We start from the raw sequence: 144,179 nt of genomic DNA, 5'->3' as shown, positions 1-144,179 counted from the left end.
GACTCTTATCAAATATATCTTTGAAGACATCAGTTAGGTTGGTTACAGCAAGCATGAAATTTTGTGCTGTAGGCTCAGATGCTATCTCTTATAAGGCCTGTTAAGTCAATACAACCCAAACTAGTTCATATGATAGTCACATGGATAATAAGGCGAGACAAACAAATGGGCAATAAATGATCAATAAGAGAGATAAAGATAGTTTGTCTTTGGGTATGTGATATCCCAACTGTCTACATCCAGAATGTCCCATCATCTTGTAGCATCAGCAACACAGGTATACTCTGACCACTTCACCTGAACTTCAGTTTACAAGCCCTTCTGTTTGGAAGACACAACTGGCTACTTGTGATTTGTCTGAGAATGAAGTAACTATAGAGATGAAAAAGTGTTTTGATTGTTTTTAAATAACTTAGATGAACTTAATCACACTGTTTGTTATTTAGTAGATTCAAAAGTAAAATGAGAAGGAAATGGTTATGTTAGCTAGGCTTACAGAGAAGCATCACAAGATATTTCAGAAAATTCATGAGTTTCATGATTATGAACTCAAGGAGTAATTTCTTCACATCTTATAAACAATTTGCATTTGTTTTGATATAGAAAATGTATATTAACTTATTGTAGAGAGCCTTATTGGGGTGCCATGCCACCTAGCAGGAACTTGACATTGACCAAGGTGAAGTTCCTCTCCCAGATTTTGAGTGGGAACTCCTGTGTCATCCATAATTCCATCCACCTAGGGTGGGAGTGCTCAGACCAAGGTGAAGCCTACTGTTCTTCAAGGACCTGCAGTCTCCTGAGAAACACTAGCCACCTGTGCAGCAACTGAACTGATTCTTCTGAGAAGCTTCCAGACTTTCCCCCTGCCTATATATATTGGGAGTTCTTCATTAAACTTTGAGACCTCGAATAGAAGATGTTATCTTGGTCTCTGTCTCTTTTTTGTCACCTTCCCATACATCCCCAGCTTCCCTTCCAGGTAATGCATTCAATATAACTGCGGGCAGTTACAGATTGGCACCCAAATGTGTGGCTGGATACGGGAAGGTCTCCTGAGATGACCCTGTCTTGGCAAAGCTTTGCAGAAAACAGAAAAAGATGGTATCCTGCACGGTGAGCAACTACAGGAGTTAAATACTAGCACTAGTCTAAAATGTCATCTTTTTAAGCTGTTCTTGTAGGTGCAGAAGTATTCGGGCTAAGTCGGACAGTGTTAACCCAGCACTGACCTTGCTTAGGGGTTGACAGTGAAAAATGGGATAGGAACTTTATAGGCGTTTGTCCACAACCTTCAAGAGCTGCTTCAGGTGAAAGGAGAAGGGTTTGAAAAACAATGGTTAGGTTTTTTTTAGATCAGATAGATTATTGTTGCCCATGGATCCAAGGAAAAAGAACTTCAGATAACAGAACCTGGGAAAAAATGTTAAGAGCCACCAAGGCAGATAATACTATCCTCTGCCTCTGGATACTTATAAAAGATGTTATTGATGAAGAGAATTTGTGGGCATCAGATAACACACAGGGAGAACTTGAGGAATCTCAAGAAGGAAGCCTGCCAGAGAGGACTTTCACAGAAAAGGGTCCTCTCAACCCTAAATTAAAAAGATATAGAATCTGTATATTGCTTTTGGTAAAATGGCCATTTTAACTATATTGATTCTACCGATCCATGAGCATGGGAGGTTTTCCCATTTTTTGAGGTCTTCTTCCATTTCCTTCTTCAGAGTCTTGAAGTTCTTGTCATACAGATCTTTCACATGTTTGGTAAGAGTCACCCCAAGATACTTTATACTGTTTGTGGCTATTGTGAAGGGGGTCATTTCCCTAATTTCTTTCTCAGCCTGCTTATCCTTTGAGTATAGGAAGGCCACTGATTTGTTTGAGTTGATTTTATAACCTGCCACTTTGCTGAAGTTGTTTATCAGCTGTAGGAGCTGGTGGGGTTGCAAATTGGTACAACCACTCTGGAAATCAGTCTGGCGGTTCCTCCGAAAACTGGGCACCTCACTTCCAGAAGATCCTGCTATACCACTCCTGGGCATATACCCAGAGGATTCCCCACCATGTAATAAGGATACATGCTCTACTATGTTCATAGCAGCCCTATTTATAATTGCCAGATACTGGAAAGAACCCAGGTATCCCTCAACAGAAGAGTGGATGCAAAAAATGTGGTATATCTACACAATGGAGTACTATTCAGCCATTAGAAACAATGAATTCATGAAATTCTTAGGCAAATGGATGGAGCTAGAGAACATCATACTAAGTGAGGTAACCCAGACTCAAAAGGTGAATCATGGTATGCACTCACTAATAAGTGGATATTAACCTAAGAAACTGGAATACCCAAAACATAATCCACACATCAAATGAGGTACAAGAAGAAAGGAGGAGTGGCCCCTGGTTCTGGAAAGACTCAGTGAAGCAGTATTGGGCAAAACCAGAACGGGGAAGTGGGAAGGGGTGGGTGGGAGGACAGGGGAAGAGAAGGGGGCTTACGGGGCTTTCGGGGAGTGGGGGGCTAGAAAAGGGGAAATCATTTGAAATGTAAATAAATTATATCGAATAAAAAAATTAAAAAAAAAGATATAGAGATACTACTGATGAGCTAATATTAGAGGAGAAAGTTCATATAGATGAAGGAGCTGGCAAATATTGTGAGGATTGGCTTCCTTATGCACCTCCTGCTCCACCTATAGTCTTTACTGTACAAGATGATACCCAGATGGATATGCAACTACATAAAATGGAGTTTGAAATTAAGTTGCAGAAATTGACTAATGAGCTACAGGACCTAAAAAGATATCAAGTACAGGAAGGAGCAGTGATCCTGGGATGCACCAATTGGCGCTAGAAAGAGCTGTACGTCAGGTTCAAAGGGAAGGACAGGATATATCTGACCTGCTGACTTTCCCTGTTGTTGAGATCATAGACCATCAAAATAGAGTTGGATAATATCAGACCTTGGAGTTCAAAGTGATAAAAGAATTAAAAACAGCTGTGGCACAGTTGAAAGTTGCTAATTTACAACTGAATTGGATACCTTGGGATATCTGCAGACAAGTTAATTCTGTTTTGCTTCTAACCCTTGAGCTTATACTTTAAGCAGATTGGTTGTCTCCACTCAAGCTCTCCTGGATTGAAAACTCATATGTCTGATAAAGACACCTGCAGGGTGTTTGGCAATAAATCGACTCTCTGACATCAAAACCTAAACAAGTGGACCTCTTCCAAGAGCTACATAGAACTCACATCTATGTGTGTTTGCTTATTAGTAGACATGGGCACCAGTGGGAGGTACAAGGCAAAGCACTGCAAGGGGAGGATAATGTCTTCTGCCTCTGAGTTTCCTGTGAAGCAAACCTGGTTGCATAGAGGTTGGTATTTAAAAGTGTTCCTTAGACTAACAAATGACAAGGAAGCCTAAGCCCTCTCCTCTATAAAAAGATACCATAAAGAATTTAGGAGGACCAGGTCACTACTCCCCCCTCCCCAGGGTTAATTGGTTAATGCCCACTGTCCTTTGACAGATGACTGTCCCCTTGGTTATCTTCTCATCTTAAAACTAATAAAAAGGGAGGAGATGTAGAGAGCCTTATTGAGGTGCCATGCCACCTGGCAGGAACTTGACATCAACCAATGGGAAGTTCCTCTCCCAGCCTTTGAGTGGGAACTCCTGTGTCAGCTATAATCCCCTCCACCTAGGGTGGAGTGCTCAGACAAAGGTGAAGTCTATTGTTCTTCAAGGACCTGCAGTCTCCTGAGAAACACTAGCCACCTGTGCAGCAACTGAACTGATTCTGCTGAGAAGCTTCCAGACTTCTCCCCCTGTCTATATATATATTGGGAGTTCTTTATTAAACTTTGAGACTTTGAATAGCAGGTGTTATATTGGTCTCCATTTATTTTTTGCCACCTTCCCATACATCCCCAGCTTCCCTTCCAAGTAACCTGTTCAATGTAACTGCAGGCAGTTACAACTTATAATTGTTAAAAGTATAGAGTATTTGATTCACAATTTATTACATTGATTTTGTATATAGTGAAATTAAAGCATTTCCAAACAAAAATAAACACATTTCTTTTTTCTTTTTTTCTATCCATGAACTTTTGTCTTTTGTCTTCATTGCAGTTGGTACACTGGGACCTATTTACTTTGATACTTTGATAGACAGAACCACTTTACACTAGAGAACTCAAACATGTGTTGGGAAAGCCACATGCAGGACATATGATATAGTTTCAGGTAAAGATAACTATGAGAACTAATTTTATAGTGCATAAAATATCTCTGTTCCTATCTACCATGCTCTTGAGTGATAACATTACCTTTGCTTCATTTTCAGAATGTATATGTATAATATAACTTCATTATTTATATGTTTAAATATTTTCCTTTTTTCAAAGGACATAAATATATATTTGTTTGTATGCACATATATTTCTATATGTGTACATATACATACATATACACATACATATATGCATGAGTGAATGAGGAATGTCTGGAAAGAGGCCCTAGACATGTTTGGGAGAGCTACATCTTGAGCTGAACTAGCATGGCAGAACACAGGAGATAAAAAAAATGAAGCAAGATACAGAGACATGGAACAATGGTGCTATAAGTGGGAACAAAATATCTTAGCTCTTATGACCCCATATTTATGAACTGAGGTGAGACCTTTTATTTGTTTATTTATTTATATTTGTAATGATATGGATGGGAGAATCTTAACACATTAAGGCTGCATATATTCTGGTATTTGAGCTCCTGGAAAGTTCACAGTATTATTCTGCTTGGGGCCAGCCTAGAGAAAAATTCTCAAATGTTTGTAATACCCTTTCAGCTTGAAATAGGTATGCTGATAGCCATCTGCAATTCTAGTACCAAGGGCACTGTGATTAATGTTACATAGAAAGATATCCAGGCAAAACACCCATACACATAAAATAAAATTATCTTTAAAAAATACTACAGCATCCTAACCTTACTGATTGCTATCTTAAGACATTTACTTAAAAGTTACAACATTATGAAACTTATTCAATGTTAGGAATCTGTCTAAACTCCACCCAACAGTTACCTGGCAACAGCCATATATGCCCCTCCCGCCATTACCTGGTAATAGCCAGGTAGGCCTGGCCCACTATAAAAGAGGATGCTTGGGCCGTACTCTCTCTCTTATTCTCTCACTTTCTTCACTTCTCTCCTGCCCTCTTGGGCTCTTCCATTCCCCTTCCCCTCCCCCTCTCTCCACGTGGTCATGTCTTGCCTCTACTTCTCTAGTCTCTCCCTCTTTCTGCCTTTCTTTCCTCTACTACCCCCTTAACGCACCTCCCCATGCCCTGAATAAACTCTGTTCTATACTGTACTATTCTATAATATACAGTCATATGTCTGGTTCCTCAGGGGGAAGGGATGCCTTGGCCTGGGCCACTCAGGCACCCTCTTCCCCCACTCTGTTGTAGAACATATTCTCACACCTATTTCTCTTTTTATGGTCACAATATTCGTGCCTTGTGATTTGGATCCAGAAACTCTGCAGGTTTACATGCTATTTCAGCCACAACCACACTTGCTAGCCCAGATCTGGTAAGCCCAGATCACTTCCCTTCAGCATGGTCCCAGAGGAGAGTCCTTAAGCTTGGAGCTACGCCTGTGTTGTCCTTGAGGATGGGAGACATTCAGTTTTTCATTGACCCTTGTTCTAGAGCTTTTTCTTTGGGTCAGTCTATTGTCACTCAGACTTTCCCCTCTTCCCTCTTTCTCATCTGCAGTCTGCTTGTCCAGCTGCCTGAAAAGGAGGTCTGGCTCCTGGCTCTACTGTACAAGGGACTCTGACTCCTTCCTCTTCCCCTTTCTCATTCACCAATCTATGTTTATCTCCCACAGACAGACAGCTTGTACTCAACTCCCTCAGCCCTGCAGCACAGGGTGGTACTGAGTGGCTACAAACATGTTGCTAGGATATGAAACTACTTTAGGTCCTTCCTTTTCCCTGCCCACTAGTGACTTCCTCCACTGCTGGCAGGAAGTTCCACCCTGTAGCAGTGCAGCTCCTATACATACAGTGTATAGGAGCTTGCTGTATAGGTGTATACGTGCCACCTCTGTCAGACAGGTCCATATTTCTGCTATTGGACTATGGAACCCACAAACACACCATCATAGTGATAAGGAGCTCCTCCTGTCAACAGGATGGACCCTTAGGCCCAGATAAGTCCTGGCATCTTGTGGGCTAAGGGTTGACTTTAAATGCCTAGTCCATATGATTTGACTCCTGGATGACCTCCATGTTAGGACATAGAACCCTTGGGTCACTTCTTGAAAGCAGTCTAAAATCCCTTGAGCTCTTGAAAATGCCAAAAATTCCTGGACCAGGTTAGATTGCTTTCTGACATTTCTGGGAAACATGGTTGGGCACCTAGAAATTATTCGTGATGACCTGAACTTCTAGCTTGGCCATAACTGTGTTACTGGAAGTCCTCTAAGATGCCAGGAAGGATTATTCAGTAACTTCCCTCTCACCCTTTGGGCACTAAATTGTCTTCAACTATATATTTTAAAGGACCTTCACACATACTGCCAGCAGTCTGGTAAAGAAAAAAATCCCAATGTTTACCTATCCATGCTCCCACATCTCTGGATTGTTCTATGTGCTCAGTTTGTGTCAAAGGCCTAAATCTGCCTGGACAAACTCATTTTCTGTCACCATGATTTTATGCCACTACTGCCAGATCTCCTATTCTGGTCCTAGCCATATGTCTCTTGGCTAATGCAACAATAGACTTTCCTCTACCTATACACCCTGTCAAAGTTACAAGATTCTCATTCCTATCCTGTCTTGACCTCTGCTATTCTATCTTGTACTTAATCTTGTCAGAAGTTTGTTAATTATTACATTCACAGGGGATAGAATTTCCAAAAGCCTCTAACAGTTTCTCCCATGTGGTCTCAGAAGATATGGACACTGCTGCAGGATGCTGCAAGATTGTGTGTTATATGATTATCACTGAAATACACAGTGGACAAGACCAGATACCTTGAGTCAAAAAACTTAGCTCAACCAAGGTGAGTCATTTCTCATGTTATTCATATCCATTCCACAGAGAAAAAGCCCCATGTCTTCTATGTTTGAAAGACAGATAGACAGCCCAAGCTGCTGTGGAGACCACAGAGAGCTGCTGGCTACTAGAATCTGTCATTGTTTAATATTAACTGCTAAATTATGTTCTATTCTTCAGACTTATGACTATATTGACAGCTAGACAGTTATCTCCTTACCTAAACTTAGTTTCCATTAAGTAAATACTTTATATTTTCTCTTCTTGCTATGCCACTGTCCACACATTGTCTGTGTCCCTATAAATTTGCCTAACACTAATAATAAAATATTCCACTATGCAATCCAACTTTTTAATCTTGTTCCTTTTATTCCACAAAATGCTCAACTTAAAGACTGTTCATGTGCTTAACTCATGCTGTTATCTCTTCAGTAAACTTTTTAGCTACAGGAAACCTACCCAGATCTACCTTTCATGGACCAAACAGACTCCATCCAGATAAATATATCTGCCCCAAGTTCCTACATACTATCTATTCCAAAGGGTGGGATTCCTCTGGGTTTAAGATATACATCTTATGAATTTTTTCTTTCTCCCAAACATACTTAATCTTATTTTCTACCTATAATAATGTGCATCAACATCTTGTCAAGTCCAGGCACTTACCACTCCCAGGACAGCTCTAGAGAAAGAACCTTCAGATGCCCCAGATTCCTCTCACACAAAGACAGCTTCTCCTGACCTACCCTCAGATGGCTCCACAGTCCCCGGACAGCAAGGGAGCATCTATTTCTCCCGAGACTGAGCAAGCATCCCCCACATCCATTTCTCTAGGTTCCACAGAGATACGTCACCCCAAGTCAGCATGAAGCAGCCAGATATCACAACAACCCTATTCCTGCTTCACCAACATCTCTTTTTATTTTTTCCTTTTTCAATTAAACCAAATTGGTGGAATGTTAGGATTCTGTCTAAGTTCCACCCTTCAGTTACCTGGCAACAGCCAGGTATGCCTCTCCCCACCATTACCTGGCAATAGCCAGATAGGCCTGGCCCACTATAAAAGGGGATGCTTGGGCCCTCCTATCTCTCTTATTCTCTCACTCCCTTCACTTCTCTCTTGCCCTCTTGGGTTCTTCCCTTCTCCCATCCTCTGCCCTCCTCTCAATGTGGCCATGGCCAGCCTCTACTTCTCTACTCTTTCCCTCTCTCTGCCTTTCTCTGCCTCTGCTACCCCCTTTGCTGTGCTGTCTTTAATGACAAAGAAATTAAGTCATTAAAAAAGTCACAAATGCAAAGGATGTTGCCATACATAGAAATAACTGGAGCTGTTACCCTCAAGAACCAGGAGATCAGTGATCTGCCCCCTTTCCACCCCCCCCCCCCCGAGATCAGGGTGTATCCAGTTGAGTGTGGTTTCATGCTGCTGCTTTGACTTAAAACACTTACTTACATGTTTTCCCACCAAACTCAGGGCTGCATAGGCAGCAGTCACCAACACTACAGGGAAGGAACTCAAAATATGCATTTTACTTGTGCCACATTAAAATATGACACATTAAAATGTGCCATATTTGTTATCCTTTGCATGTTCAAGATTCCTGTATATGGATTTATCTATTTAGCAGTTGTTAACTCTCCTTGTTTTAATATAGTCATGATACTTCCCAGATTAGCACATGCCATCTTCTGGTTTTAGTCCTTTCTTTATTTAATTCTGTCATACAGTTGATCATTTAGTTCACATCACTGAAAACTTTAGTCAGATTATTAAAAATCATGTACCAAAGATGTTTGAAATTTTTTTTTCACTAGCAATTCATTGCTGGTCATGAAACTCTTCCTAAAATCAAGAATGGAAGAAAACTAGTCAAAGGCTCTTTGGGCTGTATTTCAGTGGAGTGATGCTTGCCTAATATATGAGAGACCCTGGATTTAGCCACAAGGTAAACAACTGAAAACTAAACAAAACTGAAATAAAAATAAGGAAATATCAGATATTCTGAAATTGGTAATTCTCATATTTGTGGAGTTTTTTGGTTCAGTGTTCACACTATTCATATGGTGACAGAGCACATTGATATTAACTTTCAAAATCACATTAGAGTCAATCCTTTAATGAGGGACGAGCCGGAAGGTTCACTGGAAAGAACTCTTTGCCCCCGAGCCTAACAAGCTGTTTGCAACCCCTGAAATCAACACTGTGAAAAGAAAGAAAAAACCCTTGCACATTGTCCTACGCTTTCTAGTTATATATTGTGATATACATGCCCCACCACAAATAAAGGATTGATCGAAAAACATTGAAATATTTTTTAAGATTGAATTTTGCTAGGGAATTAGAATTAATAAACTTGAAGTTACACATTATAAACAAAATCAAGTTGTGGTTATTTGAACGAGAAATGTCCCTCCTAGGCATTTGGATATTTGGATTCTAGTTAATAATTCTGTTTGGGGAAGATTAGGCTTGCATCCTTAGTACACGTGGTAAATGACTGGAGTGACATTGAAAATTAAAAGCCTCCCCTTACTTCAAGTACACTCTCTGCTTTGTGTTTGGTTGATGATGTGAAATCTTAGCTTCTTGCTCTACTCACTACCTGCTTCCTACTATCATCCCTCCTTGCTACTTCAATCCCTCAGGAGACATAAGTCTAAATAAACACTATTTTATATGTGTTACTTTGTGGTGGTTTATCAGTGCATTGAGAAGTAACTGATGCAGAAGAAATCTTCTTTTATCACTGATAGAGAATGAAGAGAATTTTTATGGAAAAACAAGCCTTGTTATAGTTTTTGAGCTGTGTCTGAAGAGAGTAGAATGAACAGGAAGAAATACATATTACAAATTTATAAAATTATAAATCATATATAAATTAAATTTATACAGCATAAGATATATTATAATATATATAATATATAAAGTATATAAAGTGGAATAAATTCCCAAAGATCAGGAGGATGAGGAAAGGAAGGTAGAGAGTAGGGGTCACTAGACTATGTTTACTTACGCACAGCTAAGTGAGAATGGTTACAAGTGGAACAAAATGAAGATAAGTACAATCTCAACAGCTTTTAAGGGAGCCAGATTGTTGTTGCGAGGGCTAAGATGACAGATTCCTTTTATTTGAACTGAGGTCAATCCACTTCCAAGAAGTGTTGGCCATGAAATGGAATTGAGCTTAATAAGTTATGTTCTATCATGTGGGCTTGTTAGCACAGTTGAGTTCACTGCAAAGGCATCAGAGATGTTTACAAGATCACAAGTGGTTGTGTCTGTGCCATTGGGAGAGAAAGAAAGAAGAACAAAGACCTGTAAATTGGCCTTTCAATTTAATTTCTTTTATGAGCCTTGATTTTTCCTCAATAAAAATAAACATTATCAGGGAATTTTTTCATCAAGAAATATATATATATATATATATATATATATATAAAATTAAAATCAAGATTAATAATAAGTAACCTTTATAGAAGAGGAAGAAATTGAGTCCACCGTTTTTTGAGTTTTGGTATCTAAATTATTGCAGTGTAGGAGCTTTACCATTAGTGAAAGCACACATACACATGCATACACACACATTTGTTCACACACACAAACAAAAACAAACACAAACACATGTCCAGAAATTCAATGAAGGAAAAACTATAATCTAAAGCCCCACTGTGTACAGAGCCATATTGGGGCAGTCATGCACATGGTTGGAGTTTGACTTTGGTCAAGGACAATCCCTGGCTTTGGGCAGGAATCTGCCACTAGGACTTAATAGGGATGTAGGTTAAAGCAGGAATTTTTATCCTTAGGTGGAGTGCTAAGAGTGTACTTGACTATGGTCGGAGGCTAACTTCTCCCAGATAGCCAGGATCCTGCTCCACCTAGGGTGGAGTGCTCGAAGTAAAGGTTAAGTTCATTGTTCCTCCAGGTCTAGGAATTCCTGAATTAAGCAGGTGACCCACCCAGCTGCTGGAGAAGTCAAGACGAGGACCTCCAAGAGAAGCTAGACAACTTCCACCGGAACTCAGCCCGGAGTCTGGGGGGGGGGGGGAAGGGTTTGCCCAAACTGTTAAAAGGTCTGGCACCATTAAAGTTTCCGGCTTTGATCAGTGAATATTGTCTTGGCCATTCTTCTTTTCGCCCCTTCCCTATTCACCCCTCAGCTTCTGTTCCAGAAATCCACTTCATAATAGCTGCAGGCAGCTATAGAACCCAACACCAATGTATATCCTGATGGAGTTTGAGGCAGATACTTTGTTTTCACCTAGAATGGAACAACCAATGGCGGATAGATTTTCCCACAGTATTTGGACATCACATTGGCATTACTATGTCGCAACTAAACACAGAAGGAGAAGCCTTTGCAATAGGAACAGGGCTCCATTAGAGACATAGGTAAAAGAGGTTCATCTATCAATAAGATCCATGGCTTTATGTTATGATAATAAAAATCTATCAGATGATGTAACTGTGGAAATCAAGAAAAGAGAACACAGCTGTCCTGAGACGGCCTCAGGTCATGTCCTAGATGTTTAAGAAAATGTGCTTGTCCTTGAACATTCCCTGCACTCTAAAAATGTGGTTATTCTAGAGAGGTCCCAGTATATAAATTATATTAAGAAGAATATCACTTACTTATGCTGAGCAAACTTAACTGAAATATTCAGTGTATTAAAGCATCTTCTTACAGAAAATTGAAGATACCCAAAAATAAGTGTTTACTTGGTCCTTATTCTTAGTCACTTTCTTGAACATACCATTTTTAGTAAAACAAGATATGAAATTCAACCTTCAAGTCCAACTAGAGTCAGTTATATCATGCTGGAGTGCTATTACCCTAATCCTCTCTGAAATCTCACCTCCTTAAACCTCAGGATCTTCCCTGAAATGAGAAGTAACTAGGTGCTTCTGATTTTGGCAATGAGTGGGAGGCAGTGGTATGCAATGTTGTGTCCAATGGGAGAAAGTCCCTGATCAAAGGGAGTCCACTTATATTTCAAAGTCTGTCCTGAAGTAGTTTGCAGTTTATTAGATATTGAAATTAAAAAATATTCAGGGTACTGGAAAGATGGCAGAGCAGTTGAGGACACTGGTGGTTCTTCTAGGGGATCCAGGTTTAAAGCCCAGCATCTATGTGGCAGCTCAAAACTATTTTTAACTCCATGATATAGATATACAGAGATTCACATAGATGTGCATGCCTGCAAAACACCAAAGCTTATAAAATAAAGGTAAAAATGTGAAAGAAACATGTTTCTTAACAAAAAAGGAGTAGATTTTCACAGATATTTTTATGTGACATAATTAAAAGAGATGAACATTCATTGATTACCTGCTGCATACAAGACCAGGACATACCTACTTTGGGTAAGAAAGAGATAGCAATTATTCTGTGTGGTTAGTTCTTGGAGAAGGAAGAAATCATCATAGAAATGGGTTTAACTCCTTCTGCAAATATTTTAAGGAGACATGTGAAAAAGTGATAGTTACAAGAACCAGAAATATAAGATATTGTATGAGGCTGAAATGTTTGAAGTTAGTAGGATGATTTTGTGGGCAAAAGCTCTTGTCACTGAGGCTGATGGCCTGAATCCAACCTCAACAAATCATAGGATGAAAAGAAAGAACAGACTCTTGACACTTGTGCTGTGACCCTGACACATGTGCAGTGTCACTCCTGTGTTTGCATTCAAGTACAGAAACCATTCATATACTGACACCAACAATACTAAAATATTAAAAAATAAATGAAAAAAATTGACTACAGAATTTAGGTGCAGCAGGGCAACTAAGTTTCTCCTCTTCTGACACAGTGGCCTGTCTTCCTTCAGTGGGTTGCCATGGTCACCTACTATGCTGATGGTCAACTATGAGATTCATTTCCTTTTTAAAAAACAGAATATTATTCAGCTGTTTTTATTAAATATTTCCTTTATTTACATTTCAAATGTTATTGCCTTTCCTTGTTTCCCCTCTGAAAACTCCCATCCTAGTCCCCCTTCCCTTGCTCACCAATATACCCACTCCTGCTTCACTCGCCTTGCATTAATCTATACTGGAGCATAAACTCTTCACAGGACTAAAGGACACATGCACCACTATGTTCATATCAGCCCTATTTATTAAAGCCAGAAGCTGGAAAGAACCCAGATATCCCTCAACAGAGGAATGGATACAGAAAATGTGGTGTATTTACACTATGGAATACTACTCAGCCATTAAAAACAATGAATTCATGAAATTCTTAGGCAAGTGGGTGGAACTGGAGAATGTCATCCTGAGTGAGATGACCCAGTCACAAAAGAACACACATGGTATGCACTCACTGATAAGCAGATATTAGCGCAGAAGCTCAGAATACCCAAGAAAGAATTCACATATCAAATGATGCCCAAGAAGAAGAAAAGAGAAGTCCCTGGCCCTGGAAAGCCTCAGTGCAGCAGTGCAGAGGAATACCAGGACAGGGAAATGGGAAGGGGGTGATTGGGGAACAGGGGGAGGGAAGAGAGCTTATGGGACTTTCGGGGAGAGGGGATCCAAGAAAGGGATATCATTTGAAATGTAAATAAAGAATATATCAAATAAAAAATCATCCTGAGTGAGGTAATCCAATCACAATAGAGCATACATGTTACGCACTCACTGATAAGTGGATTTTAGCCCAGAAGCTCGGAGTACCCAAGATACAATCCACAGACCACCTGAAGCTCAAGAAGAAGAAAGACAAAAGTGTGGATTCTTTGATCCATCATAGAAGGAGGAGCAAAATATTCATTGCAGGAGATAGAGATGAAGTATGGAACAGAGACAGAAGGTAAGGCCATCCAGAGACTGCCCTACCTGGAGATTCCTTTCCTGCTGCCCACTGTATAAAACCACACACCTGTGGAACACTTCTATATCAAAACCTGAACTCCCTCTTTTCTCCTCACCCACTATTTTATTCCATATGTCACTTATCAGAGCCACTAAGGCAGCAACCTGCAGGTTCTTTCTGACCCTCACTCTTGCTTCATTATATAAGTTGATCCCTAAAGTTTGCTGTTACTGCTATGTATTGCCTAACTTGTCAAATGATTGTTTTTAAATAGATGACTCTACCTAAGGGGTTTTGTTTAGGATAATGTGGAGATAGTCTATGAACTTTCTTACGGTATCGGCAATATTTACTACAAACAAATGTCTTCTTTATTAAATATAATGTCTTTTATTGTATGATATACACTTTTGTGGTCAATTAACATTGTGTGTGAAAATAACTTATAAAATAAATTCAAAGACAGTATGCTGTAGTTTGCTATTCATTATAGATGTTGTTAAAATCAGAAAATGGTGGCTTGATAATGTTTCAAATCTCATACACAAAACCTTGCAATATTTTTTAAATAATCACTAAACTTTTATAATGTTCATTATTTTAAAAAAAATAGGAGATAATAAGAGTGGTTTATAAAATTTATTTGCATATATATCTACACTGATTTCTGAACCATAAAACAATATAACTGAGATAGAGGAATAAAAGTTTTAATCAGAAAATAAAATTATAACATCAGGTGAAAGTAATTCATCAAACTATTTTTCTTTTCTTCCTTCATTCTTTTCTTTCTTTTTTCTTTCTTTATATTTTTTATTAGATATTTTGTTTATTTACATTTCCCTTTCATGGTTCCCCTCCAGAAACCCCCAATCCAATCTGCCCTCTCCTTGCTTCTATGAAGGAGTTCCCACACCCAACCACTCACCCACTCCAGCCTCCCTGCCCTGGTATTCCCCTACATTGGGGCATCTGGCCTTCCCAGGACGAAGGGTCTGTCCTCCCATTGGTGTCCAACTAGGCCACTCTCTGCTACATATGCTGCTGGAGTGAACCCATGGGTCATTCCATGAGTACTCATTGGTCAGTGGTTTAGGCCCTGGGAGATATGGGTGTCTGGTTGGTTGATAATGTTGGTCTTCCTATGGGTTGCAAACCCTTTCAGATCATTTAGTCTTTTATCTAACTTGTCCATTGGGAACCCTATGTACAAACCAATGGTTGGCTGCAGGCATCCACCTCTGTATTTGTCAGGATCTGGCAGAACCTCTCAGGAGACCGCTATATCAGGCTTCTGTTAGTAAGCACTTCTTTGCATCCACAATAGTGTCAGAGTTTTGTGTCTGTATATGGGATGGATCCCTAAGTGGGGCAGTCTCTGGATGTCCTTTCCTTCAATCTCTGCTCCACATTTTCTCTCTGTATTTCCCCTTCTTAGGACTGAAGCATCCACACACACATTGGTCTACTTTCTTCTTGACCTTCGTGTGGTCTATGAATTGTATCTTGGGTATTCCAAGCTTTTGGGCTAATATCCACTTATCAGTGAGTGAATACCATGTGTGTTCTTTTGTGACTGTATTACCTCATCAGGATATTTTATAGTCCCATCCATTTGCCTAAGAATTTCTTGATTTTTTTTATTTGTTTTTTCGAGACACGGTTTCACTGTATATCCCTGGCTGTCCTGGAACTCACTCTGTAGATCAGGCTGGCCTCGATCTCAGAAATCTGCCTTCCTCTGCCTCCCAGAGTGCTGGGAATACAGGCGTGCGCCACCACCACCTGGAATGTTTTGTTTTTAATAGCTGAGTAGTGCTCCATTTTCTGTATCCTTTCTTCTCCTTCTTCTGTTGAGGGAATATCTGGATTCTTTTCAGCTCATGGCTGTTATAAATAAGGCTGCTATGAACATAGTGGAGCATGTGTCCTTGTTATATGTTGGAGCATCTTTTGGTTATATGCCCAGGAGTAATATAACTGGGTCCTCCAGAAGTACTATGTCCAGTTATCTGAGGGATCACCAGACTGATTTCCACAGTTTTTGCACCAGCTTACAATCTCACCAACAATGGAGGAGTGTTCTTCTTTCTCCACATCCTTGCCAGCATATGCTGTCACCTGACATTTTGATCTTAGCCATTCTGACTGGTATGAGGTGGGATCTCAGGGTTGTTTTCATTTGCATTTCCCTTATGACTAAGGTGTTGAACATTTCTTTAGGTGATTCTTAGTCATTCAGTATTCTTCAGTTGGGAATTCTTTAATTATTAAAACATGACCCAACTTGTTCCCAAGCCTGCCATTACTGCTGGACCCCAACCATCATCCTGCAGAGCTCAATCCAGGCCCCCAGATGTCCAGTGGCCACAGGCCCAGTGAAATCCCACTCAACAGTCCCCCTGTCCACCATCTGTCCTGTACAGGACCCTGAGTTTCTCTAGATTTTACCCAATGCCAGCCCCACCCATAAGCCACCAACTCTCACAGAACCCCGGACTGTGGTTCCCTAAATTACCCAGTAGAACAGACTCTTAACACTCAATTAATTTGCCAATTGGACTTATGGTATATGAAACTCACAATTACATGATGCCAATTTACAATGATAAAAGTCTTATCCCAATTTCTAACATTATGTTAGATTTACATCTGATTCCATCTGGATATTCATGTCTCTCCCTCTGCTCTGCTCCTATATCTCCTCTGCTCTCTCCCTCTGCTACCTCCTCCTCTCTCCCCTTCACTAACTGGCCTCTCATTGCCTCAACGTGAATGGATAGGAAATATCTTACAACATCTCACCCTTTCTGTTTAATTAAAAAATCTCTCCAAATATAAATTAATCATAACTATTATCATTTTGTAAATTATAAATTATAAGATATACCTAACACACAGTGTATCATCTCTGTCAAAAAACCCCAAAAAACAAAACAACAGCCACAACAAAATAAAAACACAGAACCACTGTCATCTATATTATCTTAAAAGACTATGATAATAAACACCTGACTTATGTCTTGGCTATAAATTGTATGTCATCTGAACACCATCTATTTAAATCTATATCAGCTTTCTCAATGCTAAACAGCTAGGGCTGGCTGTGAGACTAACATTCTTCAACCCCATCAGATATCTGAGAATAATATCCAAGAATGACCAATAATAACTAAAAATATATCGTAAGCCTAACACAGCTTCTAACACTTAGCCAAATTATAGAGACCACTGAAAACCTGGACAGTCCTCCTAAAATGTGGGAGATTTGGTCTTCAGCCTCTTGCTCCAGGGTCAACTGACAGACTTAGGGAAACAGAAATTACCAAGGATTAGCCATTCTGTCTCAGCAGAAATCAAGCTCTCCCAACCTGTAAAAGTGTCCATTTTCTGGACAGTGTTTTGTCTGTAGATGAAGAGAGGCAATCTTTGCCCCTGGCTCTCTTGCCACTACAGAAGTAGCTCTATTGATGCTCAGTTTCTTCTTTGAATCTAAAAAAGGGAACCTCTCAGGAACAGACTAGTCTCACCAACAAGTGCATAAGTAACATTAAATATTACATTCTGTGGAGTTCTGACATTTTAGAAAACCAATTATCAATGTAATGAGGAATGTTATCCATTAACTACTTTGAGCTGTTTATGATTAAAATCTTAAAAACACCCTAACAATAAACTCAGAGTCTATTTTGCTGTTTGGTCCTAAACTCACAGACTTAAACATCTCAGATCTGTTATAATAACAGCAAAGAAAAATTGGGTCTAAACCCTGTACTTTTAAATATTTAGTATCAATAGAAGAAATTTATACCAATGAAAACCTTGATTATGAATCAAAATGAATTCTGTACCAAATAAGAACTTATGACTTGAACTTAGTAACAATTAAAAGGATTTTTACCAAGTGAAATTATGGCTATCTTTATTCATTATGGAAATCAATCCTACTTCCTCCCTGTTTTAAATCTGACCATTTCTACATTCCCAAGCTTAATAATAATAATAATAATAATAATAATAATAATAATAATAGTTATTATTATTACTCCTCTCCAGGCCCAAACCTGAGGGAAGAGGGTCGATGACTCTTCATGGCTTCTTCAAGCTGAATATGAGCACTGAGATATTATGAAGGGCGATGGAGAAGGGTAGGAAAACAGGAGCAATGAGTCTCTGATGTCTGTGTCTTGAGTGGATCTAGCTGTAGTCCAGGCCCTCAGGAGTTTAAGTAGGTCAGTTCAGCATGTTTGGAGAGGAGATTAAACCTGGCTGTATTTTCTGTAATATATCAATCTCAGAACAAAATTTTAGTATCACAAAGATAGATTTTCTGTTAGATATTTTGAAATCTAGTCCTCTGGAGGTCTCCCTCTATTATTTCTGATCCAATTAACTCTGGAAGATGTCCAGAGCCTAATCACCCTTTTAAAAAAAAATAAAGACAAAACTTTTTTCCCAAACCAAGATATCCTTGATCCAGTAAGCAGAAAACCCTTCATTTTGACCTAGCTCCCTAGAGGAATAATACAACAACAAAACTCAACATCACACACACATTATGAAAATCAAATCAATCTAAAACAAATAAAATAAGCTACAATACTGTATGAGCCTCTAATTAGGCATTTACTATATTGCCACGCAGGAAAAGACACCCAAAATTCCATGTGTGGGCCATGGTAAAAGGAATATGAGCTTCCTCTGGCCAGTAAACTATCTTTATATCATCTTACTCTCTGGATCTCCACACACAGTAGCCATCCTCTTTTTACCATCTATCACTTGAGCCACAGATTTTTAACAATACCCGTGCTATGCAGACAATTGGTGTCACTATACCCTTTACTATAGAGCCAAAGACTACTTCCCTATATTAGTTCAAATTAAAAAAAAAAATCTAAAACCCGTGAAATAAACTAAGATACTGTATGAGCCTCTGCTCAGGCCACTTTTATCTAGTCAAGTAGGAAATGTCACCCCAAATTCCCAGGATAGACCACATTAGAAAGAATATGAACTTCCTCTGGCTCATTAGTAAACTGTCTTTATATCATCTTAACACAATTGATTCACCCTTCTATCTGTACCCACATATAAGCAGGCAGCTAGACAAAGCAGGATTTAAACCCAGAATTCCCGTGGCACCCACAATAGAATTTGAATATCCATTAACGTATATTTTATAGATTAATAATTTTTCTCTTAGAGCAGTTTATAATTTCTCCCACTAGAGGTCCTCAGTGTTCCCAGTCTTTCCTTTGTTATAACTTCCTCACGCCTGGTTGTGGCTTGTATTTGACATTATTTACTCACTTAACAAAAGAAAAAAATAATAAAATAGCTCTCAGGCTAATAATCTCAGGTTTCTAGTGGATACATGCCCAGCCATCACGTTGAGTATGTCAATTATAGTGGTAATTATTTAAAAAATGACCCAACTAGTTCTGTGGCTGCCATAACAGCTGGACAACCAACCGTTGGGCTGCATAGCTCAATCCAGGCCCCCAGGTCTCCCATGGCCATGGGCCCAGTGCAGTCCCACTTAGCAGTCCCCGTGTCCACCATCTCTCCTTCATGGGACCCCAAGCTACTCTTGCTTTCACCCAGTGCTCACACCACCCAGGAGCCACCAGCTCTCACAGCTCCCCTGATGTTGATTCCCCAAATTATCCAGTAGAGCAGACTCTTAACACATGATTAGTTTGCCAATTAGATTTATGGTATAAGAAAATCACAATTACATTATGAACATTTACAATGATAAAATTCTTATCCCAATTTCTAACCTTAAGTTAGATTTACATCTGATTCCATCTGGATAGGCATGTCTCTCCCTCTGCTCCACTCCTGTGCCTCCTCTGACTTCTCTTTCTGCTACATCCTCTCTCCTCTCTCCTCTCCACTCACAGGCCTCTCACTGCCTCAATGTGAATGGATAGGAGATATCGTACAGCTTATTTGGTTCTAGGCAATCTAGCTTCTTGAGTTCATTTTTATATATTGGATATTAGAACTCTATTGGATGTAGGATTGGAAAAGATCTTTTCCCAATATGTAGGTTGCCATTTTGTCCTGACAGTGTTCTTTGCCTTACAGAAGTTTTGCAACTTCATGAGGTTCTATTTGTCTATTGTTGATCTTAAAGCATAAGCCATTGGTTTTCTGTTGAGGAATTTCCCTGTGTGTCCATTTGTTTGAGTTTATTCCCTACTTTCTCTTCTATTCATTTCAGTGTATCTGGTTTTATGTGTATGTCCTTGTTGCATTTGGCCTTGAGCTTTGTACAAGGAGAAAAGAATGAATCAATTGTCATTCTTCTAAATACTGACCTCCAGTTGAACAAGTACCATTTATTGAAAATGCTGTCTTTTTTCCACTGGATAGTTTTAGCTCCTATGTCAAGGATCAAGTGATTATAGGTGTGTGGGTTCATTTCTGGGTCTTCAGTTCTATTCCATTGATCTATGTGCCTGTTTCTGTACCAATACCATGAAGCTTTTATCATATTGCTCTGTAATACAGATTGACGTCAGGGATGGTGATTCTCCTAGAAGTTCTTTTATTATTGTGAATAGTTTTAGCTGCCCTGGGTTTATTATTATTCCAAATGAATTTACAAATTGCTCTTTCTAACTATATGAAGAATTGAGTGGGAGTTTTGATGGGGACTTCATGAACCTGTTGATTGCTTTCAGCAAGATAACCATTTTTATTATATTAATCCTGCCAATCTATAAGCATGGGAGATCTTTCCAAATTCTGAGATGTTCTTCAAATTCTTTCTTTAGATACTTGAGTTTCTTGTCATAAAGATATTTCACTTGTTTGGTTAGTGTCACATCAAGGTATTTTATATTATTTGTGACCCTTGTGAAGGTGTCATTTCACTAATTTCTTTCTCAGCCTGTTTATCCTTTGAGTACACGGCTGCTACTGATTTGTTAGAATTCATTTTATATCCAGTCACTTTGCTGAAGTAGATTATCAGGTTTAGAAGTTCTCTGGTGGAATTTCTGGATTCACTTAAGTATACTATCATATCATCTGTAAATAGTGATATTTTGACCTCTTCCTCTTCAATTTGTATCCCTTTGACCTCATTTTGTTGTCTAATTTCTCTGGATAGGACTTCAAGTACTATAATGAATAAGAAGGAAGAGAGTGGGCAGCCTTGTGTAGTCCCTGATTTTAGTGGACTTGCTTCAAGTTTCTCTCCATTTAGTTTGAAGTTGGCATGACATTTATCATGAAAGGGTAATGAACTTTTTCAAATGCTTTTTAACATCTAATGAAATTATAATGTTTTTTCTTTGAGTTTGTTTATATCGTGCATTACATTGATGGATTTCGGTATATTAAGCCCCACCTGCATCTCTGGGATGAAGCCTACTTGATCATGATGGATGAACATTTTGATGTGTTCTTAGATTTATTTTGGGAGAATTTTATTGAGTATTTTTGCATCAATATTCATGACTGAAATGGGTATAAAGTTCTCTTTCTCTGTTGGGTCTTTGTGTGGTTTAAGCTTGAGAATAATTATGGCTTCATAGAATGACTTGTATAGTTTTCCTTCTGTTTCTATTTTGTGGAATAGTTTGAAGAGCATTGGTATTAGGTCTTCTTGAAGGTCTGATAGAATTCTGCACTAAACCCAACTGGTACAGGGCTTATTTTGGCTAGGAGACTTTTAATAGATATCCTCTATTTTTTTAGGGCTTATGGGACTGTTTAGTGGTATATCTGATACTGATTTAACTTTGATTCCTGGTATCTGTCTAAAAAGTTGTCCGTGTTATCCATATGTTCTAGTTTTGTTGAGTATAGGCTTTTGTAGAAGGATCTGATGACTTTTTATATTTGCTCAGTTTCTGATCTTATGTGTCCCTTTTCTCTTCTGATTTTGTTATGTCTCTATACCCCCTGGTTGGTCTGGCTAAGGATTATCTATCTTGTTGATCTTCTTAAAGTATAGTTCATTTTCTCAAAGTATAATTTCTTTGTATACTGCCTTTTCTTTCTACTTGGTTGATTTCAGCCATACATTTGATTATTTGAAGTTGTCTATTCCTCTTGTGTGTATTTGCTTCTTTTTCTTCAGGTGTACCCTCAAGCTGTTAGCATACAGTCTCCCCAGTTTCTTTTTTGAGACAGTCAGAGCTATGAGTTTTCCTCTTAGCACTGCTTTCATTTTGCCCCATAAGTTTGGATATGTTGTGCCTTCATTTTCATTAAATTCTAAAAGATTTTAATTTCTTTATCTCTTCCTTGACCAAGTTATTGAGTATAGAGAGCAATCATTGTTCACCTTCCATGTGTATGTGGGCTTTCTATTGTTTGTGTTGTCACTGAAGACCACCAGCCTTAGTTCATGCTGATCTGACTGGAAGCACAAGATTATTTCACTCTTCTTGTATCTGTTGATGACTGTTTTGTGACCAATTATATGGTCAGCTTTGGAGAAGGTACCCTGAGGTGCTGAGAAGAAGGTATATTCTTTTATTCTAGGACAGAATGTTCTATAGATAGCCCTTAAATCTACTTGGTTCATAACTTCTGTTAGATTCACTGTGTCTTTGTTTAGTTTCTGATTCCATGATCTGTCTGTTTATGAGACTAGGATGTTGAAGTCTTCCACTGTTATTGTGTGAGGTGCAATGTGTGCTTTGAGCTTTAGTAAAGTTTCTTTTATGAATGTGGGTATGCTTGCATTTGGAGCATAGATGCTCAGAATTGAGTGTTCACCTTGTTATTCTTTTTTCTTTGATGAATATCAAGTGTCCTCTTTTATCTTTTTACTTAGCTTCTGGTTGTAAGTCGATTTTATTTAATATTAAAATAGCTAGTCCAGCTTATTTCTTAGAACTATTTACTTGGAAAATTTTTTCCAGAAATTTACTCTTAGCTACTGTCTGTCTTTGTCACTGAGGTACATTTCCTGAGTGCAGAAAAATGCTGGGTCCAGTTTCTGTATCTAATCTCTTAATCTATGTCTTTTAATTGGGGAATTTAGTCCATTGATGTTAAGAGATATTAAGGAAATGTGATTGTTGCTTCCTATTATTTTTGGTATTAGAGTTGGAACTATGTTTGTATGGCTTTCTTCTTTTGGGTTTATTGAAAGAAGATTACTTTTTTTTTGCTTTTTCAAGGGTAGTTTCTCACCATATGTTGGAGTTTCTCATCTATTATCCATTGTAGAGCTGGATTTGTGGAAAGATATTGTGTTAATTAGTTTTTGTCATGTAATACCTTGGTTTCTCCACCTATGTTAATTGTGAATTTTTCTGGGTTTAGTAAGTAGCATGTGCTGGCATTTTTGCTCTTTTAGGGTCTGTGTGACATCTGCCTGGGATCTTCTCACTTTTATAGTCTCTGTTGAAAAGTATTGTGTAATTCTGAGAGGTCTGCATTTATATGTGGTTTGACATTTCCCCCTTACTGGTTTTAATATTCTTTATTTGTTTCATGCATTTGCTATTTTGATTATTATATGATTGGAGGAATTTCTTTTCTGGTCTGGTCTATTTGGAGTTCTGTAGGCTTCTTGTATGTTCATGGGCATCTCTTTCTTTAGGTTAGGGAAGTTTTCTTCTATGATTTTGTTGAAGATATTTAATGACCCTATCAGTTGGTAATCTTCACCCTCTTCTATACGTATTATCCTTAGGATTGGTCTTTTCATTGTGTCCTGAATTTCCTGGATATTTTGGATTAGGAGTTTGCATTTTTCATTTTCTTTGAATGTTGTATCAATGTTTTCTATGGTATCATCTGCTCCTGAGATTCTCTCTTTTATTTCTTATATTCTGTTAGTGATGCTGGCATCTAGGACTCTGGATCTCTCTCCTAGGTTTTCTATCTCTAGGGTTGTCCCCCTTTGTGATTTCTTTATTGTTCCTATTTCCCCTTTGTGATCCCGTATAGTTTTGTTCAATTCCTTCACCTCTTTGGTTGTGCTTTCATGTAATTCTTTAAGGGATTTTTGTGATTCCATGTTAAGGGCTTCTACCTGTCTGCCTGTGTTCTACTTTATTTCTATAAGGGAATTATTTATATCCTCTTTAAAGTCCCCTATCATCATTATAAGATGTGATTTTAAATCTGATTCTTGATTTTCTGGTATTTTGGGGTATCCAGGACTTGTTGTGGTAGAAGAACTGGGTTATGATGATGCCATGTAGCCTTGTTTTCTGTTGCTTAGGTCCTTGTGCTTGCCTCTTGCTCTCTGGTTAACTCTGGCGTTAGTTAGTCTTTCTGCCTCTACTGATGCATTTCCCTCCTATGGGCCTATGGGCTCAAGCACATAGGTATGTCAGCACGCCTAGGGAAAACAGCTCTCTCCTAAGTGTGATTTAGATGTGGATGGCTGTAGGATAGCCTTAGCTCCTGGGCACAGATGGAGACCAGAATGATTCTGTCCCCAGCTGCTTTGCTGTTCCTGTGCCCTATGTGCTCCTGGCAGGTCCCTCTTTGGACAGTAAGTGGAGCTAAAGTGATGATCTGAACTCTGGGTTTAGGAGTGAGAGCTCTCCAGGGAGACTAGCTCTCTCCTACTGGGATTTGTGTGTGGAGGGCTGTGAGATATTCTTAGCTCTGGGGCACATATCCAAATTATTGTTATGCTCCAGATGATCTCTCTTAACACAAGTGTTCCTCATGCACCTCTATTTATCCAATAATCTGCAAGAAGTGCAAACACAGTGGCACATGGACACAAGGGAACACTGAAAATTGTTTAATGACTTGAAGCATAATGCTGGTGAATGATGACAAGTTATATATACACACATCTGGTGAAACCAGTCTCTGATAATCCCCAGTATTTATTCAGAGCCCCATGCTGTTCCCTTTGTGAAATTTATTGTTTTCCATCATCCACATAGAAATATGAACCATAGTGCTCTAACATCAAATATCTGTAGCCAGCAGGACATTCTGTTCAGGGTCACAGGAGCCATTTGGTCATTCAGTGGCTCTGGGTAGAGACTTAGCATGGCCTTGGACTGCCTCATTAAACTCAAATCTATAAAAATCAAAAGAACACAGCAAATGAGGCTTGACACTTGACCTGAATGAAATCAAAGATATTAATTAGCAAAAAGAATTAACATACATTAGTCTTGCTCAGTATATAGTATTCCTGCTAATATTAAAGAGTCAGTTCAAGTAACTTTTCCAATGGACTTTTTTTTTTTTAATTTGAGAAAGACTCTCTTTATCTTAGCATGGAGTCCATTGTGAAGACCAGGCTTACTCTGAACTTATAACTGTCCTCCTGCCTCTTCCACTGTAGTGCTAAAGCTGGGATTATAGGCTTATATGCCCTTTTTACTTTATTTAAAACATTTATCTTATTTATTTGTCTGTGATCAGGTGTGTCAGTGATCCTGGAAGACAAAATCAGAAATTCAGTATCCCTTGCTGCAGTTCAAAGGCTTTGATAGCTACATAATGTATGTTCTGGGGTCCTGTGCACAGTCCTCTGACCAAGAATCAGGAGCTTTTAAGTAGTAGTTCTCTATCTCATCCAGTATTCTTACTGAGAAAAATCTCTAATGATAGTCACAGAAAACAACATAAAATTTACCAAAGGAAAATGAAGTGAAATTTGGCCTCAAATCTATTTAGAAGATTCTGGTTTATCACTTACTCACAGGCACATGACACTTAGATGGGTCAGATTGCTGCCATTGGTAAGAATCTGCAGGGGAAAATATTGGCTTTGAAAATTATGATCTATGTGACATTAGACACTTGTCCAAATGCTCTGTGCTTCCAATCCCGTGTCTTTAAAGTTACATGACAGTCCTCTTGTTACTGGGCTATAGGAGAATTTAACGTGCTGGTGTGACAACAATTTTGAATATATTCCATAAAAATTGTGAAGTGTATGTTAGATTAATCTTTTTCTTTTACTTATTATTGTACTCTCCCATGATTTCCAACTTAATCAAAATTATGTGTTCTCTAAATGAGATCAGAGCTGTCTTTTCAATGTAGAAGGAGTTCTGAAACAAAGACTCTTTTTAGACATTTCTTGTGTGTTAGTCATTCAGCTAAAGTGTACATATCACAGGTGGCATCCATAATATCACCTTGAACTGTAAATAAGCTGGTATTTCAGAATATGGTTCCTTATCTCTTTTGGCAAGTAGATTTCCTGACAGTAAGCCTCCAAAGACTTGATCTTTTCCTTGGGGACAGGCTGTGCACTGTGACGATCTGATGACTGTAGTCTTTTTTTACAGTGATACCAAGGGGAAGTTTTCAAGATTCCTAATCAATAAACATCCAGTTGACATGGTGGCAAACCCTTGTTTTTACTGTCACTCAGTATAGTGAGTATATTTAAGTCTTGCTTAAACAAGCAAGGCGCTCTATGGTGACTGAAGTCAGCACAGCACTGATGCCCTAAGTCTATTATGCAGAAGCAAATAGCTACCATTCATTGAATGTTGCTTCTGTGCCCATTTTATTTTCTTTGAACTGAAGCAGTGGGTATCTTTATTTATGTGGAATAATTTACCTACAATAAAGCATATACCTTACATATGTAGCTGGAAGAATTTTTAGTTACATATATGCCCCTTCCAAATTCTTAGGCAGATATACACAGTTCCAATGTCTATCAGCCTCTGATTCATGTGTTCTGGCAATCCTCATGAGTGAAAGCACGCAATATGGCGAATGACACACATGGTTCCTTTATTTTTTGCTATATTATAAACACACACAGAGATAATTTTATAATTAAAACTAAATATTTTAATTTTAAAAAGAGAGAGATTTAAGGCAATGCCTCCTGCATAGAAACTCCCCCTTTGTCCCAATCAGGGTAAACCTCCAATTGACCAGATTACACTTCAAAACTCTTCTTTCTGACCATATTTGTGTAGTCATTGGAATCTATTCTATGGAACCCACTCTCCCTCCCATCCTCCTTCCCTCCCATCTCCATCTCATCTTGCCCTTCACCCCTCTCTCTCTTTTCTTCCTACTCCATTGCTTCCTCTCTCCACTTCTTTCTAGCCATCTTCTTCTTGGGCATGTCTTTTAACAAAAAATAGCCATAAGTGGCTTTAACTCCAATACCATAGTGGCTATCTTACAGTTTCATTGTAGCCCTATGTGTTAGTTAGGGTTTTACTGCTGTGAACAGACACCAATACTGAGGCAATTCTCTTAAGGACAAAATGTAATTGGGGCTGGCATATAGGTTCAACGGTTCAGTCAATTATCATCAAGGTGGGAGCATTGTAGCATCTAGGCAGGCATGGTGCAGGTAGAGCTGAGAGTTCTACATCTTCATCTAAAGACTGCAAGGATGACTTCCAGGCAACTAGGATGATAGTCTTATGACCAATACCCAGGGTGACACACCTACTGTAACAGGGCCACACATTCTAATCAGCCCCTCCCTGGGATGAACATATACAATCCATCATACCCTGGGAACCAAGGGATGCATGCAATAAACTTTGTGAAATTAACCTATTTACAGAGAGAGGCTTAATGCTAAGAAGTTTGTTTCTTACTGGGTAAGCTAGGCTGTCCTTGAACCCTGTCTTAGTTTGGATTTTATTGCTCTGAAGAGACATGTTCAAAGCAATTATTTCAAAGAACATTTAATTGGAGATGCTTATAGTTTCAAAGATTCATTTCATTGTTATCATGTTAGAAAGCACGGCAGTGTCCAGGCAGACATGGTGCTGGAAAAGCTGAAAGTTCTACATCTTGCTGGAAGGGCAGTCAGAAGAAGATTGTCTCTTCTGCAGGTAGCCAGAAGGCTCTCTTCCTTCCTGGACAAAACCTAAGCAAAGAAGGCCTCAAAACCTTCCTACACGGTGCCATACTTCCTCCAACAAGGCTACACCTCCTAATAGTGTCACTCCCCATGGCTAAGCATTTAAATCACCACATTCTACTCCATGTCCCCTATCAGCTTGTTCAAACGCCTGGGTCTATTGGGGGTGGTGGTGACATATCTAGCCATAGCATAGTGCAAAATGCATTTAGTCCAATTTCAAAAGTCTCCATATAGAGTCTCAACAATGTTAAAAGTCCAAAATTCAAAGTCTCTCCTGAGATTCATCCAATCTCTTAACTATAACACCTATAAAATCAAACAGTCGATCACATAATTCCAACATATCATGGGACAGGATATACATTATAATTCCAAAGTGTCAGTGAGGAAATACTTGACAGAACAAGACTAAAATCAGCTGGGCAAACTCCAAACTTCCCATGTCCGTGTCTGATGTCCAATTCTTTTCAGCTTTGATGATTTAAAATTAATTATTTCTCTTGAGCTGTTTCCAGTCCCAAAGCTCTGGCATCTCTAACATCTTGTGATATCCAAGGCAACTTCAAATTCACAGCTTCTTGTTCCAATGTCTAGAATCCACACATGATCTGGCTCTTCCAAAGAGCTTTCGTTACTTCTCCAGCTCTGCCCTATCTAGCACTCTAGACTCTGGAGGACTCCATGGCACTACCACTGCAATTCTTAGTGATCATCCCATACTACCATCATCTACAGTACGTGCAGTCGTCTTCTACAATTAGGCTTCACCAGTAGCCTCCATAGACTCTCTTCATGGTGCCAACCTCAAAATCTTTGCATGGCTACTTCAGTCCTGGGTTCTCAATTGCAGCTGAGGCTAGGCCTTCACAAATGGCCTTTCCTGGCCTCTCATAGTACCAAACCTCAGCTGCTCTCCATAACCCTTCTATTATTGACTCTAAGACAGAGCCATGTGACTGAAGCTGACAAGTTCTATTGCTTGCTAGGGCCGTACCATAGCCCACTGACCTATTACATCATCATCAGCTTTCTGTTTTCCAACTCTCTCACCAAGAACTTGCTCTGTACCAGACTGACCTTGAACTCAGAAATCTACTTGCTTCTGTACCCTGGCATGAAAAGTGTGTACCACAATGCCTGAACCTAAAATTTTGTTGCCAGTATGCATCAAAATTCAGATCAAAAGTCTGTGTCATCCCATATCAAGATCCAGATCAAAAGCCTGTGTCTTCCAGGCTCAAGATCCAGATCACAGGTATGCCCTCAACTTCTGAATTGTAGCTCATTCCAGATTAAAAGTCCAAAGAAAAGCAATAATTAGGGGAAAATAACACCTAACAAGGTACAACTATCTCTTGTTCAACTGCAAACCTAAACAGTGAGCCTAACTGGTTAGAATCTTGCCCTGAGGGCACCACTCTTGGAATTCCATTCAATATCCTTTACACTGGATTTACCTTCATTCCACTTCCTGCTGGCCCTTTGCTCTTGAACCAGACATTTTCTATTTTTCCTTTCTAAGCTAAATGCTCTTCAAAAGAGTGAACTACAGGGCAGAGTATAAGCTAGGATTTTTTTGAGACATCCTTCCTCAATGCAACCCAATCTGAATCTCTTTATCTTAGCCTCAGACAGACTCTTCAGACAAGGCAAAAGGCTTTCGTGTTCTTCACCAGGCCACATACTAAAATTTCTATCCTCTGAAACTTCTTGAGCTAAGCCCCCAAAGTCTAACTCACCCTCAGTAAAACTGTCTCCCATACTTCTACTAGAATGGCCCATTAAGCCCGACTTAAAATATTCTCCTGTTTTCCAAAGTTCCAAAATCCACATTCCTCCAAACAAAAGCATAGTCATGTTTATCACAGCAATACCTCAGTTCCTGGTACCAACTTGTATCTTAGGGTTTCCATTGTTGTGAAGAGACATTATGACCAAGACAACTCTTACAAAGGACAACATTTAACTGGGGCTGGCTTACAGCTTCTAAGGTTCAGTCCATTATCATTGTGAGAAGCATGGTGCTGAAGGAGTGGAAAGTTCTATATATTTATTCAAAGGCAGTCAAAAGGAGACTCACTTCTGTAAGCATTCAGGAGGAGACTGGGTTCCACACTTGTGCACCTATGTTATACTAGGAATTAAGCACATTTAATGCTGCAGTGAGGATTATGGTATTCTTGATCACTGTTCAGCTAGTTTCACATCCATTTTTATTCATGTTCTTTCCATTCTGTGTCTCAGAGACTGACATGAGATGTCTAAGTGTTTTAAGCTCCCTGTTCATCAGATTCCATTAAGGTGTGCTGCTAGAAAATACATGTGTAACACTGGGATTGTAGAGAATTAGTAAAATACTAGGTCCTTCACAGTTCCCAATGGTGGGTGGATGTCCATGAAGACTCCAGCCTGTGCATCTCAGCTCTTTCTCTTTCTGATACATGCTTTAACCTACTTTTTAGTCTGGTTATCTAATTTATTTATGCCTTTGTGGCTGTTTTCCCACATTAAATTTTTTCTGCTATCTATCATGAACTTTATTTTTTTCCTTGGACTTTGAGATTGATAGATGTTTTTCTCATTTATGCAAAGCGAACCTGAGTGGCCAGTCCTAAAGTGTACAGGTAGCTTGCAAACACATCTTCAAATTTGTGCTTATTTTAAAACATGAGTGATTAAACTGTTATACTCCACACAAAGGATACATGAGAGTGGTTTTCATCAATCTTTTCTCCCTCTGATATTCACAATAGCTACCGATTACCTCTTAGTAATTCATTTCTTCCAATAGCCTCTGAGACATCTTCAGAGCAAGCACAAACTATGCATCTTCAGAACCCTAACACCTACTACTCTGCTTAGAATTTAGCAGAGCCTTCATAAATAACTGTTGAGCTGGGCAGTGGTGGCGCACACCTGTAATCCCAGCACTTGGGAGGCAGAGGCAGGCAGATTTCTGAGTTCAAGGCCAGCCTGGTCTACAGAGTGAGTTCCAGGACAGCCAGGGCTATACAGAGAAACCCTGTCTCAAAAAAAACCACAAATAAATAAATAAATAAATAAGTATTGAATGAATGCATAATAATCACTGCCACGGGCAGAAGGACTCTGTCTTTCCATGACTTCGTAAGTGTGCTGATTGTTAGTTTTACAGTTCAGTCTTAACTGTCTTGCAAGATAAAGATTCTAGGGTTTTTTTTTCTGGATCCAGCTAAGAATTCACATAAACAAATCACCTCATCTGGGATTAAAGCCATAATAATGTCACATGCCTGACACTATCTCCAGCCATCTCCTCCTTTTTACTATGTGAGTGAGATAATACATTGGTATGTGGATTAAGGGAAGATCCTTGGATTTTCTTGGATTTCCAGATATGTGGGAAACATTGGAAAGTAACAGGCTATTCCTTCTATGGGAAAAGGAAGTCAAATATTTCCTTCTGCGATATTAAGAAAGATAATAATTTTTGTTCCAAAAACTACAAATTTGCAGATGAAAGGAAAGAAATAATTGAAAACATCTGAATAAATTATAACTCCATTGTGTTGATCTCAAAGCAAACCCAGGACTGTACAGTAAGTTGTATAAGGCAAGCTTCCATCAGGAATCGTAGCAACTGCAGCAGATTTTACAGTCTGGAACTTGGAATAATTCAGTACATAGTAGAGATAAATAGGGATTTACAGACAAGGAAGTTGGGAGATATAATTAAAAGTAATTAGCATGCCAGCTACTGTTGTGCTAGCTAAACCAACCTGACAATTCACACTAAGGGAAGCAAGGGTTGATATCACCTGATGATGATTAGTTCAAGCACAAAGGTGACATTGGTGCCATTCACAGAAGGCTTTCCTAAATGCAGAACTCAAGTCTTTAATTCCCTTTCCTGCCTCTCAGTCTAGACTTTTAACACATCTAAACTGAAAAACTGAATAGATTTCTGTAGAAGGGATGGTCTGTATTCCAGTCTTATTTTGTGTGGTAAAACTACATGAATGGGTAATATCCTTGATATCTAATGAGATTTTCCTATAATGGTCACATTCCAGTTACCTTGACTGTAGGAAATAAAAGTGGACCTATATATGTCAGTATTAACAGGTGCAATTTAGTATTGTCTCCATAGATTTCTGATTGGAAGGAGCTGACCAAAGTGAAATCATTTGCCTAGAAAATAACAAGTCATTGTAGCCTTACTTGACTGAAGATTAGACTGAAGTGTTTCAGCTGGGAGGTACCCAAAAGCCTGTCTCTCCCAGTTAGAGGAGAGGAATCTAAATATAGGTGCTGTTTGTACGACTTTTGAAGATATGAATTTCTTTTCTTCTCAAACTGAAGAGGATCATTTCCTAAGGTTTCTTCATGTATGCACTATTCTGTTCACTTGGCAAAGGTAAAACCAAGTGTTTGTTTGCCTAATCTGATAGTAGAGAGTGGGTATAATGAACATGCATTTTTTGATAATACAAACTGTGCATGCTGAGTGTGATTGAGCATATTTATTCACTTGTATAAAATTGTATTTTCCTTTGACTGAGATGTTATTAAGGACCATCAAGAGAATGATCCCCCCACAGATGATTTCTGTTAAATGAATCTATAGTGTCAGTGTGGCAAGGTAGTTACTGGTCTAGAAATTTGCTTTGTTGTAAGCTCATCCACATACATAACCATTATGCCCTGTGTTCTTAAAAAGTTTGAGCAGACATTCCATCATATATCTGTAAAATAAAACAAGCAATGTAAAATGGTTCCTATCTGTGGCAAATTTAGCCTAAGAATGGGTGTGGTGAACCCCTCTCCTCATGAGTATGCTAAAAAAAAAAATCACATTTTTTCTTTGCTTAGTTAAAAGTATAAGACACTGCTTTCATCATGGTATTGATGATCAATATGGATTTCTATGTATGTCCTATGACATTGGGGGCAGAAGTAACTGCTTAAAAATGTTGTGCTAACAAAGTACATTGTTCACTTGGCTGTCACTCTGTGCACATTTCTCATTTAGGTTCAAAGTGTTCAATAAGAGAGTGTGACTTGATTCATTATTGGCTTACACAAGTTTTGTTGAATAAATGAAACAGACATTACTTTGACTCTTTTTCTGTATAGACATGTTTTAAATGCATCTAAAAAATTTTCAGAGAAATGGTTGGCACATTAGAGGAAAGTGGAGGTTAATTTACTAATATTGAATCAGTTTTCAAGTGCCTGTCTTTGTATGATTTATTTACTGTCAAGAAACTTCTCTGACAGACCAAACGTGTCTTGAAAGGGATTTTCAATGTGGTGATAAAAACTATCGAGATGATAATTTAGTGCTCACAGAACAAAATAGCTACTGTTCTTCCAGGGAGTAGACCCAGTTTCCCTTGCTAAAAAAATGAAAAATGGATGTTCAGAATGGTTATATTTTAAGCCACTAAAGAAAGTAAAGAGAGCTTTGACAAGGGAGAGGAGTCAGTTCTCACTCATTGATGAGTAAGGGTACAGCATGAGCTCAAACATGGGCAAGGAGAAACAAGAAAGGCTCATGAGAAATTTGACTGTGGTTGAGAACATAAGGCAGGGGAGGGGAAGTGAGAGTTTGATGTGTCCTCTCTTTTAGTTTTAAAATTAAATCACGAGCTTCCTCTTTACTACAAATAGCTGCTCCCACCTCTCTTTCTAAAATCAGTAGTATCAGGTCCTCTCACGAAGTTCAATGGAAGTTATATTTTATTTAGGAACCTTTAGTCTTGAGTTTTATTGAATTAGGTGTTCAGAACTGCTAAGATAGTATCTATAATTTTTTTCCATATTCTATGGATTTTCTTCTCCATTTCTACAACAAGTAAGTTCCTTGGACAACATAGCCACATTCAACTCCATTGTATATTGATAGACTGATTGATTGATTGAGTCATTCATTCATTCATGCATTTATCTATAATAAATTTTTACCTTTTATAGGAGAACCATAGGATCTTAGGGTTTTAGTTCCATGCTTCTTTCTTTGGTGACAGGGGTGTCTTAAACAATTTCAGTTTTCCCTATAAAAGCAAGCTTATCTTGTTATTTGTTGAATCTTGGTGCTTGAAGAAGTAAATGGCAAAACTAGGTGTTCAATAAGTATTTGTTGTAACTGCAAAGCAATAAAGAGGACTAGAATAATACAATTGTTGTACATAGCATTTTTATAGATTAATACTGTGGACATTGCTGAGAAACCATATAAGTATGTTAAAATAAATTTTGTAGAATAATTATGAAATTAAGGTACTTTAGTGGTGATAAAAATTATCCTAATTTAAAGACATAAAATAGATAAAGATTGAAGTGGCTGGAAGAGTGGAATTGACCTTAAAATTCCTTTATGCATTGCACATAAATATTCATACCAACATATTGCCTGTATTTGCACCCATACATAATATGGACATAAATAACCACATATTGATATATGTTTATGTGTCTAGTCTTATCCTAAACCCTTCATTTTAAAATCTAGCATGGTCGGGTTCATCCACAGGTGGTAGACATATTTGCAGTTTTTAATTAGCTTGCTTTTACAATTAAAATTTTGTGTCTCCCCAGGTTTCTTAGAATCAACAGAGTCTCAAAGTATTTCTCTTTTTGAGACTTCAGGGAATGCAAAAATTCAGGAAGGAAGACTCTCCATACAGACACTGTTGGCACAGTGAGACAAATATTTAGTGCAAACAAAATGAATGTCTTTTCATTCTTTTTCTGTTGCTTTTGTATCACATTTAATCACATTAATGATTCAATGTAAAATGAATTTGTCTTGTGGTTTTCATGAATCAGAAGCTAAGCGTATCTTAGAACTTCTACTCAATATGCCACAAAGCCTCTGAGTATGTACTGTACTTCATCCTTCTGTGACTTTGTGCAGCCAGTGACAAATGGAAAATGTGGTGGGAAGACATTCTATTGTTAAGCTATGTTATACTGCACAGGGGTGAGTTAGGTATTCTCATCATTTCCAGTCTTCAACAGGAGCTCTTCCTTTGGGATTAGAAGAAATGTACTGCTTTAACTCTAAAGAAGGTTTGTGAGAGGGCCACATGGCCACATCTAAGAAACCAGAAGACTAGGGGAAAAATCACTATAAATGCAAAAGTCTCAGTACAACAACTGCAAAGAAAATATCCACATCTTCACATTATTAAAGGCAGAAGCCTTCAAGTGAGGTTATACAGTGTCACCTAAGTGGCATTTTCTTTGACTCGAGAATTTGAAAGCTTTATTTTAACAATGGTTTTATTAACTCAATGTCAGGGGCAAACATTTCTAAAGTTATCTTTAATAAAATATTCATAGTTATTTGCATTGGCTTTTTCATTACAAATTTTGAAATGTCAATTTTCTCCTATGCATGTGATTGCAATGACAGTCAGAATAATTAGATCTTCTTAATTAAATAACTTTACAATATACAAACCACTGGTTAAAATTTTCCTATTCAAGAGATTTATTCTCTCTCTCTCTCTCTCTCTCTCTCTCTCTCTGTGTGTGTGTGTGTGTGTGTGTGTGTGGTATAAATGTATTTGAAGAAGGGAAAAGTATGGGCTAGCTAGCTCATTTTACATGAACCATAGTAATTTTAGTTAAAAATGGCAAATATTATTTCATACTAACCAAAGTATATTGATCAAATTAACATGAGCACAGTTCATTCATTTTCAAAGACAAACCTAAATCTGTAGTTGCTGATGTATAGAATTTCTACAAGTAGATAATTTATAGTTCATTTGACCTGTGACAAGTGATCCAAGATGATTGTCTTCTATGTGGCTTAATAAGAAATTTTATGTTCATTGAAACTCACTTAGAGGAGAAGGCAATAGATTCCAATCTTTGTGCTATAGTAAAAGTTTGGGAAATGGTTTTGAGATTAAAGCATGAACATCCCTTAGTTTGATTGAAAATTGTGTGAGAGAGTCTTCTCTTTTCTATCTATTGAACAAGGTATGTATAAATTTAGCATTTTTTATTCTATACTTAAAAGACCTCTGAAGAAAACTTAAAAATTCTGACCTGTGTCTGTGCTATTATCAGAATTCCATGGATCAATGTAAAGTCTTTGAACTTTATATACTATGCTGTAGCAAATACCTCTGAATTTCTATCATCATAATACAAAATTCTTTACCAAAATAAAATATTGAGTCTTGTATTCTTTGACTAAAAGGAGACACAATAAATTTTTAATTTAATTAAAATATCTTTATCATTGGTGTGATCTTTATAATGATGTAAATCTTTAAAAAAATAAAATCTCCAATTGTGGTTTTTTTTTCAGTATTAAAATAAAACAGGTTTTAATAATGAGGGGACAGAGCTTAAACATGAAGTTCAGAGGACAAAACAACTGAAATAAAATTGAGTTTGGGATGCAAGCAATCCATCTCTGTCTCCTATGATTTACTTTCCAATTCTCTCTTAGACTCAGTTGACAATTTTCTTTGAGTATTTAAGTCTAAACCATCTGGTAAGCTTTTAGATAAATATCTTTGATTTGGAGTACTTAATCAGGTAATCAGATAATCAGATAATCTGATAATCTGATAGATCTGGCTAGTAAGTAGGAAACATCTACAGTTGATTCTGCTATTAGGACAAAAATTAAACCATATTAAAACTAAACAACAGAAAAATTATAAAATTTGGGTGAGTGGAATTGTTCCAAGCTATGTCATCACAAGCTTCAAATTTAACAGGAAAATTCTACCCACCACTCTTGTAATTCAGGTTTTGAAGCTCTGTGACCTTTTACTGACATGCTGCTAGTAAGCAAGTATACTCAGTCTGCCCCGGGAGTTGCAGTGGGCATGTGGTATGGGAGGATCCTTTCCATTACCGTCATCCATGCCTGGCCTGTGGGAGAGGTCCGCCCTATCATTGTCAGCCAATGCCTATTTTTTGTTTATCCCTTGGAAAGTAGACTGACAAAAGAGACAGGTACAGAGGGCAGGGAGTTGTGGGAGTTCCAGTGGGTTCAGGCTTGGGGTCTTGAGAGCCAGAGGCTGGGATGATTTTGTCTCAGGCTTGAAGATAGTGGAAGTGCACTCAGCTTCAACACACTGCTGAGCTGTGGAAAAACCTGTTTAAATTTGTAATCAGACTTTAGGGGAATCCAGCCCCAGTGGGGTGGAAATCAATCAGATCAATCAATCAACCCCAGGAATTCCAGACTAGTGGCAGAGTCCGGAGTAGAGGGAATGGCAGAGCTAGATGGGAAATTGGTATTTTCTCTGATTTAGGATTAGTGGGGAAAGTCAAGGGGTTTTGTGGAATTAGCTCCTTTTATTTTATTTTATTTTATTTTATTTTATTTTATTTTATTTTATTTATTTATTTTTGGGCAGAGTTTTGAAGAGTACACCTTTGCTGACCAGAGGAGGAATGTGTAAGAGAAGGCCCTATTTGGCAATAAGGTATGTCTACCTTTCTAACGGAGTCCTACAGAAAGCAGAGTTGTTGGAAGACTGGAGGGGAATCAGATGGGACTCAGGGTCCATGTAGTATTTTTGTGACTTTCATTATGGGTGATATAAGAGGATCCATATTTTCCTAATCTGAGGAGATTTTTGTGTGTCGCTTCATTGTTTTGTTTTGTTTTTATATGATAAGGCATCACCCATGATGAAAAAAGGAAAACAGACATATGTTCCAAAGAAGAACTTTCCAGCAGCCTTACTGCTGTCAGGAAATTGCACAATAGCTCCAAAACACCAGCATACATGCAAATTTTAAGAGTTCTACTGACCATGATAGGTAATGTTAACTGGTCCTTCTGGTGCTGTTTTTGTTTTTGACTTTTTAAGAAGAAGAAAAAACATAAATTTTTGCCAACACCTGGGCAGGCTTTGGGGTTTAGGCACAGATGTTTAGGGACCATCTGCTAATACCAGAGAATACCATGGCCAGAAGACTTTAGTTGGCTTTTTAACATGTCTGAATTGAAAGATATGGAAAAAAACAAAGAAGGAAGAAATAGTCTGCCACCCCTCAGTATGTTGAGACTTGAGCCTTGGGCTAATACTGAAGACAGTGGGCTCTCACCTTTCCTTGCACAAACAGGAAATCCCTGTTGACGCCACGTGGGTACCAGTTGCCACCTTTGCTTCTGCTTCAGGTCTCAGGCATCTAAGCAGGAATCCAGGTAATGAAGTATAGCTGTGCAAGTGTGTACCTTTGAATCTCAGTCAGCATAAGAGTTCAAAGGAAAAATAGGCTTTTCAAATATGGTTTTCAGTAAAATAGATCTCTTTTATTGGGACTAATAAGAACTACATAAACTTTGGGGAGTTGGTAGGCATTTGAGGGATGAATGTACATTATTGCCTTGCCTTGAGGTGCTGGGAATGCTTTGGTTGCATAAAGAGGAATTACAGGTGCTTTCAGGAATTGTCCTTCCAAGAAGGGTAGAAGTTAAATCTATAATTTGGCTACCAGGCTATGTGACTTCATCAAGGATACAAGGTGGGTGTTATCCTAACTCTAGTCACCTGACAATGTAGGACCAGAGAAAGGAGAAAACACGCCTAATTCCTGCCAGTCTCATGATAATATTTGCTGGGTTTGTACATATCTCAGCTAGATGGCAGAAGCCATTCAAGGTAGGATGTGGCAAACAAGTGATCTTACTGGAGATGACCCAGCATTTTTTTTTTGGCTTCAAGGGGGTGTGCTCTATGAGACAAGTACCCCAGGGACATCATCTTAGGATTGATCCTTGATGATATGCTTTCCATGTAGCTACTGATTTATGCCTCAAATATTAGACATTACCTAGTTTTTTTCCCTGGGTCTATACTTACTTGATTGGTCAGCATTCATGAAGAATAAATATGAACCAATATCCTTTCATGTTGTAATGCTATTTAGACAAATTGATGATTTCATAATTCCTGATAATGATTTTATAGACCTGATAAATTTATTCAAGTAATTTTAAGTGTTCTGTATCATGATCTTATTATACTAGCAAAAGAAAGTATTCTTAGTACAAATTTATAGACAAGAAAATCTTTTCTTCAAGGTTAGAAATGAGACCACTAATCTTGATAACTACAGGCCATAAACTGGGAATGAGCAATTTGTTATGGGCACATAAATGACAGAAAATAAATGATTGACTAGTTTCCATGTAAGACTTCAAAATAATAAGATACAGGCAGATGTTCTCTCTCTTGGCAAATCCTTGTTAACTTGTGACATAAGAATTATTGCTCTAAGCTTATAATTAACTTGTGGAGCTAGAAAACAGATGAGGAATGTGTATCAGATATGATGACTCTTACTGAAAGACATATAAACAATTCTCTTGTAATTCCTTAAACCATTTTGACCTGTGACAAGATTTCTCTCTCTCTCTCTCTCTCTCTCTCTCTCTCTCTCTCTCTCTCACACACACACACACACACACACACACACACACACACACACACTTTAAAGTTACTAGGAACTTATAGAATATAATCTTATTTAGAAGGCCATGTAATCAATTAACCTGCCATATTGATTTTACCTATGTTTATGCAACAATAACAAGAAAGAGTTAATTGCAAAAAAGCTATTAGCTTTTGGCTCTTGCAAATTCTTCACCCCACCTTAGTGCATGGATGTCAAGGCTAGACCTTACACTCAGCCTCATTCTTGCTCAGGGTCCGGCTCCCCAAGTCACATGGCTTTCAGGCCCCAAGCATCTCCATATTGTGAAGGACTGAAGGCAATGCTGAATGTCTTCCTCTAGAGTGATTCTGTAAGTGTGCCAACTTGCCATGCTGCTATGATTCTGCTATGCAGATGCAGAGAAGCCCAGTTTTTTACTCGGTTGCTTAGAATTCAAAGGAAGGATCTCAGTGTTAGGACACAAATTTTATACCCACTGAACCACCTGTGCTTGGCAGTTCTCTACCAACACCACACAGGTTAGAGTCATTTGAGAAAAGGAAACCTGAATTGAGATAGGGCACCAATGAGAGTTACCAATGCTCTAGACAGCTGTGCATTGTCTTGATTGATGATTGATTTTGGAGGATCAATCTAATTACTCTACGTTGTAATTAATCTAATTATTAATCAATCTAATTAATTACCTTGGGTAGAGTAATCCCTGGGCAGGAAATTAGAGTTGTGAAAGAAAGCAAACTGAGTATGTTATGAGGATCAAAGATGGAAGGAGGTTCTTCCATAGCCTTTGCATTGGCTCTTGCATCAAGGTTTCTGCCTTGAGGTCATACCCTGATTCCCTCAGTGATAAACTGAGATATAGAACTGTAATAATAGCAGGGCGGTGGTGGTACACACCTTTAATCCCAGCACTTGGGAGGCAGAGGTAGATGGATTTCTGAGTTCGAGGCCAGCATGGTCTATAGAGTGAGTTTCAGGACAGCCAGGGCTGCACAGAGAAACTCTGTCTGGAAAAGAACTGTAATAAATAAAAATCCTTTCTTTTCTTTAATTTGCTTTCTGTCATGTTATTTCATCAGAATATTAGAAACTGAATAAAACACCCTAGCCCTAAGATAGTTTGTGCTATTTTGTTTTGTTATAATTTTTCTTTTGTTTCATTTTTAGCAATGGTATTATAGTTCAATAAACAATTAATAACTATCTGTTTTCTTGAAAAGAGAGTAGTAAGACACTTCAAGAATTGACATCTGGAAATAATCAGAAGAATAATATGGGAGAAACTGAGAAAAGGGTTCTAACCCACAGGGTCAGATGTTTTTCCAAGATCAAGGTATGGATTGTTTCTATGTATATATTCATAGAAGTCTTTTTTTTTTAAAAAAAGCATTGAAAGTGCTTATAATATTCCTTTGCTTGCATAAAGATTTACACTATGAAAGCCACACAATATGTTGCTAATTCTCACATTAAATAAGTTGGTTTTATAATTACATATGGTTAACTGTGATTATTCATCCAGAAAATATTGTAAGAATGATTTAGAGCATTGGATCTCAACCTGTGGGTCACAACCTTTGATCCTATCAAAGAAATCACGATCACCCAAGACTATCAGAAAACACAGATATTTGCATGACAATTCATAACTGTAGCAAAATTAATTATTAATTAACAACAAAATGTTTTTAAAGTTAGGGTTAATATAAAATGAGGAAATGAATTAAAGGCTCACAAGCACTAAGAAGGTTGTGAACCACTGATTTTGATGGTCTTTTTTTTTAAATGTCTAATTTATTTATTTATATCCCAAAAGCTGCTCCCCTTCTCACTCCCTTCCTCATACTTTCTTCCTTCCTCTTTCTTCTCTTCCTTTCTGAAAGTGTGCCCCAACTTGGTTATCTCTTGAACATGGGACATAAAGTCTCTCCCAGTAAGGCAAGACAAGGAAGCCAGAAAGACTTAGCTTATTGTCTGACACATTTGGGCTGGCAGCCTTGTTCAAGCCCCTGTCTGTTCTTTGGATGGTGGCTCAGATTCTGAGAGCATCCAGAAGTCAAGATTTGTTGACTCTCTTAGTCCCCTGTGGATTCCCAACCCCCTTTGGTCCTTCAATCAATCTCAATTCATCCATATGTGCCCCCTACCTTCATCTAATCCTTGGCTTTGGTTACCTCTATCTGTTTCATTCTGCTGCTGGGTAAAGGCTGTCAGATGACAGTTATGCTAGGTTCCTGTAAGCAAGCATAAGAGAGTATCCTTAATAATGTCAGGAATTGCTGCTTGTCCATGGGATGGGTTTTGAGTTGGGATGATAATTGGCTGTCCTTTCCTTCAGTCTCTGAGTGAAGTAACCCAGGCCCAAAAGCATATGAGTGGTGTATACTCACTGACATGTGGATATAAGCCATAAAAAGAAGAAGAAGATGAAGAAGAAGAAGAAGAAGAAGAAGAAGAAGAAGAAGAAGAAGAAGAAGAAGAAGAAGAAGAAGAAGAAGAAAATATGTGATACACCCAGCAGACGCAAAGAAGAAGAAGAAGAAAATATGTGATACACCCAGCAGATGCAAAGAAGTTAAACAAGAAGAAAAGCCCAAGCAAGGATACTTGAATTACAGTTATAAAGGGAAACAAAATAGTCATAAGAGGCAGAGAGAGGGAGGAAACTGGGTGGGAGAGGGATGACAAGAGGAATGGTGAGGCAGGATAAGCTATGGGGAGAGGTAGAATTGAGACCTAGAAGGCCAGGAGAAAAATGGAAATCTGCAGCTTCTGGGCATGGGAGGTAAAATGGTGACTCTCTAGAAGGTCTTAGACCTGGGATAGGGGAGGCTTTCAGCTGTCAATTAAGGTGATGTTAGCTGAGGTGTGTAACACTGGGGACCTGGATGCTGAAGAGAGCATGTCCTATAGCCTCAGTGAAGGGAAAAACACAGCAACCCACACGCAAAATGTTCCATCCAAAATTATGTGTCTAAAAGAAATGTAGGGATGGAGTAGCAGGTCTTAAGGGAGGGTGGGGTTTAATATGTTTTAAGATTTTAGGTGCATATTATATTCTGGTAGAATTTAGCCTGTACTTGTCCTTCAGGTGTTCCTGACAGAAGGTTGGGGGTGACAGCTAGGAAGTGGTTCCCAGAAAGAGCACTCTGCTGATTAAAGTATAAAGATGGCATAATGATCCAGTCAGGAAAATATTTTCTTCTAGCATTGGCAACATAACAATTACTGTTTATTAGAATACAGGCCTTTTTTTGGTAATGGAATGGTTTTTGGCATTTTAGAGACAACTATAGTTCTCATAGCTGCAATGGCATCCTTGTATTATAAAATGTGAAGTTAGAGTTAGGTTTATATTACAAAATGTTAATTTATATTAGCCCATGAGAAAGAAATTAGGGAAATGACCCCTTTCACAATAGCCACAAACAGTATAAAGTACCTTGGGGTGACTCTTACCAAACATGTGAAAGATCTGTATGACAAGAACTTCAAGACTCTGAAGAAGGAAAGAGAGGAAGACCTCAAAAAATGGAAAAACCTCCCATGCTCATGGATCGGCAGGATTAATATAGTTAAATTGGCCATTTTGCCAAAAGCAATATACAGATTCAACGCAATACCCATCAAAATCCCAACTCAATTCTTCACAGAGTTAGAAAGAGCAATTCTCAAATTCATCTGGAATAACAAAAAACCCAGGATAGCTAAAACTATTCTCAGTAACAAAAGAAATTCTGGGGGAATCAGTATCTCTGACCTCAAGTAATATTACTGAGAAATAGTGTTAAAAACTTCATGGTATTGGTACAGTGACAGGCAGGCGGATCAATGGAACAGGATTGAAGATCCAGAAATGAACCCACACACCTATGGCCACTTGATCCTCGACAAAGGGGCTAAAAACATCCAATGGAAAAAAGATAGCCTTTTCAACAAATGGTGCTGGTTCAACTGGAGGTCAGAATGCAGAAGAATGGGAATTGATCCATCCTTGTCTCCTTGTACTAAGCTCAACTCCAAATGGATCAAGGACCTCCACATAAAGCCAGACACTCTGAAGCTAATAGAAAAGAAACTGGGGAAAACCCTTGAGGACATGGGCATGGGGGGAAAAGTTCCTGAACAGAACACCAATAGCTTATGCTCTAAGATCAAGAATTGACAAATGGGACCTCATAAAATTACAAAGTTTCTGTAAAGCAAAGGACACCATCAAAAGGACAAATCGGCAACCAACAAATTGGGAAAAGATCTTCACGAACCCTACATCAAATAGAGGGCTAATATCCAATATATACAAAGAACTCAAGAAGTTAGACCCCAGAAAACCAAATAACCCTATTAAAAATGGGGTACAGAGTTAAACAAAGAATTCTCACCTGAAGAACTTCAGATGGTGGAGAAACATCTTAAAACATGCTCAACTTCACTAGTCATCAGGGAAATGCAAATCAAAACAACCCTGAGATTTCACCTTACACCAGTCAGAATGGCTAAGACTAAAAACTCAGGAGACAGCAGGTGTTGGCGAGGATGTGGAGAAAGAGGAACACTCCTTCACTGCTGGTGGGGTTGCAAATTAGTACAACCACTCTGGAAATCAGTCTGGTGGTTCCTCAGGAAACTGGTAATATCACTTCCCAAAGATCTTGCTATACCACTCCTGGGCATATACCCAGAGGATTCCCCATCATGTAATAAGGATATATGCTCCACCATGTTAATAGCAGCCCTATTTATAATAGCCAGAAGCTGGAAAGAACCCAGGTATCCCTCAACAGAAGAATGGATGCAAAAATTGTGGTATATATACACAATGGAGTACTATTCAGCCATTAGAAACAATGAATTCATGAAATTCTTAGGCAAATGGATGGAGCTGGAGAACATCATACTAAGTGAGGTAACCCAGTCTCAAAAGATCAATCATGGTATGCACTCACCAATAAGTGGATATTAGCCGGGAAAACTGGAATACGCAAAACATAATCCACACATCAAATGAGATACAAGAAGAACGGAGGAGTAGCTCCTAGTTCTGGAAAGACTCAGTGTAGTAGTATAAGACAAAACTAGAACAGGGAAGTGGGAAGGGATGGGTGGGAGAACAGAGGGAGGGAAGGGGGCTTATGTGACTTTCGGAGAGTGGGGGGCCAGAAAAGGGGAAATCATTTGAAATGTAAATAAAAAATATATAGAATAAAATTTTAAAAAAAAATTATATTAGCCCAGGAAATTTGAGCCTGGCCAGTTTCTGTAGAGTCCCACAGAGGCTCCAGGGATTCTATGTGAATAAATCTAGCTTAGACATCTACCAGTGAGAGATATGGAGACTGAAGTGGCCACCTCCTGTAGCCAGACAGGACTCCTAGTGGAGCGATAAGGATACCAACCCACCCATAAAACCTTTGACCCAAAATTTGTCCTGCATACTAGAAGTGCAGGGATTCTGAGGAGATTATGAGGGAATGGCCAACCAATGACTGGCCCAATTTGAGATCCATCCTATGAGCAAGAATCAGTTCCTGACAATAAATAAGTTTGCCTACTTATAGACAGCAGCCTAATATAACTGTTCTCTGAGAGGCTCCACCTCCCATCTGACTTAAACAAATATAGAGAGCCATATCCAAACATTTAATAGAGTTCTGGGAATCTTGTGGAAGAGTTAGGGGAAGGATTATGGGACCAGCAGAGAATAAGGACTCAACAAGACCAACAGAATCAAGTAAACTGGATCCCTGGAGTCTCCCAGAAACTGAACCACAAACCAAAAAGCATACATGGTCTTGACTAAGCCCCTCTACATGCATATCACAGATGTGCAGCCTGGTCTTCATGTGAGTCCTCAACAAATGGAACAGGTGCAATATACAGCAAACTGGTAGCCAGCATCAAACTAAATGGAGAGAAACTTGAAGCTATCCCACTAAAATCAGGGACTAGACAGGGCTGCCCACTTTCTCCTTATCTTTTCAATATTGTACTTAAGGTACAAGCTCAGGCAATTAAACAACATAAGGAGGTCAAAGGGATACAAATTGGAAAGGAAGAAGTCAAACTATTATTATTTGCAGATGATATGATAGTCTACCTAAGTGACCCAAAAAACTCCACTAGAGAACTCCTACAGCTGATAAACAACTTCAGCAAAGTGGCAGGTTATAAAATCAACTCAAGCAAATCAGTAGCCTTCCTATACTCAAAGGATAAGCAGGCTGAAAAAGAAATTAGGGAAATGACCCCTTTCACAATAGCCACAAACAGTATAAAGTACCTTGGGGTGACTCTTACCAAACATGTGAAAGATCTGTATGGCAAGAACTTCAAGTCTATGAAGAAGGAAATAGAAGAAGACTTCAAAAACTGGAAAAACCTCCCATGCTCATGGATCGGCAGGATTAATATACTTAAAATGGCCATTTGGCCAAAAGCAATATACAGATTCAACGCAATACCCATCAAAATCCCAACTCAAGTCTTCACAGAGTTAGAAAGAACAATCCTCAAATTCATCTGGAATAACAAAAAAACCAGAATAGCTAAAACTATTCTCAACAATAAAAGAAATTCTGGGGGTATCACTATCCCTGATCTCAAGCAATACTACAGAGCAATAGTGTTAAAAACTGCATGGTATTGGTACAGTGACAGGCAGGCGGATCAATGGAACAGGATTGAAGATCCAGAAATGAAACCACACACCTATGGCCACTTGATCCTCGACAAAGGGGCTAAAAACATCCAATGGAAAAAAGATAGCCTTTTCAACAAATGGTGCTGGTTCAACTGGAGGTCAGAATGCAGAAGGATGGGAATTGATCTATCCTTGTCTCCTTGTACTAAGCTCAAATCCAAATGGATCAAGGACCTCCACATAAAGCCAGATACTCTGAAGCTAATAGAAAAGAAACTGGGGAAGACCCTTGAGGACATCTGTACAGGGGGAAAGTTCCTGAACAGAACACCAATAGCGTATGCTCTAAGATCAAGAATTGACAAATGGGACCTCATAAAATTACAAAGTTTCTGTACAGCAAAGGACACCATCAAAAGGACAAATCGTCAACCAACAAATTGGGAAAAGATCTTCACCAACCCTACATCAGATAGAGGGCTAATATCCAATATATATAAAGAACTCAAGAAGTTAGACTCCAGAAAACCAAATAACCCTATTAAAAATGGGGTACAGAGTTAAACAAAGAATTCTCACCTGAAGAACTTCAGATGGCAGAGAAGCATCTTAAAAAATGCTCAACTTCCAGAACCAGGGGCCACTCCTCCTTTCTTCTTGTACCTCATTTGATGTGTGGATTATGTTTTGGGTATTCCAGTTTTCTAGGTTAATATCCACTTATTAGTGAGTGCATACCATGATTCACCTTTTGAGTCTGGGTTACCTCACTTAGTATGATGTTCTCTAGCTCCATCCATTTGCCTAAGAATTTCATGAATTCATTGTTTCTAATGGCTGAATAGTACTCCATTGTGTAGATATACCACATTTTTTGCATCCACTCTTCTGTTGAGGGATACCTGGGTTCTTTCCAGCATCTGGCAATTATAAATAGGGCTGCTATGAACATAGTAGAGCATGTATCCTTATTACATGGTGGGGAATCCTCTGGGTATATGCCCAGGAGTGGTATAGCAGGATCTTCTGGAAGTGAGGTGCCCAGTTTTCGGAGGAACCGCCAGACTGATTTCCAGAGTGGTTGTACCAATTTGCAACCCCACCAGCAGTGGAGGAGTGTTCCTCTTTCTCCACACCCTCTCCAACACCTGCTGTCTCCTGAATTTTTAATCTTAGCCTTTCTGACTGGTGTAAGATGAAATCTTAGGGTTGTTTTGATTTGCATTTCCCTAATGATTAATGAAGTTGAGCATTTTTTAAAATGCTTCTCCGCCATCCGAATTTCTTCAGGTGAGAATTCCTTGTTTAACTCTGTACCCCATTTTTTAATAGGGTTGTTCGGTTTTCTGGAGTCTAACTTTTTGAGTTCTTTATACATATTGGATATTAGCCCTCTATCTGATGTAGGATTTGTGAAGATCTTTTCCCAATTTGTTGGTTGCCGATTTGTCCTCTTGATGGTGTCCTTTGCCTTACAGAAACTTTGTAATTTTATGAGGTCCCATTTGTCAATTCTTGCTCAACTTCATTAGTCATTAGGAAAATGCAAATCAAAACAACCCTGAGATTTCACCTTACACCAGTCAGAATGGCTAAGATTAAAAATTCAAGAGACAGCAGATGTTGGTGAGGATGTGGAGAAAGAGGAACACTCCTCCACTGCTGGTGGGGTTGCAAATTGGTACAACTACTCTGAAAATCAGTCTGACGGTTCCTCCAAAAACTGGGCACCTCACTTCCAGAAGATCCTGCTATACCACTTCTGGGCATATACCTAGAAGATTCCCCAGCATATAATAAGGATACATGTTCCACTATGTTCATAGCAGTCCTATTTATAATTGCCAGAAGCTGGAAAGAACCCAGATATCCCTCAACAGAAGAGTGGATGCAAAAAATGTGGTATATATGCACAATGGAGTACTATTCAGCCATTAGAAACAATGAATTCATGAAATTCTTAGGCAAATGGATGGAGCTGGAGAACATCATACTAAGTGAGGTAACCCAGACTCAAAAGATGAATCATGGTATGCACTCACTAATAAGTGGGTGTTAACCTAGAAAATTGGAATACGCAAAACATAATCCACACATCAAATGAGGTACAAGAAGAATGGAGGAGTGGCCCCTTGTTCTGGAAAGACTCAGTGTTTCAGTATAGGGCAAAACCAGAACAGGGAAGTGGGAAGGGTTGGGTGGGAAGACAGGGGGAGGGAAGGGGGCTGATGAGAGTGGGGGTCCAGAAAAGGGTAAATCATTTGAAATGTAAATAAATATATCAATAAATTAAAAAAGAAACCATAATGAAAAAAGGAAAAAAATGAATATTCTCTGCAAAAGCAGAAACCACTGCTGTAAACAAGTTTGCTTCAGATTCCAGAGTGTTGAACATAAATCTCAGTAGGATTAGATTTTTAAATAGATGTGTAATATAGCAGGAGTCATGAATAAACATGGTCACTGGTTTCTTTTACATTCCATACAGAGTTAAATACTTTTAAGAAATAACACTGGGCTCTTTAATTATTTAGCTTTCTTCTCAAAACATAAATAGATTTTTTTTCTTAAAAAAATTTGGTTGACTTTGCTTTTAAAAAGAAGATCTGAATTGCAAAACTCATGTGAAAATTATTAAATCTTAGTCACATTCTCTAAATGATTGACAGTAGGCAGAGAAAATATCTCTGCAAATGGCATTTGGAGTTAGAAGACAAACATCTATATTTTTTAACTATACTGAACTTTGTGTTAATATTTCCCAATTCTTTTTTGAGGATGTTTCTGCTCAGGGTTATCCAAATTAATTGGTGATTGTGTCAATAAGTTCATAAGCAGGAAGTGCTAATATAACAGAGTATAATATAAGTACATAACAGGGTATAATATAAGTACATATCCGCCCTTTATTCTGCACCCAAGGAACTCCAAAAATGTTCTGCTCTGGATAGCTATGCCATGCACACCACTTGAACTTCTGAGATAAACTGATATTGAACATATTGCATGAGGAAGCAAAACCTAAGTCACTTTACTGTGGCCATTGCAATCTATTGAGAGACTGTAGCTTTTTGAGCAAAAGAATTCAGAGAAAGGGGACAAAGTTGAACTGGCCAAGGAGGTCCAGAGACCTGTCATTCCTACTGAGAGAACATAGGCTTGCTGCAGACACAAAGTCTCGGTGTAATTCTGCATTCTCTCTTTTTCCTTCCTTAACAGGACAACACATGTCCTGCAGATAAAGGTATAGTGCTGAAGACCCATCAATAGTTGTGTCTTACATAGAACAACTCCATGTCTTTCTGTATGAACAGGTACAATGATAAAATGGCAAAGCCATACGTATCAAAAACACAAGCGCTGCATGTCCAGAGTGAAAAGTGCACGGCAGAGGAGAGATTATACTTTAAAGTTTCTTGCATGCCCAAGGGCTGCTTATATTGAATACAATTGACAGCCTCAGGTGGAGGCTTTTTGACCAGTAGAAAACAGATTCATAATCAGAAAACAACGTTTTCAATTTCATGAACATTTTTTCCTAGGTGTTTCTTTTGACATTAATATGTGCATATGTATCCAAAGCACTAACAAGAAGTTACATAAATTCCATGATTCCACAAATAGAAAGACAATTTGGTCTCCCCACATCTGCAGTTGGGATTGTCATTGCGGGATATCATATGGGTAAGTTAATTTTTTCACTTACTTATATATGTTGATATTTTCTTCTTATTTCCTACTTTAGACTATTTAATCTGACTTAGATCTATGCTTTCTAAATTTGATTAATAGCCTAGTTTGATGGGAAGGAACTACTTATTTAAATATTCTCATGATGTCAGTCAATAACTGCCACATACTATAAAAGTCTCTCTCTTTTTTCCTAAGGGGTAGCAGAAGATTTAAAGTATTGATACCGAATTTTCTCATTTTATCTTTCAATGAGAAGCTAAGACATTTCTGTGGCTGTTTTCAAAGGATTCTGTGTGAGCCTGGGGGCAATTTATGTTCAAAGAAGAGAGCAAATGTTTCTATTGCTCTGCTCTGTCTGTGGGGCTGATGGCTCTCCATTCCTAGTCAGTAGGGAAGATGGGGAATTTTCCCTGTGTTTGAGTGTGACAAAACACAATTGTTAAGAGTGGATAAACTCGGGCAGCGGCAGCAGTGCAGCAGTGGCTGGTCCAGCCGAAGGGCCATCAGCAGTGGAACCAAGGCGACACAGGGTCCAGTTAGGACCTGTGCCCGTGACCACTGACCTTCGCTGGACAGTTGGGCTGCAAGCAGCTGCAGATTTGCAGTGCCTTTCGACGCATGGAAGCCACTTCAGAACTCGGCCTCCCGCCAGTCAGGAGAGGCCCACCTCCATCTTGGTTTCAGACTCCAGAGAGATCGGACAGACTGAGGTACACAAACATAACCTGAGGCCAACATCGTGGGTGTCTGAGCCCGACGGGTGTTGGCCTGCACCCAGGCCCTGGGCTGTTCGGGGGGCCATCAGGGTGCCAACCCAGCCAGGAGGTTTTTTCGCCCGGGCTGGCGCGCTCGCCACCATTTTACCTACAGGACGCCAGAGAGTTCTGGTGGGCAGAGCCGGCTAACACGCATAGCCTGAGGCTAACAAAGCGGGGGTCTAGGACCCAACAGGCCCTGGACTGACCCCAAGAACTGGGCGGCTTGGTGGGCCATCTGTGTGTCAACCTGCCCAGGAGGTTGTTAACACAGCAGACTCTCCCGGCGCTTTCGGGGAGCGCTAGCTCGCACGCCCGCCATCCTGGTCACCTGACAGACCCAGTTGGCACTCATAGCCCGAGGGGAACTTTGCTCGGACCTTGGCCTCCCAGGCTTTTGCCTGGACCCAGGGCCTGGGCGGCCAGGCTAGCCTTGTGTGCGCCAGCCGGGTTGGGGGATCGGCTGCCCAGCGGAGTGATCAGCACGCTGGGGAGGTCCTGGCAGCATACACTGTCGGCGCTCCCTGGGGGTGCAAACAGGCTCCATCTGGATCACAGACACAATCTGGGGCAAAGCACACTAGAGCTGCAAGGGCACCCAATCTGCTACAGGGGAAACCCAGCCATATAGTGTTGCAGTAATAGCCCCAGAGACCCTCAGGAGGCCCAAACACCAGCCAGGGACAAGACCAACTAACTCCAGAGAACAAGATGGCAAAGGGCAAACACAGGAACGCTACTAACAGAAATCTAGCAGCATCTGAACCAAACTCCCCAACATCAGCAAGTCCTGGTTATGCCAACACACCAGAGAAACAAGATTTGGATTTAAAATCACTGATCATGATGCTGCTAGAAGAACACAAAAAGGACATAAATGAATCTCTTAAAGAAATACAGGGGAACATGAATAGGCTAGAAACCCGTATAATGGAAACAGAAAAATCACTTAAAGAAATGCAGGAGAATAAAGCTCAAGAGATAGAAGCCAATAAAGAAGAAAGGCAAAAAAAAAAAAAAAAAAAAAAAAAAAAAAAAAAACCTTAAAGAAATGCAGGAGAACTTGAGTCAAGAGGCAGAAGTCATGAAAGAGGAAACACAAAAATCTCTTAAAGAATTACAGGAAAACACAGACAAACAAATGATGGAACTGAGCAAAACCATCCTGGATCTAAAAACAGAAGTAGAAACAACTAAGAAATCACAAAGGGAGACAACTTTGGAGATAGAAAACCTTGAGAAGAAATCAGGGGCCATAGATGCAAATATAAACAACAGAATACAAGAGATGGAAGAAAGAATTTCAGATGCCGAAGATATCATAGAAAGCATTGACTCAACAGTCAAAGAAAATGCAAAATGCAAAAAGCTTGTTTCCCAGAACATCCAGGAAATCCAGGATACAATGAAAAGACCAAACCTAAGGATTATAGGTATAGATGAGAGTGAACATTTACAACTGAAAGGGCCAGCAAATATCCTTAACAAAATTATGGAAGAAAACATTCCCAACTTAAAGAGAGAGCCTACAGAACTCCAAACAGACTGGATCTGAGCAGAAATACCCCTCGCCACATAATAATTAAAACCCCAAATGCACTAAACAAAGAAAGAATATTAAAGGCAGTAAGAGAAAAAGGCCAAGTAACATATAAAGGAAGACCTATCAGAATCACACCAGACTTCTCTCTAGAGACCATGAAAGCTAGAAGATCCTGGGCAGATCTCATGCAGACTCTAAGAGAACACAAATGTCAGCCAAGACTACTATACCCAGCAAAACTCTCAATCACAATAGATGGAGAAACCAAGACATTCCATGACAAAACCAAATTTACACAATATCTTTCCACAAACCCAGCTCTACAAAGAATAATAGGAGGAAAACTCCAATACAAGGAGGGAAACTACACCCTGGAAAAAGTAAGATAGTAACCTTCCTTCATCAAACCCAAAAGAAGATAATCACTCAAATATAAAAATAACATCAAAAATGACAGGAAGTAATAATCTCTATTCCTTAATATCTCTTAACATCAATGGACTCAATTCCCCAATAAAAAGATATAGACTAACAGACTGGATAAGGAAACAGGACCCTACATATTGCTGCATACAGGAAACACACCTAAATGTCAAAGACAAAAACTACCTTAGAGTAAAAGGCTGGAAGACAATTTTACAAGCCAATGGTCTCGGGAAACGAGCCGGAGTAGCCATTCTAATATCAGATAAAATTGACTTTCAACCTAAAGTCATCAAAAGAGACACTGAGGGACACTTCTTGCTGGTCAAAGGAAAAATCCACCAAGAAGAACTTTCAATTCTGAACATCTATGCTCCAAATGCAAGGGCACCCTCATTCGTAAAAGAAACTTTACTAAAGCTCAAAGCACACATTGCACCTAACACAATAATTGTGGGGGACTTCAAGACTCCACTCTCCTCAATTGACCGATCAGGAAAACAGAAACTAAACAGGGACATAGTAAAACTAATTGAAGCTTCGGACCAATTGGATTTGACTGATATTTATAGAACATTTCACCCTAAAGCAAAAGAATATACGTTTTTCTCAGCACCTCATGGTACCTTCTCCAAAATCGACCATATAATTGGTCACAAGACAGACCTCAACAAATACAAGAAGATCGAACTACTCCCATGCCTCCTATCAGATCACTATGGTGTAAGAGTGGTTTTCAATAGCAACAAAAACAACAGAAAGCCCACATACACATGGAGGCTGAAAAACACTCTACTCAATGACACCTTGGCCAAAGAAGAAATAAAGAAGAAAATCAGAGACTTTTTAGAATTTAATGAAAATGAAGGCACAACATACCCAAATCTTTGGGACACAATGAATTCAGTGCTAAGAGGAAAACTTATAGCCCTGAGTGCCTCCAAAAAGAAAATGGAGAGAGCATATACCAGCAGCTTAATGACACACCTGAAAGCCCTGGAACAAAGAGAAGCTATTTCACCCAGGAGGAGTAGAAGACAGGAAATCATCAAACTCAGGGCTGAAATCAATCAAGTGGAAATAAAGAGAACCATACAAAGAATCAACGAGTCCAGGAGCTGGTTCTTTGAGAAAATCAACAAGATAGATAAACCCTTAGCCAGACTGACCAAAGGGCACAGAGAAAGTATCCAAATTAACAAAATTAGAAATGAAAAGGAAGATATTACAACAGAAACCGAGGAAATCCGAAAAATCATCAGATCATACTACAAAAGCCTATACTCAACACAACTGGAGAATCTGGAGGAAATGGACAATTTCCTAGACAGATACCAAATACCAAAATTAAATCAGGACCAAATAGATCATCTAAACAGTTCCATAACACCTAAAGAAATAGAAGGGGTCATAGAAAGTCTTCCAACCAAAAAAAGCACAGGACCAGATGGTTTCAGTGCAGAATTCTATCAGACCTTCAAAGAAGACCTAACACCAATACTCTTCAAACTATTCCACAAAATAGAAACAGAAGGAACCCTACCCAATTCCTTCTACTAAGCCACAATTACGCTGATACCAAAACCACACAAAGATCCAACAAAGAAAGAAAACATCAGACCAATCTCCCTTATGAACATCGATGCAAAAATACTCAATAAAATTCTTGCAAACCGAATCCAAGAACACATCAAAATAGTCATCCACCATGATCAAGTAGGCTTTATCCCAGGGATGCAGGGATGGTTCAATATAAGGAAATCCATCAATGCAATCCACTACATAAACAAACTCAAAGAAAAAACCACATGGTCATTTCATTGGATACTGAAAAAGCATTTGACAAAATTCAGCATCCTTTCATGCTTAAAGTCTTGGAAAGAACAGGAATTCAAGGCCCATACCTAAACATTGTTAAAGCAATATACAGCAAACTGGTAGCCAGCATCAAACTAAATGGAGAGAAACTTGAAGCTATCCCACTAAAATCAGGGACTAGACAGGGCTGCCCCCTTTGTCCTTATCTTTTCAATATTGTACTTGAGGTACTAGCTCGGGCAATTAGACAACATAAGGAGGTCAAAGGGATACAAATTGGAAAGGAAGTACTCAAACTATCATTATTTGCAGATGACATGATAGTCTACCTAAGTGACCCAAAAAACTACACTAGAGAACTCCTACAGCTGATAAACAACTTCAGCAAAGTAGCAGGTTATAAAATCAACTCAAGCAAATCAGTGGCCTTCCTATACTCAAAGGATAAGCAGGCTGAGAAAGAAATTAGGGAAATGACCCCCTTCACATTAGCCACAAACAGTATAAAGTACCTTGGAGTGACTCTTACCAAACATGTGAAAGATCTGTATGACAAGAACTTCAAGACTCTGAAGAAGGAAATGGAAGAAGACCTCAAAAAATGGGAAAGACTCCCATGCTCATGGATCGGCAGGATCAATATAGTTAAAATGGCCATTTTGCCAAAAGCAATATATAGACTCAATGCAATACCCACCAAAATCCCAATGCAATTCTTTAAAGAGTTAGAAAGAGCAATTCTCAAATTCATCTGGAATAACAAAAAACCCAGGATAGCTAAAACTATTCTCAGCAACAAAAGTAATTCTGGGGGAATCAGTATCCCTGACCTCAAGCAATACTACAGAGCAACAGTGTTAAAAACTGCATGGTATTGGTACAGTGACCAGCAGGCAGATCAATGGAAGAGGATTGAAGATCCAGAAATGAACCCACACACCTATGGCCACTTGATCCTCGACAAAGGGGCTGAAAACATCCAATGGAAAAAAGATAGCCTTTTTAACAAATGGTGCTGGTTCAACTGGAGGTCAGCATGCAGAAGAATGCGAATTGATCCATTCTTGCCTCCTTGTACTAAGCTCAAGTCCAAATGGATCAAGGACCTCCACATAAAGCCAGACACTCTGAAGTTAATAGAAAAGAAACTGGGGAAGTCCCTTGAGGACATCGGTACAGGGAGAAAGTTTCTGAACAGAACACCAATAGCGTATGCTCTAAGATCAAGAATTGACAAATGGGACCTCATAAAATTACAAAGTTTCTGTACAGCAAAGGACACCATCAAAAGGACAAATCGTCAACCAACAAATTGGGAAAAGATCTTCACCAATCCTACATCAGATAGAGGGCTAATATTCAATATATATAAAGAACTCAAGAAGTTAGACTCCAGAAAACCAGACAACCCTATTAAAAAATGGGGTACAGAGTTAAACAAAGAATTCTCCTGAAGAACTTCGGATGGCAGAGAAACACCTTAAAAAAATGCTCAACTTCATTAGTTATTAGGGAAATGCTAATCAAAACAACCCTGACATTTCACCTTACACCAATCAGAATGGCTAAGATTAAAAATTCAGGAGACAGCAGGTGTTGGCAAGGATGTGAAGAAAGAGGAACACTCCTCCACTGCTGGTGGGGTTGCAAATTGGTACAACCACTCTGGAAATCGGTCTGGCGTTTCCTCTGAAAACTGGGCACCTCACTTCCAGAAGATCCTGCTATACTCCTCCTGGGCATATACCCAAAAGTTTCCCCAGCATATAATAAGGATACATGTTCCACTATGTTCATAGCAGCCGTATTTATAATTGCCAGATGCTGGAAAGAACCCAGGTATCCCTCAACAGAAGAGTGGATGCAAAAAATGTGGTATATATGCACAATGGAGTACTATTCAGCCATTAGAAACAATGAATTCATGAAATTCTTAGGCAAATGGATTGAGCTGGAGAATATCATACTAAGTGAGGTAACCCAGACTCAAAAGATGAATCATGGTATGCACTCACTAATAAGTGGATATTAACCTATAAAACTGGAATACCCAAAACATATTCCACACATCAAATGAGGTACAAGAAGAATGGAGGAGTGGCCCCTTGTTCTGAAAAGACTCAGTGAAGCAGTATAGAGCAAAATCAGAACAGGGAAGTGGGAAGGGTTGGGTGGGAAAACAGGGGGAGGGAAGGGGACTGATGGGACTTTCAGGGAGTAGGGGTCCAGAAAAGGGGAAATCATTTGAAATGTAAATAAATATATCAATAAATTAAAAAAAATAGTGGATAAACTCCAACTCCTCACTTGGTATGATAAACTGGAATATGAGAGTGCAAACTATAAAGGAGGAAAAGTATCCCTCTCTAAACCATGGATTCCATGTCATTTGGTTTATTTTCTCAGTGAAATTGTCTTTAATGTATTTAAATTAAAATAGCAAAGAAAAGTTACCACTGACTAAGTTGTACAGGCTGGTCCTGAACTCACTCTGTATTCCAGGCTGACTTTGGTTTTTCTGTTTTCCTCTCCTGGCCTTCCAGAAGCTGAGGACAGAGTGTCTGTGCTACCAGGTCCCACTTGTTCTTTCAACTCTCAATCATTTAGAAAAACATCTTAAACAAAGCTTACTACTAAACCACAAAGATGAATTTTTGGTTTGAATTTTTAATTCCCAAAATGAAAAATTGTATAATAAGTCGTTGTTTGTAGCATTAGGACTCTGAACAGTATTATCTGTTCAAAGGAAGTAGTGACAATACAAGCAGGCATCCAGCTTGGCCATGTTGAACAATAAATGTGCTTTAAAATAGTATGTTTGAAAACATTAAACTATTGTAATCCTCACTGACCATGCCTAAGAGGAAAGGGCAGAAATGACACGAAGGCCTGCATCTACTTTGGTAAAACAAGGACAGGATAACCTTGAACAGAGACTTTAATATATTTCAAAGTAGAAGAGATCCTTCCTTTATGATCACAAGTAATTTACATATTAAAACAATAGTAAAAACATCCTAAAGTCCTCTCCCCATATTCTTAAGATGGTTGTTAAACAATGAGGCCTAGACTCCAAATGCAGAAGAGGCTGTTGACTAACAGTTGCTAAGACTGTATTAATAAAAGCATTCTCATTCCGCATCCCAGGATACCTTATGACGATTTTACCTGTGAGCTATTTCGGAATGAAGCTGCACAGACCTATCATGATTGGTGTCGGTTGTGTGGTTATGGGCCTTGGGTGTTTCATGATGTCACTACCTCATTTTCTCATGGGCAAGTGAGTATTCTAGTCCTTGATGATAATTTAAGTTCATTTTTCACCTACAGGAAATGAGGCTCAGAATTTCCTCTCTGGGAGAAACCTTGCCCTCTCATCTTACTGAAGTCTAATGTGGAAATTAGAATCTTCAGTGTGACAGTATAATTTGTGAATATTGTGGCTTCTGATTCATTTAAGTTTCCATCCAGTCCATTTGTTAAGAGTAAGCTGATGACACCTCTTCCATAAAGTTAAGACCCATGAACAGATTCTCTGAATCTGTCAATGGTTGTACTGCATCCTTCAGCAGGACTATTTAGATATGTTGGTCACAAGAGGTCTTTGGTGACATAATCATGTGTTACTAAGGCTGATTTTATTTTCACATTTACCAAAGCATCTTACACAGAATATATTAAAAGTGGAATTACATTGAGTTATTTCTTACTTTCTCTCCTGCTTTCTGGGGACAGTTTTCAATTTTTTCTTTTGTTGTCTGAGTGTCTAGTTAGGTTTTAATATGTTAGTGTTAAGTAATTTAATTTTTTTCTATTCATTTATTATATGTAAGCACACTGTAGTTGTCTTCAGACAAACCAGAAGAGTGGTGTACTGGCTGGTTTTGTGTGTCAACATGACACAGGCTGGAGTTAACACAGAGAAAGGAGCTTCAGTTGGGGAAGTGTCTCCATGAGATCCAGCTATGGGGCATTTTCTCAATTAGTGATCAAGTGGGGAGGGCCCCTTGTGGGTGGTACCACCTTTGGGCTGGTGTTCTTGGGTTCTATAAGAGAGCAGGCTGAGCAAGCCAGGGGAAGCAAGCCAGTAAGGAACATCCCCCCATGGCCTCTGCATCAGCTCCTGCTTCCTGACCTGCTTGAGTTCCAGTACTGACTTCCTTTTGTGATGAACACAGCAATGCAGAAGTGTAAGCTGAACAAACCCTTTCCTCCCCAACTTGCTTCTTGGTCATAATGTTTGTGCAGGAATAGAAACCCTGACTAAGACAAGGGAACATCAGATCTCATTACAGATGTTTGTGAATCACCATGTGGTTGGTAGGATTTGAACCCAGGACCTCTGGAAGAGGTCAGTGCTCCCAACCTATGAGCTATCTCTCCAGCATCTCTCCAGTGGATGCCAATAAGTGCTTGCTAATAGGAGCCTGATATAGCTGTCTCCTGAGAGTCTCTGCCAGTGCCTGATAAATACAGAGGTGGTTGCTTACTGCCAACCACTGGACTGAGCAGAGGATCCCCAGTGGAGGATCTAGAGAAAGGACCCAAGGAGCTGTAGGGGTTTGCTTCACTATAGGAGGAACAACAGTATGAACCAAGTACCTACAGAGCTTCCAGGGACCACCAACCAAAGAGTACACATGGAGGGACCCATGGCTGCAGCCGCATATGTAGCAGAGGATGGCCCTGTTGGACATCAATGAGAGGAGAGGCCCTTTGTCCTGTGAAGGATCAATGCCCCAGTGTAGGGGAATGGCAGGATAGGGAAGTAGGAGTGGGTGTGTTGGTGAGCAGATGGAGGGGGGACGGGATAGGGGGTTTTCAGAGGGGAAATGAGGAAAGGGTTAACATTTGAAATGTAAATAAAGAAAATGTCGAAATATTTTTCTATTTATATAAGCTTGACTCAAAATGTTTTCTACCATAAAATTATGCTATTCTTTGTATAGAATGCAATTTTTACTTGATTTTTTTATACATTAATCATATTTTCTATTTGATTTACTTTGTACTGCTCAATATTTCACAAGTTGCTTGCCTATTGGCAAGCTGAACATCTCTTGACACACATCAGGGGATTCATGGTGGTCATCTGGATGCACTTGTCTTCTATACCCCTCTTATCCCTCCAGTGCCATCTGCTTAGAATTCTCCATCACTATTTTCCAAAGAATATTTTAGATACACACACACACACACACACACACACACACACACACACACACACACGGAGCCTGGAATTACAGATTGTTGTTGGCTGCCATGTGGGTGCAGGAAAATGAACACAGGTCCCTTTTAAGAGCAGCAAGTGCCCTTAACCACAGAGCCATCTTTCTCTTCCCACTTTTTCACTTTCAAAACATAGTCTTACTATGCAGCCCAGGCTTGCCTGAAATTTACTATGTAGCTCAAATTTTACTCCAACTTTTGGTAATCTGCTCGTGTCAACATTCCAAGTGTTTCTTTTCCAAGGATGAGTTGTAACAACTACCCTGGCTTTCCTCTCTCATGTTCCTAATTATTTCCTGAAGGAGCATGCTACCCTCTTCATTCTGTAGAGAAAAGTATTCCTTATAGACTTTAAAGATATTGTCTCAAAATTTGTGGATTTTGGAATCAGAATTTGTATTTTGATCCCTGTGACTAATATCTTCTTTAGCGTTTAGCTCCACGGTCTGAAACTGATGACTTTTGTTATAATTCCTTTGCCAGCTCTATCAGGTACCTGTACTCAGGACATTTTATGAAGTTTCTCATAATCTTTTCTCTTTCATATTATTTCTTCCTTCCCTCCTTGACCCTTTCTGCAGTTGCTGTTCGGACAATGGGACCCTATGTTTCATTCATAATTTGCCATCTTCATTTTCTAACTTCATCTTTTCATCTCCTTGGTGTTTCCCGGGAGATTTAACTTTGTCATCCAATCTCTTCATTGAGCTTGTCACTGCTATTATCATGTTTATGAATTTTTATTATCAGAGACACCTCTCTACCTTGACTATCTTTCTGGAGGAGTATCTTGTTATTTTTGTCAAGAATTCAGTGTCTTTTCCTGTGTGACTCTCTCCTGTCATCTTTGTCTCTGGCTCCTTCAAGTGTAGTTTTGTCTGTCTTTGACTTTCCTCTAGGGTGCCCCCATAATAGCCTTGGGTATTCATTCATATCTAAGAGATAACAATGGAATGCTAACTGGAAATCTGAATACTTATATAGTTTTGGTTAATGGCATTCTTTTGTCTTTTTCAGCAGGATAATTCAATAAATAATTGAACATGGACTGGATGTTGAACTTTCTCTGAAACTTGAATAGTCTCTGTATCTAGAGAGGAAGTCTCTGCTCTTCTTATAGGGGTAGAAACTTGACTTCCAGCCTTCAGAAGGGAATGGGAAGATCACATTTAGCACAGGATTTAAACATTTAATGACTCTCCTTTTGGCATATATGTCTTCAGACTACCTGTTTGGATTCTTTTGCATCTGTTAGCATTTCCATATGGAGAGATGGAGGACAAGCCTGCAGATCTAGCTGTTTCTTATGTGCACCTTAACTGTCACATTAAACTTTGTCTTGTGGCCTCATCTGAGTCCTTCATTGGGAGTCTCTTCTTGCAACCTTTCATGGAGGCCGGGGAAGAATCAGGTTGCCCTGAGCAGCCTGATGGTCATGTTTCATGACCTTCCGATTCAGCGGCCATTTGCATATCCACATCCCAGTCTCAAAATTGTAATGTGCTTAAATTGACAGCATTTGCAGTCCCTCTTCTGCAGTTTTGTTGTAGTTGTTGCTGTTGTTTTGTAATTTTTAGCTATTTTGTTTGTATATGTTGTGGTAGTAGTGGCAATGTATGTGGGTGATTTCAGGTGAGGTTATGAAACAATTCTGAGCAGTCTATTTTCTCTGCCTACCCTGTGGGAGTGGAGGGGGACTCTAGATGTTCAGACTTGCTCACAATTATCTTACCCATCAAGGAATTTGATATAACATAGCCTGTTTTTGTTGCTTTTTCTTTGTTTGAAACATTAGATTTATGTAGTACAGGGTCTCCTCAAACTTGCTCTGTAGTTAAGAATATTCATGAACTTGAATTCTCTAGCCTTCATCCCATCATAACTCCTGAGAATGCAGGTGTTTCTCACCATATGTAATTTTATTGATTCTTCAGGATCAGATCCTACATTGATTCTTCCTAGACCCTAGTGACCAATTGAGCTATAGCTCTACATCTATATCACTTTATTTTTGAGGAAATGGTCTTCCCCCATTTCATTTGAAAGCTTTTACTGCCATGTTATTACCAATTGTGGGAGTAAATGGTCCTTGAATGAACAACTTAATTTTAAGTGGGCACTGAATCATATGATGATTATATGACTTCTTGGGTATTTTTGAAAAGAAAGAAAACTTTGTGAATGGAATCTTAAAAGCTTACCTTTCTATTGCAGGATTTTCTCTGTTAAATCACATTAGAACAGGTGGAGGCCTGTGATTGGACAGGGAAAAGGGAGACAGAGCTAAGAGTTGCAGGGACAGAGAGCATCTAGGGATAGGGGGAGAAGGAAATGGCTGCAGACATGTAACTGTGTGGTGGTTACCAGCCACAAGTAGCTATGATCTTACAAGGTTGGAAATATTCAGATAAAGCTTTTGTCATTATTAATTGGCTCTGAAATTATCCATTGTCATCTTGTAAATTGTGATATTATTGATACATAAATCTAACTGGTTAACTATAAACTTAAGAGTCTTGAGTTTATTGGGTTCCTGGGTATTATGTTATCCAGTTGATCTATTTGGTTACTGGACTGTGGGTCCACCTGTTACAGGGAATTATAGCAGAGAGGGAATTAGTGGCTCACTGGACAAGTGAGTCAGATACTCCAGAGAGTTGGTGGTGACAGCAGGCACACGAGAGCATGATTCAACCTTGCCGAGAGTTGGCAGTTATTTTTTTTTTAACTTTTTCTTTTCCTTTTTTATTGGTCATTTTCTTTGTTGTTTTGTTTTGTTTTGTTAGGTTTTTTTCTTTTTTTAAATTTATTTATTTATTTATTTATTTATTTTTATTTACATTGCAAATGATTTCCCCTTTTCTGAGTCCCCACTCCCCGCAAGTCCCATAAGCCCTCTTCCGTCCCCCTATTCTTCCATACACCCCTTCCCACTTCCCTGTTCTGGAATCCCCCTATACTCTTGCACTGAGTCTTTCCAGAACCAGGGGCCACTCCTCCATTCTTTTTGGACATCATTTAATTTGTGGATTATGTCCTGGGTATTCAAAGTTTCTAGGTTAATATCCACTTATCAGTGAGTGCATACCATGATTGATCTTTTGAGACTGGGTTACCTCACTTAGTATGATGTTCTCCAGCTCCATCCATTTGTCTAAGAATTTCATGAATTCATTGTTTCTAATGGCTGAATAGTACTCCATTTTGTAAATATACCACATTTTTTGTATCCATTCCTCCATTGAAGGACATCTAGGTTCTTTCCAGCTTCTGGCTACTACAAATAGGGCTGCTATGAACATAGTGGAGCATGTGTCCTTATTGCATGCTGAAGAATCCTCTGGATATATGCCCAGTAGTGGTATAACAGGGTCCTCAGGAAGTGACATGCCCAGTTTTCTGAGCAACCACCAGACTGATTTCCAAAGTGGTTGCACCATCTTGCAATCCCACCAGCAGTGGAGGAGTGTTCCTCTTTCTCCACATCCTCGCCAACACCTGCTGTCTCCTGAGTTTTTGACCTTAGCCATTCTGACTGGTGTGAGGTGAAATCTCAGGGTTGTTTTGATTTGCATTTCCCTAATGATTAATGATGTTGAACATTTCTTAAGGTGTTTCTCAGCTCCCCGAAGTTCTTCATGTGAAAATTCTTTGTTTAGCTCCATACCCCACTTTTTAATGGGGTTATTTGGTTCTCTGGGTTCTACTTTCTTGAGTTCTTTGTATATATTAGATATTAGCCCTCTGTCGGATTTAGGGTTGGTGAAGATCCTTTCCCAGTCTGTTGGCTGACGTTTTGTCCTTTTGACTGTGTCCTTTGCCTTACAGAAACTTTGTAGTTTTATGAGGTCCCATTTGTCAATTCTTGATCTGTAAGCTATTGGTGTTCTATTCAGGAACTTTTCCCCTGTGCCCATGTCCTCCAGAGTCTTCCCCAGTTTCTTTTCTATTAGTTTCAGTGTGTCAGGTTTTATGTGGAGGTCCTTGATCCATTTGGAGTTGAGCTTGGTACAAGGAGATAAGAATGGATCGAAGCACATTCTTCTGCATGCTGACCTCCAATTGAACCAGCACCATTTGTTGAAAAAACTATCTTTTTTCCACTGGATGCTTTCAGCTCCTTTGTCGAAGACCAAGTGACCATATGTGTGTTGGTTCATTTCTTGGTCTTCAATCCTATTCCATTGATCTGCTTGCCTGATATTGTACCAATACCATGCAGTTTTTATCACTATTGCTCTGTAGTAGAGTTTAAAGTCTGGGATATTGAATCCCCCTGAAGTTCTTTTACTGTTGAGAATAGTTTTAGCTATTCCGGGTTTTTTGTTATTCCAGATGAATTTGAGAATTGCTCTTTCTAGCTCTATGAAGAACTGGGTTGGGATTTTTATGGGAATAGCATTGAATCTGTAGATTGCCTTTGGCAAGATGGCCATTTTAACTATATTAATCCTGCCAATCCACAAGCATGGAAGGTTTTTCCATTTTCTGAGAGCTTCTTCGATTTCCTTCTTCAGAGATCTGAAGTTCTTGTCATATAGGTCTTTCATTTGTTTGGTTAGAGTCACCCCAAGATACTTTATGCTGTTTGTAGCTATTGTGAAGGGGGTCATTTCCCTAACTTCTTTCTCAGTCTGATTATCCATTGAATATATAAAGGCTACAGATTTGCTTGCGTTGATTTTGTAGCCAGACACTTTGCTGAAGTTGTTTATCAGCTGTAGGAGTTCTCTAGTAGAGTTTTTAGGGTCACTTAAGTATACGATCATATCATCTGCAAATAGTGATAGTTTGACTTCTTCCTTTCCAATTTGTATCCCTTTGACTTCCTTCTGTTGTCTAATTGCTCTAGCTAGGACTTCAAGAACTATATTGAAAAGATATGGAGAGAAGGGGTAGCCTTATCTAGTCCCTGATTTTAGTGGGATTGCTTCAAGTTTCTCTCCATTTAGTTTGATGTTGGCTACCGGTTTGCTGTATATTGCTTTTACTATGTTTAGGTATGGGCCTTGAATTCCTGTCCTTTCCAAGACTTTTAGCATGAAAGGATGCTGGATTTTGTCAAATGCTTTTTCAGCATCTAATGAAATGATCATGTGGTTTTATTCTTTGAGTTTGTTTATGTAGTGGATAGCATTTATGGATTTCCTTATATTGAACCATTCCTGCATCCCTGGGATGAAGCCTACTTGATCATGCTGGATGATCGTTTTGATGTGTTCTTGGATTCGGTGGGCAAGAATTTTATTTAGTATTTTTGCATTGATATTCATAAGGGAAATTGGCCTGAAATTCTCTTTCTTAGTTGGATCTTTGTGTGGTTTTGGTATCAGCGTAATAGTGGCTTCGAAGAAGGAGTTGGGTAGTGTTCCTTCTGTTTTTATTTGGTGGAAAAGTTTGAAAAGTATTGGTGTTAAGTCTTCTTTGAAGGTCTGATAGAATTCTGCACTGAAACCATCTGGTCCTGTGCTTTTTTTGGTTTCTTTGATTTCTTTCTTTATTTCTTCCTTGACCAAGGTATCATTGAGTAGAGTATTGTTCAGTCTCCATGTGTATGTGGGCTTTCTGTAGTTTTTACTGTTACTAAAGACCACTTTTTCTCCATAGTGATCTGATAGGAGGCATGGGATTATTTCAATCTTCGTATATTTGTTGAGGTCTGTCTTGTGACCAACTATATGATCTATTTTGGAGAAGGTACCATGAGGTGCTGAGAAAAAGGTATATTCTTTTGCTTTGGGATAAAAAGTTCTATATATATCTGTTAAGTCCAATTGGTTCAAAGCTTCAATTAGTTTCATTGTCTCCCTGTTTAGTTTCTGTTTTCCTGATTGGTCCATTGGTGAAAGTGGAGTGTTGAAGTCACCCACAATTATTGTGTTAGGTGCAATGTGTACTTTGAGCTTTAGTAAAGTTTCTTGTATGAATGAGGGCGCCCTTGTATTTGGGGCAGAGATGTTCAGGGTTGAGAGTTCTTCTTGTTGGATTTTTCCTTTGACCAGCAAGTAGTGACCTTCCATATTTCTTTTGATGACGTTAGGTTGAAAGTCAATTTTATCTGAAATTAGAATGGCAACTCCGGCTTGTTTCCTGGGACCATTTGGTAGAATTGTCTTCCAGCCTTTTACTCTAAAGGTAGTTTTTGTCTTTGTCATTGAGGTGTGCTTCCTGTATGCAGCAAAATGTAGGGTCCTGTTTATGTAACCAGTCTGTTAGTCTATGTCTTTTTATTGGGGAATTGAGTCCATTGATGTTAAGAGATATCAAGGAGTAGTGGTTATTGCTTCCTAACATTTTTGATTTTAATTTTATACGTGTGTGGTTATCCTCTTTGGGTTTGATGAAAGAAGCTTAATATCCTGCTCTTTCCAGGGTACAGTTTCCCTTGTTGTACTGGTGCTTTCCCCCTATTATCCTTTGTAGGGCTGGGTTTGTCGAAAGATAGTGTGTAAATTTGGTTTTGTCATGGAATATCTTGGTTTCTCCGTCTATAGTAATTGAGAGTTTCACTGGGTATAGTAGCCTTCTAGCCTTCATTGTCTCAGGTGAAAAGTCTGCTGTGATTCTGATAGGTCTTCCTTTATATGTTACTTGGCCTTTTTCTCTTAATGCCTTTAATATTCTTTCTTTGTTTAGTACATTTGGTGTTTTGATTATTATGTGACGGGAGGTATTTCTGTTCTGGTCCAGTCTGTTTGGAGTTCTGTAGGCTTCTTGTATATTCATGGGCATCTCTCTCTTTAGGTTAGGGAAGTTTTCTTTCATAATTTTGTTGAAGATATTTGCTGGCCCTTTAAGTTGTAAATCTGCACTCTCATCAATACCTATAATCGTTAGATTTGACTTTCTCATTGTGTCCTAGATTTCCTGGATATTTTGGGTTACAAGCTTTTTGCATTTTGCATTTTCTTTAACTGTTGAGTCCATGGTTTCTATGGTATCTTCGGCATCTGAGATTCTTTCTTCAATCTCTTGTATTCTGTTGTTGATATTTGTGTCCATGGTCCCTGATTTCTTCCCAAGGCTTTCTATCTCCAAAGTTGTCTCCCTTTGTGCTTTCTTAGTTGTTTCTACTTCTGTTTTTAGATCCTGGAGATTTTTGCTCAGTTCTGTCATTTGCTTGTTTGTATTTTCCTCTAATTCTTTAAGCGATTTTTGTGTTTCCTCTTTGATGACTTCTGCCTATTGATCAAGGTTCTCCTGTATTTCTTTAAGTGATTTTTGCATTTCCTCCTTATTGGCTTTTGTATTCTCCTGAATTTCTTTCAATGATTTTTGTGTTTCCCTTGTAAGGGCTTCTAATTTTTGATCCATTTTCTCCTGAATTTCTTTAAGTATGTCCTTCATGTGTTCCTGTACTAGCATCATGACCAGTGATTTTAAATCGAAATCATGTTTTTCTGGTGTGTTGGGGTATCCAGGACTTGCTAATGTTGGAGAATTGGGTTCAGATGCTGCCATAATGCCTTGGTTTCTGTTAGTAATGTTCCTGTTCCTATGTTTGCCTTTAGCCATCTGGTTCTCCCAGGAGTTAGATGGTCTTATTGTCACTGGCTGGTGCTTCAACCTACTGTGGATTTTTAAGATTATCTCTGCAACACTGGATGACTGGGTTTCTTCTGGCACAGATTACTGGTATGCTGGCTTCCTCTTTTGTGCCTTTGGAGCCCTTCTCAGTCTTGCCTCAAGCAATGCTATACTTAGGTTGTCAAGGTCAGCCAGGTGTTCTCTGTCTGCTCTATTATGGAGGGAAGAAGTTGTGGTGGGGGTCACTCCCGCTGTTGATTCTCACATAGGACACAGGTCCTGCAATGGACTGGCTTGCAGATCAACCCTCTGTGTGCTCAGTTCCTGAGTGCAGGCAGACCTTTGGCTGTTTGCATCACCAGAAATCTAAAGCTCAGGGTGATACGATAACTAGTGATCCTTTTGTGTCCCTGCAGACAGCAAATATGGCTGTGGGGCTTCTCTCCTTCCACAGCTCCCTGAGCAGGATACGGCCCCGAGCCCGGCTGGCTGGCAGACAAACCTGCCTATGTGCTCAGTTCCTGAGTGCAGGCAGACCCCTGGCAGTTTGCACCACCAGAAATCTAAAGCTCAGGGTGTTATAGTACCTAGTGATACTCTTGTGTCCCTGCAGACAGCAAATATGGCGGTGGGGCTTCTCTCCTTCCACAGCTTCCTCTGTTTTTCTTTTTTTTTAATATTTCCCATGACACTATTTCACTTAATGTTATGATAAAATATTAATGTTAAAATAAAATGGTAATGTTATTCAATGTTAAGAAATATTTGGCTATTACTGTGGTTTTCTACCTTCTGCCAAAAGTGATAATTCTTTGATACTGATCAGTCTTCATGGGATCAGGGGAAGAGAAACAAAGACTTGGTTAAAATTCACTAACAACCTCTTTGGGAATGTCTTTACAATTGTTCTAATAACAAGTTATTCTGACTTCTGTCCTGTGTGATATAGCATAGAAATTATCTTGGCAGATATATCTTGGCAAGGAAGTATAGCTCTCTCCTAATATAGAATTCAGCAGCCCATGTTTCTTTTATCTAGCTCTCTCTCATCTAACAAAGTTTAGAAATAAATCCACAATACTCTCCAATAGAGTGAGACTCAGGTGGACATATGTCCCTCTATGTTTGCATTTGGTTATTTTCTTTCTAGGACAACAATTATTGGTGATTTCCTCAAGATTAATGACCATAATTTATTAGTAATTTTGGTCTCATGACACTGTGTTGACTGGTGATGGATTCTATCGCCTCTCACTATAATGTGTGTGTTTTTCTTCTGTTGAAGTTATTGAAAACATGAAAGAATTATTGGATTCACAGAAAGAAAGGATAGGGACACAGGTCAGTGAACCCAGAATAGGTGTCTTCTTTTGTGTTGTTTTTATCTTCCTAAAGATTTTGTCTTCTTCAGTCTACTTTATTGTCTCTCTTTTTCTATATTTGCTTTTGTTCTTTATCTCACATCAATTATTTTCAGAAATCAGAGAGTTGACATTAAAGAATCTGAATTCTGTTAGCTACATGTAGGGACTTGAAACATATCTAAAAATAAGTAGCACATTTTTGGTGATTATCAAGTTCTTTTGATAGTACAGTCTACTTACTTTTATTCATTTGTTTTGATGGGTATATTTTTTGAGAGAGGTTGATATTAGGCCCAGTTTGCCCTTAACTTGCTTCAAAACTGAGTCTGGTCTTGTGTTTCTGGCTCTTGTGTGTCCACCTTTGAAGAATTCAGACAGGCATTGATGGGCCGCCACACCAAATGTATGCAGTTATGGAATATAAATCTAGAACTACATGCCCAATCTATTGATTATAGATTTTTTTTTTTTTTGGTTTTTCAAGACAGGGTTTCTCTGTATAGCCCTGGCTGTCCTGGAACTCACTCTGTAGACCAGGCTGGCCTCGAACTCAGAAATCCGCCTGCCTCTGCCTCCCACGTGCTGGGATTAAAGGCGTGCGCCACCACTGCCCGGCTAGATTTCTTTTACCAATTATTTATTTACTTATTCATTTGTGCATGTGTGTGTGTGTGTTTGTATACAAGTATGTGCCTCTGTGTGTATCTGTGTGTGTGCTTACATGTGTATATCAGATTACTATTTAGATAGTCATTCCTCTCCTTGCATTTGATAGTGGGTTCCAGGAATTGAACACAGTTTATCAGGCTTGCACAGCATATGCTTAACCTGCTACACAGTCTTGCTGGTCCTGCCATAGCTCATAGTTATTAGACTGAACACTGTGCAAATCTCTTTACTGGCTCTGGACACCCTGTTTTCAGAGAACCAGGAATCAGTAATCTGCAGAGGCTCTCCTTGAATTTTACACCTCACAGTGAATGTTTCTTGTGTCCACATAGATATGAATATGAAACAACTATTTCACCTACAAGCAAATTGTCATCAAACAGCTTCTTATGTGTAGAAAACAGATCCCTGACCTTAAACTCAACGAAAGAACCAGCAGGTAATCTCACTCTTATTATATGAAGTGATCTATGTGACTGGTCTATTTAGTTTTCTGTTGCTGTCGTAAAACAGTGACTAAAAGCAACTCAGGGAGCAAAGGATTTACATAGCTTACCAAAGTTGGTCCACCATGAGAGAAGCCAAAGCAGGAATTTACATGTACAGACCAAAGCAGAGACCACTCAGGCAAACTACATATTGGTTTGCTCCTCTGATTCGCTTGGCTATGTCTATTATATAGCTTAGGCTCACCTGCCAAGGGATGGTATCACCCACAGTACTCTGTGCCATCTCCCAATAATTATCTAAGAAGAACATGCATCATAGAAATACCCACAGGACAATATGGTGGAGGCAATTCCTCAACTGAGGTTCCTTATTCTTGGGTGTCTAAATTTGTGTTAAGTTAATAAAAATGATCTATCACAGTGATTATAGAAATAAGAAATACAGGCAGGGAGAAATTTCCATGGATCTGTGATGTACACCCTCTGTAAGTGGATGCATATTTCACATCTCAGAATTCCTTTGCTAGCCAAGAACTTGCCATTGAGTCTCCTTTTTCCTCTTTAATGAGAGACTTCAACTAAACAGTAGTGCTTCCCCTGCTTCCTCTGGTTGCAGGCCCTGTGAAACTGGCTCTATCCCATTCATCACCTGTGTTAGTTACATTTACATCACCATTATTAAGATACAGGAGAAGAGCTCAAAGGAGGAAATCTTTGTTTTCTCTCACAGTTTCAGAGGATTCAGCCTGTGATCACTTGGCCCCAAGTTTGTGGACAGAGTATCATCGTGGCATGCATATTGGCTGATACTGGTCTTTACTTCTTGGTGGGTGGGAAGGGTAAAGAAAAAGATACAGGAAGTAGTAAGATATAATCTCTGTGACCATGCAACCCTCATGATCAACTTCCTCCAAATAGGCCCACGTCTTACCTTTCACTACTGTTCAATAGTATAAGTCTCATGACTGCATCAGCAAATTAGTCCATTGATTATGTTAGATCCATGATGACCTGTCTCTGGTAAAGCACTCATACATAGCCAGATGTTGTGTAAAAGCACATACCTAGAAGTATTAATTACTTCTCTCATGAAAACAAGTTCATGATGAATGGAACTTATACAAGGAAGAATTCATTTATATTTATGGCTCTATATCCATACTTCTTAATATTCCCAATGCTGCAGTTCTTTAACATAGTCTCTTATAGTGCATTGACCCCAACTGTAAAAGCATTTTGTTGCTACTTTATAACTGTGAGTTTGTTACTGTTATGAATCATAGTGTGGATATCTTCTGATTTTTCTGATGGTCTTAGGACAGTCACGTAGGTGACTTAGAGGGATGAGAAGCAATCATGGCAGGGAGGTATGGTAGGAAGGACAGGAAGATCAGAGCTCAATATTAGCATAGGGTAGAGATAAAGAGAGTGACCTGGAAGTAAAGTGAGGATTTAAACTCTTGAAGCCTGTCTCCAGTGACTTTCTTCATAAATCTTCCAAAACAGCATCACCACCAAGAGTCTAAGAATTTAATACCAGAAACTCTGGCAGGCATTTCCACATAAACCATCACGGTATTGATACAGAGGACCTGCTTTGGTTCTAGCACTGACATCAGGGTGTTCACAAGCACCCATAAGTCCAGTCTGGGGAATTGAGTGCCTCCTCTGGCCCTCTTGGGCACTTGCATACATGTGATACACATACACTCATGGGTGCACACATTTACATATCCATTTTACAAAGTGCTTTTAAAGGCACACATGGTAAAAGATCTAGCACATTTACTGAACACTTAGTCTGGGGCTGAATGAAGAGGAATCACCTCATGTCGGAATATCTATGGTGTATTCATGCCACAAAATTACAGTAGTTTCCAAGTCTTTGAATATCACTGATCTGTAACTGCCCACAGTTAACATCAAATGAGTTACCTTAAAGGGAAGATGGGGATGTATGAAAAGGTGGCAAAAAGGGATGGAGACCAAGACAATATTGCTGTCCAAGGTCTCAAAGAACTCCAAATATATAGACAGGGGAAAACCCTTTCCCGAAAGGCTGGAATCTTCTCAGCAGAACCAGTTCAGTTGCTCTGCAGGTGGCTAGTGTTTCTTAGGAAGCTGCAGATCCTTGAAGAACAATGGGCTTCACCTTGGTCTGAGCCCAAGGTGCACCTATAGGTGGAGGGGATTATAGCTAACACAGCAGTTCTTGCTCAAAGGCTGGGAGAAGAACTTCACATTGGTCAATGTCAAGTTCCTGCCAGGTGGCATGGTACCTCATTAAGACTCTCTACACTGATCTCAGAGAATCTATGAAGAACAAAATAATTTGAGATTCAAAGAGCAGCCATGTGTGAGGCTCCAAACGATGGAAACTTCGTAAGGGGAAATCATTTGAAATGTAAATAAATTATATCGAATAAAAAAAATTAAAAAAAAAAGTATAGCAAAGTGATCTAACTATAAGTGCCTTATTAAGTTCTCCCCAGTTCCTGAATCTGGGTAAAGAGTCTTATTAACAATGCTTATGACCTTATCCTGCCTTGTTCCACAACTAGCTCTTAACATTTCTCCTTTTGACTTTCAATTATTTTTGGCCAAGTTTGTTATTCTACTGATCACCTGCCATTCCAAATTTTAGCATATTTTATTGATAATAAATTATGAAATTTATAGAAAAATATACATTTACTGTTCAGTCAGAATCTGTGGTTTCTTTTTTAAAATATTTTTATTTTCTATATTCTTTGTTTACATTCCAAATGATTTCCCCTTTCCCGGATCCCCCTCCCCATATGTCCCATAAACCTTCTTCTCTCCGTCCCTTCTCCAATCACCTCCCTCCTTTTTCTCTGTCCTTATATTCCCTTCCAATGCTAGATCAATCCTTTCCAGGATCAGGACCCTCTCCATACTTCTTCATGGGAGCCATTTGTTATGCAATTTGTGCCTTGGGTATTCAGGGCTTCTGGGCTAATTAATATCCACTTATCAGAGATTGCATTCCATGTATATTCTTTTGTGATTGGGTTACCTCACTTAGGATGATATTTTCCAGATCAAACCATTTGCCTAAAAATGTTGTGAATTCATTGTTTCTGATTGCTGAGCAGTATTCCATTGTGTAAATATACCACATTTTCTGTATCCATTCCTCCTTTGAGGGGCATCTGGGTTCTTTCTAGCTTCTGGCTATTATAAATAAGTCTGCTATGAACATAATGGAGCATGTGTCTTTATTGCATGCAGGGGAATCCTTTAGGTATATTCCCAGGAGAGGTATAGCAGAGTCCTCCGGAAGTCTCATGTCCAGTTTTCTGAGGAACCTCCAGACTGATTTCCAAAGTGCTTGTACCATCTTACAGCCCCACCAGCAGTGGAGGATTGTTCCTCTTTCTCCACATCCTTGCCAACACCTGCTGTCTCCTGAGTTTTTGACCTTAGCCATTCTGACTAGTGTAAGGTGAAATCTCAGGGTTGTTTTGATTTGCATTTCCCTAATGACTAATAATGTTGAGCACTTCTTAAGGTGCCTCTCAGCCATCCAAATTTCTTCAGGTGAAAATTCGTTGTTTAGATCTGTACCCCATTTTTTAATAGGGTTATTTGGTTCCCTGGGATCTAACTTCTTGAGTTCTTTGTATATATTGGATATTAGCCCTTTATCAGATGTGGGGTTGGTGAATATCCTTTCCCAATTTGATGGTTGCCATTTTGTCCTTTTAACAGAGTCCTTTGCCTTACAGAAACTTTGTAATTTTATGAGGTCCCATTTGTCAATTTTTGATCTTAGAGCATAAGCTACTGGTGATCTATTCAGGAACTTTTCCCTTGTGCCCATGTCCTCAAGGGTCTTCCCCAGTTTCTTTTCTATTAGTTTCAGTGTGTCTGGTTTTACATGGAGGTCCTAGATCCACTTGGAGTGAAGTTTAGTACATGGAGATAAGAATGGATCAATTCGCATTCTTCTGCATGCTGACTTCCAATTGATCCAGCACCATTTGTTGAAAAGGCTATCTTTTTTCCACTGGATGTTTTTGGTTCCTTTGTCGAAGATCAAGTGACCATAGGTGTGTGGATTTATTTCTGGATCTTCAATTCTATTCCATTGGTCCACTTGTCTGTCACTGTGCCAATACCATGCAGTTTTTAACACTATTGCTCTGTAGTATTGCTTGAAGTCAGGGATACTGATTCCCCCAGAATTTCTTTTGTTGTTGAGAATAGTTTTAGCTATCCTGGGTTTTTTGTTATTCCAGATGAATTTGAGAATTGCTTTTTCTAACTCTGTGAAGAACTGAGTTGGGATTTTGATAGGGATTGCATTGTATCTGTAGATCGCTTTTGGCTAGATGGCCATTTTAACTATATTAATCCTGCCGATCCATGAGCATGGCAGATTTTTCCATTTTCTGAGGTCTTCTTCGATTTCCTTCTTCAGAGACCTGAAGTTCTTGTCATATAGATCTTTCACTTGTTTGGCTAGAGTCACACCAAAATACTTTATATTGTTTGTGGCTATTTTGAAGGGTGTCATTTCCCTAACTTCTTTCTCAGCCTACTTATCCTTTGAGTATAGGAAGGCAACTGATTTGCTTGAGTTGATTTTATAACCAGCTACTTTGCTGAAGTTGTTTATCATCTGTAGGAGTTCTCTCGTGGAGGTTTTCGGGTCACTTAAGTAGACTATCATGTCATCTGCAAATAGTGATAATTTGACTTCTTCCTTTCCAATTTGTATCGCCTTGACCTCCTTATGTTGTCTAATTGCTCTAGCTAGAACTTCAAGTACTATATTGAAAAGATAGGGAGAGAGAGGACAGCTTTAGTGGGATTGCTTCAAGTTTCTCTCCATTTAGTTTGATGTTGGCTACTGGTTTGCTGTATATTGCTTCAACGATGTTTAAGTATAGGCCTTGAATTCCTGTTCTTTCCAATACTTTTAGCATGAAAGGATGCTGGATTTTGTCAAATGCTTTTTCTGCATCTAATGAGATGATCATATGGTTTTTTTCTTTGAGTTTGTTTATGTAGTGTATAGCATTGATGGATTTCCTTATATTGAACCATCCCTGCATCCCTGGGATGAAGCCTACTTGATCATGGTGGATGATCGTTTTGATGTGTTCTTGAATTCAGTTGGCAAGAATTTTATTAAGTATTTTTGCATCAATATTCATAAGAGAAATTGGCCTGACGTTCTCTTTCTTTGTTGGATCTTTGTTTGGTTTTGGTATCAGCGTAATTGTGGCTTCATAGAACGAGTTGGGTAGAGTTCCTTCTGTTTCTATTTTGTGGAATAGTTTGAAGAGTATTGGTGTTAGGTCTTCTATGAAGGTCTGATAGAACTCTGCACTGAAGCCATCTGGTCCCGTACTTTTTTTGGTTTGGAGACTTTCTATGACCCTTTTTATTTCTTCAGGTGTTATGGGACTGTTTAATTGATCTATTTGATCCTGATTTAGTTTTGGTGTCGGATATCGGTCTAGGAAACTGTCCATTTCCTCCAGATTCTTCAGTTGTGTTGAGTATAGGCTTTTGCAGTAGGATCTAGTGATTTTTTGAATTTCTTCAGTTTCTGTTGTTATATCTCCCTTTTCATTTCTAAGTTTGTTAATCTGGATACTGTCTCTGTTTCCTTTGGTTAGTCTGGCTAAGGGTTTATCTATCTTGTTGATTTTCTCAAAGAACCAGCTCCTGGTTTTGTTGATTCTTTGTATGGTTCTCTTTGTTTCTACTTGATTGATTTTGGCCCTGAGTTTGATGATTTCCTGCCTTCTACTCCTCCTGGGTGAAATAGCTTCTTTTTGTTCCAGGGCTTTCAGGTGTGTCATTAATCTGTTAGTGTATGCTCTCTCCATTTTCTTTTTGGAGGCACTCAGGGCTATGAGTTTTCCTCTTAGCACTGCTTTCATTGTGTCCCATAGATTTGGGTATGTTGTGTCTTCATTTTCATTATGTTCTAAAAGGTCTTTAATTTCTTTCTTTATTTCTTCCTTGACCAAGGTATCATTGAGTAGAATATTGTTCAGTTTCCACATGTATGTAGGTTTTCTGTTGTTTTTGTTGCTATTGAAGACCACTTTTACTCCATAGTGATCTGATAGGAGGCATGGAATTAGTTTGATCTTCTTATATTTGTTGAGGTCTGTCTTGTGACCAATTATATGGTCTATTTTGGAGAAGGTACCATGAGGTGCTGAGAAAAAGGTATATTCTTTTGCTTTAGGATAGAATGTTCTATATATATATCTGTTAAATCTAATTGGTCCAAAGCCTCAATTAGTTTCATTTTGTCCCTGTTTAGTTTCTGTTTTCCTGATCAGTCCATTGAGGAAAGTGCAGTGTTGAAGTTACCCGCAATTATTGTGTTAGGTGCAATGTGTGCTTTGAGCTTTAATAAAGTTTCTTTTATAAATGGGGGTACCCTTGCATTTGGAGCATAGATGTTAAGCATTGAGAGTTCTTCTTCTTGTATTTTTCCTTTGAACAGCAAGAAGTATCCCTCAGAGTCTCTTTTGATGACTTTGGGTTGAAAGTCAATTTTATCTGATATTAAAATGGTTACTCCAGCTTGTTTCCTGAGACCATTTGCTTGTAAAATTGTCTTCCAGCCTTTTACTCTAAGGTAGTGTTTGTCTTTGACCCTGAGGTGTGTTTCCTGTAAGCAGCAAAATGTAGGGTCCTGTTTACGTATCCAGTCAGTTAGTCTGTGTCTTTTTATTGGGGCATTAAGTCCATTGATGTTAAGAGATATTAAGGAATAGTGATACTACCTATCATTTTTGACGTTATTTTTTAAACATGATTGCTTAACTTCTTTTGGGTTTGATGAAAGGTTACTATCTTGCTTTTTCCAGGGTGAAGGTTCCCTCCTTGTATTGGTGTTTTCCTCCTATTATCCTTTGTAGGGCTGGGTTTGTGGATAGATATTGGGTAAACTTGGTTTTGTCATGAAATATCTTAGTTTCTCCATCTAAGGTGATTGAGAGTTTTGCTGGATATAGTAGTTTTGGCTGGCATTTGTGTTCTCTTAGAGTCTGCATGAGATCTGCCCAGGACCTTCTAGCCATAGTCTCAGGTGAAAAGTCTGCTGTGATTCTGATAGGTCTTCCTTTATATGTTACTTGGCCTTTTTCTCTTACTGACTTTAATATTCTTTCTTTGTTTAGAACATTTGGTGTTTTGATTATTATGTGACGGGAAGTATTTCTGTTCTGGTCCAGTCTGTTTGGAGTTCTGTAGGCTTCTTGTATATTCATGGGTATCTCTCTCTTAAGTTAGGGAAGTTTTCTTCCATAATTTTATTGAAGATATTTGCTGGCCCTTTAAGTTGTAAATCTTCACTCTCATCTATGCCTATAATTCTTAGGTTTGGTCTTCTCACTGTGTCCTGGATTTCCTGGATATTTTGGGTTACAAACCTTTTGCATTTTGCATTTTCTTTAACTGTTGAGTCCATGGTTTCTATGGTATCTTCAGCATCTGAGATTCTTTCTTCTATCTCTTGTATTCTGTTGTTGATATTTGCATCTATGTCCCCTGATTTCTTCCCAAGGCTTTCTATCTCCAAAGTTGTCTCCCTTTGAGTTTACTTAGTTGTTTCTACTTCTGATTTTAGATCCTGGATGGTTTTGCTTAGCTCCTTCACTTGCTTGTTTGTGCTTTCCTGTAATTCTTTAAGAGATTTTTGTGTTTCCTCTTTCATGACCTCAGCCTGTTGACCAAAGTTCTCCTGTATTTCTTTAAGTGTTTTTTTTTGGGGGGGGGGGTTTCCTCTTTATTGGCTTTTGTATTCTCCTAAATGTCTTTCAATGATTTTTGTGTTTCCCTTGCAAGGGCTTCTAACTTTTGATCCATTTTCTCCTGAATTTCTTTAAGTATGTCCTTCATGTGTTCCTGTACCAGCATCATGACCAGTGATTTTAAATCCAAGTCTTGTTTTACTGGTGTGATGGGGTATCCAGGACATGCTTTTAAAGGAGAATTGGGTTCAGATGTTGCCATATTGCTGTGATTTCTGTTAGTGACGTTCCTGCGTTTGCCTTTTGCCATCTAGTTCTCCCTGGTGTTAGTTGGTCTTGTCAATGCTGGACTCACCAGTGCAAGCTGCCTCTTCCCAGGTGGCCTCCGGTGCACAGCTTACCTCTTGCACTGCCTGGAGTCAGGGTGCTGTTGCCCAGGCTGTTCAGATCCCGAAGCAGACACCTGAAGGCTCCCTCCGGGGCCTGCTAGATTCACCAGAGCACACTGACTCCTCCCAGTCAGCCTCCAGGAAGCCCCTCTTGCCTTATGCAGGACCTGGAGATGTGGTGTTGCCACCCAGGCTGATCTGGATCCGGAAGCAGAGAGATCTGAGGGCTCCCACCAGAGGCCTCAGGACTGGAACCTAAGCTCCCTTCCACCAGAGCAAGCTGTGCGCTCCCAGTCTGCCTCTGGTGCACACCAGGTCTCCTGCACTTCCTGGAGACCGAGTGCTGTGGCCCAGGCTGTTCAGATCCCGAAGCAGACACCTGAAGGCTCCCACAGGGTCCCACTGGATTCACCAGAGCATACTGACTCCTCCAAGCCGGCCTCCCAGAAGCCCCTCTTGCCTCTTGCAGGACCTGGAGATTGAATCTGTGGTTTCTACAAAGTTATTTTGGCCATAGATAATTCAAACTTCCATCAAATTTCTATCTGGGTTGTGTAAATATATCAAGATAGGCAGAAACATATAAAGATGGGTGCTTTGTCTTCCCTTCCTCAAAGATTTGGAGGATTTGAATTAGATAGCACACCTACTAACTAACTGGACATCTGATTGTTGGAATATTGAGTCCCTGTAGGTGAGCTAAAATCCTAGGTTTTGTCTAATTCTATGGCATATTTATTACAATCAATGTGTTACCACTAAAGTCTGAGTTAGGAAGAGGTATTGATATGTAGACTCAGCCCTCTCACACAAATGGGAATTGGTTCCAGTATGGCACTTAGTATTCTTTAAAAGTACACAGTATTCTGTGGCTAAGTATTCTTTAAAAGTACACAGTAGAGGTAATTCACTGATTCAGTCATAGCATAGTAATGTAAGTACTTGAATTACCATCGTAAGCTTATGACCTAATAAATGCATACAAAACTTTTGAATTTACTGTCAGTAACACTTGACTATCAAATACTCATGTACTTTTTTGTTTTAATACAGAGTGTATGAAAGAAATTAAATCACTAATGTGGATATATGTACTGTTAGGAAATTTTATACTTGGATCTGGTGAAACTTGTGTCATGCCCTTAGGTATTTCCTACTTAGAAGATGCTGTCAAATCTGAAAACTCTCCCTTATACATTGGTAAGTTTGAAAAATCAGACTTGGAATCATTTTTAGGAAATCAAGTTCTGGTGTCATAGAAATTGATTTTTGATTTGGGGGCTTTGTGGCTTCCAGATGGTGAGCAGAATGCTAGGAAAATGCTGGTGATCAGGATCCTGAAGTGTAGCTCCCCACAGTTGATGACTTCTATCTGGGGTATGGGTAGGAAAGGACTGTTTTATTTAAGAAGCTGCCAATGGGAGTTTGGCCATGCTCCAATGTTTAAATGACCAACACAAATTGGACTTGGATTCCCTGTTTTTCAGATGAAACAAGAGGGAGATATTTGAAAATATTGGGAAGTGAATGAGATCAAGTTTCATTAAGTTAAACTCCCAATTAATCAATAAAAAAATAAGGAACAGTAGTGGAGAAAGCGATCAGTGGTGGAGGTCACCTGTAGTACTAGAAGGGAATCTTAGTATCAGGAAGCATTTGAACAAAATGAGAGGCAGACAGTGTGGAGCAGGAAAGAACTCTGTAGATGTTAGTGATCATGTGAGATGTTAGTGATCATTCCATAGATGGAATCAAACAGCAGGGGGTGTTTGAAAGAATAAGAGAGATATAAGGGGAGATATAAGATGCCAACCATGAATAGATGGTGAGAGAAGAGGATAATAAAGAGAGGAAAGAGAGGAGAAAGAGAGAAAGGTTCAGAGAGCTAAGAAGAGGCCAAATAGTCTTTTTATAGCAATAAAGGCTCATACCAGTACCTAGCTGTTGCTAGGTAACTGTTGGGCAGAGCCTAAAAGGAAATGTTAACATACTGACAATACAATCGCCTATTGACATATCCACAGGTAAACCCAATGTAGACATTAATTCATTATGACCCTCCTCTGGGTAATTCTGTGTTGTGTAAAGTTGACAGTGAAAGCTAGCCACCACAAAGACTCTCTGAAAACATAGATATTGAAGCATCAAAGGGCTTTGTTCACATCATGGCTTTGATTGGACTGCCCATAATACCACAGCCTTGCCTATATTGGAGCCTAGAAGAGCATTTGAATGAAGGCATTTGGTTCAGTCAGCTTTCTTTCCCTTAAATCAATATCTATGTTGGTCATATATAAAGAGAGTAAATATTTTTTACTCACAACTTGGGAGGTTTTGGTTCTATATGACTGGACAGTGTGGCTTGGTGTCCTATCATGAGGCAGGTCATTATGGTAAAAGAAAGTATTGGTGCAGTCAAACCATCTATTTTGTGAATGAGAAGTAAAAGAGAATGGGGGTATAGCTGTACTCCAGATGACCTGAAAACCCATTAACATGCACTGAATGAAAGGGACCCACCAGACTCTAGTGGTGCCCCTGGGAAATAATTCTGTAAGATGAGATTCTGGGGAACATCACGTATTAAAACAATGGGAACTTATTTCTCAATATTTTCAGAAAACAATACAAGTACAGGTTATATACATATGTACATGTAACATGTATGTATAGGAAACATAGACACTGATCTTCATTTCTTTATATGTTGACCATGTAAAACTGTGTGAGGAAGTAATTTATATAGCTCCATGATAGAGTACCCAGCTTGGAAAAGGAAGGAAAAGAAATCTAGGATTTTAAAAAAAAAACTCAACGTTTTTTTTTTTCCAAAGCAAATTCTTTGTGTGGTTATGTAACTTTCTGTCATTGTTTACTTCTAGGGCTGTTAAGAACAGGAGTGGCCATTGGCCCTCTCATTGGACTTAACTTGGGATCTGTCTTTGCAAATGTTTATGTAGACATTGATTCTGTAAATACAGGTAACACATGTATTTTATTTATACTATACAGTCCTCAGAGTGTGGGAGAATGCTCAGGAATGCTAATCTGCTGTCTTCTTGGATTCTTGGTTAGTTATATTATCACATTAGAGATGGTAGATCTTAGAGGAACAGAGGAAAAGATAAAATGCTACCTTCTGCTTCAAAATCCAACATTCTCCAACCACATTTCAGCTTCATGTTGGTTCAAAGATTTAACCACAAAGATTTTTCTCAATGAGGCATTCAGAGTGAATAGTGAAAGGTATATTTCTATTATGTGGTAAGCATCAGTTTACAAAGTTTTCACATGACAGACAGAAATACTTACTGTTGAAAATGTTTCACAACATACTGCTTGATAAAATTAGTTAATTTTCTTAATTAACACACAGAGCATAAAAAATTGGATACCATGCGTGCACGTGTGTGTATGTGTGTGTGTGTGTTTTTGTGTGTGTATATATGTGTATGTGTGTGTGCCTGCTGAAATTAGAGTTACAGGTAGTGGTGATTTCCATGTTCATGCTGGGAACAGAACTCAGGACTTCAGCAAGAGCAACAATAACTCTTTTTCACTGAACTGTCTTTACAGCCTCCATCCTCACCCACTGTGATATTTTGAGACCTTACCACTTTAATAAATTAAAGTTTATTCCTTAAATATTCTTTGAATCCTGTTTCTCACTTTTTAAAATATAGTTTTAACTCCATGTTTAAATCCACTCTAGATACCTCCCTTCTTACTTAATTTTAACTTCACCAAATTGGTCAACCTCAGAGACTTTTGCTAAGGTCTAAATTAGTGTAGAGGGGTGGCAGATGCCAGTAATTTCAGCATTTAAGAAGAAGCCAAGTACTACAAGATAAAGTTCTCAAACTAGAACAAGCACAAATTCTGAATAACTTAAAAATTATATACAAAGTTTATGCTTAGAAGGAATTATGATGATTAATATTATTATACAATTTACACAGGAAAGAATGATGCAAGCTAATACAACAAATGTATTTCTTTACAGATGACCTGACCATAACTCCCAAAGATACACGCTGGGTTGGTGCTTGGTGGATTGGCCTTTTGATCTGCGCAGGAGTGAATATCCTGACCAGCATCCCCTTTTTCTTCTTTCCAAAGACACCCCCAAAGGAAGGATTACAGGATAATGGGGATGGAACTGAAAATACCAAAGAGGAGAAGCACAGAGAAAAGGCCAAAGAGGAAAACCTTGGAATCACTAAAGGCAAACATGGAAACTTTAAACTCTATTTAGTTTAGATGTATCTGTGGTTTATGAACAGTTGTCACTTGTTTGTCATTAAACATCAATAATCAGTTGTGTTAGATGTCACAGACATCTAATCAGTTCCACAGACACCACTGGAAACAAGTGACATAATAAGAAACCGGCATTATCTTAAATTAGTCTTTATGAAAAATTCAATTCAATATGAACACTCAATAAGAAAATATAGTTTGGGGCTGGAGAGATAGCTCAGCCATTAAAGGCTAGGCTCACAACCATAAAATATAAGAAAATATATTTTCTTTCCTCTCTGGGAAATCTCATTTTCCAGAAAATATTAGTCCAAATAGAACAAACACACACACACACACACACACACACACACACACACACACACACACAAATAAGCAGAAATGCAAGCTAAGTATAAAGTGGTGTCCTTTTTACGCTATCATATCGTCTACAAATAGTGATGTCTTAACTTCTTATTCTCCAATCTGAATCGCCACTATCTCTATTTGTTTTCTTATTGCTTTGGCTACAACTACATTGAATATATATGGAGAGAGTGGACAGACTTGCCTTGTCCCTGATTTTAGTGGAATTACTTTGACTTTCTCTCCATTGAATATATTAGTTATTAACTCAATATATATTTTGTTTAGGTATGTACTTTGTATCCCTGATCTCTCTTAGACATTTATCATGAATGTGTGTTGTATATTGTGAAGGCTTTTTCAGCATTTAATGAGATGATGATGTTTCTTTCTTTCAGTTTGTTTATTTGGTAGAGTATGTTGATGGATATTGGACCACCCTTGCATCCCTGGGATGAGCCTACTTGATCATAGTGGAAGATATTTTTCTTGTGTTCTTGGATTCAGTTTGGCTGTATTCTCTACCATACTTTTGAACAGTATCTAATACCAATTCTCCTCAAACTATTTCACAAAATAGAAACAGAAAGACCATTGCCAAATGCATTCCATGAGACCATAGTCACTGTGATACCTAAACCATTCAAAGACTTAAAAAAAGAGAGTTTCATCAATGTTCATAAGGAAAATTGGTCTGAAGTTCTCTTTATTTCTAGTTTGTGAAATAGTATGAGGAGTACTGGTATTAGCAATACTTTGAAAGTCTGGTAGAGGTTGTTATTGCTGTTTGTTTGTTTGTTTGTTTGTTGTTAGATTTTTGATGACTTCATTTATTTCTATATGGGTTAGAGGACTATTTAGATTATTTACCTAAACTTAATTTAATTTGACAAGTGGAAACTATGAAGAAGTTTGCTTCTTTTTGTGCTAGAGCGTCAGGTGGACTGTTAAGTTTCTAGTGTGAGATCTCTCCAATTTCTTTATGAAGGTACTTAGTGGTATGAACTTTCCTCATAGCCCTGCTTTCATTGTGTTCCACAGTTTAAGCATGCTGTGCCTTAGTTTTCACTGGATTATAGAAAGTCTTTAATTGGTAAACTTATTTATTCTTTGACCCCATGATCATTCAGCAGAGAGTTACTCAGAGTCCATGAGTTTTTAGGCTTTGTATTTTTGCTGTTCTTGTTTGGGTCCAACTTCAAATCATGGTGATTTGGTAATAGACAGGGAGTTATTTCAGTCTTCTTGTATCTGTTGAGACTTGCTTTGTGACTAAGTACATGATTACTGTTGCAGAAGGTTTTGTAAGGTACTGAGAATTTTTCAAATGCATTTGCTGCTGTGAAGGGCTTATGAGATGATAAGGTTGTTAGGGCTGCATCATATTTCCTTAGCTATATCTTATATACTCGGTCATAAAGGAGTGGTAGTATCAGCATATGAATTCAAACTTCATGGAAGTGAATCCCTTACATATTCTAAAGGATAAACTAGTCAGTCTCTAGGGAATACAGGGAATAGAAGGAAAGGACAGAAAACTAAGTGAAAGAGTTCAGCCACAAACATAATCTTACCTTCTTAATTTTTATGGCAAAATTGTGGTTTGGGTCTTACATAGGCAGTATATGTCATTTACAAAGCTTACTGAAAACAATTATATAGGACTTTAGCCCCAAAGGGGTAAAGATTTACCAAATTCATTTTGTCACAGCACAGCATCTGAGAGATTTTAGGAGAACTCTAGACAAAAAAAAAAAAAAAAAAAAAAAGCAAGGCCAAGTTTACTTGGTGATCTCTACCTGCTCTTGTTTCAGATTTCCTTCCATTAATGAAGAGCCTCTTCTGCAATCCAATTTATATGCTATTTCTCCTTCTAAGTATGCCCCAGTTCAGTGCATTTCTTGGTTTATTTATCTTCCTGCCTAAATACCTGGAACAACATTATGGAAGAGCATCTGCAGATGCCATTTTTCTCGTGGGTATGTAGTTTCATTATTCCTTTATTAGTACTCTTGCCCCAGGGACATTGTCTTAGCTAGGGTTCTACTGTTGGAAAGTAATAGACAACATAACCCAAGCAACTCTTATTAAAGCCAAATATTTAAAGAGCTGGGTTACACCTTCAGAGTCTCAGTCCATTATCATCATGGCAGGAAGCATGGAAGCATCCAAGCAAACATGGTGCTAGAGGAGGAGCTGAGAGCTCTGTGTCTGGATCGAGCTATGACCAAGAGGCACTGACTCTTCCACACTGGGCAGCATTTCAAAGCCCACATACACAGCGATGCAGTTCTCCCAGCAAGGCCACTGCTAATCAAACAAGACGATGTCGCATAATAGTTCCAATTCATATGGGACAAGCATAGTCAAACCACCACAGACATGATAATAGAATGAACAAGAACAAGATAAAGAGTTAGGTAAAGAGGAATACATGTTCAATCACTGGGATTCTTTGTCTTCCTCCCAGCTCTTCACTCCTTGATTTCAATTCTTGTTCTCCCCTGTTGATGCAGCCACACTCTGCTTTTCTTGTTAGTACACAAAACCCAGGTTTCCTACTTTGCTCTTGAAAACTAAGGATTGCAGACTGCCACCATTTGCATTATCTAGAATTCTTGGAAAGTTCAAATCCCAGTCAGATGTATAAAAATAATATAATGGTGTGGAGCTGCAAAGGATGTTTAAATTATTACAAGCCTGATTCTGGTTTTGTATGAATCCACCCTATGAAGAATTTTCTCTTAAGTCTTCATTTTTTTATCTCTCCTCCTCCACCTTCTTTGATTTTGTGTAGGAAAGAGAGTCAGGGAGTAAGGTTGTTGGATAATACCTACAATGCAAAATATGTTATACATTTATTAAGCAGGGACTCAGGAGCAACCTGCTAAATCAACCAGAACTGATTCAATTTCCCAATATACAAAGTTAAAAGAAATACATGAAACACTTTGTATCATAAATATATGTATGTGTGAACAAGTGAAAGTGTATGAGTAGGTGTTTGTGTGTGTGTATGTGTGTGTGTGTGAATTATACGATGTTTATAACCTTCAGCAAATGATTAACAGTACTAGTTTTTGGTTTTTTTTTAAAAAATAAATTTATAGACATTTGAAAACCTCTTTTTATGTAATATGTGAGTGAATAGGGTTAGGCTCATTGTATATTAGAGCAAAATAAGTTCTTAATAAGATGTATTAAATAAACTCATAGTATGTTTTTATCTGCTCTCTTTTATTGATACTATATTACTTGCAATTTTAGGTCTTTTTATGTTACCTCCAATATGTCTTGGAAATATAATTGGTGGTTTGATTATGAAGAAGTTCAAGATTACTGTCAAAAAAGCTGTATGCATGGCATTCTGGCTATCGCTGTCTGAGTATCTTCTGTCTTTGTTTAAATATATGATGACCTGTGATAATTTCCCAGTTGCTGGTTTAACTACTTCTTATGAAGGGTATGTTGTTTCCTAATCGAGATTGTAATATTTTTTACAATTGCTAGTAAATTTTCTTCATGGAAAAAACCATACCATTTTGTTATGACTTAATAGCAGTAATCAATGGTTATCTTGTATTTTTCTTCCACCCATTAAGTCTATAGCATCTCCCAGACATTGTAAGGTTGTTAAAGATATCTGAGGACTACCCGTAAGGAAGTTAACAATTCAATAGGCATATGTTGGTTGTCATGGTGATATCCTACTCTGCTTTAAAGTGTAATGAAGAAAAATAACCTAATGCATGGTAGCCTAAAGCATTAAAAGTTGACTACTCAAGTCAAAGAACCTTCCTGACTTTCTACAATGGGCTCAAATTTATCATAATTAAATCTAAATATATGGTAAGTCTATTACTCTATGTATTTTTATATGGCACTAGAGTAGTTATATCTCATTGCCCAGTGGGTCTAGATTTTTAGTTTCAAGGAATGTGTGGTCATAATGTGTATTAGCATGGGAAATTTAAATCTTATTTTATGACATTTATATAATCAACCAATAAGGTAAAAAGAAATAGAACATAGACTTATAGGTTCCTTTCAAAAGTTTAGGGAGATTACTCAGTACAAAAGGATTTTCTGAGCATGCAGAAGTGGGGTTACGAGCCCTATAATCTATGTACAGCTTGACATGGTAGAGTATCTGCAATACCACTGCTCCTACAGTGAGCTGAGTGGCACAGACATGAAACCTGAATGTTCATGTGCCTACTAATCTGATATTTGCTGCAGTGAACAACAGGGGACACTGTCTCCAACAAGGTGGAAGATTATCTTCTGACATTCACATTCAGTGTTGCACAATGTACCCCCCCACACACACATATGACTAAAAGACACAGATAAGAGACAGAGAGAGAAACAGAAACAGAGACACAAAAAGAGACTGAAAAAGAAATCAAAACTAAATTGAATTAAAAGGAGTAAAATTATTTTCAAAATTCTTAAGAATTTCAAGATTTGAATAATTTCAAATATAAATCATGAATATACAGATACTCCAGTCATGCTGACACACACACATAGTGTTTGAGAACCAGGATTTGATTGTAGCCTCTAGACACCCACACCTTTTTCTGTTTCAATTTAATTTTCATTGATGAGTACTTTCAGATGAGCATGTGCAATTAGTCAAACACTCTGTTTTGGGAGCTAAACACAGAATCTATCCTATAAATAGAAATTGTAGTTTTTGTTCAAGTAAGCCCTCTTTCATTATTTTCTACCTTGTAAATCAATGAGAGATTAGCTCTCTTCAATTTAGTTCTGACAGAACTGTGTATTCCAATAGAGTAGACAGTTTATGTTTCATTTTGAAGTAAATATAAAAGGCAGTCATGGGATCACTGGAGCAGATAACTTGTGTGTCAAAAACATAGTATAGAGACCACATGTTGATATGTGGATGATTTCTGCTTCTGTTCTGTGGGAGAAGATGAACTCTGTTTCTCTCTGTCTCTCTGTTCCTCTGACTCTGTTTCTCTGTATCTCTCTCTATCTCTCTGTCTCCCTCTTTCCCCCTCCCAATCCCCCTGAATGTTCATGTACATGCACATTCTGAAATGAAGAGATGAAAATAAAGTGCTTGAGTATGATTTTTAGTACCTGTAAAATCATTTTAAATCATTTCAGCCTCCAGCACCCTTTATATGTGGAGAATGAGGTCCTTGCTGACTGCAACACAAGGTGTAGCTGCTTGACAAAAACATGGGATCCAGTGTGTGGAGACAATGCCATAGCTTACATGTCAGCCTGTCTTGCAGGCTGTGAGAAGTCTGTTGGAACTGGTATTAACATGGTAATAATCCCTTCCTTGTTTGGGCTGATGTGTATGTATTGCAATAACATGTACTAAGACCTAAGCCTACATCTGCTAAAAAAAAAAAGTAGTCCTTACTTAAAATAGATTAATATTCTTTGTGAACAATTAAATTTATTCTGTATACAAATATTTGACCTTAAAATTCCATGATGCTATGTAAAACCATGACAGAGTCTTAATATTATTTCATAATTTCAAATAGTTGAAATTATTATTCAAGTTATCTGAGTTAAACTGCTCTAGACAGGTTGGGAAGATAACTCAGCTATAAAGAGCACTTGCTGATGTTTTGGAGGGCATGTTTACTTTCCTGAACATATAAAGTGCAGCTCACAACTTCAGTTCCAGGCCATCTGACACCTTCTTCTGTTTTTATTGTTTAAATAAATTTCCTTCTTTGGGTACGCTACTGTATTTATTAGTAAGCACCTAATTATTCCACCAACATTCTCAGACACATGTAGTTTTAGTGCTTAGTATCAGGTTAAAACAAAACAAAACTATATTTATATATTTATTTTAAAAATCATGTGCAGGCTAGATAGTTGGCTCAGTGATTAAAGCCATTTCAACAAGCCTCACCACCAACTTAATCCTGTGATCCATATGCTAGAAAAAGGGAGCTAGCTTAATGTTTGACTTCTATAAGCATGTGAAGGCATACACATGTCCACATATAGACACACACATTCACACACATGCACATACATACACACACACACCAGAAATATCAAACAAATAAACAAATAGAATACAGCGTTCATTCAGGATAATTGAAATATTCCAAATTTACACTATGTATTAAGAAAATACCAATTATTTAAATCCATGCATTTATATGTAATGATAGAATTCTAAGATAGCAAAAGAATGATGAAAATAAATGGGAATAGGATCTGCTATTTTAATTATTCAGTGTTTTTTATTTAACGGTGTTTGTGCCCGAAACTCTGGTCCATATTCAGACTTGATGAATGATCTTCCTCACTTCAACACACTCGATTTTGATCCAATTGGCTTTGTAGAAAATAATAAAGGCTTAATGTAATTTTTCTTCCTTATATAGGACATTGGGTTTTTTTGTTTTGTTTTGTTTTTTGACAGGTGTTTCAGAATTGCAGGTGCATTCAATCATCAGGAAACTCATCTGCAGTCCTTGGGCTGTGTAACAAAGGCCCCAACTGTGATAACATGCTGAAGTACTTTATAATATTATTAGCAATTGACAGTTTTATCTTCTCAGTATCATCCATACCTGGGTACATGGTTCTTTTGAGGTAATAAGTAACTTCTTCATTTAAATTTGGATCTGTCCTTCTTGATACTGTGTGTCCACACTTGTATGTGCAGGCACGTGTGCATGCACATGACTGTGTCTCTGTCTGTTGTGGGGATGTGCATGGTTTAGGCTCCTGTGATCCTCCAAGAACATAGGTAGGTCGCAACACAATGCTGGGGAATCTTCTCATATTGTTTTTCAGACAGGGTCTCTATTTCTGGTGCTGTGCTACCAGTGTATTCCAGTCTTCCTGGTACCCAAGGTCCCAAGAAATTCTGATTGATCCTCCTATTTCCCAGTGGGAATGATGGGATTGCAGATGCCTGCCACTGAACTGGGCTATTATTTTTTAATATTTCATATATGTTCCTGTGGTCTGGGGATTGAAGTCAAGTCAAGACTTCCTTTCTACACTAACCCCACAGATGTCAATTAAACATATTTTTGGTCACTATTAAATCTTTTTCCCAATAAAGGCACTTGGAATCATGGTTTTGAGGACCTCAATGCTCTAACATAACTTAATCAAGACTCTAAGTACTGCTTTACTAAACACTGCTAAATTTACCAATAATCTGAAGATTTCTGGAATTTCCTTCCTGTCCTTTCCCATTTTCGCTCTTTATAAAGGATAAATGAATGGATGTCTTGTTTCGGAATTTGAGAGTAGTTGCTTAGTGCTTAATTCCTATGACTCAGCTAACTGAGAATAAATAATAAGTATTTTTTACCAAGGAAGTAAATGAATGTTCTGAACAATATTCAACCTTCTAACATAAAGTAAGGAAGTTGCAGCAGAGATGAGCTTCAAAGTTGTTTTTGTTTTGTTTGTTTTATTTTTAGTAGTTGTTCTTTCTAGTTTAGGAAACTTGACACCCACTAACAATGTGAAATAGTTCATCCCTAACTTTCCTGTCTCTATAGAATTTGTAAGCAAAGTTGAGTTAACCATGATGTGTAATTTGTAGAATTTTATCCATATAGACTGGACTAATCTTCACACTTCTCCCTTCCCTTCCATTTCAAACCCCTTCTCTCCTCCTTTTCGAAATCCCTTTTCCCTTTTCTTCTCCTATACTTCTCTCCTTTCATCCTCACTTCTGTTCTTCTCTCTTTTTTCCTCTCCTATCCCATCATTCCCCTACTCCTCTTCCTTCCTTTTCCATCTTACTTTCATTTCCCTGTTTCTATCCAACATACAACTCACTAAAATAGGCTAAATATATGTCCTTATATATTCATTTCCCAGCTGAAAATCTTGTTAATTCCTACAAATGGAGATGTGGTATATGCCTTGTTTTAGTTTGTATGTTGATGGTCAGATAAAGGTACCCAATACTGCTATTAACATGTAAAACTTACTGTTACATGCAAGGGACATTTGGCTGTCACATGTGTCACCCCATCACCTGCCAGGCAGATTCAGCTGATGAAGCTAAGTGGTATCTCCCTTCTCCCTCACTCTTTGATGTGCCTCAGTTGCAAAGCTGCATGCTCAGTTGATAAGGATGATTTTTTTCCTCCTAGATGAGGAGGATCATAGCTGAGGGCACATGAGCAACAGAACTTCGCTGTTACGATCTCCAAACATGCTGGAGAGATGTTCTTATACCTACTGGATGCCTGTTGGCATTTCCATCCCTTACAAGTTCACAATTATCTTTCTGAAGTTTCCACTGGGTATAAAAAATGTGGATAATTGATACTTAAATTATGATTGTTTAAAATACTTTATATATAAGTGAATGTGTGGGATTAGCATATGTGTTTCTGGTGTTTGTATGTGTGTGTGCGTGTGTGTGTGTGTGTGTGTGTGTGTGTGTGTGTGTGTGTGTGTGTGTTTTGCATATCAAGGCATGCATGTTGAAATGAGAAAACAGTTTGCAAGAGTTGGTTTCTTTCCATGATGTGTATTCTGGTTATTGAATTCAGCTTGTTAAGCTTAGTAGCAAGTGACTTTACACACTGTGTCATCTTGTAGGCCCTAACATGTGATTTCTTGATGTAAGAATGGTAAGGCCCTTTCTATTGTTTAATTTCTTTCCTCATTTGTTCTGAATTTAATGATTGTAATATCAATGTTAGATGATATAATGCTACTATTTGCATGCTATCACTACTCTTCTAGTCCTTTATATTTTATTGAAATCTTTCATGGAATTGCTGCCAAAATGAAATTGCAATAGTTGAATGTATTATACATTTCTTTCCTAAAGATGTATTGGTAGGAAAAGACCACATTTTAATAGGACTTCCATATTTCTAATTTATAAGAATATTTTTGGTTTTAATCCTGGATGCTTTATAGGGCCCATTTTGTATGTAATTATCAAACTCATCACCTCTATTTCTGTAGGTAGTACAGGAGAGACAAATGTCTACAGTTGTTAACTTTTAATGTCGTAGCTTACATGATGAATTCTATGTCTGTGAGACCACTTTCACAATACTTTGATTTTTTTTTTTATATAACATGGTTATTTTTTGGTCAATATGATAAAATGCCTGGCAAACAACCTAAAAAAAAAACCCAAATATTTATTTGGTTAGTAGTTTCACAGGTTTGGGTTCTTGGTAGTGGGTGTGGCATGCTGATTCCTATAGCAACCAGAAAACTATTCATCTAGGTTAGCAGGCAAAGACTAACTGTTAAAGGGCTCAGCCTTGATTTAGGTGTATAGAGATCAGAGGACAGCTTTAAGACGTCTTTATTCTCCTTCTGCTGTGTGGGCTTATAAGAAGTAGAGCTGTATCAAAAGCTTGCACATTAGAATCATGAACTACCACTGCCATTGGGAGGATGCTAAGGCAGACATGTATTTACATGATGTACTTTTATGTAAGTGTGTATATATTGTATATGTATATATGTATGCAAGTATTTTTCAGGTGTATCAAGTCTGAAGAGAAGTCACTTGGAGTTGGATTACATACATTTTGCACAAGAACATTTGGTATGAAGAATTTTCCAAACACACCAGACCAATATTAAATATTTAGTAAACCAATTGATTTTCTCTGAATAAAAAAAATAGCAAATATATTGTCAACCCAAATACACCTCTCATGTTAATAGGATGAGATGGGTCATTCTTAAATCAAACATGAATCAACAGGACATAGGATCACAGATTTGGGTCATCCAAATGTCCTGTTCCAACACAGTGATAGTTGGCAAGGTTTGTAGTTAGAGAATAAAGGAATGCATGAGCAAGATTCATGTCAAATATATCTGTGTTGACAACAGGTTGGTTACAGCAAACAGGGAATTCTGTGCTGTAGGCTCAGATGCTATCTGTTGGAATTCTTAGTGTTTGTGTGGATAGACATTAGGGACCATTTAAGACAATACAACCCAAACTACTTCCTATGATAGTCACATGGACTATAAAGCCACACAGATAGGCAATGAATGATAAATAAGAGAGATAAAGGTAATTTGTCTCTGTGTCTGTTATATTACAACTGTCCAAATGAGAATGTCCCATGATCTTGTAGCATCAGTAACATAGATGTATTCTGCCGACTTACCTGAATTTCAGTTTACAAGCCCTTCTGTTGGAACTGACTCCATGTAATTAGACTGAGAATGAAGTTACTATAAAGATGAGAAAAAAGGTTTCATTTATTCTTAAATAACTTACCTTAATTAATTACACCTTTTATTTTTTGTAGATTTAAAAATAAAATGAGAAGAGAATGGTTGTGTTAGACTGATAGAACAGCATCACAAGATATTTCAGAAAATTTGTGAGATTCATGATTATGATGTAGCAGTGAATATTTACTTCACATCTTGTAAATAGTTTGCATTTGTTTTGATCTAGAAAATTTACATCAACTTATAATTCCTAAAAGTAAATTTAGAGCATTTGATGAACTGTTTGGTATATTGATTTTTTAATAGTGAAATTGAAGTACTTTCAAATAAATATATACACATCTCTCTTTTATTTCTTCCAGTCAATGAGCTGTTTTTCTTTTTTTCTTCATTGCAGCTGGCATTCCAGCAACTATTTACATTGGTGCTTTGTTAGATAGTACCTGCTTATTTTGGGGAACTCAGAAATGTGGTGAGAAAGCCTCATGCAGGATATATGATATAAATAGTTTCAGGTAAAGATAACTTTGAAACCTAATTTTATAGTGCATAAAATGTCTCTGTTCCTATCTAGCATGCTCTTGAGTGATAACATTATATTTGCCTTCATTTTCAGAAAGTGTATGGATGAAATAACTTCATTATTTATTTTATATGTTATTTTCCATTATTTCAAAGGGTCTCTCTCTCTCTCTCTCTCTCTCTCTATATATATATATATATATATATATATATATATATATATACACATATGTATATATACACACATATATACATATACATATGTATGTATATATTATATAATATATGCATGAGTGAATGCTGGGTGTCTGCAGAGGCCCAAGAGAGGTTGGGGATAGCTATATCTTGAGGTTAACTACCATGGCAGACCACCAGAGATTAAAAAAAAAAACAAGTAAGCAAGATACAGACAGAGACATGGGACAATGGTGCTCTAAGTGGGAACAAAAATCTCGTAGATCCGTCTATCCCATATTAATGGTTAGACAGGTAGGGCTCTTTCCTCCTACAGTAGTCCAGATGACAGAGGTAGCATTTCCTCCTACAGTAGTCCAGATGACATATTCAGGTAGCATATATTCTGGTCATGGAGCTCCTGGAAAGTTTGCACAACTCTTATGCTTGCAGCTATGCTAGATGAGAATCCTCAAATATTTGTAGTGCCCTCTCAACCTAAAAAAGTTAGGCTGATTGCCTTATGTAAATCCAGTGCCAAGGGCACTGCACACAAATGATGCATAGACAGATATCCAGGAAAAACACCAATACACATAAAATAAAATGATCTTTTAGAAAATCACTACAGCATCCTAATCTTACTGATTGTTATCTCAAGCTATTGACTTAAAACTTACATTATGTAACTTACTCAATGCAAACATTTTTAATGACTTAATTTCTGGTTTTAAGTTGCTTTTTGTACTATTAATTGCTTTGGTTGTTTATCTGGCATGGGGAACTGAACCCTGGGTTCTTGATGCAAATATTTTCCAGTGAGCTACACCTTCTGACCCAATTATGAACTCAAAATTATGTCTCCTAAAATGTCTCCTTTTTATAAGCCACCACATGGGTACTATTACTGGAACTAGGCGCCTCTAGGACCAGCCAGTCCTTTTAAATACTGAGCCATCTTTCTTACATGACAAATATTTCAAGACCATAATAACATCCCTTAAAAATATTTTGGGAAACGAGGTGATACATGCCTAGTCCAAGACAATTTTTAGAGCATTCTGAAATTTTTTAATTTAATTTTAAATAAGAATGAACTGAAAAGAGTAAAACAATTTTAAGTTTGGGAAAAGGTATAAACAATACAAAATCTCAGAGAGAGTACAAAGTACATATCAGGTTTATCTAGACCACCTTTTACTTCTTTTTTTTTAAATTTTTTTATTCGATATAATTTATTTACATTTCAAATGATTTCCCCTTTTCTAGCCCCCCCACTCCCCGAAAGTCCCGTAAGCCCCCTTCTCTTCCCCTGTCCTCCCTCCCACCCCTTCCCACTTCCCTGTTCTGGTTTTGCCGAATACTGTTTCACTGAGTCTTTCCAGAACCAGGGGCCACTCCTCCTTTCTTCTTATATCTCATTTGATGTGTGGATTATGTTTTGGGTATTCCAGTTTTCTAGGTTAATAACCACTTATTAGTGAGTGCATACCATGATTCACCTTTTGAGTCTGGGTTACCTCACTTAGTATGATGTTCTCTAGCTCCATCCATTTGCCTAAGAAATTCATGAATTCATTGTTTCTAAAGGCTGAATAGTACTCCATTGTGTAGATATACCACATTTTTTGCATCCACTCTTCTGTTGAGGGATACCTGGGTTCTTACCAGCATCTGGTAATTATAAATAGGGCTGCTATGAACATAGTGGAGCATGTATCCTTATTACATGGTGGTGAATCCTCTGGATATATGCCCAGGAGTGGTATAGCAGGATCTTCTGGAAGTGAGGTGCCCAGTTTTCGGAGGAACCGCCAGACTGATTTCCAGAGTGGTTGTACCAATTTGCAACCCCACCAGCAGTGGGGAGTGTTCCTCTTTTTCCACACCCTCTCCAACACCTGCTGTCTCCTGAATTTTTAATCTTAGCCATTCTGACTGGTGTAAGATGAAATCTTAGGGTTGTTTTGATTTGCATTTCCCTAATGACTAATGAAGTTGAGCATTTTTTAAGATGCTTCTCCGCCATCCGAAGTTCTTCAGGTGAGAATTCTTTGTTTAACTCTGTACCCCATTTTTAATAGGGTTGTTCAGTTTTCTGGAGTCTAACTTCTTGAGTTCTTTATATATATTGGATATTAGCCCTCTATCTGATGTAGGATTGGTGAAGATCTTTTCCCAATTTGTTGGCTGCCGATCTGTCCTCTTGATGGTGTCCTTTGCCTTACAGAAACTCTGTAACCTTATGAGGTCCCATTTGTCAATTCTTGCTCTTAGAGCATACGCTATTGGTGTTCTGTTCAGAAACTTTCTCCCTGTACCGATGTCCTCAAGGGTCTTCCCCAGTTTCTTTTCTATTAGCTCTAGAGTGTCTGGCTTTATGTGGAGGTCCTTGATCCATTTGGATTTGAGCTTAGTACAAGGAGACAAGGATGGATCAATTCGCATTCTTCTGCATGCTGACCTCCAGTTGAACCAGCACCATTTGTTGAAAAGGCTATCTTTTTTCCATTGGATGTTTTCAGCCTCTTTGTCGAGGATCAAGTGGCCATAGGTGTGTGGGTTCATTTCTGGATCTTCAGTCCTGTTCCATTGATCCTCCTGCCTGTCACTGTACCAATACCATGCAGTTTTTAACACTATTGCTCTGTAGTATTGCTTGAGGTCAGGGATACTGATTCCCCCAGAATTTCTTTTGTTGCTGAGAATAGTTTTAGCTATCCTGGGTTTTTTGTTGTTCCAGATGAATTTGAGAATTGCTCTTTCTAACTCTGTGAAGAATTGAGTTGGGATTTTGATGGGTATTGCATTGAATCTGTATATTGCTTTTGGCAAAATGGCCATTTTAACTATATTGATTCTACCGATCCATGAGCATGGGAGTTTTTCCCATTTTTTTGAGGTCTTCTTCCATTTCCTTCTTCAGAGTCTTGAAGTTCTTGTCATACAGATCTTTCACATGTTTGGTAAGAGTCACCTCAAGATACTTTCTACTGTTTGTGGCTATTGTGAAGGGGGTCATTTCCCTAATTTCTTTCTCAGCCTGTTTATCCTTTGAGTATAGGAAGGCCACTGATTTGCTTGAGTTGATTTTATAACCTGCCACTTTGCTGAAGTTGTTTATCAGCTGTAGGAGCTCTCTAGTGGAGTTTTTGGGTCACTTAGGTAGACTATCATGTCGTCTGCAAATAATGATAGTTTGACTTCTTCCTTTCCAATTTGTATCCCTTTGACCTCCTTATGTTGTCTAATTGCCCGAGCTAGTACCTCAAGTACAATATTGAAAAGATAAGGAGAAAGGGGGCAGCCTTGTCTGGTCCCTGATTTCAGTGGGGTTGCTTCAAGTTTCTCTCCATTTAGTTTGATGCTGGCTTCCGGTTTGCTGTATATTGCTTTTACTATGTTTAGGTATGGGCCTTGAATTCCTGTTCTCTCCAAGACTTTAATCATGAAAGGATGCTGAATTTTGTCAAATGCTTTTTCAGCATCCAATGAAATGACCATGTGGTTTTTTTCTTTGAGTTTGTTTATGTAGTGGATTGTATTGATGGATTTCCGTATATTGAACCAACCCTGCATTCCCGGGATAAAGCCTACTTGATCATGGTGGATGATCGTTTTGATGTGTTCTTGGATTCGGTTGGCAAGAATTTTATTGAGTATTTTTGCATCGATGTTCATAAGGGAACTTGGTCTGAAGTTCTCTTTCTTTGTTGGATCTTTGTGTGGCTTTGGTGTCAGCGTAATTGTGGCTTCGTAGAAGGAATTGGGTAGTGTTCTGATCTGAAGCAAAGTTTGAAAGGAATTTGCTGTTTGGAAATAAGGAAATAATAGGGAAGACAGGAGAGAGAAATTTGGTTTTCTCTGTAAGATATTTGGGGAGAAATAGCATAATAAAGTGATTTGATTCACCTGCACCTCTTGGTTTCTTCCACTTCATACATACCATGAGTATATCCTACTTTGAACTGGCCCTTTTGTTTCACTCTTTCTTAGTCATATCACTTCACACTGTTTTTTGCTATTTGTAGACATCTTTTCCTCTACACCATTTTTTTCCGGTTAAACTCCATTTGTTTACTCCATTGTTACTTTGCAAAGGTACACTGCATATATCTAATGCGGGCATAAATAAAAATAGCAGTTTTTAAAAGTTATGCTGAGTGTTGTAGACAGACGCTATGTTCAGAATCTTCTGTGATCTACATTTGTCAGCTGCTTCTCTCTAGAAAACTCAGAGAATCCCCACTGCATTTAGTGGTTAACTGCCTTGTGAATACAATTTGGCTCAGTAGCAGGTTAGTGAAACAAACCCACAGAGAGGTCACAACGGTAGAGAACCTTGCCACTCACAGAAATAACTGGAACTGTTACCCTCAAAAACCAGGCGACCAGTCATCCGGCCCCCTGAGATCAGGGTGTATCCAGTTGAGTGTGGTTGCATGCTGCGGCTTTGACTTAGAGAACTTACCTACATGTTTTCCCACCAGACTTAGAGCTGCATAGGCAGCAGTCACCAACACTACAGGGAAAGAACTGTGGGTTTCCTGCCATCCCATCCCCAGGCTTCATGCCAGACTCAGCTTGGGCTAGACTATGGCTGTTACCTTGCTTGTTTCCTAGGCCAACAGGCCCAAGGAAACAAAAGGAGAAACTTTGTTTGACACAGGCTGCACTGTGCTCTTTTCTCCTAAACCCCCTTCAGCCAGATGGAATTTTGCCTATTTATAGGTATGTTCATACATACTATGTTTCTAGATGATCACTATACTGAAAGCACCTGTGAGAGGAAAGAGCTAGCTATTTTCCTTTCTCCAAGTGTGTATGCTACTGCTGTCTGAGATCCCATTCCTGGCTTGGCATGCCCATAAAAACAGTGTGGAAGGACTCAACTACTGTCAACTTATTTGTGATGGATAAAGTTCCAGCTGCTGGACAGCCCCACAATGTTGACTATTATCCAGATTTATGAGAGAGTTATCACCCTCTTTCTTAAACAGATTTTTTCAGGGTTTTTTTTAATCACAATGTCAGGAGAATAAATTAATATATTTCTTAATTTATTCTCCATCTGGAAAAAATTAATCATATTAAATATTTCTTTTTTTTCTTATTCGATATAATTTATTTACATTTCAAATGATTTCCCCTTTTCTAGCCCCCCACTCCCCGGAAGTTCCGTAAGCCCCATTCTCTTCTCCTGTCCTCCTACCCACCCCTTCCCAATTCCCTGTTCTGGTTTTGCCGAATAATGCTTCACTGAGTCTTTCCAGAACAAGGGGCCACTCCTCCTTTCTTCTTGTACCTCATTTGATGTCTGGATTATGTTTTGGGTATTCCAGTGTTCTAGGTTAATATCCACTTATTAGTGAGTGCATACCATGATTCACCTTTTGAGTCTGGGTCACCTCACTTAGTATGATGCTCTCCAGCTCCATCCATTTGCCTAAGAATTTCATGAATTCATTGTTTGTAATGGCTGGATAGTACTCCATTGTGTAGATATACCACATTTTTTGCATCCACTCTTCTGTTGAGGGATACCTGGGTTCTTTCCAGCATCTGGCAATTATAAATAGGGCTGCTATGAACATAGTAGAGCATGTATCCTTATTACATGGTGGGGAATCCTCTGGGTATATGCCCAGGAGTGGTATAGCAGGACCTTCTGGAAGTGAGGTGCCCAGTTTTCAGAGGAACCCCCAGACTGATTTCCAGAGTGGTTGTACCAATTTGCAACCCCACCAGCAGTGGAGGAGTGTTCCTCTTTCTCAACACCCTCTCCAACACCTGCTGTCTCCTGAATTTTTAATCTTAGCCATTCTGACTGGTTTAAGGTGAAATCTCAGGGTTGTTTTGATTTGCATTTCCCTAATGACTAATGAAGTTGAGCATTTTTTAAGATGCTTCTCCGCCATCCGAAGTTCTTCAGGTGAGAATTCTTTGTTTAACTCTGTACCCCATTTTTTAATAGGGTTGTTTGGTTTTCTGGAGTCTAACTTCTTGAGTTCTTTATATATATTGGATATTAGCCCTCTATCTGATGTAGGATTGGTGAAGATCTTTTCCCAATTTGTTGGTTGCCGATCTGTCCTCTTGATGGTGTCCTTTGCCTTACAGAAACTTTGTAATTTTATGAGGTCCCATTTGTCAATTCTTGCTCTTAGAGCATACGCTATTGGTGTTCTGTTCAGAAACTTTCTCCCTGTACCGATGTCCTCAAGGGTCTTCCCCAGTTTCTTTTCTATTAGCTTCAGAGTGTCTGGCTTTATGTGGAGGTCCTTGATCCATTTGGATTTGAGCTTAGTACAAGGAGACAAGGATGGATCAATTCGCATTCTTCTGCATGCTGACCTCCAGTTGAACCAGCACCATTTGTTGAAAAGGTTATCTTTTTTCCATTGGATGTTTTCAGCCTCTTTGTCGAGGATCAAGTGGCCATAGGTGTGTGGGTTCATTTCTGGATCTTCAGTCCTGTTCCATTGATCCTCCTGCCTGTCACTGTACCAATACCATGCAGTTTTTAACACTATTGCTCTGTAGTATTGCTTGAGGTCAGGGATACTGATTCCCCCAGAATTTCTTTTGTTGCTGAGAATAGTTTTAGCTATCCTGGGTTTTTTGTTGTTCCAGATGAATTTGAGAATTGCTCTTTCTAACTCTGTGAAGAATTGAGTTGGGATTTTGATGGGTATTGCATTGAATCTGTATATTGCTTTTGGCAAAATGGCCATTTTAACTATATTGATTCTACCGATCCATGAGCATGGGAGTTTTTCCCATTTTTTTGAGGTCTTCTTCCATTTCCTTCTTCAGAGTCTTGAAGTTCTTGTCATACAGATCTTTCACATGTTTGGTAAGAGTCACCTCAAGATACTTTCTACTGTTTGTGGCTATTGTGAAGGGGGTCATTTCCCTAATTTCTTTCTCAGCCTGTTTATCCTTTGAGTATAGGAAGGCCACTGATTTGCTTGAGTTGATTTTATAACCTGCCACTTTGCTGAAGTTGTTTATCAGCTGTAGGAGCTCTCTAGTGGAGTTTTTGGGTCACTTAGGTAGACTATCATGTCGTCTGCAAATAATGATAGTTTGACTTCTTCCTTTCCAATTTGTATCCCTTTGACCTCCTTATGTTGTCTAATTGCCCGAGCTAGTACCTCAAGTACAATATTGAAAAGATAAGGAGAAAGGGGGCAGCCTTGTCTGGTCCCTGATTTCAGTGGGGTTGCTTCAAGTTTCTCTCCATTTAGTTTGATGCTGGCTTCCGGTTTGCTGTATATTGCTTTTACTATGTTTAGGTATGGGCCTTGAATTCCTGTTCTCTCCAAGACTTTAATCATGAAAGGATGCTGAATTTTGTCAAATGCTTTTTCAGCATCCAATGAAATGACCATGTGGTTTTTTTCTTTGAGTTTGTTTATGTAGTGGATTGTATTGATGGATTTCCGTATATTGAACCAACCCTGCATTCCCGGGATAAAGCCTACTTGATCATGGTGGATGATCGTTTTGATGTGTTCTTGGATTCGGTTGGCAAGAATTTTATTGAGTATTTTTGCATCGATGTTCATAAGGGAACTTGGTCTGAAGTTCTCTTTCTTTGTTGGATCTTTGTGTGGCTTTGGTGTCAGCGTAATTGTGGCTTCGTAGAAGGAATTGGGTAGTGTTCTGATCTGAAGCAAAGTTTGAAAGGAATTTGCTGTTTGGAAATAAGGAAATAATAGGGAAGACAGGAGAGAGAAATTTGGTTTTCTCTGTAAGATATTTGGGGAGAAATAGCATAATAAAGTGATTTGATTCACCTGCACCTCTTGGTTTCTTCCACTTCATACATACCATGAGTATATCCTACTTTGAACTGGCCCTTTTGTTTCACTCTTTCTTAGTCATATCACTTCACACTGTTTTTTGCTATTTGTAGACATCTTTTCCTCTACACCATTTTTTTCCGGTTAAACTCCATTTGTTTACTCCATTGTTACTTTGCAAAGGTACACTGCATATATCTAATGCGGGCATAAATAAAAATAGCAGTTTTTAAAAGTTATGCTGAGTGTTGTAGACAGACGCTATGTTCAGAATCTTCTGTGATCTACATTTGTCAGCTGCTTCTCTCTAGAAAACTCAGAGAATCCCCACTGCATTTAGTGGTTAACTGCCTTGTGAATACAATTTGGCTCAGTAGCAGGTTAGTGAAACAAACCCACAGAGAGGTCACAACGGTAGAGAACCTTGCCACTCACAGAAATAACTGGAACTGTTACCCTCAAAAACCAGGCGACCAGTCATCCGGCCCCCTGAGATCAGGGTGTATCCAGTTGAGTGTGGTTGCATGCTGCGGCTTTGACTTAGAGAACTTACCTACATGTTTTCCCACCAGACTTAGAGCTGCATAGGCAGCAGTCACCAACACTACAGGGAAAGAACTGTGGGTTTCCTGCCATCCCATCCCCAGGCTTCATGCCAGACTCAGCTTGGGCTAGACTATGGCTGTTACCTTGCTTGTTTCCTAGGCCAACAGGCCCAAGGAAACAAAAGGAGAAACTTTGTTTGACACAGGCTGCACTGTGCTCTTTTCTCCTAAACCCCCTTCAGCCAGATGGAATTTTGCCTATTTATAGGTATGTTCATACATACTATGTTTCTAGATGATCACTATACTGAAAGCACCTGTGAGAGGAAAGAGCTAGCTATTTTCCTTTCTCCAAGTGTGTATGCTACTGCTGTCTGAGATCCCATTCCTGGCTTGGCATGCCCATAAAAACAGTGTGGAAGGACTCAACTACTGTCAACTTATTTGTGATGGATAAAGTTCCAGCTGCTGGACAGCCCCACAATGTTGACTATTATCCAGATTTATGAGAGAGTTATCACCCTCTTTCTTAAACAGATTTTTTCAGGGTTTTTTTTAATCACAATGTCAGGAGAATAAATTAATATATTTCTTAATTTATTCTCCATCTGGAAAAAATTAATCATATTAAATATTTCTTTTTTTTCTTATTCGATATAATTTATTTACATTTCAAATGATTTCCCCTTTTCTAGCCCCCCACTCCCCGGAAGTTCCGTAAGCCCCATTCTCTTCTCCTGTCCTCCTACCCACCCCTTCCCAATTCCCTGTTCTGGTTTTGCCGAATAATGCTTCACTGAGTCTTTCCAGAACAAGGGGCCACTCCTCCTTTCTTCTTGTACCTCATTTGATGTCTGGATTATGTTTTGGGTATTCCAGTGTTCTAGGTTAATATCCACTTATTAGTGAGTGCATACCATGATTCACCTTTTGAGTCTGGGTCACCTCACTTAGTATGATGCTCTCCAGCTCCATCCATTTGCCTAAGAATTTCATGAATTCATTGTTTGTAATGGCTGGATAGTACTCCATTGTGTAGATATACCACATTTTTTGCATCCACTCTTCTGTTGAGGGATACCTGGGTTCTTTCCAGCATCTGGCAATTATAAATAGGGCTGCTATGAACATAGTAGAGCATGTATCCTTATTACATGGTGGGGAATCCTCTGGGTATATGCCCAGGAGTGGTATAGCAGGACCTTCTGGAAGTGAGGTGCCCAGTTTTCAGAGGAACCCCCAGACTGATTTCCAGAGTGGTTGTACCAATTTGCAACCCCACCAGCAGTGGAGGAGTGTTCCTCTTTCTCAACACCCTCTCCAACACCTGCTGTCTCCTGAATTTTTAATCTTAGCCATTCTGACTGGTTTAAGGTGAAATCTCAGGGTTGTTTTGATTTGCATTTCCCTAATGACTAATGAAGTTGAGCATTTTTTAAGATGCTTCTCCGCCATCCGAAGTTCTTCAGGTGAGAATTCTTTGTTTAACTCTGTACCCCATTTTTTAATAGGGTTGTTTGGTTTTCTGGAGTCTAACTTCTTGAGTTCTTTATATATATTGGATATTAGCCCTCTATCTGATGTAGGATTGGTGAAGATCTTTTCCCAATTTGTTGGTTGCCGATCTGTCCTCTTGATGGTGTCCTTTGCCTTACAGAAACTTTGTAATTTTATGAGGTCCCATTTGTCAATTCTTGCTCTTAGAGCATACGCTATTGGTGTTCTGTTCAGAAACTTTCTCCCTGTACCGATGTCCTCAAGGGTCTTCCCCAGTTTCTTTTCTATTAGCTTCAGAGTGTCTGGCTTTATGTGGAGGTCCTTGATCCATTTGGATTTGAGCTTAGTACAAGGAGACAAGGATGGATCAATTCGCATTCTTCTGCATGCTGACCTCCAGTTGAACCAGCACCATTTGTTGAAAAGGTTATCTTTTTTCCATTGGATGTTTTCAGCCTCTTTGTCGAGGATCAAGTGGCCATAGGTGTGTGGGTTCATTTCTGGATCTTCAGTCCTGTTCCATTGATCCTCCTGCCTGTCACTGTACCAATACCATGCAGTTTTTAACACTATTGCTCTGTAGTATTGCTTGAGGTCAGGGATACTGATTCCCCCAGAATTTCTTTTGTTGCTGAGAATAGTTTTAGCTATCCTGGGTTTTTTGTTGTTCCAGATGAATTTGATAATAGCTCTTTCTAACTTGTGAAGAATTGAGTTGGGATTTTGATGGGTATTGCATTGAATCTGTATATTGCTTTTGGCAAAATGGCCATTTTAACTATATTGATTCTACCGGTCCATGAGCATGGGAGGTTTTCCCATTTTTTGAGGTCTTCTTCCATTTCCTTCTTCAGAGTCTTGAAGTTCTTGTCATACAGATCTTTCACATGTTTGATAAGAGTCACCCCAAGATACTTTCTACTGTTTGTGGCTATTGTGAAGGGGGTCATTTCCCTAATTTCTTTCTCAGCCTGTTTATCCTTTGAGTATAGGAAGGTCACTGATTTGCTTGAGTTGATTTTATAGCCTGCCACTTTGCTGAAGTTGTTTATCAGCTGTAGGAGCTCTCTAGTGGAGTTTTTTGGGTCACTTAGGTAGACTATCATGTTGTCTGCAAATAATGATAGTTTGACTTCTTCCTTTCCAATTTGTATCCCTTTGACCTCCTTATGTTGTCGAATTGCCTGAGCTAGAACCTCAAGTACAATATTGAAAAGATAAGGAGAAAGGGGGCAGCCTTGTCTGGTCCCTGATTTCAGTGGGATTGCTTCAAGTTTTTCTCCATTTATTTTGATGCTGGCTAACGGTTTGCTGTATATTGCTTTTACTGTTTAGGTATGGGCCTTGAATTCCTGTTCTCTCCAAGACTTTAATCATGAAAGGATGCTGAATTTTGTCAAATGCTTTTTCAGCATCCAATGAAATGACCATGTGGTTTTTTTATTTGAGTTTGTTTATGTAGTGGATTGCATTGATGGATTTCCATATATTGAACCAACCCTGCAAAGCCGGGATAAAGCCTACTTGATCATCGGGGATGATCGTTTTGATGTGTTCTTGGATTCAGTTGGCAAGAATTTTATTGAGTATTTTTGCATCGATGTTCATAAGGGAAATTGGTCTGAAGTTCTCTTTCTTTGTTGGATCTTTGTGTGGCTTTGGTATCAGCGTAATTTTGAAGGTCTGATAGAATTCTGCACTGAAACCATCTGGTCCTGTGCTTTTTTTGGTTGGAAGACTTTCTATGACTCCTTCTATTTCTTTAGGCATTATGGGACTGTTTAGATGGTCTAGTTGGTCTTGATTTAATTTTGGTATTTGGTATCTGTCAAGGAAATTGTCCATTTCCTCCAGATTCTCCAGTTGTGTTGAGTACAGGCTCTTGTAGTAGGATCTGATGATTTTTTGGATTTCCTCAGTTTCCGTTATTATATCTCCCTTTTCATTTCTAAGTTTGTTAATTTGGATACTTTCTCTGTGCCCTTTGGTCAGTCTGGCTAAGGGTTTATCTATCTTGTTGATTTTCTCAAAGTACCAGCTCCTGGTTTTGTTGAATTTTTGTATGGTTCTCTTTGTTTCTACTTGATTGATTTCAGACCTGAGTTTGATGATTTCCTGCCTTCTACTCCTCCTGGGTGAAATAGCTTCTTTTTGTTCCAGGGCTTTCAGGTGTGTCATTAAGCTGGTAATGTATGCTCTCTCCATTTTCTTTTTGGAGGCACTCAGGGCTATGAGTTTTTCTCTTAGCACTGCTTTCATTGTGTCCCATAGATTTGGGTATGTTGTGTTTTCATTTTCATTGTGTTCTAAAAAGTCTTTCTTTCTTTATTTTTTCCTTGACCAAGGTATCATTGAGTAGAATATTGTTCAGTTTCCACGTGTATGTGGGTTTTCTGTTGTTTTTGTTGCTATTGAAGACCACTTTTACTCCATAGTGATCTGATAGGAGGCATGGGATTAGTTTGATTTTCTTATATTTGTTGAGGCCTGTCTTGTGACCAATTATATGATCGATTTTGGAGAAGGTGCCATGAGGTGCTGAGAAAAAGGTATATTCTTTTGTTTTAGGATAGAATGTTCTATATATATCTGTTAAATCTAATTGGTCCAAAGCTTCAATTAGTTTCATTGTGTCCCTGTTTAGTTTCTGTTTTCCTGATCGGTCCATTGAGGAAAGTGCAGTGTTGAAGTCACCCACAATTACTGTGTTAGCTGCAATGTGTGCTTTGAGTTTTAATAAAGTTTCTTTTACGAGAGAGGGTGCCCTTGCATTTGGAGCATAGATGTTCAGGATTGAGAGTTCTTCTTGTTGTATTTTTCCATTGACCAGCAAGAAGTGTCCCTCAGAGTCTCTTTTGATGACTTTGGGTTGAAAGTCAATTTTATCTGATATTAAAATGGCTACTCCAGCTTGTTTCCTGAGACCATTTGCTTGTAAAATTGTCTTCCAGCCTTTTACTCTAAGGTAGTGTTTGTCTTTGACCCTTAGGTGTGTTTCCTGTAAGCAGCAAAATGTAGGGTCCTGTTTACGTATCCATTCAGTTAGTCTGTGTCTTTTTATTGGGGCATTAAGTCCATTGATGTTAAGAGATATTAAGGAATAGTGATTGTTACTTCCTATCATTTTTGACGTTATTTTTTAAATTTGATTGTTTAACTTCTTTTGGATTTGATGAAAGGTTACTATCTTGCTTTTTCCAGGGTGAAGTTTCCCTCCTTGTATTGGTGTTTTCCTCCTATTATCCTTTGTAGGGCTGGCTGGGTTTGTGGATAGATATTGGGTAAACTTGGTTTTGTCATGAAATATCTTAGTTTCTCCATCTACGGTGATTGAGAGTTTTGCTGGATATAGTAGTTTTGGTTGGCATTTGTTTTCTCTTAGAGTCTGCATGAGATCTGCCCAGGACCTTCTAGCCATAGTCTCAGGTGAAAAGTCTGCTGTGATTCTGATAGGTCTTCCTTTATATGTTACTTGGCCTTTTTCTCTTACTGACTTTAATATTCTTTCTTTGTTTAGAACATTTGGTGTTTTGATTATTATGTGACGGGAAGTATTTCTGTTCTGGTCCAGTCTGTTTGGAGTTCTGTAGGCTTCTTGTATATTCATGGGCATCTCTCTCTTTAGGTTAGGGAAGTTTCCTTCCATAATTTTATTGAAGATATTTGCTGGCCCTTTAAGTTGTAAATCTTCACTCTCATCTATGCCTATAATCCTTAGGTTTGGTCTTCTCATTGTGTCCTGGATTTCCTGGATATTTTGGGTTACAAGCTTTTTGCATTTTGCATTTTCTTTAACTGTTTAGTCCATGGTTTCTATGGAATCTTCAGCATCTGAGATTCTTTCTTCTATCTCTTGTATTCTGTTGTTGATATTTGCATCTCTGTCCCCTGATTTCTTCCCAAGGCTTTCTATCTCCAAAGTTGTCTCCCTTTGAGTTTTCTTAGTTGTTTCTACTTCTGATTTTAGATCCTGGATGGTTTTGCTTAGCTCCTTCACTTGCTTGTTTGTGCTTTCCTGTAATTCTTTAAGAGATTTTTGTGTTTCCTCTTTCATGACCTCAGCCTGTTGACCAAAGTTCTCCTGTATTTCTTTAAGTGTTTTTTGCGTTTCCTCATTGTTGGCTTTTGTATTCTCCTGGATTTCTTTCAATGATTTTTGTGTTTCCCTTGCAAGGGCTTCTAACTTTTGATCCATTTTCTCCTGAATTTCTTTAAGTATGTCCTTCATGTGTTCCTGTACCAGCATCATGACCAGTGATTTTAAATGCAAATATTGTTTTACTGGTGTGATGGGGTATCCAGGACATGCTGGTAGAGGAGAATTGGGTTCAGATGTTGCCATATTGCCTTGATTTCTGTTAGTGACTTTCCTGCGTTTGCCTTTTGCCATCTAGTTCTCCCTGGTGTTAGTTGGTCTTGTCACTGCTGGACTCACCAGTGCAAGCTGCCCCTTCCCAGTTGGCCTCTGGTGCACAGCTTACCTCCTGCACTGCCTGTAAACAGGGTGCTGCTGCCCAGGCTGTTCAGATCCCGAAGCAGGCACCCGAAGGCTCCCGCTGGGGCCCGCTGGATTCACTGGAGCACACCGACTTCTCCCTGCTGGCCACCTGGAAGCCCCTCTAGCCTCTTGCAGGACCTGGAGATGTGGTGCTGCAGCCCAGGCTGATCTGGATCCGGAAGCGGAGAGAGTTGAGCTGAGGGCTCATGTCTGAGGCCTCAGGACTGGGACCCAAGCTCTGGGCAGCAGGAGCAAGCCTGTGCTGTGAGCTCCCAGACTGCCTCTGTGTGCACACTGGGTCTCCCGCACTTCCTGGAGACAGAGCGCTGTGGCCCTGGCCATTTAGATCCCAAAGCAGGCACCCGAAGGCTCCCGCTGGGGCCCGCTGATATTAAATATTTCTAAACTGTTATAGCTGGTGTCTTAAACAACTACTAAAGCATCTATATACTGTAGTGATACTTTCCCACTATAGAAATAGAATGATCATTTTTTCTATTCTTAGGCAGTCCATGATTTTCTACCTAAAGAATGGTGCCGCTCACTGTGGATTGGATCTTCTCATCTCTATTAAAAGGATCAAAATACTGTCCTGTGAACATGTTCACTGGCCAATATTACCCACTTAGGACTTCACAGGAACTTCCTTCCCAGGGACACTGGATTGTACAAAGTTGACAACACTATTCATCACACCAAATTTTAATATAAATATTTTGAGAATATGAAGGAATACTATCATAGTTGTTCATAAATAGGCATATTTTAAAAACATATATCATGCAAACATATTAAGTGCAGAAATTTTAATGTATATTTTATCCAATTTACAAAGAAAATATGCTTATAACTGAATACAGGTTATAACTGAAGAGAATATATGCAAGACATTCCAAGAATGGTGAAGGGGAAAATTAGCTAATCTATTTCTGGAAGCTTGTGTAGTCTCTGTGCTTTAGCTAAACATGTTCAACAAATGAAAATAATGTGGGGCTAAAGAATGACTCTTTATTCTCTTATTGTTCTTGCAGAAGACATGAGTTCAGTTCCCATAACCCATATGAGGCAGATCTTAAACCCTCTTAGTCCAACTCAGATATCCAGGAGTCATGACCACATACTCACATTTAGATATATACATACACATATTAGAAATAATTTTAAAATTATCAGCTAAGTTGGTTGCTATACATGCCAAGTTCAACATGAAAATTAAAAATGAAAAAAATGAATCTATTAATATATAAAGTGACTAATATGAATAATTTTAGACACCCAGGGATTTCAATATCATAAAATCTATTGATTTAACACAGCATAAAGATGATGAAAAGAAAGAAAACATGAAAAGTGAAACTGCAATATTTTATGCCTGTGTGATCAAACTTTGAGCAATTAAACCATAATAGTTCACTAAACCTGACGCAGGGTTTTATAGACTCACTATATAAGAGAACAGACAATAATGGCAGAAGAGGCATGGTGGTGGAGTGGGAGGAGTTGTATATGCTCTGTCAGGAAGCTCCAAGTGCTAGAAGCCCAGAGGATGGTGTTCACATTCAAGATGGAAATTCATTGTCTAAAACCTGTCATTGTCATCTAAACCTGTCTAAAAATGTCCTCACAAACACACCCAAAGATGGATTTCTGTACTGATACCAAATTCAGTCAAGTTGACAATGAAAACTAGCCATCACCCAAATGAAGAAAATACACTAAAATTTTATGATGAAAAATTTTCAACTTTTAACAAACAGAATTAATAACTCAGAAAATCAGATCATATAAATAACATGGAAAAATAATTATCAGATTTTTTAGTGGAATAAGTAATCTGCGAGAATACCGAAACTTAGCTTTCACTAAATGTATTAAGATTTAATACAGATTAGTTCTTTTCAATAGGCGCATTTATTTTGGATTGCCAGCAGCACTAAGAGGATCAAGCTATATCCTTGCCTTCATCATTGTAAGAATTGCAAGAAAATTCCAATTTCCTGAGGACACTGACTCTTCAGAAACTGAACTTGCAGAGATGAAGCTCATAGAAAAGGAAGACGATTGCACAGATGTGCACAGAAGTCCTAAAGTCCAGAATGATGGAGAACTGGAAACTATGCTATAATGAGTTTTCTACTTCCCTGTGCAAGGCTATGAATAGAATGCACATTTCACTTCCTTTGAATCATGGGAAGTACTATAGCTTATCTTTAAAGGTCTCAAAATTATTTTTACTCATAAAAATATTTACAGGTAATATTTTCAGAGGGTTGGTATACTGCTTTTCCCAGGGAAGACTTGTATGGCAAACTCCACATTGAACTTTAAAATTCAGTTCTTTAAACTTCATTATCAAACAGCATTTTCCTTTTTAGCTTAATCAAGGGAAGTGTGTGTTTCACACACACCTTCAGATAGATTTGAAATTTTCCTATCCCAAAATCACTATTTAAATATTTTAATACACTTCAGTAATGCAGGTATTGAAAGCTCAAAATATGCATTCTGGTGGTCCCTGATTAAAATAAAAACACATTAAACTGTGCCACATTTACTTAGATTTATCCTTTGTCTGCGCAAGATGCCTCCACGTGTTTTTATCTATTTAGGAGTAGTTAATTCCCCTTGCTTTAATATAGTCACACTGCTTCCCAGATTAGAATTCTCTCTCATGTGTCATCTCCTGGTTTTTGTCCCTTCTTTCTTACTCATGTTACACAGCTGATCATTTAGTTCACATCACTAAAAAGTTTGATCAGATTATTAAAAATCATATAACAAAGATGATTGGAGCTTCTATCCCTAGCCATTCAATACTGGTTATGAATCTCTTCCTAAAAATAAAGAATGGAAGAAAACTAGTAAAAGGGCCTTTGTAGAGATGTAATGTATTTCCGTGGTACAATGCTGGCCTAATATACGAGAGATCCTGGGTTTAACCACAATGTAGAATAAACTACTGATAAACTAACAAAAATGAAATAAAAATAAACACTGGACACAATGACAGATGTTCTGAAAACGCTATTCGTGGGGGTTTTGGCTCAGTGTTCACATTATTCATGTATCCACAGAGCACATGGCCTTTAACTTTCAAAATCATCTTAGAGTCAGACTTTTAATGAGGGACGAGGTAGAAGGTTATGTGGAAAGAACTGTTTGCCACTGAGCCTGACAAGGTGTTTGTAACCCCTGGGATCAACACCCAGTCAACACTGGGATCAACTGGGAAAGGAAAGAACAAATTCTTGCACAATGTCCTTTGCTTTCTAGTCCTGTATTGTGATATACATGCCCCACCATAAATAAACAATTGATTGAAAAAACTGAAAAATTTTAATATCAAATTTTGCAATGGAATTGGAATTAATAAACTTAAGTGTGCACATTAAAAACCAAATTAAGTTGTGGTGATTTGAATGAGAAATGTCCCTCCTGGTCATTTGGATATTTGGATTCCAGTTAAAGCTTCTGCTCGGGGAGAATTAGGCTTGCATCCCTAGTACAGGCGGTAAATCACTGGGGTGACATTGAGAATTAAAAGCCTCCCCCTACTTCAAGTACGCTCTCTGCTTTGTGTTTGGTTGATGATGTGAAATCTCAGGTTCTTGCTCCACTCAGGGTACCTGCTCCCTGCTATCTATCCCTCTTTGCGACTTCAGTCCCTCTGGAAGCATAAGCCACAATAAGCATGCTTCTCTATGTGTTACTTTGTGGTGGTTAACCACTGCAGTGGAAAGCAACTGATGCAGAAGGGATCTTATTATGTCACTGATAAAGAGCCAAGAGAATATTTTATGGAAAAACAAGAAACCTTTTTATTGTTTTTGAGCAGTAGTTGTAGATAGTAGAATGGACAGAAAGAAATACATATTACAGATTTATAAAATTAAAAATCATATGTAAATTAGATGTGTACAATATAAAATATATTATAATATGTATAACATATAAGGTATATAAAGTGGAACAAATCCTTAGTGACCAGGAGGATGAGGAAAGGAAGGTAGAGAGTAGGGGTCACTAGACTATGTTTACTTACGCACAGCTAAGTGAGAATGTCTACAAGTGGAACAGAATTAAGACAAGTACAATCTCAACAACTCTTTGTGGGAGCCAGATTATTGATGGGAGGGTTAAGGTGACAGATTCCTGTTACTCGAATTGAGGCAACTCCACTTCCAAGAAGGAAATTTTATTTTGTTCATGGTTCCAGAGGTCCCAGACTATGATCACTCAGCTTTGCTGCTTTAAGTTTGAGTCTATGCAACACTTTGGGGACAAAACTCCATCCCATATACAAACATCAAACCCTAACACTATTGTGAATGCAAAGAAGTGCTTGCTGGCAGGAGCTTGATATAGCTGTCTCTTGAGAGGCTCCGCCAGGGCCTGATGAATACAGAGGTGGATGTTCATTGCCAACCATTGATCTGAGCAGGATCCCCAATGGAGGGGTTAGAGAAAAGACTGAAAGAGATGAAGGGATTGACAACCCTTAGGAAGAACAACTCTACAACCAGCCAGACACCCAAATCTTCTAGGGACTAAACCACCAACCCAAGAGTACACATGGAGGGACCCATGGCTCCAGTAGCATATGTAGCAGAGGATGGCCTTGTTGGACATCAGTAGGAGGAGAGGCCTTTGCTTCTGGGAAAGCTCAATGCCCTAGTGTAGGGAAATGCCAGGGCGGGGAGGTAGGAGTGGGTGAGTGGTTGGGAGCTCTTTCATAGAAGCAAGGAGAAGGAGGATGGGACAGGGGACTCCTGAGGAGAAACCAGGAAAGGAGATAACATTTGAAATGTAAATAAATAAAATATCCAATAAAAATGAAAATACACAAATAAAAGAAAAATAGTTTGTTGAATTACTTTCACCTGAAGCTCTCTCTAATTTCATTATCTGTATTCTCTTAGAGTCTACATGACTAGTGAACATGCTCTTCTGGCTTTTAGCATCTCTGTTGAGATGTCTTGTGCAATTCTAATAGGTTTACCTTCATATGTTACTTGGCCTTTTTCCCTCACAGATTTTAATATTCTTTCTTTGTTTTGTGCATTTAACATTTCAATTATTAGGTGACTAGAGGATATTCTTTTCTGTTCCCATTTATTTGGTGTTCTATAGGCATCTTGCACTTTTATGTCCATCTCTTTCTTTAGATTAAGGAAGTTTTCTTCTATGATTTTATTGAAGAATTTTTTTCAGGTCTTTTGAGCTGGGAATCTTTGTTCTCCGCTATTCCAATTATTCTTAGATTTGGACTTTTCATTGTATCCTGAATTTCCTGGATGTTTTGGTTAGGAGATTTTTATGTTTTGAATTTCCTTTGACAGTTGTGTCAATCTCCTCAAAGTTATTTTTACACTTGAAATTTTCTCTTCTATCTCTTGGATTCTGTTGGTGATGCTTAATTTTTATCTATTTTTTTATTTATTGAAAAGAGAAGTAAAAGCACTCTATGATAAAATTAAAGATTTACATGGAAAATAGTTCAGATAAACACAATAAAGTTGACAATTTTCATGGAAAATTAAAGAATAAAGAGGTAGACATGTAAAACATTGCTATATTAATTGAAATATGGGATAGAAACAGTTTATGATAGAATTGAAGATTTATGTGGAAAATATTTCTGACAAAATTGTAGAAAAAATATAGAAAAACACGTGAGAATTGAAGATTATTATGGAAAATTTTATATAGATATAATAATGATAGGTATAAAAGTATTCCTAAGTTGATTGAAAGTGGAATTATAAACATTTTCTGATAAACTTGAAGATTTACGTGGAAAATATTTCTGATAAAATTGAAGAAATATATAGAAAAACATGTCAAAATTAAAGATTATCATGGAAATTATATAGGTAAAATGATAGGCCTAAAGATAATTCTAAGTTGATTGAAGGTGGAATTATAAATATTTTCTGATAACATGGAAAATATTTCTGGTAAAATTCAAGAAATAAATAGACAAATACGTTAAAATTGACTATTTCATGGAAAATTTTACATAAAAATGGTAGATATAAAAACTTTCTAAATTAATTGGAGGTGGAATTATAAATAGTTGGGATAAAATCAAAGAGCTACACTGAAAACATTTCTAATAGTATAGAGGAAGTATATAGAAAGACATATTAAAATTGAAGATAATGAAAAATAATGCAGATAAAATGGTAGACATAAAAATTACTAAATTAATTAAAAGGGGAATTACAAATATTTTCTGATAAAATTGAAGAGTTACATGAGAAATATTTGTTAGTCTATGTCTTTTTATTGGGGCGTTGAGTCCATTGTTTTTAGATATTAGGGAATAGTGATTGTTGCTTCCTGTTATTTTTGAGGTTATTTTTATTGAGGATATTGTGGGGATATCTTCTTTTGGGAGTGTTGGAAGATTACTTTCTTGCTTTTTCTAGGGTGTAGTTTCTCCCGTTGTGTTGGCATTTCCCATCAATTATCTTTTGTAGGGCTGGATTTGTGGACAGATATTGTATAAATTTGGTTTTATCATGGAATATCTTGGTTTCTCCATCTATGATAATTGAGAGTTTTTCTGGGTATAGTTGTCTAGGCTTGCATTTGTGTACTCTTAAGGTCTGTATGAGGTCTGCCCAGGATCTTCTTGCTTCCTTGTCTCTGGTGAGAAGTCTGGTGTGATTCTCATAGGTTTGCCTTTATAACTTACTTGCCCCCTTTCCCTTACTGTTTTTAATATTCTTTGTTTAGTGAATTTGGTGTTTTGATTATTATGTGACAGGAGGACTTACTTTTCTGGTCAAGTCTGTTAGAGTTCTGAAGGCTTCTTGTATATTCATGGGCATCTCTTTCTCTAGCCTAGGGAAGTTTTCTTCTACAATTTTGTTGAAGATATTTCCTGGGCCTTTAAGATGTAAATCCTCACTCTCATCTATACCTATGATCCTTAGGTTTGGTTTTCTCATTGTGTCCTGGAGTTCCTGGATGTTTTGTGTTATGAGCTTTATGCATTTTGCATTTTCTCTGACTGTTGAGTCAATGATTTCTATGGTATCTTCAGCACCTGAGGTTCTTTCTTCTATCTCTTGTATTCTGTTGTTGATGCTTGCATCTATGACTCCTGAATTCCTTCCAAGGTTTTCTATCTCCAGAGATATCTCACTTTGTGATTTCTTTATTGTTTCTACTTCCACTTTTAGATCCTGGATGGTTTTGTTCAGTTCCTTGATTGTTTGTGTTTTCCTGTAATTCTTGAAGGGATTTTTGTGTTTCTTCTTTAAGGGCTTATGCCTGTTGACCCATGATCTCCTGCTATTTCTTTAAGGGATTTTTGTGTTTCCTCTTTAAGGGCTTTTACCTGTTGACCAATGTTCTGCTGTTTTTCTTTAATGGAGTTACTTAAGTCTTTCTTGAAGCCCTCTATCAGCATCATGATATATGATTTTAAATCCAACTCTTGCTTTTCTGGTGTGTTGGGGTAACTGGGATTTGCTGTGGTAGGAGAAATGGGTTCTGATGTTGCCATGTGGCCTTAGTTTCTATTGGTAGGGTTCTTATGCTTGCCTTTTGCCATCTGGTGCTAGTTGGTACTCTTGTCTCTGGCTGGAGTTTATTCCTCCTGTGTGCCTGTAAGCCTGTGTCCTTACTCCTCTGAGCTCAAAAGTGAAAGCACTGCTGAGAGAGTTCTCTCTCCTGTTGGCCTATGTACAGAGCAATGTGGAGTTTCCCTGGCTCCCTGGTACAAATGGTGGCATGAAGACTTCTGTCCTAATTGCTCCACTGATCTTATTCCCTGTGTGCTCCTAACAAGTCCCCTCCAGAGAGAAGGTGGAGATCTTACCTCTGCTTCTCAGAAGAGAAAGCACTGCTTGGAAATCACTCTCTCCTGGATTGCTACGCACAAAAGGCTGTCAAGTCTCCTGGCTTCCTGGTGCAAATGTCTTGGTGATGCTTATATCTGTAATTAGTAATTATCTGAAATTATCTGAAAATCCTACGTTTTCCATTTCTAGGGTTGCCTCCATTTTTGTTTTCTGTATTGTTTCACTTTCACTTTTAGGTCTTAGACTGCTTTATTTAATTTCTTCTCCTGTTTGATTGTGTTTTCCTGTATTTCTTTAAGGGATTTATTTGTTGCCTCTTTAAGGGCTTTGACCTATTTATTTGTTATCCTGTATTTCTTTCAGTGAGATATTTATATCCTCCATAAAGTACTCTATTATTTCTTGAGAAAGAATTTTAGGTCATCTTCCTGATTTTCAGGTGTGTTGGCACATTCAGGGCTTGCTGTGATGGAAAAACTAGGTTCTGATGTTGCCTATGTATATCGGCCCCTGTTGCTTATGGTCTTGTGCTTGCTTCTCACCATCTGGTTATACCTGGTGTTTGCTGGTCAGGGTGACTCTTCATACAGTCTGTCTCTTTTGTCCCTGGGTTGCTTCAGGTCTCCTGGTAGGCCTGAAGCCATGGCTGTCGCAGACTTCCTATGGGATCTTCCAACTGGGTGGACTTCAGAGGGGCAGAGAACTTGCTGATCTGTTGCCTTGGCTGCAGCAGATCTCCAGGGAAGCCTTCAGATTGTTGGGTCTTCAGATGAGCAGTCAAATTGTCATCCTGTGCGAAGCTGTTCTCCAGGAGTGCCTATGGACTGTGGTTTCTCTTTCCAGTGTGCAGCAGAACTTTAAGTGTGTTGGAACAGTTGCCCTGAATGATGCAGAGTCCCTGGGACATCTTCAGACTGTGGTGTCTGTTATCCAGTTGCCCTATATGCAGAGGAACGCCTGGGATGCCTTAAAGCCATGATGTCTTTAAGGGAGCACACATGCTAGTGATCAATTACTCAGTTGCTTGGTGTGCAGTGGATCTCCTAGGATGCCTTCAGGCTGTGGTTCCAGTTGCCCTGAGTACAGTGGATCTCCTGGGTTGCCTCAGGCTGTAGTGTCAGATGCCATGAGTGCAGCAGATCTCCTGGATTTGGTGTCTTCAGGAGAGCAGATTAGCTTGTAGTCTGTCTTGGAGAAAAGGTCTGCCCAGAAGGGGAGTGGAGTTCAGCAGACTGGGGTTTTGAGTTGTTAATGGTCCCAAGTCCCCTGGTCTCCTAGCAGCAACTGTGAGACTTTGGCAGGTTTTTACCAGCCCCTGGGCTCCCAGCAGCAACTGTGGGACTTTGGCAGGTTTTTACCACATCCTCAGAGTGCAGCAGATCTTCCGGGATGCCTCAGGATATGGTGTCTTCAGGAGACCAGACTAGTTAGCAATCTATCCCATCAGAAATAGCTGGCCACAAATGATGTGTTTTTCAATACAGAATGTGAACCCATGCAACAGTAATATCTAACTTGTGAGGTAGGGCAATTGCTTAGTTGATCAAGTGCTTGCTGTGAAATGCATAAGGATGTAAGAGCAAATCTGAAGGAGACAGATTTGGATATTTCTATTATCCAGATAGCTGGATGTTTCTGTTGTCCTGTCACTGCCACAGAGATGGAAGTCAGAGACAGAAGGATCCTGGGAAGCTCCCGGGACAGCTATTCTGGGTATGGAGCAACCAAGACACCCTGTATTAAGCATATGGATGGTGAGGGCCAATACTTGAGGTTATCCACTGACCTCCACTGGTGTACTTGTACAAAAGTGTGTGTGTGTATGTGTGTGTGTGTGTGTATTTTTATGTTTGTATGTCTTTGTGTAAACACATATCTATACACACAGGATCACACACATGCATATACACACATGCACACATACAAACAAAAACAAACACAATTACAAACACATCTCCAGAAATTCAATGAAGAAAGGAATATAGTCTAAAATCTGAATGAATACCCTGAAGGAGTTTGAGGTAGATAGTTTGCATTTACACTGAATGGAACAACCACTGTTGGATACAGTTTTGCACAGTATTTGGAAGTCAAATTGGTGTTGCCACGTTGCAACTATACACAAAAGGAGAAGCCTCTTCAGTAGGAGTATAGTTTCATTTGAGACATAGGTAAAATAAGTTTATCTATCAATAAGATTCATAGCTTTATGTTATGATAATAAAAATCTATTATACAATGTAATTGCATGTCCTGGGTGTTTAAAAAAATGTGGTTGTCTTTAAACACTCCCTGTATGCTACAAATATGGTTTTTCTAGAGAGGTCGCAGTATATAAGTGATATTAAGAAGAATATCAGTACCCAAGACACAATTCACATATCAAATCACTCCCAAGAAGGAGAAAAGAGAGGTCCCTGGTCCTGAAAATGCTTGTTCCAGCATTGTAGGGGAATACTAGGACAGAGAAGTAGGATGGGGTTGATAGGAGATTGGGCGGAGGGAAGAGGGCTTAGGGAACTTATGAGGAGGGGGGAACCGGGAAAGGGAAAATCATTTTGAATGTAAACAAAGAATATTGAAAGTAAAAAATTATAAGTAAAGAAATAAAATAATAAAAAATAAAAAGAAGAATATCACTTACTTATGCTGAGCAAACAAACTGAAATATTCAATGTAACAGCCTGTGAGTTCATTTTGACCCTTGCTCTTGCTTCATTATATAAGTTGATCCCCAAAGTTTGCTGTTATTGGTATGTATTGACTAACTTCTCAAATGATTGTTTTTAAATAGGTGACTCTACAAAAGCAGTTTTGTTTAGGATAATGTGGAGATAATGTAAGAATTTTCTTAAGTTATCTGTCAATATTTACTACAAACAAATGTCTTCTTAAATATAATGTCTTTTATTGTGTGATATATACTTTTGTAGTCAATTAAAATATCACGTTAAAATGACTTGTAAAATAAATTCAAAGACAGTATATTGCAGCTTGGTATTCTTTATAGATGTTAAAATTAGAAAATGTTGGATTGATAATGGTTCAAATCTCATACGCAAAACCTTGTAATATTTTTTAAATAATCACTAACCTTTTATAATGTTCATTTTTTTTTTTTAAATTTAGGAGATGAGCGTGGTTAATAAAATTTATTTGCAGATATATCTCCAGAACTGCAATGCCCAGGTATATAAAATTTTCCTTAGTAATTTCTTTCCAAACACTGATTTCTGAACCATAAAAAAATATAATTGAGATACTAGAATAAAAGATTTAATCAGGACAGAAGCCACAACAGAACTCTGCCTCCCGCCAGTCAGTTACGAGGCCTCCATATTGGTTCTCGGTCGCCAGAGAAATCAGACTGAGGTACGCAAATATAACTCGAGACCAACATCGCGGGGGTCTAAGCCCGACGGGCATTGGCCTGCACCCAGGCCCTGGGCTGATGGGGGGCCACCGGGGTGCAAACCCGGCCAGGAGGTTTTTTTCCTCCCGGGCTGGCGCGCGCACCACCACCATTTTGCCTAAGGGAAGCCAGGGAGACCTAGCAGGCAAAACCAAACCGGCTAACAGGCATAGCCCGAGGCGGACATAGCAGGGGTCTCAGATGGTCAGGCCCTGGACTGCCCCAAGGCCCTGGGCTACTCGGTGGGCCACCTGTGTGCCGACCCGGCCAGGAGGTTGTTTATCCGGGCCAGTTTGCGCACCACCGCCATTTTGCCTACGGGAAGCCAGAGAGACCTAGCAGGCAAAACCAAACCAGCTAACAGGCATAGCCCTAGGCGGACATAGCAGGGGTCTCAGACCATCAGGCCCTGGACTGCCCCCAGTCCCTGGGCTACTCGGTGGGCCATCTGTGTGCTGGCTGACCCGGCCAGGAGGTTGTGAGCCCAGCAGACTCTCCCAGCACTCTCAGGGAGCGCGCGCATGCCACCATCCTAGCCACCTGACAGACCCAATTAACACTCACAGCTGAGGGGAACTTTGTTCAGACATTGGCCTGCCAGGCTTTTGCCTAGACTCAGGGCCTGAGCAGCTAGGCTAGTCTTGTGTGCACCAACCCGGTTGGGAGTTCTGCTGCCCAGCAGAGAGATCAGAACGCAGAAAAGGTCCCTGCAGCATACAGCCTCAGCACTCCCTGAAGGAGCAAATGGGCACCTTCTGGCTCACAGACACAATCTGTGGCAAAGAACACTAGGGCTGCAAGGGCACCCAAGAGGAGGAAAGCACATCAGCAATCTGCAACAGGGGAAACCCTGCCCTCCAGTGTTGCAGAAATAGCCCTAGAGCCTCTCAGGAGGCTGAAACACCAGCCGGAGACAAGACCAATTAGCTCCAGAGAACAAGATGGCAAAGGGCAAACGCAGGAACGCTACTAACAGAAATCTAGGCAATATGGCAGCATCTGAACCAAACTCTCCAACATCAGCAAGTCCTGGTTATGCCAACACACCAGAGAAACAAGATTTGGATTTAAAATCACTGTTCATGATGCTACTAGAAGAACACAAAAAGGACATGAATGAATCTCTTAAAGAAATACAGGGGAACATGAATAAGCTAGAAACACGTATAATGGAAACACAAAAAACACTTAAAGAAATGCAGGAGAATAAGGCTCAAGAGATAGAAGCCAATAAAGAAGAAAGGCAAAAAAAAAAAAAAAAAAAAAAAAAAAAAAAAAAACCTTAAAGAAATGCAGGAGAACTTGAGTCAAGAGGCAGAAGTCATGAAAGAGGAAACACAAAAATCTCTTAAAGAATTACAGGAAAACACAGACAAACAAATGATGGAACTGAGCAAAACCATCCTGGACCTAAAAACAGAAGTAGAAACAACTAAGAAATCACAAAGGGAGACAACTTTGGAGATAGAAAACCTTGAGAAGAAATCAGGGGCCATAGATGCAAATATAAACAACAGAATACAAGAGATGGAAGAAAGAATCTCAGATGCCGAAGATACCATAGAAAGCATTGACTCAACTGTCAAAGAAAATGCAAAATGCAAAAAGCTTGTATCCCAGAACATCCAGGAAATCCAGGATACAATGAGAAGACCAAACCTAAGGATTATAGGTATAGATGAGAGTGAAGATTTACAACAGAAAGGGCCAGCAAATATCTTCAACAAAATTATGGAAGAAAACTTTCCTAACTTAAAGAGAAAGAGGCCTATGAGCCTATGAGGTTCTATAAGCCTACAGAACTCCAAACAGACTGGACCTGAGCAGAAATACCTCCCATCACATAATAATCAAAACCCCAAATGCACTAAACAAAGAAAGAATATTAAAGGCAGTAAGAGAGAAAGGCCAAGTAACATATAAAGGAAGACCTATCAGAATCACACCAGACTTCTCACCAGATACCATGAAAGCTAGAAGATCCTGGGCAGATCTCATGCAGACTCTAAGAAAACACAAATGTCAGCCAAGACTACTATACCCAGCAAAACTCTAATTCACCATAGATGGAGAAACCAAGATATTTCATGACAAAACCAAATTCACACAATATCTTTCCACAAACCCAGCTCTGCAAAGAATGATAGGAGGAAAACTCCAATACAAGGAGGGAAACTACACCCTGGAAAAAGCAAGATAGTTACCTTCCTTCATCAAACCCAAAAGAAGATAACCACTCAAATATAAAAAGAACATCAAAAATGACAGGAAGTAATAATCAATATTCCCTAATATCTCTTAACATCAATGGTCTCAATTCCCCAATAAAAAGACATAGACTAACAGACTTGATAAGGAAACAGGATGCTACAATTTGCTGTATACAGGAGACACACCTCAGTGTCAAAGATAAAAACTACCTTAGAGTAAAAGGCTGGAAGACAATCTTACAAGCCAATGGTCACAGGAAACGAGCAGGAGTAGCCATTCTAATATCAGATAAAATTGACTTTCAACCTAAAGTCATCAAAAGAGACACAGAAAGACATTTCTTGCTGGTCAAAGGAAAAATCCACCAAGAAGAACTTTCAATTCTGAATATCTATGCGCCAAATGCAAGGGCACCCTCATTCGTAAAAGAAACCTTACTAAAGCTCAAAGCACACATTGCACCTAACACAATAATTGTGGGGGACTTCAACACTCCACTTTCCTCAATGGACCGATCGGGAAAACAGAAACTAAACAGGGACACAGTAAAACTAATTGAAGCTTTGGACCAATTGGATTTGACTGATATTTATAGAACATTTCACCCTAGCGCAAAAGAATATACCTTTTTCTCAGCACCTCATGGTACCTTCTCCAAAATCGACCATATAACTGGACACAAGGCAGACCTCAACAAATATAAGGAGATCAAACTAATCCCATGCCTCCTATCAGATCACTATGGAGTAAAAGTGATCTTCAATAGCAACAAAAACAACAGAAAACCCACATACACGTGGAAACTGAACAATATTCTACTCAATGATACCTTGGTCAAGGAAGACATAAAGAAAGAAATTAAAGACTTTTTAGAACACAATGAAAATGAAGGCACAGCATACCCAAATCTTTGGGACACAATGAAAGCAGTGCTAAGAGGAAAACTCATAGCCCTGAGTGTCCCCCAAAAGAAAATGGAGAGAGCATACATTACCAGCTTAATGACACACCTGAAAGCCCTGGAACAAAAAGAAGCTATTTCACCCAGGAGGAGGAGAGGGCAGGAAATCATCAAACTCAGGGCCAAAATCAATCAAGTAGAAACAAAGAGAACCATACAAAGAATCAATAAAACCAGGAGCTGGTTCTTTGAGAAAATCAACAAGATAGATAAACCCTTAGCCAGACTAACCAAAGGAAACAGAGACAGTATCCAGATTAACAAACTTAGAAATGAAAAGGGAGATATAACAACGGAAACTGAGGAAATCCAAAAAATCATCAGATCCTACTACAAGAGACTGTACTCAACACAACTGGAGAATCTGGAGGAAATGGACAATTTCCTTGACAGATACCAAATTCCAAAATTAAATCAGGACCAACTAGACCATCTAAACAGTCCCATAATGTCTAAAGAAATAGAAGGAGTCATAGAAAGTCTTCCAACCAAAAAAAGCACAAGACCAGATGGTTTCAGTGCAGAATTCTATCAGACCTTCAAAGAAGAGTTAACACCAATACTCTTCAAACTATTCCACAAAATAGAAACAGAAGGAACACTACCCAATTCCTTCTACGAAGCCACAATTACGCTGATACGAAAGCCACACAAAGATCCAACAAAGAAAGAGAACTTCAGACCAATTTCCCTTATGAACATCGATGCAAAAATACTCAATAAAATTCTTGCCAACCGAATCCAAGAACACATCAAAACGATCATCCACCGTGATCAAGTAGGCTTTATCCCGGGAATGCAGGGTTGGTTCAATATACGGAAATCCATCAATGCAATCCACTACATAAACAAACTCAAAGAAAAAAACCACATGGTCATTTCATTGGATGCTGAAAAAGCATTTGACAAAATTCAGCATCCTTTCATGCTTAAAGTCTTGGAGAGAACAGGAATTCAAGGCCCATACCTAAACATAGTAAAAGCAATATACAGCAAACCGGTAGCCAGCATCAAACTAAATGGAGAGAAACTTGAAGCAATCCCACTGAAATCAGGGACCAGACAAGGCTGCCCCCTTTCTTCTTACCTTTTCAATATTGTACTTGAGGTACTAGATCGGGCAATTAGACAACATAAGGAGGTCAAAGGGATACAAATTGGAAAGGAAGAAGTCAAACTTTCATTATTTGCAGATGACATGATAGTCTACCTAAGTGACCCAAAAAACTCCACTAGAGAGCTCCTACAGCTGATAAACAACTTCAGCAAAGTGGCAGGTTATAAAATCAACACAAGCAAATCTGTGGCCTTCCTATACTCAAAGGATAAGCAGGCTGAGAAAGAAATTAGGGAAATGACCCCCTTCACAATAGCCACAAACAGTAGAAAGTATCTTGGGGTGACTCTTACCAAACATGTGAAAGATCTGTATGACAAGAACTTCAAGACTCTGAAGAAGGAAATGGAAGAAGACCTCAAAAAATGGGAAAACCTCCCATGCTCATGGATCAGTAGAATCAATATAGTTAAAATGGCCATTTTGCCAAAAGCAATATACAGATTCAATGCAATACCCATCAAAATACCAACTCAATTCTTCACAGAGTTAGAAAGAGCAATTCTCAAATTCATCTGGAACAACAAAAAACCCAGGATAGCTAAAACTATTCTCAGCAACAAAAGAAAATCTGGGGGAATCAGTATCCCTGACCTCAAGCAATACTACAGAGCAATAGTGTTAAAAACTGCATGGTATTGGTACAGTTACAGGCAGGAGGATCAATGGAACAGGATTGAAGATCCAGAAATGAACCCACATACCTATGGCCACTTGATCCTCGACAAAGAGGCTGAAAATATCCAATGGAAAAAAGATAGCCTTTTCAACAAATGGTGCTGGTTCAACTGGAGGCCAGCATGCAGAAGAATGCAAATTGATCCATCCTTGTCTCCTTGTACTAAGCTCAAATCCAAATGGATCAAGGACCTCCACATAAAGCCAGATACTCTGAAGCTAATAGAAAAGAAACTGGGGAAGACCCTTGAGGGCATCGGTACAGGGAGAAAGTTTCTGAACAGAACACCAATAGCGTATGCTCTAAGAACAAGAATTGACAAATGGGACCTCATAAAATTACAAAGTTTCTGTAAGGCAAAGGACACCATCAAGAGGACAAATCAGCAACCAACAAATTGGGAAAAGATCTTCACCAATCCTACATCAGATAGAGGGCTAATATCCAATATATATAAAGAACTCAAGAAGTTAGACTCCAGAAAACCGAACAACCCTATTAAAAATGGGGTACAGAGTTAAACAAAGAATTCTCACCTGAAGAACTTCGGATGGTGGAGAAGCATCTTAAAAAATGCTCAACTTCATTAGTCATTAGGGAAATGCAAATCAAAACCACCCCGAGATTTCATCTTACACCAGTCAGAATGGCTAAGATTAAAAATTCAGGAGACAGCAGGTGTTGGAGAGGGTGTGGAGAAAGAGGAACACTCCTCCACTGCTGGTGGGGTTGCAAATTGGTACAACCACTCTGGAAATCAGTCTGGCGGTTCCTCCAAAAAGTGGGCACCTCACTTCCAGAAGATCCTGCTATACCACTCCTGGGCGTATACCCAGAGGATTCCCCACCATGTAATAAGGATACATGCTCTACTATGTTCATGGCAGCCTTATTTATAATTGCCAGATGCTGGAAAGAACCCAGGTATCCCTCAACAGAAGAGTGGATGCAAAAAATGTGGTATATCTACACAATGGAGTACTATTCAGCCATTAGAAACAATGAATTCATGAAATTCTTAGGCAAATGGATGGAGCTAGAAAACATCATACTAAGTGAGGTAACCCAGACTCAAAAGGTGAATCATGGTATGCACTCAGTAATAAGTGGATATTAACCTAGAAAACTGGAATACCCAAAACATAATCCACACATCAAATGAGGTACAAGAAGAAAGGAGGAGTGGCCCCTGGTTCTGGAAAGACTCAGTGAAGCAGTATTCGACAAAACCAGAACGGGGAAGTGGGAAGGGGTGGGTGGGAGGACAGGGGAAGAGAAGGGGGCTTACAGGACTTTCAGGGAGTGGGGGGCTAGAAAAGGGGAAATCATTTGAAATGTAAATAAATTATATCGAATAAAAAAATTTAAAAAAACAAAAAAAATATTTAGACAGTTAAAAAATTGGGGAGGGGGTGGATTAAGGGTAATTATATAAAACTGTGTCTAAGAGAGAAAAATATGCTCCATGGGCTAAATAAGTGAAATCTAAGAGACACATTAAAAAAAAAAAAAAAGAAAAGAAAAGATTTAATCAGAAAGTGAAATTAGAACACCAGGTGAAAGTAATTAATCAAACTATTTTTCTTTTCTTGTTTGTTTATTATTTATTTATTTATTTATTTATTTATATTTTCATTAGATAGTTTATTTTTTTTTTCAACATATACACTTTTATGTAGCATTTAATATATACCAATAAACATATATATGTTTTTATCTCCAGAAAATTAATCTCTTGACTCCATTTTGAATGGAAAATGTAAGAAGGAAAATGTATTACAGATATCTTGGAAGTCTTGTATTGTACTTAAGAAGTTATTTTTGGGACACACCATGGAAGTGTTTGAGAAAGTAGCTTTTCTAGAGGCCCAGATGTCTAAGGTGGTCATCTCTTTTTTTTTTTTTTTTTTTTTTTTTTATTCGATATAATTTATTTACATTTCAAATGATTTCCCCTTTTCTAGCCCCCCCACTCCCCGAAAGTCCCGCAAGCCCCCTTCTCTTCCCCTGTCCTCCCACCCACCCCTTCCCACTTCCCCGTTCTGGTTTTGCTGAATACTGTTTCACTGAGTCTTTCCAGAACCAGGGGCCACTCCTCCTTTCTTCTTGTACCTCATTTGATGTGTGGATTATGTTTTGGGTATTCCAGTTTTCTAGGTTAATATCCACTTATTAGTGAGTGCATACCATGATTTACCTTTTGAGTCTGGGTTACCTCACTTAGTATGATATTCTCTAGCTCCATCCATTTGCCTAAGAATTTCATGAATTCATTGTTTCTAATGGCTGAATAGTACTCCATTGTGTAGATATACCACATTTTTTGCATCCACTCTTCTGTTGAGCGATACCTGGGTTCTTTCCAGCATCTGGCAATTACAAATAGGGCTGCTATGAACATAGTAGAACATGTATCCTTATTACATGGTGGGGAGTCTTCTGGGTATATGCCCAGGAGTGGTATAGCAGGATCTTCTGGAAGAAAGGTGCCCAGTTTTCGGAGGAACCGCCAGACTGATTTCCAGAGTGGTTGTACCAATTTGCAACCCCACCAGCAGTGGAGGAGTGTTCCTCTTTCTCCACACCCTCTCCAACACCTGCTGTCTCCTGAATTTTTAATCTTAGCCATTCTGACTGGTGTAAGATGAAATCTTAGGGTTGTTTTGATTTGCATTTCCCTAATGACTAATGAAGTTGAGCATTTTTTAAGATGCTTCTCCGCCATCCGAAGTTCTTCAGGCGAGAATTCTTTGTTTAACTCTGTACCCCATTTTTTAATAGGGTTGTTTGGTTTTCTGGAGTCTAACTTCTTGAGTTCTTTATATATATTGGATATTAGCCCTCTATCTGATGTAGGATTGGTGAAGATCTTTTCCCAATTTGTTGGTTGCCGATTTGTCCTCTTGATGGTGTCCTTTGCCTTACAGAAACTTTGTAATTTTATGAGGTCCCATTTGTCAATTCTTGCTCTTAGAGCATACGCTATTGGTGTTCTGTTCAGAAACTTTCTCCCTGTACCGATGTCCTCAAGGGTCTTCCCCAGTTTTTTTTCTATTAGCTTCAGAGTGTCTGGCTTTATGTGGAGGTCCTTGATCCATTTGGATTTGAGCTTAGTACAAGGAGACAAGGATGGATCAATTCGCATTCTTCTGCATGCTGACCTCCAGTTGAACCAGCACCATTTGTTGAAAAGGCTATCTTTTTTCCATTGGATGTTTTCAGCCTCTTTGTCGAGGATCAAGTGGCCATAGGTGTGTGGGTTCATTTCTGGATCTTCAATCCTGTTCCATTGATCCTCCTGTCTGTCACTGTACCAATACCATGCAGTTTTTAACACTATTGCTCTGTAGTATTGCTTGAGGTCAGGGATACTGATTCCCCCAGATTTCCTTTTGTTGCTGAGAATAGTTTTAGCTATCCTGGGTTTTTTGTTGTTCCAGATGAATTTGATAATTGCTCTTTCTAGCTCTGTGAAGAATTGAGTTGGGATTTTGATGGGTATTGCATTGAATCTGTATAGAGCTTTAGGCAAAATGGCCATTTTAACAATATTGATTCTGCCGATCCATGAGCATGGGAGGTTTTCCCATTTTTTGAGGTCTTCTTCCATTTCCTTCTTCAGAGTCTTGAAGTTCTTGTCATACAGATCTTTCACATGTTTGGTAAGAGTCACCCCAAGATACTTTCTACTGTTTGTGGCTATTGTGAAGGGGGTCATTTCCCTAATTTCTTTCTCAGCCTGCTTATCCTTTGAGTATAGGAAGGCCACTGATTTGCTTGAGTTGACTTTATAACCTGCCACTTTGCTGAAGTTGTTTATCAGCTGTAGGAGCTCTCTAGTGGAGTTCTTTGGGTCACTTAGGTAGACGATCATGTCGTCTGCAAATAATGATAGTTTGACTTCTTCCTTTCCAATTTGTATCCCTTTGACCTCCTTATGTTGTCGAATTGCCCGAGCTAGTACCTCAAGTACAATATTGAAAAGATAAGGAGAAAGGGGGCAGCCTTGTCTGGTCCCTGATTTCAGTGGGATTGCTTCAAGTTTCTCTCCATTTAGTTTGATGCTGGCTACCGGTTTGCTGTATATTGCTTTTACTATGTTTAGGTATGGGCCTTGAATTCCTGTTCTCTCCAAGACTTTAAGCATGAAGGGATGCTGAATTTTGTCAAATGCTTTTTCAGCATCCAATGAAATGACCATGTGGTTTTGTTCTTTGAGTTTGTTTATGTAGTGGATTGTATTGATGGATTTCCGTATATTGAACCAACCCTGCATTCCTGGGATAAAGCCTACTTGATCATGGTGGATGATCGTTTTGATGTGTTCTTGGATTCGGTTGGCAAGAATTTTATTGAGTATTTTTGCATCGATGTTCATAAGGGAAATTGGTCTGAAGTTCTCTTTCTTTGTTGGATCTTTGTGTGGCTTTGGTATCAGCGTAATTGTGGCTTCGTAGAAGGAATTGGGTAGTGTTCCTTCTGTTTCTATTTTGTGGAATAGTTTGAAGAGTATTGGTGTTAACTCTTCTTTGAAGGTCTGGTAGAATTCTGCACTGAAGCCATCTGGTCCTGTGCTTTTTTTGGTTGGAAGACTTTCTATGACTCCTTCTATTTCTTTAGGCATTATGGGACTGTTTAGATGGTCTAGTTGGTCCTGATTTAATTTTGGTATTTGGTATCTGTCAAGGAAATTGTCCATTTCCTCCAGATTCTCCAGTTGTGTTGAGTATAGGCTCTTGTAGTAGGATCTGATGATTTTTTGGATTTCCTCAGTTTCCGTTGTTATATCTCCCTTTTCATTTCTAAGTTTGTTAATTTGGATACTTTCTCTGTGCCCTTTGGTCATTCTGGCTAAGGGTTTATCTATCTTGTTGATTTTCTCAAAGAACCAGCTCCTGGTATTGTTGATTTTTTGTATGGTTCTCTTTGTTTCTACTTGATTGATTTCGGCCCTGAGTTTGATGATTTCCTGCCTTCTACTCCTCCTGGGCGAAATAGCTTCTTTTTGTTCCAGGGCTTTCAGGTGTGTCATTAAGCTGGTAATGTATGCTCTCTCCATTTTCTTTTTGGAGGCACTCAGGGCTATGAGTTTTCCTCTTAGCACTGCTTTCATTGTGTCCCATAGATTTGGGTATGTTGTGTTTTCATTTTCATTGTGTTCTAAAAAGTCTTTAATTTCTTTCTTTATTTCTTCCTTGACCAAGGTATCATTGAGTAGAGTATTGTTCAGTTTCCACGTGTATGTGGGCTTTCTGTTGTTTCTGTTGCTATTGAAGACCACTTTTACTCCATAGTGATCAGATAGGAGGCATGGGATTAGTTCGATCTTCTTATATTTGTTGAGGTCTGTCTTGTGACCAATTATATGGTCGATTTTGGAGAAGGTACCATGAGGTGCTGAGAAAAAGGTATATTCTTTTGTTTTAGGATAGAATGTTCTATATATATCTGTTAAATCTAATTGGTCCAAAGCTTCAATTAGTTTCATTGTGTCCCTGTTTAGTTTCTGTTTTCCTGATCGGTCCATTGAGGAAAGTGCAGTGTTGAAGTCACCCACAATTATTGTGTTAGGTGCAATGTGTGCTTTTAGTTTTAATAAAGTTTCTTTTACAAAAGAGGGTGCCCTTACATTTGGGGCATAGATGTTCAGGATTGTCAGTTCTTCTTTTTGTATTTTTCCTTTGACCAGCAAGAAGTGTCCCTCAGGGTCTCTTTTGATGACTTTGGGTTGAAAGTCAATTTTATCTGATATTAAAATGGCTACTCCAGCTTGTTTCCTGAGACCATTTGCTTGTAAAATTGTCTTCCAGCCTTTTACTCTAAGGTAGTGTTTGTCTTTGACCCTGAGGTGTGTTTCCTGTAAGCAGCAAAATGTAGGGTCCTGTTTACGTATCCATTCAGTTAGTCTGTGTCTTTTTATTGGGGCATTAAGTCCATTGATGTTAAGAGATATTAAGGAATAGTGATTGTTACTTCCTATCATTTTTGACGTTATTTTTTAAATTTGAATGCTTAACTTCTTTTGGGTTTGATGAAAGGTTACTATCTTGCTTTTTCCAGGGTGAAGTTTCCCTCCTTGTATTGGTGTTGTCCTCCTATTATCCTTTTTAGGGCCGGGTTTGTGGATAGATATTGGGTAAACTTGGTTTTGTCATGAAATATCTTAGTTTCTCCATCTATGGTGATTGAGAGTTTTGCTGGATATAGTAGTTTTGGTTGGCATTTGTGTTCTCTTAGAGTCTGCATGAGATCTGCCCAGGACCTTCTAGCCTTCATAGTCTCAGGTGAAAAGTCTGCTGTGATTCTGATAGGTCTTCCTTTATATGTTACTTGGCCTTTTTCTCTTACTGCCTTTAGTATTCTTTCTTTGTTTAGAACATTTGGTGTTTTGATTATTATGTGACGGGAAGTATTTCTGTTCTGGTCCAGTCTGTTTGGAGTTCTGTAGGCTTCTTGTATATTCATGGGCATCTCTCGCTTTAGGTTAGGGAAGTTTTCTTCCATAATTTTATTGAAGATATTTGCTGGCCCTTTAAGTTGTAAATCTTCACTCTCCTCTATGCCTATAATCCTTAGGTTTGGTCTTCTCATTGTGTCCTGGATTTCCTGGATATTTTGGGTTACAAGCTTTTTGCATTTTGCATTTTCTTTAACTGTTGAGTCCATGGTTTCTATGGAATCTTCAGCATCTGAGATTCTTTCTTCTATCTCTTGTATTCTGTTGTTGATATTTGTATCTCTGTCCCCTGATTTCTTCCCAAGGCTTTCTATCTCCAAAGTTGTCTCCCTTTGAGTTTTCTTAGTTGTTTCTACTTCTGATTTTAGATCCTGGATGGTTTTGCTTAGCTCCTTCACTTGCATGTTTGTGTTTTCCTGTAATTCTTTAAGAGATTTTTGTGTTTTCTCTTTCATGAGCTCAGCCTGTTGACCAAAGTTCTCCTGTATTTCTTTAAGAGATTTTTGTGTTTCGTCTTTCATGACCTCAGCCTGTTGAGCAAAGTTCTCCTGTATTTCTTTAAGAGTTTTTTGCATTTCCTCCTTGTTGGCTTTTGTATTCTCCTGGATTTCTTTCAATGATTTTTGTGTTTCCCTTGCAAGGGCTTCTACCTTTTGATCCATTGTCTCCTGAATTTCTTTATGTATGACCTTCATGTGTTCCTGTACCAGCATCATGACCAGTGATTTTAAATCCAAATCTTGTTTTACTGGTGTGATGGGGTATCCAGGACATGTTGGTAGAGGAGAATTGGGTTCAGATGTTGCCATATTGCCTTGATTTCTGTTAGTGACGTTCCTGCGTTTGCCTTTTGCCATCTAGATCTCACTGGTGTTAGTTTATCTTGTCAGTGCTGGACTCACCAGTGCAAGCTGCCCCTTCCCAGTTGGCCTCTGGTGCACAGCTTACCTCCTGCACTGCTTGTAGACAGTGTGCTGCTGCCCAGGCTGTTCAGATCCCATAGAAGGCACCCGAAGGCTCCCGCTGGGGCCCGCTGGATTCACTGGAGCACACTGACTTCTCCCAGCTGGCCGCCCGGAAGCCCAGCTAGCCACTTGCAGGACTTGGAGATGTAATGCTGCCGCCCAGACTGATCTGGATCCGGGAGCGGAGAGAGTAGAGCTAAGGGCTTCTGCCTGAGGCCTTGCCCCAGATTGTGTCTGTGGAGCAGATGGAGCCCGTGTGCACTCCCAGGGAGTGCCGAGGGTGTATGCTACTGTGACCTCCCCTGAGTTCCGCTCACTCCGCTGGGCAGCCGATCTGCCAACCGGGCTATCGCACACAAGGTTAGCCTGGCCGCCCAGTCCCTGAGTCCAGGCAAAAGCCTGGGAGGCCAAGGTCCGATCAAAGTTCCCCTACGGCTTTGACTGTTAATTGGGTTTGCCAGGTGACTAGGATGGCGGGCGTGTGCGCCCGCGCTCCCTGAAAGCGCCGGGAGAGTCTGCTTTGCTAACAATCACCTGGGCGGGTTGACTCACAGATGGCCCGCCAAGCCGCCCAGTTTTTGGGGTCAGTCCTGTGCCTTTTGGGGCCTGGACCCCCGCTTTGTTAGCCTTAGGCTATGCCTGTTACAGGTCTGCCCGCCTGAGCTCTCTGTTGTCCTGCAGGCAAAATGGCGGCGGCGCGCTCGCAGGCCTGGGCAAAAAACCTCCTGGTTGGGTTGGCACCCCGATGGCCCCCCGACCCGCCCAGGGCCTGGGTGCAGGCCAACGCCCGTCGGGCTCAGACCACCACGGTGTTGGCCTCGGATTATGTTTGTGTACCTCAGTCTGTTCGATTCCTGGAGTACGGAACCAAGATGGATCCTCCTCTCCTGACTGGTGGGAGGCCGAGTTCTGAAGTGGCCTCCGTGCAGGAAAGGCGCCGCACAACTGCAGCTGCTTGCTGTCCGGCTGGTCAGCGAAGGTCAGTGGTCGTGGGCGCAGGGCCTAACTGGTCCCTGTGACGCCTTGGTTCCACTGCTGATGGCCCTTCAGCTGGAGCAGCCACTGCTGCCGCCGCTGCCGCCGCCGCCGCCGCCAGTTTATTTATTTACATTTCAAATGTTATCCTGTTTCATGGTTCCCCTCCAGAAAACCCATCCCATCTTCTCCCTCCTTGCCTCCTTATAGAGACCACTGAAAACCTGGACAGCCCTTCTTCTAACATTTTGGAGCATCAGTCTTCAGTCTCTTGGCCCAGGGTTATCTGACAGACATAGAGAAACAGGAATTATCAAGGACTATCCTTTCTGTCTCAGCAGAAATCAAGGTATACTAACCTGTAAAAGTGTCCTTTTTCTGGACAGTATTTTGGGGCAATCTTTGCCTCGTGGCTCTCTCACCACAACAGAAGCAACTCTACTGATGCTCAGTTCTTCTTTCAGTCTAAGAAAAGGAAGCTGTCAGGAGCAGACTAGTCTCACCAACAAGTGTATAAGCAACATTAAACGTCACATTCTGTGGATTTCTGACCTGTTTGAAAAACAACTATCTATGTAAAGTAAAGCGGACTGTTGTATCCCAACCACTTCCTTTTGTTTTCTAATTTCTCTGGCTAAGAATTCAAATACAATATTGAATAGGTAGGAAGAGAGTGGGCAGCTTTGTCTAGTCCCTGATTTTAGTGTGCTTGCTTCAAGTTTTTCTCCATTTAGTTTGATGTTGGATACTAGTTTTAATAACTTTAGGTATGGACCTTGAATTCCTGAGTTTTCCAGGACATTTATCATAAAGGGGTGTTGATTTTTTCAAATGCTTTTTAACATCTTCTGAAATTATCATTATTTTTTTCTTTGAGTTTGTTTATATAGTGGATTACATTGATGGATTTCCATATACTGAACCACACCTGCTTCTCTGGGATGAAGCCTACTTGATCATTATGGAAGATCATTTTGATATGTTCTTGGATTCAGTTTGGGAGAATTTTATTGAGTATTTTTTTCATTTTTTAAAAATTTATTCGATATATTTTTGCATCGATATTCATAAGTGAAATTGGTAGGAAGTTTTCTTTCTCTGTTGGGTCTTTGAGTGATTTAAGGATGATCATAATTGTGGCCTCATAGGATGACTTGTATAGTTTTCCTTCTGTTTCTACTTTGTGGAATAGTTTAAAGAGCATTGGTATTAGCTCTTCTTGAAGGTCTGATAGAATTCTTTACTACACCCATCTGGTACAGGGCTTGTTTTGGCTATGAGACTTTAAATGATATCTTCTATCTCTTTAGGGGTTACGGGACTCTTTAGATGGTTTCTCTGGTCCTGATTTAACTTTGGTTCCTGGTATCTGTCTAGAAAATTGTTCACTTCATCCAGATTTTCCAGAATTGTTGAGACTAGGCTTTTGTAGTAGGATCTGATGAATTTTTAAATTTCCACAGTTTCTCTTCTTATGTCTCCCTTTTCTTTTCTGATTTTGTTATGTGTCTATACTGTCTGGTTTTTCTGGAGAAGGGATTATCTATTTAGTTGATCTTGTCAAAGTATAGATGATTTTTCTCAAAGTTTAATTTCTTTGTATAATTCCTTTTCTTTCTACTTGGTTGATTTCAGCCAAAAGTTTGGTTATTTGCAGTTGTCTATTCATTTTGTGTGTACTTGCTTCTTTTTGTTCTTTGTCAGGTGTGCAATCAAGCTGTTAGTGTATCATCTCCCCAGTTTCTTTTTAGAGACACTCAGACCTATGCATTTTCCTCTTAGCACTGCTTTCATTGTGCCCTATAAGTTTGGATATGTTGTACCTTCATTTTCATTAAATTCTAAAAGATTTTACTTTCTTTCTTTATCTCTTCCTTGACCAAGTTATTGAGTATAGAGAGCAATCATTGTTCACCTTCCATGTGTATGTGGGCTTTCTATTGTTTTTGTTGTCATTGAAGATCAGTCTTAGTTCATGGTGATCTGATTAGAAGCATGGGATTATTTCACTCTTCTTGTATCTGTTGAGGACTGTTTCATGACCAATTATATGGTCAGTTTTGGAGAAGGTGCCCTGAGGTGCTGAGAAGAAGGTGTATTCTTTTATTCTAGGATAGAATGTTCTATAGATATCCCTTAAATCCATTTGGTTCATAAATTCTGTTAGTTTCACTGTATCTTTGTTTAGTTTCTGATTCCATGATCTATCCATTTATGAGAATAGGTTGTTGAAGTCTCTCACTATTGTTGTGTGAGGTGTAATATGTGCTTTGTGCTTTAATGAAGTCTCTTTGATGAATGTGGGTGCCCTTGCATTTGGAGCATGTTCAGAATTGAGAGTTCACCTTGTTATTCTTTTTTCTTTGATGAGTATCAAGTGTCCTCCCTTATCTTTTTAGATAACTTTTGGTTGAAAGTTGATTTTATTCAATATTAAAATAGCTACTCCAGCTTATTTCTTGGAACTATTTACTTGGAAAATTTTTTTCTAGCAATTTACTCTTAGCTACTGTCTGTTTTTGTCACTGAGGTATGTTTCCTTTGTGCCGAAAAATGCTGGGTCCAGTTCTGTAGCTAGTCTCTTAATCTATGTCTTTTTATTGAGAAATTGAGTCCATTGATGTTAAGAGATATTAAGAAAATGTAATTGTTGCTTCCTATCATTTTTGTTATTAGAGGTGGAACTGTGTAGGTGTGGCTCTCTTCTTTTGGATTTATTGAAAGAAGATTACTTTTTTTGGTTTTTCAAGGGTAATTTTCCACCATGTGTTGGAGTTTCCCATCTATTATCAATTTTAGAGCTGAATTTATCAAAAGATATTGTGTAGATTAGTTTTTGTCATGTAATACCTTGGTTTCTCCACCTGTGTTAATTGTGAATTTTTCTGGGTTTAGTAAATAGCATGTGCTGGCATTTTTGCTCTTTTAGGGCTTATGTGACATCTGCCTGAGATCTTCTGTCTTTTACAGTCTCTGTTGAGAAGTCTTGGGTAATTCTGAGAGGTCTGCATTTATATTTGATTTGACCTTTTCCCCGTCCTACTTTTAATATTCTTTGTTTGTTTTGTGCATTTGGTATTTTGATTATTTTGTGATGGGAAGAATTTCTTTTCTGGTCCAGTCTATTTGGAGTTCTGAAGGCTTCTTCTACGTTCATGGGCATCTCTTTTTTAGGTTAGGAAAGTTTTCTTCTATAATTTTGTTGAAGATACTTAATGGTCCTTTAAGTTGGGAATCTTCACCCTCTTCTATACCTATTATTCTTATGTTTCATCTTCTCATTTGTTCCTGGATTTCCTGGATATTTTGGATTAGGAGCTTTTTGCATTTTTCATTTTCTTTGACTGTTTTATCAATGTTTTCTATGGTATCTTCTGCTCCTGAGATTCTCTCTTCCATTCTTATATTCTGTTAGTGATGCTGGCATCCTGATCTCTTTTCTAAGCTTTTCTTTTCTTTTCTTTTCTTTTCTTTTTTAGGGTTTTCCTCATTAGCCAAAAATAGTTTTTAATAGAATTTCTTTTTAGATCAATTTTAGGTTCACACAAAACTTGAATGAACAGTACAGAGGTTTCTCCTATCCCCCACCCTGATTCACACCTTCCCACTCTCAGTGTCTCTTACTAGAATGAGATATGTGTGATAGTGCTTGAGCCTGCGCTGACTACTACTGCCACACAGCACCTACAGCTTCCATTGGGGCTTATTCTTGAAGCTTGTATGTTTAACGGCATTGGAAAATGTATGATGACATATATCTATGGTAATAGTATCTCTCTGAGTAGTGTCATTACCCAAATGATTCTCAGTTCTCCAGCCATTCACCCATCCACCCTCCTAGTTCTTGGCCACTACCAAGTTTCTTACTGTCTTTTTTCAATAGCCAACATTTATCTTTTTCCCTTTTTTTAAAAATTCCATATATTCTTTACTTATATTTCAAGTGATTTTCCTTTTCCTGGATCCCCCCTCCCTGAAACTCCCATAAGCCCTCTTCCCTCCCCCTATTCCCCAATCCACCCCTTCCCACTTCCGTGTCCTGGTATTCCCCTACACTGCTGCACTGAGCCTTTCCAGGACCAGGGGCCACTCCTGCCTTCTTGGGCATCATTTGATATGTGAATTGTGTCTTTGGTATTCCAAGTTTCTAGGCTAATATCCATTTATCAGTGAGTGCATACCATGAGTGTTCTTTTGAGACTGGGTTACCTCACTTAGGATGATGTTCTCCAGTTCCATCCATTTGTCTAAGAATTTCATCAATTCATTGTTTCTAATGGCTGAATAGTACTCCATTGTGTATATATACCACATTTTCTGTATCCATTCCTCCATTGACGGTCATCTGGGTTCTTTCCAGATTCTGGCTATTATAGATAGGGCTTCTATGAACATAGTGGAGCAAGTATTCTTACTACATGCTGGGGAATCCTTTGGGTATATGCCCAGGAGTGGTATAGCGGGGTCCTCCAGAAGTATTATTCCCAGTTTTCTGAGGAACCACCAGACTGATTTCAAGAGTGATAGTATCAGCGTGCAACCCCACCAGCAGTGGAGGAGTGTTCCTCTTTCTCCACATCCTCTCCAGCACCTGTTTTCTCGCAACATTTTCCCACTTTGTGATTTCTTTATTGTTTCTTTTTCCTATTTTAGATCCTGAATGGTTTTGTTCAATTCTTTTCCTTCTTTGGATTTGTTTTCATGTAATTCTTTAAGGGATTTTTGTGTTTCCTCTTTAAGGGGTTCCACCTGTTCACCCATCCCCTCCTGTATTTCTATAAGGGAGTTATTGAGGTCCTTTTTGAAAGTCCTCTATCATCATCATAAGATGTGATTTTAAATATGATTCTTGCTTTTCTGGTGTGTTGGGGTATCCAGGACTTGCTGTGGTAGAACTGGGTTATGGTGATGCCAAGTAGCCTTGGTTTCTGTTGCTTAGGTCCTTGTCCTTGCCACTTGCCATCTGATTACTTCTGATGTTATTCTTCCTGCCTCTACTGAAGCTTTTCCCTCCTATGGGCCTATGAGCCTATGCTTTTAGATGTGTCAACACTCCTAGGGAAAACAGATCTCTCCTGGGTGGAATTGAAGTGTGGAAGCCTCTAGGACAGCTTTAGCTCCTGGTCACAGATGGAAATAAGAATGATCTGTTCCCAGCTACTTTGCTGTTCCTGTACCCTATGTGTCCCTCTTTGGACAGTTACTGGAGCTAAAGTGGTGATCTCACCTCTGGGCTTAGGAGTGAGAGCACTTATGAGTGAGAGCACTCCAAGGAGACCAGCTCTTTTGTGGTGGGATTTGGTTGTGGAGGGCTGTGGGATAGCCTTAACTCTGGGGCACAGATCCAAACTATTTTTCTTAAGTTCCAGATGTTCTCTCTTAATACCAGTGTTCCTCATGCGCTCCTCTTTATCCAATATTATACAAGAAGTGCAAACAGAGTGGTACATGGACACAAGGGAACACTGAAAGTTGTTTAATGACCTGAAGCATAATGCTGATGAATGACAAGTTATATATACACACCTCTGCTGAAACCAGTCTCTGATAATCCCCAGTATTTATTCAGAGTCACACACTGTTCCCTTTTTGAAATTTGTTTTCCATCATCTATTTAGAAACGTGAACCATACTGTTCTAACATCAAATGTACGCAGCCAGCAGGACATTCTGTTCAGTGCCTCAGGGAACCATTTGGTCGTTCAATGGCTCTGGGTAGAGACTTAGCATGGCCTTGGACTGCAGCATTAAACTCAAATATATAAAAAGTAAAAGAAGAGAGCAAATAAGACCTGATACTTGCCCTGAGTGAAATCAAGGTACTAATTATCATAAAGTATTAACATATATTAATCTCTTTCAGAAGTATATAGTATTCCTGCCATTATTAGTCAGTTCAAGTAACTTTTCCAATGGACTTTAATTATTTTCATGTGAGAAAGTCTTACCTTCTGTATCTTAGCATGGAGTCCAATGCTAAGGCTTACTCTGAACATGTAACTGTCCTCCTGCCTCTCCCTCTGTAGTGCTAAAGCTGGGATTACAGACTTATATGCACTTTATCCTTTATTTAAAATATTTATCTTATTTATTTGTCTATGATCACGTGTGTCAGTGCCCCTGGAAGACAAAAGCAGAACTTCAGCATCTCTTGCTGGAGTTCAAAAGCTTTAATAGCTACCTAATATATGTGCTAGGGTCCTGTACACAATCCTCTAAACAGGAAGCAATAGCTATTATGTAGTAGTTCTCTATCTCATCCACTATTATTACCTAGAATATCTCTAATGATATTCACAGGAAAAATATATAATTTACCAAAGGAAAATGAAATTAAATTTGGCTACAAAGCCATTTAAAAGATTCTGGTTTATCACTTACCCACAGACACATGAACCTGAGATGGGTTAGATTGCTGCCATTGGTAAGAATCTGCAGGGGAAAATATTGGTTTTGACAATTATGATCTATGTAACATTAGACAGTTGTCCAAATGCTCTGTGTTTCAAATCCTGGTTCTTTAAAGTTTCATGACAGTCCTCTTGTTATTGGGCTATGGGGGAACTTAATGTGCTGGTGTGACAACAATTTATAATATATTGTATAACATTTGTGAAGCATATGTTAGGTTGCTCTTTTTTTCTTATTACTATGATCTCCCATGGTTTCCAACTTTATCAAAATAATATGTTCTCTAAATGAGATCAGAGCTGTCTTTTTCAATGTAGAAGGAGTTCTTCAGGAACAAAGACTTTTTAAAGATATTTCTTGTGTATTAGTCACTCAACCCTACAATTACATATCACAGGTGGCATCCATAATATTACCTTGAGCTGTAAATAAGCTGGTATTTCAGAATGTTGTGCCTTATCCCTTTTGGCAAGTAGATTTCCTGACAGTAAGCATCCAAAGACTTGGTATTTTTCTTGGGGTCAGACTGTGCTCTGTGAAGATCTGACTATAACCTTTTTTTTATAGTGATATTGAAAGGATGTGTTTATGAATCCTACTCAATAAAAATCCAGTTGACATTGTGCCAAAACCTTGTTTTTACTATTACTCCTAGATGTGAGTGTAGGAACTAAGAGCTGCTTAAATAAGCCGGGTGCTCTCTGCTGACTGAACTCAGAACAGCCTAAGTCTGTTGGCCTAAGTCTATTATACAGAAGCAAATAGCAACCATGCATTGAATGTTGTTTGTGCACCCATTTTAGTTTCTTTGAAGTGAAGCAGTCAGTATCATTATCTGCTTGCATACTCTATCTACAATAGAGCATATACCTTACATATGCAGCTTGAGGAATTTTTAGCTATATACATGCCCAGTCCAAATCTTTCAGCAGATATACACAGTTCCAGTGTCTATCAGCCACTGGTCTTGCTTGTTCTCGTAATCCTCATGAGTGAAAGCATGCAATATGGTGAGTGACATTCATGGTTTCTTTATTTTTGGCTATGTTATGACCACACACACACACACACACACACACACACACACTCACATACACACACACACATACATAAACATACATTTTTAAAATTAAAAATGTTTCAATTTTAAAAAGCGAAACTTTAAAGCAATGCCCCCTTCAAAAAAATTTCCCAGTCAATGGGCACTTCCAGTAGACCAGATTATACTTCAAAATTCTCTTATCTGACCATATATGGGTAGTCACTGGAATCTACTCTATAGAACCCTCTCAGTCTCCCTTCCTTCTTCCCTCCCCCCTCCTTCTCATCTTGCCCTCCACCTCCCTCCTCTCTCTCCTTTCTTCCTACCCCATTGCTTTCTCTCCATTTCTTTCCAGCCATGTTCTTCTTGGTCAGATCGTTTAACAAAAAATAGCCATAAATGACTTTAATCACGATGTCATAGTGACTATCGTCCAGTTCCATTGTAGCCCTATGTCTTTGTTAAGGTATTACTTCTGTAAACAGAAACCATGTCTGAGGCAACTCTTTTAAGGACAACATTTAATTGGAGCTAGCTCACAGGTTAAAAAGTTTAGTCCATTATCATCAAGGTGGTGGGAGAATGGCAGCATCTAGGCAGGCATAGTGCAGGCAGAGCTGAGAGTTCCACATCTTTATCTAAAAGATGCAAGGATGACTTCCAGACATCTAGGAAGACAGTCTTATAACCCACACCCGGGGTGACACACCTACTACAACAGGGCCACACCTTGAATCTACCCCTCCCTGGGCTGAGCATATAGAAACCATCATACCCTGGGAACCAAAGGATACATTCAATGAACTTTGTAAAAGTCACCTATACACAGAGAGAAGCTTAATGCTAAGAAGTTTGTCTTTTACTAGGTAAGCTAGGCTGTCCTTGAACCCTGTCTTACTTTGGATTTTATTGATCTGAAGAGACATGTTCAAAGCAACTCTTTCCAAAGACAACATTTAATTGGGGCTGCTTATAATTTCAGAGATTCAGTTCATTGTTATCATGATGGGAAGCATGGCAGTGTCCAGGCAGACATGGTGCTTGAAGAGCTGAAAGTTCTACATCTTGTTGGAAGGGTGCTCAGAAAGAGATTGTCTCTTCTACAGGTAGCCAGAAGGCTCTCTTCCTCACTGGACAAAACCTGAGCAAAGGAGGCCTCAAAGCCCACCTACGCAGTGCCACAATTTCTCCAACAAGGTCACACTTAATAGTGCTAATATTAGTGCCACTCCTAATAGTGCCACTACACATGGCTAAGCATTTAAACCACCACATTCTACTCCCTGGCCCCCATCAGCTTATTCAAACACATGAGTCTATTGGGTATGTGTGAAATATCTAGCCACAGCATAATGCAAAACTCATTTAGTCCAAATTCAAAAGTCTCCATATAGTCTCAACAACATTAAAAGTCCAAAGTCTCTTATGAAATTCATACAGTCTCTCTGTAACTGTAACCCCCTATAAAATCAAACAGTTGATCACATAATTCCAACATATCATGGCACAGGATATACTTTACCGTGCCCAAATGTCATAGTAAGGAAATACTAGACCAAACTCCAAACTTTCCATCTCCATGTCTGATGTCCAACTCCTTTCAGTTTTGATAACTACAAAACAATTCTTTCTCTTGGGCTGTTTCTACTCCCACAACTCTGGTATCTCTAACATTTTGTGATCTCCAAAGCAACTTCAGCTTCTCAGCTTCTTGTTCCAATGTCTAGAATCCACACATGATCTGGCTCTTCCAAGGGACTTTCATTACTTCTCCAGCTCTGCCCCTAGGTAGCACTCTAGGTTCTCGTTGACCTTTCTGCACTGCCGCTGCCATTCTTGGTGGCCATCCTGTAGTACTGTCATCCACAGTACATTGGAGTCTTCTGCTAAAATTAGGCTTCACCAATAACCTCTCAGAGACTCTCTTCATGGTGTCAACCTCAATTTCTTTGCATGGTCACTTCAGTCCTGGGCTCTCAACTGCAACTGAGGCTGCACCTTCAACAATGGCCTTTCCTGGCCTCATACAGTGCCTAGCCTCAGCTGCTCTCTATGACCCCTTCTATTATTGACTCCAAGCCAGAGCCATGTGACTGAAGCTGACCAGTTTTGCTGCTTGCTAGGGCTGGAGCATGCCCCATTGTCCTATTACATCATCACCAGCTTTCTGTTTTCCAACTCCCTTACCAGGAAGGAACTTGCTCTGTTCCAGACTGGCCTTGAACTCAGAGATCTACTTGCTTCTGTCCCCTGGGATTAAAAGTGTGTACCACAATGCCTGGACCTAAAATTTTGTTGCCACTATGCCTCAAAATTCAGATCAAAAGCCTGTGTCACCTCATGTCAAGATCCAGATCAAAACCCTGTGTCTTTCAGGCTCAAGATCTAGATCACAGGTGAGCCCTCCATTTCTGAATTTTAGTTCATTCCAGATTAAAATTCCAAATGAAAACAATAATTAGGGAAAATAATACCTAACAAGGTAAACTATCTCTTGTTCAACTGCAAACACCTAAACAGTGAACTTAGCTGGGTAGAATCTTAGCCTGAGGTCACCACACTCAGGATTAAGTTTCATATTCTTTTACACAGGATTTAGCTTTATTCCACTTTCTGGTGGTCCTTTGCTCTGGAACCAGACATTTTCTATTTTTCCTTTCTACGCTTGCTACTCTTGATCTGAACACTCTTCAAAAGAGTGAAACACAGGGCAGAGTATAACCCTCCTTGTATGTTTGAGACCTCCTTCCTCTATGCAACCCTACTGAATCAACTTATCTTAGCCTCATGCAGACTCTTCAGACAAGGCAAAGGCAAAAGGCAGTCACATTCTTCACGAGGCAACATATTAAATTTCTCTCCTCTGAAACCTCTTGAGGCAGGCCCTTAAAGTCTAAATCACCCTCAGTACAACCGTCTCCCATGCTTCTACTAGAATGGCCCATTAAGCCCCATTTAAGCATTCTGCTGCTTTCCAAAGTTCCAAAATCCACATTCCTCCAAACAAAAGCATAGTCATGCATATCACAGCAATAGCCAGTTACTGGTACCAACTTGTATCATGGTGTTTCCATTGCTATGAAGAGACATTATAACCAATACAACTCTTACAAAGGACAACATTTAATTGGGGCTGTCTTACAGCTTCCAAGGTTCACTCCATTATCATCATGGTGAGAAGCATGGTGCTGAAGGAGTAGAAAGGTCCATAATTGATTCAAAGGCAGTCAAAAGGAGACCCACTTCTGTATGCATCCAGGAGGAGACTGGATTCCACATTCCTGCACCCACTTTATAATAGGAATTAAGCACATTTAATGCTGCAGTGAGGATTATGGTATTCTTGATCGCTGTTCATCTGATTTCACATCCATTTTCATTCATGTTCTCTCCATTCTATATCTCCAAGACAGACATATGATGTCTAAGTTGTTTAGGCTCCCTGTTCATCAGATTCTGTTAAGCTGTGTTGCTAGGAAATCCCAGTGTTGTGTAACAATGGGATTATGGAGAATTAGTAGAATACCAGGTCCTTCATAGTTTACAGTGGTTTCTTGATGTCCTTGGGGACTCCAGCCTATCCATCTCAGATCTTTGCCTTTCTGATATATACTTTAACCTACTTTCCAGTCTTCTTTTCTAACTTGTCTATGCCTTTGGGACTGTTTTCCCACATTTCATAGTTCTGCTATCTATCATGAACATTATTTTCCTCCTTGTACTTTGAGAAGGACAGATGTTGTTCTCATTTATAGAAAGAGAAACTGAGTGGCCCGTCCTAAATGTACATGTAGTTTGCAAAAACATCATTAAATTTGTGCTTATTTTAAAACATGAGTGGTTTAACTGTTATATTCCACCCAAATGACACATGAGATGGTTTTCATCAATCTTTTCTCCCTCTGAAATTCACAGAACCACTACAATAGCTACCTATAAACTCTTAGAGCCTCGAATTTCTTCCAATAGCTTCTGAGACATCTCCAGAACAAGCATAAACTATGCATCTTCAGACCCTAATACCTAGTACTCTGCTTAGAATTTAGCAGAGCCTTAATAAATATTTGTGGACTGAATGCATAATAATACTGCCATGGGCAGAGGGACTCTTTCATCGCAGGACTCAGTAAGTATGCTGATGGGGGTCTGTACATTTCAGTCTTAATAACAGACTTGCAAGATAGATATAAAGATTCTGTTTTTTTTTTTCCTGAAGCCATGTAAAAGCTCATACAAGTAAATTATCTCATCGGTGATTAACATCATAATGTCTCACCCCTGTCACTATCTCCAGTCATCTCCTCATTTTTACTAGATGAATGAGAAAATGCACTTGCATATGGATTAGAGGAAGGTCCTAGGGTTTTCTTGGATTTCCAGATGTATTGGAAACACTGGAAAGAAATAAACTCTTTCTTTATGGGAAAATGAAGTCAAATATTTCCTTCTGCGTATAAAATCATTTTTGTTCCAAAATCTACAAATTTGCAGATAAAGGGAAAGAAATGGTTGAAAAAAATCTGAATAAATTAAAACTCCCATTCTGTTGCTCTCAAAGCAAACCCAGGGCTGGACAGTAAATTGTGTAAGGCAAACTTTCTTCAAGAACTGTAGCAACTGCAGAGGCTCTCACCATCTCGTACTTGGAATAATTCAGTACAGAGCAGAGATAAGTAGGGATTTACAGACAAGGAAATTAGGGAGATATGATGAAATGTAAATAGCATGCCAGCTACTGTTGTGCTAACTAAACCAACCTGATAATTCACACTAAGGGAAGCAAGGGTTCATATCACCTGATGATGCAGAAAGATGACATTTATGCCATTCACAGGAGGCTTTCCTAAATGCAGAACTCAAGTCTTTCATTCCCTTTCCTGCCTCTTAGTCTAGACTTTTAACACATCTAA

General features: G+C 38.9%; 1 protein-coding gene across 2 annotated transcripts; it reads left to right on the top strand.

Moving 5' to 3' along the window:
* Nucleotides 1-40,393: 40,393 nt before the first annotated feature.
* Nucleotides 40,394-109,350, top strand: LOC127677742 (solute carrier organic anion transporter family member 1A4-like). 2 transcript variants are annotated; one of them, XM_052172758.1, is made up of 14 exons: nt 40,394-40,453; nt 49,303-49,444; nt 57,140-57,272; nt 69,114-69,220; nt 78,421-78,567; nt 80,250-80,348; nt 81,371-81,592; nt 83,787-83,951; nt 85,240-85,435; nt 87,112-87,277; nt 88,406-88,578; nt 91,470-91,534; nt 92,579-92,696; nt 109,131-109,350. In XM_052172758.1, the coding sequence occupies exons 1-14, from the start codon at nt 40,394-40,396 to the stop codon at nt 109,348-109,350; spliced, it is 2,013 nt and encodes a 670-aa protein (XP_052028718.1). The 2 variants fall into 2 exon arrangements, with proteins under 2 accessions (XP_052028718.1, XP_052028719.1); XM_052172759.1 differs by lacking the exons at nt 40,394-40,453; nt 57,140-57,272; nt 69,114-69,220 and having other exon boundaries at nt 49,309-49,444.
* Nucleotides 109,351-144,179: the final 34,829 nt, after the last annotated feature.

Source organism: Apodemus sylvaticus, chromosome 2 (assembly GCF_947179515.1).
Source record: "Apodemus sylvaticus chromosome 2, mApoSyl1.1, whole genome shotgun sequence".
Classification (NCBI taxonomy): domain Eukaryota; kingdom Metazoa; phylum Chordata; class Mammalia; order Rodentia; family Muridae; genus Apodemus; species Apodemus sylvaticus.
Note: the sequence above shows the minus strand (reverse complement) of the source record. Positions and strands in the feature narration are given on the sequence as shown.

Excerpts from the sequence above, each read along its gene's own strand:
- LOC127677742 (XM_052172758.1), top strand. The coding sequence starts at position 40,394 with ATGGGAGAAACTGAGAAAAGGGTTCTAACCCACAGGGTCAGATGTTTT. Across the intron at positions 57,273-69,113 it reads CCTCATTTTCTCATGGGCAA|ATATGAATATGAAACAACTA; the intron begins GTGAGTATTCTA and ends GTGTCCACATAG. Across the intron at positions 91,535-92,578 it reads ATTTTGCACAAGAACATTTG|CTGGCATTCCAGCAACTATT; the intron begins GTATGAAGAATT and ends TCTTCATTGCAG.